The sequence below is a fragment of the Puntigrus tetrazona genome, chromosome 19, assembly GCF_018831695.1.
Source record: "Puntigrus tetrazona isolate hp1 chromosome 19, ASM1883169v1, whole genome shotgun sequence".
Taxonomy (NCBI): domain Eukaryota; kingdom Metazoa; phylum Chordata; class Actinopteri; order Cypriniformes; family Cyprinidae; genus Puntigrus; species Puntigrus tetrazona.
In genome coordinates, this window is record NC_056717.1 from 12973846 (window position 1) to 13114701 (window position 140856).

Consider the following 140856-nt stretch of genomic DNA (forward strand, 5'->3'; position numbering starts at 1 on the left):
TTCACAGAACCGCTTCTGAACGCGTATTAAGCCGGTCGTGTTATTAGTCTTTATTGTAATTCGTTTCAGTCCATTAATTGCTGACGTGACTCAAAAATAAGTAAATTGCTATTTGATTATGCTTTGCATTTACATCAGACGACGTTTTCAATGCATTCATTTACAGCAGTTCACCTTTAAAAGATCATGTATTTAGATGCTCTTACTACCATTCTCTTACTCACTTATAGTTTTTTTTTTTTGTCTCGTTACAAATCTCTTGTTCGACAAAAATATATCTTTGTTAAGTAAAAAATAATTTATAGAACTGCTCGGACTGTTGACTTCGAATCATTCGGAGTGATTCAGAAGTAATGGGAAGATCGGATCATTTCACTGACTCATTTAGGTGGCCGTTGCTTTCATTTTAATTTTCAACAGCCAATTCCCGAACAAGTTCACATGCGCAGACTTCTTCATATTCCAGCTCAGGAAATCATCAGATGCAGTCAAAGATCAATTGCGAGGTACATTAATTACTTTCGAGGCGTTCGCTCGTTAGTCACGTGACAGACCGGTCGTTTACGAAGCGGATGTCGCTTTCCACGATGACAATGGTTTGAGTGTTTGCATTCGTGTCAGCATATCGAATGCAAAAAATAAAAAATAAAAAAAAAAAACCTTTACATTTTCCAACTCGGTTTTCTTTAATGCCTAAAAAACTGAACGGTTGAGTCACGGGTTTGTGAATGAGTGCTAAGCTTTGGGAGGTCAGGCGGCATTCCTTATCCGGCCTAAATCTTGAAAGGAAGGCTTGATTAAAAGAGAACAGAGAAATTAGTAGAAAGAGTCAAAAGTTTAGTGAGAGCAACGACTTGAAACTCATCCTTAGCGTTCAGCTTTGAGAATACATGTGGTTTATTAAGATTTTTGGCCATTTTTTTAAAAACTAACACGCCTAGCAGCTCCTAGTTGTGTTATTCTTTCTTTTTTATTATTGCTATTTATTTTAAGACACAAAATAATTCTGGTATAAATAAGCGTACACTTTCTGTAAGTGGTGCGAGCCCAGAACTTAATTTGTGGACATTACTAATCGTCTTACGCGGTGAACAATTACTGCATTAATGAGTGAGGATTGGATCTTAATATTTGAGATATGGGGCCTGGTGAATATCTGTACCTAATCCTGGCATGACTTGGATTTATTAACTCTGTTTGTCTTGGCTGTTGAGTTTCTTCAGGTCAAGGAATCATCCGAAAGATTAGCTGAAACCGGTCATGAGAGACCATGAGAGATTTGTTAATTTAATACCACCACCAAAATCATGTATAATAAATCATCTGATGTAAGACATCGCAATGAGCATTACACAGTTGTTGTTGGGGTTTTTTTTTTATTGTAGCCTGTCGCCTTGTGCCAGCCTATTGTTGTCATCGAGAAAGCCCTTCTGGCGGTTTGCTTGGCACAGCCATTGTGTTGATAGTTTAGACACCTCATCATATCAAAGGGGAAATCCAGCGGATCAGGCTTCAACTTTGGACGTGGTTCTAGATTCCATTACATGACCCTAAGTTACTGATCTCTCATACTGATTTAGTACTGCCTGGCCTACCTTAAAGGTATAAAACCGTCTTTATTCAATTTATTTACAGTACAACAGCTTTACAGGAAAATTAAAAAATGTAAAAAAAACTTTACTGGCATATTTAAAGAAATATTTAAATGCATACATATGGAAACGTTTTTAGAGCAGATGTCACTAGAGAGACATCACTATTATTTAATATAACCTGAGCTTTTTGTTGATTTAAAGAGTGCAACCCATAAATGACACATTTTTATATTGATGGGTGTAATATTTTGTCTAAATATTTTTTTTAATTAATATTAATAGAATAAGAGAAGCCGTTTTATCTTCAAATGGTGAATTTTATGTATCAAATCATAATATTTGCTAAAAAAAATATTTAACAATTTATAGTGTTTTAATGTTCACCTAAAGCACTTTTTTTGAACTATTGCAAAGATAATCTAAATGTAAAAACGTTTATGTAGTCATGCGTAATTAAATATCTTTATAATGTAATATCGACCATACGATGGTAAATTAAAAATCTTGATATTCTTTCTGTATCAAGCAATGTTATTCTTTCAACATGCTGCATTGTATGCTGTGTATGTGCGAAACACTGCATTGTGAGATCTTTTGGTCTAAGAGCTTTGTGCATTTATTTTCAGCAAACTAAAGTAAATAACTGCCGGATTAAACAGTTGGACTCTGAACCGGAATCTCAGTAGTGTTATATTGAGGATAATCCGTGTTTTCCTTGTAGTCCATTCAGTTTTGGAATCTGTAAATGACTGACCCATTTGTTTTGAGACAAAGCTTGAGGAATTTGGCTCCTTACATTACGTACCGATGTCTGTACCAGTAATCTCAGAGAGAGTCTGGAGCTACAAAACCGTCGTCCAGACTCTCGTGGACATGCCCGAGTCCTGAGCGGTGTTTGGGGGACTGAGGTGACAAAAATGGGCTAGTGTGTCCAAACAAAAAGCATTTGAAGGCAGCTGAACGTCCAGGTACCTTTTAAACAACACCCAGCTGTTAGCTCTTCTAGGTAAACTAATGTTCCTTCCGAGCATTTGTCATGTTAATATTGTTGTAGTCCGGAAATGCACGTTTTAAAAATAAGCTAGCCTCAGGTAAAAACTCTGGTGGACGCTGCCTTACAGATGTGCTCTGTGCTAGGTCAAAGAGTTTAGAGAGAAGAAAGGCCTTGTATTTGGGTGGGAAAAAGGTGTCTGAGCCCTCACAGGTCTTTAAAAAAGGCCTCTTTCATTCGAGGTACTGGAAGCACACCAGCTCGTCCTGCTCAGCAGAAGATACAAGCGTGCTTCTGTTCCAGCCTCTGGGCTGCACGGGAGCCGTGACATCATTTTTCAGGAAGTAATGGCTTTAGAAGTTAGTTTAATAGAGGCAGCTTCTAGTCTAGCCACGGCCTGCACAAACTGTATATTAAGTATAATAATATAATTTGAGGTATAAATGATTTGCAATTGTCTAGTCACAGTCCATGTGTCTGAATTATTATCTCAATGCTTAGTTCTGCAGCGGTTTTAGGTCTTATTATATATCATTATTATGTATATATGTGTTTAGTTTCATTATTTAGCATTTTCCTTTTTTCCGGTTTTAGCTGAATAAGGAATAGCACACTTTTACTATTTCTCTTACTATTGTGTAATATGATAATATGCTATTTTGAATTCAGCGGCTGTTGACATTTCCTCTTCTTCTATTGATTTTCTCTTCAGTCCTGTCTGGTTATCGGTTGCTCTTCATCAGTCCTGTTTAACCTAGATGGCAGATGTGTCTTTTGAACTTGCTTCCCGTATATGCTTGCCAAAAACCTTACGTCTTGTCTTTGGTCTAGTGTTGTTTTGAAACAGCTTGATTCTTTTGTGAGTGAGCTGAATGTGTTTTGGCCTATTTTTGTCTTGTTTATTATTATTATTATTATTATTAATGGTTCTGAACTGTTCTGAACTTCTCGTGATTATTTTTGGGTTCTTGTTTCATTGCAAAGCAGTTAACAAAGTGCATTGGAGTTCACTAGTGGTAGGAGGCTTTTAAACAACTTCTAATAAGTATAAGCAACTGCAAAAAAAATAAAATCTTAAAATCTTCTAAATGAGCAATTTTGCAAATTGCATTTCACATTAATTCTTGCGATGCGATTTTATGGGAATGGGCCATTTTGAAAAATAGCAATAGTAAAGAGTACTAAAGGTGCCTAAGCCCTCATGAGCATCGGTGGCATGTGAGCAAATCATACAGTTCACCTTACCTGACATTCACCAGAGCGGTCGTGGAACATCTGTTGTTTTTTGTTGAGTGTAAGAAGTAAGTATTGATGAAGTCAATGAAAAAGAAACAATTTAATAAGCCAAACAACATTTTTGGTGTGGGAAACATTGCTGAGCAGTCGTGTTCTACAGAGCACAGCGGAAGTGAGGGCTTGAGGTCTTACCAGTCCTGCTGATGTGTGTGTATTTTTAAATTCTCCTAATGTCCCTCTGTGGGCGTTCAGTTTTGGATAACACAGTGCTTTCTGGGACGTGAGTGAATGTGTCCTGTGAGCGCGAGTATTTATGTGTAAAGAGCTCTAAGTTTTCCCATATTGCCTCATCGCATTTGTTGTCTATTTGCACCCATGTGCCGAAGGAAGGCGAGAAGGTGTTTATGTCTTTCGCTAGATGTGTCTCAGCAGTGACATTTGGCCCTCAAAAGAAACGGGTGCATTTCTCCCGTGTCCGCTGACCTTGCCCAGCTGCCGTGTGTCATCAGAATTCTGGGCTAGAGGTTTGGGACTTGTGTCAGTGGGTTTTTGTGTTAATTGCTTGTGTTAGAAGGGGCCTCTGTTCGTTTCTGAGTAGGTGGACCATGATTGATTGATTCGCTCTTGTGAAACGTTTGAAGTTAATCCTTTGAGGTTGCTATGGGACACTTTCACTTACATAAGCACTAAACAGATTAGAATTCAAGAAATTATATGTGATTAAGTAAAACCAAACTTGGTCTTGTCACGTCACATGCAGTTTTAGTTTCTTCAAGAACCTGTCTCATGTTCAAGAGAAGCGTATAAAAAGATTAATGTTAACCAATATGAAATGAAAGCAATTAGCCAGTCATATCTGCACATTTTAATTGCTATTGTTGATTTTTTTTTTTTTTTTATGCATTTGGCAAATTACATTGCATGTACATGTTATCAGTTCAGTCGAACCCATGACTTTGACATTGCTAGTGATGTACACTGTTTGAGCCGCCGAAATGCTATGGATAAGTGTGCCCAGACTAGCTTTTTCCCGTTCGAAATATATAAACCTTTTACACTTTTGAGCATTTTTGCCCTTCTTTCCTGACTAAATGGATGGATGCATTTAAAAGTTAAACAAATGAATAGGGTTTGGTTTTTTTCACCCGCACTTCATGGCTCATTCCAAAGCTTTAAAAATAAGTGGTTAATTAATGTGCACTGAAAAGTTTTAAAAACAAAAACCAAGGATTTTTCTCTCAAAGAATGCTGCGAACTTGCACAAGAGTGCATGCAGGGAATAAAGCGTAGGGCTTAAGAGGCAAAGGACTAATGCATTCCACGATTGCTCTAAAGCAGCAGCAGCCGAAGCCATTAGGACGGTCTGCATAAAATCACATAAACTAAATGCAAGGTATTGATTGTTGATGTCCCTCTTATTCGCTCCATCATCAGCCATCAACACCGCATAACTTTTAGAACGTATAACAGAGCGGTGAGAGACTATTACTATTCTTATTTTACTATTGTCCTTACGTTAGGTTACGTTAGGTTAGGTGACACATGCAGACAATATTGGCATTTACTGAAGCACATGTGCAGAGCTTAGAATACTGTACAGCACATCCCCAGCACCTGTTCAAGAGGGATAATCTTGGCCTTGACATCAACAAGATGGCCTTTTGATTGATTCTCTCGATATGACTGAGTGCATGTTTACACAGAAGTACATTGATCCAGCATGTAGTTGGATAAATGTTTGATGTCTGCAATTTATATTTCTATTGTCTATTATACTTTCTTGAACTTTTAAGGGTGCAAAATTTAAGTTAGTACTCGTGCAAATTTGCATTTTGGATTTACAGCAAGTTAATAATTTGATATTTTAAACAAAAACTGGTAAAAAAAATAAATAAATAAATAAAAAAAGAAAAAAAAGATATATATATATATATATATATATATATATATATATATATATATATATATATATATATATATATATATATATATATAATATCGTGAGAAATGTTGTTAGTTATTTATCAAGTTAGTTATGAAGTGTTAGTTGTTATGTTTGGTCGATATATCAAAACGAATCATTACCTCCTCAGCTTTAGGTGCCATGACTGATTTTGATGCGATAAGTTTAATTTAAAATCTCTTTTAGAAGGTCAGAAGTCTCTTCGTTAGAGGAGGCAGACCTCCCCATTATCCCCACAATACGCATGCTATGTTGAGAAAGCAACTCTGTTTTGACAGTTGACTCGCAGAGGGAACGTTTGCACGAGGGTCATGCGCTTTTATTGTTGTTAAAGCGCGCCTCTAATCCAAACCCCGGCGTAGTGTCTACATTCGTCGTACCGACCACCTCAATGGAAATCTTGGGGGGGGGGAAATGTGACTAAATCCTGAGGGAAAACAGAAAACATAATCCGTTCATCTAATTTTGGTGGCGGTGCCAGCCATCCCTCCCTCTCCTCCAGTGTACGCTGCTCTCACTTTCATCAACATCGCGCAGCGCGCAGCACGTGCCGGTTACGCACTCTCTCCGTCTACAGCGCCGAGCGTCTTGGACTCTATAATATGTCACGGACTTTTGGGACAGTCTTGAAATGACCGAACCACGGGCACGGCTTTGAATTCGTCTCTCACGGACCGGCTCCGCTCCTCCCCAAAGAACCGGAATGAGCTTCGCGCTCCGGAGGGGGAAAACCGGGCATGTCGTTTACTTCTAAACATTTCTGCTGTGTGCTTAGATAGGAAAACTTGAGTTATGGGATGCTTCGGGCTTTTTTCGAGTCGCTGGATGTATTCCAAAACTTTTGAGTAATTAATTCGCACGTTAGCGTCTCACCATGAAGTGCTCGTTGTCCAGTTACGATAGGAGATGAAAAGTGAGCTGAAATATTAATATCAATGTTCAGCCAGGGCTTTAATAAAGGGGTGTTTGCGATTAGTGATAGGGACCTTAAATGAACAGTAATAACATGCAGACGCGCTCTATGAGGCTTTTCAGCTGTAAATCACGTTTAGCCTATTAATGTGCATTTTGTCTTCTAAAGGGATTAGATGTCTTTAATTGTAACTGACTTAAATGTCCTAATAGGTTAGTTACTTATTTTGCTGATAACAGCAACTATTTTTTGTTTGGAAGTGATTGATAAGAGTACATTTTACTGTGTAGGCTATTAAAGAGCGTTTTTTTTTTTTTTTACCAGTATGCACAATTTTCTACTTAATCGGTTATCGGTCGTTTAACATCGAGCCCACCGATAAATTACAGTAGGTCTCTATAAATATCGTTCATTTTTATGGTTGTTTGCATAAATTATTCAACTTTTTATTCAATCTTTGCAAGTAAACCCAGAGTATGAATTAATATTATTTATGTTATTTGTAAAAAACGATGTGTTTTTATTGCGGTATGATCATTATTTAGCTATCATTGTGTTGCAGTTTTTTTTAAATCAGCTGTAGGACGCTTAAAGAAATACAAATAATCGTTTTCGGTCATTGGGGGGAGGAATCAATATCGATCAATTTCTGCTGTAAATGGTGCACTAGTTTGCTTGTGTCGACACAATAATGTTGGGTAGCCCTTCGAATAACGGAGGCATTAGGATGCTGGCCCCCCCTGCTCCCAATGATGACAGGCGGGTTGAGTTTGTGGCTCTCACGGCCGTTCACACCGAAAGAAGCGAGCCGTCGACCCCAGAGCGCGGACACCCGTCTCACCGCACCGGCTTACTGGGCACACCGCTGCCGGTGCCCCCGGGCCCGAGGGCGACCCCTTCTGCCTCCAGCAAACGCTTCAGAAAGTTACAGAACTGCCTGTACAACGTACTGGAGAGACCCAGAGGATGGGCGTTCATCTATCATGCCTTCATGTAAGTAGCCCTCAACTTTTGGGATGCGCTTTATTTATTTTTTGTCAGTTTTCGTTTTACATAGTCTTAGGCTAAGCTAGAAGCACGTTGATGAACGACCTCAGAGAAAGAGTTAATGAGCGCGACGTAATCTGCTCGCACGAATGGCCCACCTGCCACGCGTTCACCTGGAGTCAGTGGCAGCCTCTAATTCTGAACAAGCTGAGTCGAGATATTTTCCTATTAGGTGACCCTTCCAATAGACCATATCATTTCAGCATCAGCCAAGATTGATTTTCATCTCTCACAATTGGATTAAATTCCCTTGCTGCATTCTTTCAACAAATCAAGTTTGCTTGAACGGGAGAGCGCCCGTTTGACATTTACAGATGCGTTGTATATGGCTTCAACTTGGTTGAAATCGTAAAATGCCTCGGGACGCTCTAATACAGCACATTATTAAATGTTTTATTCATTGTTGCTCATTGTGTCGCCAACTTAAAGGGCCGAGTATTTAGTAAGAGATGCAGAGCAAGTGCTCCACAATGCTAACTTTGACGTTTGTTTATTCAGAGTTAGTTATTAGCCCACTTCTCTTTGGTTGAGAGTCCTGAATGGTCCCTATTCTTAAATAATGCACTATATCATTGTATTCGACTGGTCAGAAGTTGTTCCTTGCAGGCAGAGGTCTTGTATGGATGACTGTAGTTTTAGCCTTGTGCGGTGGAGTTAGGTGTTTGATGAGTTGAGCATTTTCATGTTTTTCTTTCCTGTAACATGATTTCATTTTTGACCATGTTTATCCTTTGAATGAGTATTAAACCTTTAGTGAGCCATTAAAGCAGAGATAGACATCGCCTCCGTTCCCTTTCAGTTTGAGAGCTGAAGGGAGCTTATCAGAGTCTCTCATGCCTCTGTCTGTCAATCTCGCTCACTCCAAACCACAACACAGAATTAAATCACCGCTCTCCTAATGAGTGTTTTTTTGTTTTCAGGCCCATTTTAATTGCAAATTCCAAAATAACTTCAGGGTAAACAATTCAGGTTTGATTTAAAAATAAAATAAAAAAAATTAAAAAATCTTTTTGCACTTTAAAGTCAGCGTGATTTGCTGCTCTTTTTTCATTTTTACTACTGACAGACTTCCAAGTGAAACAGGATGTTCAAAGAGATTAAATGCTGGGTGGGTCTTGATTTTATCCACCATGATTAGCATGTGGAAAATGAGCATTGGACATCAGAATGGAGCCAGAATGAATGTGATTTTCCTAAAACAAGACCCAGGGCAAGGTTCATACACAAAAAAAAGTCGATTACATAAATCGTGAGTTTGTTTGTAAGAATATTCATAGATGCAGTCTGTAAGAATAGTTGTTGTTTTTTTTTTTAAATAAAATTATAGATCTGATCTTGTCTGTTTGTATATTGTACTTATGAGTTTGATATTAATACAGCAAAAGCAAATAGTTATGTTGCAAACATTTTACAGACATTTTACCGTATATTAACCCTGTGTTGAAGTAGGACACACCTGACGGACATTTTTAAAATGTAAAGTATGTGAAGTGTGACTAAAAGTCCAACTGTTTCTGTAAGTGTAAGTGTTCAATGGTAAATCACTTTTGGTCAACCTGCTAAAAGAGCCTTCCCTTTGTCCATGAAGAGATGATGTCTGGTCTGGCGTGTTTCACCCCAGTGTAGTTTAAACAAGTATAGCAGTCTCTAAGCCACTGCCACTATTTGTTTACACCATCTATGTTGAGCACTCTCTCCTTCTTCCTCTCTCTCTCTTTCATTCTCTCACCCGCACACTCACACTTACTAAATGCATATATATATATATTTTCCCCTTCAATATTTAAGGTCAGTTTGTAGCTGTTCATGATCTTTGTCTGAAATCACGGGATTAATAACAGTTATTTTATTAAACTGGGTTTATACATCAAACAGTACTCAAAACAGTGGATATTTGCTTTCTATACCCAATGGAAAGTAAATATTTTTCAGAATTATATTTTACACATGTTTCACTGTAAAAATGGGTCTTTATACGTAAAAATATACTGTGTATTATTCTGTATATTTTAGGAGGAACATAATTGGGGCTCCATATACTTTTACCTCTGACACAGTTTTGACGCAGGTATGATTCAGTACAGAGAAAATTGCGAAATACATTTTTTTTCTTTAGAAATCAGTATTGGCGTTACGGAAGTAATCCGGCATTTACAGATTACTTGACAAATTTCACAGTTTAGGAAAATGTTCACAGATCTGCATAAGAGCTCTGGAAACTGAACACTCAGGAGCAATACGGTAAAAATGAAGATGAGCATTCTTATAATAATATATAGCTCTCTGTCCAATGAATGAAATACAGTGAGGAGTTATTAACAGTACTTGAGATGTCAAGGTTATGGCTCTCAAGTTTCAGACACCCAGGGTATAATTCTCTGTTTCTATTAACGCCTGGCTATGTGGCATTTGGGTGATGTAAATTCTGTCAATGTATGGCATTGGTTTCTGAATATGCCATCCGAGAACAACTGTCACGACATGGGCATCAATGTAAATAGATGTCTGATAAATAATTTAGTGTCTATAAACTTCTGTGAGAAGTTCCAGTTAGCTGCTATAGTGTACTTCAGCCGGAGTCTCTTAAACATCTGAATTAGCCTGCGAATATATCCCTGTGATAATGGGACTTTCAACTGTAGATTAGTACCATGCTGCACGGCTCAGGGAAATTAAGTAGCACATTGATCATTAAATTGAGACTGCGATTAAGCAAGGGGTGTAATGTCCTGGTCGCTCAATTAGCTCTGCCCTGTGAGGCTGCTGGAGGCAATGTGTTTTTCTCTTGGTACCTTAGTTTTTGGCACAACTGTCATGAAGAGCTTGTCAAACACTGTTTTTCATGCAGATCTCATGCTATACTCTCTTTCTCCATCTAAAAGCAGTTAAATGTTTTGGGGTTTTTTTGTGAAATAGAAATATTATGGAGTTAACCAGCAGTTGACTTACACTTATTAAAAGAGGATATATATTATTCGGAAATACACACTTAAAAACGGAAATACACACTTAAAAGAGAATATATACATATTATTCAGAGATGATTTCATTACAAATGTCTGTATAGTCATCAGCTTAATGCATCTTTGCTGACTAATATATATACAAATATTACAATAAGAACATTTTTAGCTATTTATATCTAGATTAGGTTGGAAAAATCTGCTCTGTGACTTTTACTGAGGCTGTGTGAAATAAAAGAACAAAATCTTTTGATTTGGGCAGGATTTAAATCACAAATTACATCCGTGAAAATGCATTTTCTCCACTCAGATGGGCAAAAATGGAGCATCATATGCAAATCAGACTGAAAGGACACCTGCTGCTGGTACTGACACAAATTCCTTTACTAGGACATGAGAGGAATCTTTGACGCTGTCAGAAGTTCTGCACGAATAGCTGGCAGCCTGTAAAATGTTTATGCATGGGGCAGGATTCTTTTTCCCGTCACCCCTGCACTCACCCCAGATTAAGATGTCTTGTCAGAGGCTAAACTTACAAGCTATCAGAGTGTTGACGTGACGTTTGTAAGAGATGGGGGTCAAAGGTGAACATACATAATGCACATGAGCAGAGGCCTAGTATGCAGCTGGAGGTTTAGTAGGCCGAAGCTGACCTTTGGTTGCATCCGTTTTCCACAGCACCACATACAGAAAATCTCCTACTGTTTTCAATAGGCCCTGAGCAAACACAAGGGCTTTCAGAGCTTCACAAAGGTTCTTGGCCTGTAAACGAAAGCAACGGTGCCAGGAGTTGTTAAACAGTCTCAAACTGAAGAGGTGAACAGCAGCGATTACAGTGGAAAACATCTTCATCCCTCGAACAGCCCCCGAGTCACGCTTCATCCTCACCCTACAAATTAAACATTCAACGAGCTCTCATTTTTGTTAAAGACTTCCCTATTTACGAATGACGTTGTTTCTTTTGGATTAATGGAAACAGCTTTGCAGCTTAATACGATGAAAATGCATCGGCCGCTTTAGCACAAAAGAAATGCATGCATCCAATGAGATGGAAAATATGGAGGTGAGAGAACTAGATGGAAAAGTGAACAGGCCTGCATTTTTTATCTCCTTTAGGATTCAGTATGTTTTGCAGTTTTACCCATTCTTTAACTTTAAGAAGTCAGCCAGAAATAACAGCTTGTCCGGAACTGGTGCTCGGTCCCTCAAAGTGCTGTACACTTGAGTTTGAGTAAATAAATATATAATAAAAAAATCGCGCTCCCTCGGCACAAACATGTAGCCTTGCACGATGGAATTGCGTGTGTAAGAAATGCTTTTGTGCTCCTAGTGCTGTTCCGCTGTTCAATAATGCATTTTTGGGCTTTTAAAGAAATTACGCAGCGATAAATCCAATGGGGAAAGGACCCTCCTCTCCCGGGAAGGTCATTGATTTTTCTTTTGTGGTGGCCTTGACCTTGTCAAGACTAGCTGCTGACCACAGGGGCCACCAAGAGTTTCAGGACACGCAGCATTAAGGATGCCGGATTTGCACAGTAGATTTGTAGCAAAAAGATTTGTAGGCCCCAGGCAAACCACAGATAGTTGCTTCTGTCCACCTCCGGATGACAAGGCAATGATTTAATACACATGCTTTAGTAGGCTTTTAAATGTAATGATGGCAGACACTTTTCCAGTAAGCAGGGCTGTTATGATAAAGTGTGTTGAATGATACCTTGAATTGTATTTCTAGCCTGAGTCGACTTTTTTAGTGTTGTTTAGGTTGATGTTTGATTTGTCTTGATATGTTTTTAATTTTCAATTTTTAATATTTTTATTTAAAGTATTTATTTGTGTTTTATTTATTTTACTCTGTTTTCATTTTGGTTTTATTTATTTTGCTTATTGGTTTTATTTTTTGTTTTTGTTTATATTTTATTTTAATTTAGTTTTTGAAAATACTCTTTGTTTCCACAGGACATCTGTGGATCAGGGTTTTCTGATATAGTTTTTAATTTTCCTCATATATATACACATATATATATATATATATATATATATATATATATATATATATATATATATATATATATATATATATATATTGGTTTTAAATCCTCATTGCTTATAGATGAAGAATTTAGATGAATGCATTGTAAAGTTCCTTAAAAAAATGAGGTGAATGAAAAATTGCTCAAGTTGTTGTTCAGAACAGAAGCTAGTTAGGCTATTGGAATGAATTTGAATGTTGGCTGGTCCCGTATTTTATACTGAAAACATGTGGCGATCCATCACAGAACCAAAATTGTTTATAGAATATAACTTTCTGCTCAGCATTTTCATTTATCCTGCTCATGATTGCAGTGTTGCTTGTTTCCCATTAGCCTGTTTTTATTGGTGAGCGTCAATGGAGTGTGTAAATTCTGCCCCATTAAAAACACCCAATATTTATTTAGCTATCACTCTCCATTCCGTGATATGCTTCAGCAGTGTATTATCTCTTTTTCTCACACCACCTTTAATTTCCGCTCCCTCTCATGCCCGTACTACTCCACCGCAGTGGCTATCCACTCTTTTGACTAGTGGTATTAAGGTGAATTAGGTGGAAGAAGAGGAAATGCCTTTTGAGTCTTTCTGCTAAGTGCTAGTCGAGGGCACATTTAGAATTGATTGTTAAGCACTTGTGAGTGGACTATGGCCTCAGGCCTTTGGCTTCACTCAAGTATCAATATGATAGTCCAGTCCTTACAGGATGAAACGTACAGTAGACGTACATCTGTTCTGTAATAATTACGCGTGTTTGCTTGCTTGTTAGTTTGTTTTCTCTTTAATTGTGTGTTTGGACGTGTTTCAACTACTTTTTTTATTTTTGTTTGTTTTAATTGATTTTGGTTGGTTTTTTTCTTGGCATAATTTTTATTCTTAAGTTTATGTTTTTGATTTTTTCTATGTTTTTACAAAACATTCAGCTTCAAAACTGTCACAAAGTGGTGCCCTGTTTTACGATAGTGCCGTTATTTTCTCAGGCCGGGACTGAAGGCTGTTGCTCAGCAGATTGAGTTAAATGAGGTGTGTGCAGGGAATGCTCTCTTTATCTGCCTTAGTTCACATTGTTTATTAAGGCTTTGAGTGACTTCATTACGTCTCATTCTCAGAGGAAATACTTAAAGAGCAGGCTGAAGGTTACTCGTTCTATGAAGATGTGCGCATTTCTCTCTGTTTCTTTCCTAGGGAAAAAAAAACAATAATCAAGCAAAAAAATTTTATTAGCATTAAGCTAATTAGATTTCATTAGAATGGAGATGATTATGCAGCATTCACTCTCAAAGTCCTTGGAGGTTTGGGTGGTTGGTCACTGTAGTTCAGTGTACATTTAGGAAATGTGAGAGAATGTTTGCCATTTCCAGTCAAGACTAAATACGCACGGGGAGTTTTGCTCTCCAGGCTCCTTCAATCAATGTTGCATCTCTAGATTTCACGCAGTCAGTCCTAACATCTGTGGCAGTGTCTGCTGACACTAAACTGATGTCTCATTCAATACCCTGTCACATTCTGTACATGGCGAAGCGTCCAGCTGGCACAACCAGCTTTACTCAGGTTCCTGATAAATTTATACCATGGGAACGTTATTCAGTGCTAATGTTAAGTCCGTGTGTGGAGAGAGAGAGAGGTGTTGTTTTTTTATTTTGCGTATCCATGCTATGGCAGCTGCCAACATGCCATCCTTTTCTAAAGGTGATTGACAGACAGACTAAAATAAATATTTTTTGCCAACACTTACGGTAAGATTGTATAGTTAAACAGGTACTATTACACAGTATATAAGAAAATAGTTTTTAGTTTTCATAATTTTTTTATTAATTTGAATAAAAACATTAAAGTCATTTCTACATACATTCTATTCAAAAGTTTGGGTCTCTTTCATGTTTTTTTTTTTTTTATTAGACCAGGGCTGCATTAATTCTTTTCATTTTTATTTTTTTTAAATCAAAAGTTAAAGAAATCTTGTAAAATATGAAATAAATGTTATCTGTGTAAGCTGAAATTTCAGCAGACAGTACTCCAGTCTTCGGTGTCACGTGATTTTTTTTTTTCTTCCATCAAACACAAGAGTTCGTTCCGTTCTTATCCATACAATCAAAGTAAAGGGGAAAAACACAATTAAAAAGATATTCCATACAACTTCGATTCCTTTTTTTCACACAAAGCTATGTTTTTATACTGCAGTTCTCAAATCTCACTCATCTTTAAACATATGCAAATTAATGACATCACGCTGACAGCCATCGTCGGTTCTCATGTGCCTCGTAGCCAATTGTGACGCACCAAATTTTAACATGTGCATCTTCAAATTGTATAAAAGTTGAAAAATCGGTTAAGTTATTGCGAGAGCCGTTGCAGTAAAAGGTAGGTGCGGTGGTTCGTCCTTGTGACAGAGCACTGGAGAAGAAGTCCTGATGCGGTGTATTCATTTCTCCTTTCGGGGCAGAAATGTTTCCCGTGGGACGACCTGTCTCTCCCAGGATGAGGCACAGCGGGTTTTAAGTTTCCAGGATAATGACGAACAGGAGCTTAGACTGTTCTCCAGCTGATAGTCTAGTGTTCGCACTGTAATTTACAAACGCTGACTCAGGGTTAAGATTGTGTGTATTCTGCGCTTTGTTAGTGTTATTTTTTTTCCCAATGAATCACAGTGATTAATTGCCATGTTAATCTAGCAAGTGCATAACTGCCAGTCAGATCACTGCTTTCGCAAAGTCGGCCATGCTTAACAGATTTCCTAGAGCGGGTAAAAAGCAAAGCGACCGCGTGTGATCACAAATCTGTATTTGTGCAACCTTCGTCATGTTTACCGTGCGAGGAATGCAGGAGTGCTCTTGATTTATTGACGTAATTCGGTATCCATCTGAATCAGTGAGTCACAACAACCCCCTCCCGTGGAGATCAGACGGCGACCTGCGCTTGAGAGCACAGAGAGAGACGGAAAGACCAAAGGCCCAAAAGTGCATAACCGTCATAGCGTGTAACGTGATCCAGACCAGTGTTGATACCCCTTTAATCTGCTGTAATCTCTGTTTATGTAATGTTATTTTTGCCAGCCTAGACTCCGATTCTGGTACAACCCGGGCTTATTTTAAGTGGATGTAACCATCTTACTGCACTCAGGTGGTTTTTACAGGCCCAGACATCAAAGTTCATCACCAGAGATTTAGGCATGATAGGGATGCTTCAGATGCTTCTGCCTTTAGAACATTGTCTTTTGTAAGTAGCTTAGGGACATTTCTAGCACTTGATCCTGCTTTCGTAAACACCTTAACAGTGAGTGTCAGTCGTTTGATGTTTTGATTGTTGAGGGCTTTACGCTGTGGTCCTGAATTTATTTTGGGGCTGAAAGGAGGCTAGTCACTCCTCATTTGCAGTGGCATTGTGAATTATTCATATTATTGTTTGCCATCCAAACTAAAAGTTAATAACACTCTGCAAACTAAAAGTGGTTTGTCACAGGGGTTTTATATGTGTATTATTAATGGTTAAAACGCCATTAACTGAAAAGGTCTGAAAGCAGTATGAAATGCTTTTTTTTCCACACCGTTTTAACCTTAAATCTGTATTTAAGTGCATGTTTGTGTACTGGTGTTCCTGTGCACAGACAATAACCACTATTTATTTTAAAATATGACATGCTTGCTTGTTACTTTATACTAGATTGTTGATAGTTCAGACAAATAGTGAAAATTCTGTCATTAGTTAAACCGCTATCATCTTTTTCCAAACCCATAAAGCTTTAGTTAATCTTTGGAATTACAAATGAAGAGATCTTTAAACCTCTACATCTAAAGGTAGCCGATGCTAAAATGATCAGCCGGACACCATTTGCCAGATACCCTCTGCCTAGGAACAAATTATCTGTTGTAACTTGTTTCAAATCAGGAGAACTATAAAAGACGTGCTCACAGACACACACTGGGCAGAGTATTGAAAGACCCTTGAGTGTATCCTTGTTTCTGGTAGATTGCTGCCTGACCTGACCGTTGCCTTTTTTTTGGATTACTCTTTTGCCTTGCCTCGGATGTCATTGTTTGCCATTGTTTGACCATGCCTGTCTGATACGCTCTTAATGAAGCCTTCATCTTCATTGCCATGTATCCATGTTGTAAAAAAAATGTAGTCGAAATTTTGGTAGGCTTTTGACTGTCCCCGTATTCACATAATCTGTTAAGGCTAAAAGTAGCTCCTAACTTGCTGATTTAGGAGAAAAACGTAAAAATAGTGGCCGTGTCAGTCCTAAATTTAGTCTCAGCGGCTTTGTTAATAGGTTTTAAGAGAAAACTGATACTTAGAAGAATTATGCTGAGATTTAGTGGTTAGATGAAAATGTTTTGAGAGCACGGGTCCCAGATTTCTTATTGCTTGCTAAATATTGGGGTGTTCCTTATGTTGTGTATTTGATTTGCCTAGAATGATTAGAAATGAAACCGGTGAATGTCTTTGCTGAAAAATGACAGAGCTAACGTCCAACCTCCCTGCTGGTTGCCGGTCGGCAGCTGATGTCTTGTGTAAGTCCTCTTAAGTGTTGTTAAGGCCCTTTAATTTATAATGGAAGGTTGTATAAACATGTCGGGAAACCTCACCATAGCAACAGGACTAAAACAAATTCATAATATAGAGAGGTATTTATAAGGGCTTGTCCTGCACTCTCGGAGAGTGGTTTGGTTTTTGTGTATCTGATGTGAATGAAAATATTAGTGAACTAATAACCACAAACTTTGTTGCTAGTGCCAAAAAATGCTATTAGTGAAAATTAGTGATGTTTTTGCAGAATATTGGGATGCCCCCATTAACCTCCTAACTGACTTTTTCACACTCGTGCACTTTTTCTATCAGTTGCAGTTAAGGTATTTCGTATCATTTTATCATAAATAAATGTAGTCATAGTAGGAATAGTTTTTATTTATGAATATTTTCCCTGTTTTTCCCTGTGTTGTTAGTTATGGATACAGCTGCACTATGTACTTGGACATGTAACAATGAGGTAACGTTTTTACAAGTTATTTATTAGGCCTGACAGATCCAAGTAGGTGTGTGTACAGTATATGTATCTGTGTATGTGTGATACTGTGCATGTTTTTCTTTGGGAAGCTACGAAAGCTTCCTAGCATCTGCCGGGCCTGGATGCTCCTGTCTTGGCTCTGTTTCCTACAAGATGTCAAATGATGAATGAGAAGAATTCACAGATGATCTCGCTGTTTCTTCTTGCGCTCAGTAGTTCTACTAAGATAATAAGACAGACAGAAAAAAATCCTGATAATTCACATCAGCATTATCTCTTTAGCCTCACTTTTTCTCCATAATCGTGCTTCATCTTTACATATATTTTCAAATAAACTATATAGAAATTTTTTTTTACGTTTAGTCTATTAAAACATATATTTTGCTTATTTGGCTATAAAACTAAATAAATTATTACATTGGCAATTACAGAATATTTTTTATAACAAGTTATCGGATGACAACACATTTCTTTATTTTTATTTCTAGTGTTTACTTATTATTTTTTATTTATTATTATTAAGTAAAGCTGGATTTTCAGCAGCCATTATGTCCATTATGCTATATTTTTTCTGGAAACCATGATTATTTCTGGGTAGGATTAGGGATGTAGAATAAAACGTAAGGCATTGATATTATTTAATTAGCACTAATGTTTAATATTCTAGTAATATGCACGCTAATAAGCAACTAATACGTGTAATTATAAAATAAAGTGTTACCAAAAATATATTTTATTCAAAATTGAAATTTTGCAACAATTTTAATAAATGCATGCTTGCTGATAAATACTTTCTAACTTTTAGATACCTCTATTAGGTCAGATGGGATAATATTACAGATCTAACATGTGTTTGCTGCATTTACTGTAAGTGTATGAGTAACTCCAGTTTAAACCTCAGTAGTGATGAGACTCTGTACTGTGTTTTGTGTCAGTTTCAGCAGTGTTGACAAGGTGCTGCACCCTTGATTACCCTCTTGCGTGCCGCTGCAGTCATTTAGATGAACCAGAAGGTCCATGTTTGAAGTCTTGGTCAAAGATGGTAGCCTGCTGATCTTGTAAATAGTACTTCGAATGATAAGCGTAACGGTGAGATAGCATTTGGCGTGCTCTATAAACGTCTCTCCTCTGCTGCCAGATGCTCCCATCACTTGTCTGTTAATAAGGCTGTCTTCAAAAGAGCGTTCCCACCCGAGGGTCAGAGGGACCATTCTGTGGCACCTCAGCTTAACAGAGACACTGACACTCCATGATCAGGATTGTGTAACTTTGATAGGCTAAATCTTTTTATATAATTCAGGGGGTGCTTGTTTCTAGGAAATGTTTTAGGTTTTTTTTCACATTTTAGGATACTGTATAAGTGTGTGTGTGTGTGTGTGTGTGTGTGTGTGTGTGTATACACCTTCAGCTTAAGGTAGATATATTTTTTTTCATTTGACATGACCTATTTTAACTACTATGGAAACACAAATAAATTTATATATAAATAAATAAATATGTGCATCCAAAAGTATTGTTCAGACCTAAACTGTATATTATACTGAAAGTTTAACCCTCTAAAACAGATCCTTATAAGCTATTTTAGCTATTCAGTGTTTACGTCCAAAACACTTGTCAGTGACCTTTGACACTTACCTATAATTCTATATGTCTTTCCCAACCTTTTTGGACAGGTGCTGTGCATTCACTTATATACAATAATAGCTTACACCAAGTACGTCTGGAATATTTACTACTGTTTTATGTTGCTCTATATTTTTGAAGTAAAGAGAAACATTACATTTTATTGATGTTAGTATTATGTATCTAGTTAAAAATAAATAAATGAGTACAATATTACTGTATATCTGCGATCTCACATGGTTAACAGTAGAATGATCTGACAACGCATCTTAGTGTTAAAGTTATTACGTGCCACGTAAAGGCTTTGCCGCTGACCACCGAAGATGTGTAACTTTTACTTTTTCTCACACCCTTGAATTCCCAAACATCTTAAGCCAGTCAGTCTCAGGTCAAATGTTAAAGCCACTTCTTTCTTTTGTTGTTGTTCAATCCACTGGTCAGTTCCCGATAATCTCATAATCCACTTAAGGAAATTCCCACTAAATGAACAGAAGTTCTCTCTATTTCTGACAATTTAATTGCAGTTTCACTTCTCTAAGCGAACGAAGACCTCTGCTTGACCGTGTGCACCTATTAAACAATTATCCATGCTGAACGTGTTACTCTTAATCAAAAGAAAGAGTGGTGGTTCTTATCCATACAAAGTGGATTAGAGTAATGAAAAATGATCAGAAATCAGTAGAAATATTTGGTTGTCCCATAAATGTAATATTTTTACATTTATAAATAATTTGTGCTGTCAAACAATTATTAAACAAGTATTTGTTTTCATAAAATTAGCATGTGTACTGTGTTTATTGATTATGAATATATAAATACGCAAACACAGTTTATTTTTGTAAAATATTTCAATGTGTGTGTATATATATATTTAGATATTTTATTAGAATTAATCGTTTCGCAGTGAGCGAATGTTTTTTGAGTGAGCATCCACAGTATACCCAATACTGTCAAATAATAGTAACTTAAAAAGTAGATTTTACTCTGATCTATCATTGTTTGAATCAGAAGTCATCCAGTGTGGAGTGTAATAAATATATATGAAGGAAACACACTGTGTGAGAGCTATTTATTTTGATCAATGGGGCTGTTTTGACTTCATTGCTGTATAATCATGTAACCTGTCCTGATAGATGACTCATCTGACTTGATGCACCACATTTATATGTAGTTTAGATCAGAAACTTACGATCTGATCAATAACTACAGTACAGAGCATAAAAGCGTGCAGGTAAGTGGATGCTGCTGAAATATTACTATTCGGCTACAGTGTAATGACAGGGAGAAAAAAAGGATACGTTTAGAAACAAGTCTGCATTAAATCAAAGCTTCTTTGACAGAGCTGTGGGCTACAGGCACCGGCTTCTCCTCACCTCATGTGTAAATAAAGGCATTATATTTTGCAAGAGTTTGTGCTTTTAAGAGTGACGTGAGCAGTGCATTGAGCGGTGAAATGTCAGCACATAAATACTGAAAATCTGGGCAATGAACTGTGTGCGTGGAAATGTGCAAGGTGTGTGTGTGTGTGTGTGTTTGTTTTGAAAGCACTGATTCAAATCCTTTGCAACTGTGCAAGTTCGTGTAGATTTGTGTGAGACTTAATGTAGCGTCAGGCATATTTCAGTAAAGATTTGATATTTTCACAAAATATATATTACTGTAGTTTGGTTTGAGGTTTTTTTTAAGCCTAGCATTTTAAACATTTCCTAATTGAAGTAAATTATTGATCATCATAATTTGATTTATATTTTATAATATTTTAGTGTTATTTATCTTTGCTGTTTATATGCCCATCTATAATACCATTCAAACCGTAATAAGAGTTCATTCTTTTAGTCATGAAAAGTGACACTATGGCTTTTACATTGTTTCAGAAAACGTTCTGTTCATCTAAGAATCCTGAAAAAAAGTCTATCACAGTTTACATATGTTCATTTGCAAAAATGTTTTTTCATGTTTTCATGCTGCAGCTGGGTGACTTCAATTAGGGTGAAATACAAATTGCGCAAACGTGATAACATAAACATAATAAAAAAAACACGAATCTCTTCATATATTAACAGACAAAAAATAATGAAAGTTTCCACAATCTAAATGTGCATGAAGAAAATACAGCCTGATTTTGACAATTAACGGGCAGTAGCTTGTTTTTCAATATAAAATTGCAGAAGTGGTAACATGGAAGGTTAGAAGTGCGACGCCCTGTTTGTTCAGGATATGGAGAGGATTCTCTAATTGTCTGCTCATGGTAACAGTATTGTCTGTAAATGTCAAGCCTCTCATCATCCTTCTGCCGTCCAATTAACATCTCTCACTGCTCTTCTGCTTTTCCTCTCAGCAAGCTCAGCATATATCCCTCTCACAATACTGCAACTCAGTGGCCTGTGATTGTGCCCTTTCAGACTATAGTGTGAATGAGAGTTTCCAGATAGCTGAGTGTGTTCAGAAGGCCACAGTGTGTGTGTGTGTGTGTGTGTGTGTGTTGGTGAACGGATGTGTGACATGAATGGGCAGTGGAGACACATCTGATAGATGCCATTTGCAGTTGGCTCAACAGTATATCAGTGATCTGATTAAAAAGAAGTCATTTATGATCTTCCGCTTACATAAAGACCTCAGAAGAGATGGCGTTCTCACAGCTGAATTTGCACTAAAAAACTCTACAACAGCATAAAAGTGTCATAATAGTGGTCTGGATGCGAGCCTCGGCAAAGGTGAATAAACACTTTTTAATAGTTTGCTCCTCACACAAAGGTGTGGAAAAAGGTCATTGCAGCTTTTATCTCACAACTATTACTTTTTACCTTGCAATTCTGAGCTTATTTTATTATTATTAGATATAAACTGTGACCCTGGACCACGAAACCTGGATTAAGTAGCACAGTATGTAGCAGTAGATAGAAATACATTACATGGGTCAAAATTACACATTTTTCTTTTATCACAAAAAACATACATCAATGGAAAGCCTATTTGTTCAGGTGATGTATAAATGCTTAATGAATAAAAAAAAAATGGTTAATAAAAGTATGAACTGCCAGATAAAGCAAATGCCTTAAAAAACTGCAAAATGCAAAAACTGAATTACAACAAAATTACTGAAAAAAATCAGAATCGCAAGACTTGAGCAATAACTAGTGTTTCCTTTCCAGACGTGAAGTGTGCTTTTACAGATATTTAAACGACCTCCTAATAACCTCGATTCGACGATTCAGAAGCTGCAGCCTTTGCTTTCTTCTGGGAAGTTTCACTGATAGTATTTCTGTTTGTACGGTAGGTATCAGTGTTAACCCTGTTTCGCTGACATTAAGGATTTGTGCTTCCCAGACTGGTTGAAGCTTTACTTCCCTCTCTTGTGTTGTCTGCTTCTGCTTTTTCTTTTTGACATCTTCCACAACCGTGTACAGTGTATTAAACACTGACTTCCAATTCCACTTTACAATTAAATGAATTATTATGAGCTTAGCAGGCAGCTCTCTAGTCTGTGGATAACAGATTTGTGTTATGGTTATGGATGGATTGTTTGCTTTTACGTAGTGTTTCCCAGCAGAGCTTGTGTTGCCAAACCTGTGTCTTGTTTTATTTATGCTTCAGCAATATGTTTCCCCTCGTTAGAACAGTTGTTTTTTTTTCATTTTAAATTTTTGGAATGTAAAAACGGTCGCATTTTTTTTTTTTAATGAAGCCAACAGTTTGCATTGCTGTTAGTTCAATCATAAAATAAATTCATTGTAAAACTTTAACTTAATTGAACTGACTTGAATCTTTTTAAGAAATGTAATGTAGTCATTTAACATGCCATCCGAAGTGTGATATGCAGACAAATGAAAAAATCGCCAAAACTTAAAATTGTGAAACATCCATTTATCCATCCATCCATTCTCCAAATGACTTTTCTTATGTAAGGTCATTGAAAATGGCCAAACAATGCAACTGTATTAATTATTCATGTCCCAGTGTATGCTGGGAAGAGTTGAATGGTATTGAACCTCAAAATCTGTCTTTCCTAGCAAGCCTGTTTGAAAAATCACTTCAAAGTCACAGTTTATTGTTCTAGAAAATTTTGGATTCCCGGAAGCCGCATATTTTTAGGACCTCAATTTTTACCAAGTAAGCCGAAACAATTACAATAATAAAAAAATAATTTGTTGGTATTGTATCGATATTGGCTTGAGGTGATCATTTTTAACAGTGACTTGGACAGATGTTTAGATGTTTTATTTTTTGTTCAGGTTACCATACACACGTAATTGCACTATATAAAGCCTTGTACAGTATCGAGGCATTCATCTTTTTTTGCGTCTTCAGCCTTTCTTTCCTTTTCTTATATTCCCCACAGACACCTCGCAGCATTAACAATGTGGTTGTGTGTACTGGACAAATTTGCAGTCTGTCACAATTCAAGGCACGTGGATATTTATAGAGCTTTCCATTGCTGCCACTTTTGTCCTCTGCTTAGAGGTGCAATCTTTTTCTCTTCTTTCTCTGATTTGCTGTACTATTTGTTTTCTAGTTTTTTTTTTAACCCATCCGCATATTCTTCTGTGTGCGCAGTATCTTAAAGAAAACGGGTAAATCACATGACACCTTCCACTTTTCCCGTTTCCAACCGTTTATCATCCTCCTCCTCTCAGCGTAGCTTAATGTTTATCTCTCTCATTGTGTAACTGATACCTGGTCCATCAGCCTGCCGTGATTGAATTAGGGTCAGAGACTCTGGCGTTATGCGCAGATGTTTTGTGGCGTACAGTCTACAGAGTCCAGCTCAGCAATGTGTAAAGCCCTCGCTATTCATCATCCCCTCTGTTTACCCACATGGCCCATATCTATGTCCTCATGCTTTCATTTCGCTGTGGCTTTTATGGCATATTAACAGTCCAAGTGATGAATTTAGCCTAAGATTTAGTCTAATGAGGACCACAGCTAGGGTCCATTACAGCATGCTTCATCTTAATGTATTGCAGAGAATGAGGAGAGAGAAAGGGGTCATGCTGCGTTATTGAGAGGATTATTTCATAACCCAAATTCAGTTTTATAAAATTAGTAAAGATGTTACTTAAAAGGTCTAAAGCCTTCTTAGGTTTACCTATGACTTCTGTTTTCTTTGTGCCAGACCTGGATTATTTGGATTCTGTATGCAACGTCTTATGATGAATAAATTGTTTGTTAAAATGAGCAGCTTACATGGAATTAAAAGGATAGTTTATGCAAAAATGAAAATTCTGTCATCATTCGCGCACCCTCATATTAATAATGATATGAAATATAGTATGATATTTTGGTAGCACTTTATTTTACAGTATGTGTGCTTTCCTGGTACACACAGGTTAAATATATTGTACCTAGAGGCCGATGAGTTTTAACGCAAGGTACTAACCTGAAATGTATGTACATGGTAACAAATAAGAAATACTGCTGTGCTTAGTCAAACGTTGATTGTAAATTGTTTGTACATAAAGGCAAAGTGTGGGTAAGAACGGTCACTTATTAGATACTTTACTGTATTTACTAACGTATATACATGGTAAATGTATAGTACATACAGACAAGTGGTTCAAACTGGTACATTCTTACAGTATATGGTAACTAACAAGACACATTATACTTACAAATAATATGAACATGGTAATGTGTAGAACCTACAGAACAATTATTATTTTCTGGTATTTTGTGTTAACGAACAAGACACGTACTGTACTTACATGTGGTAAATATGTAGTGCTTACAAACAAGTGTGTGTCAATTGCTATTTATCCAAATATATTTTAATTATTATTCATATATATTATAATAGTAGAAGATATATTAATATAATAGAAGAGCACAAAAGCAACAAAAAAAACCTTTAAATCACATTTTTTTCAAAATTTCAAAATTCAAAAGCATTTTCTGAGTAATAATTATTCGCTACCATTTTTTCAGTGTAAAATTCATCCTGGACCAACTGTCAACACAGGCACACCAGCTGAGAATGGTATCGACATGATTTACAGCCAAATCATGTGCTTACCAGCAAATACAAACACACGTGGTGCCGCATTGTTTTCACCTCACGAGACTATCATTTCTGCTGATTTGAGGATTTGATTTCTGCATTTGGCAGATTGACTTTGGGTTTGGAGGTTGGGTTCAAAACTTGCTTCTCAGCTGAAATGCTAGCTGCACATGGTCTTCGCATGCTCTAATGTATCTGTTTTTTTACTGCGTTCATCGTTTTTTGATGGAAACCTATTGGGGGCAGCTAAGCAGTTTCTGGGCATTTTCTTCCTCTGTCCATCCAGTCAGATTGTTGATGATTCAGGACTGGGAAACTGGGCCTTGGCTTTCAGTGCTTTTGGCCTTTTTTTCAGTCTGTTGTTTTATGAGGGATCGTTTTACCTACAGTACATTAGTTTGGCAGTAATGAGTCATACTCAGCAGAAACGGTTCAGGGATGAAGTGACCTTTTAGTCTTCTGAGGTTTTCCGAAATATTATTTATGCATAAAGAATGTTTAAAGGCCGAGTTTAAAAATAATTGACTTCTGTTCCCTAATAGTTCCCGTATATCTTCATTAGACTCATCATTCTCTCAATCTGTCAATCGTATACCTAGAAAGATAACATTGTCTTTTTTTTCTTTTTTTTCTATTGTTGAAGTCATAATTCTTTTCCAAACTGCAAACAGATACGGCAAATGGGGGAAATTTTAACCTTTCGGAAACTGTTTAAACGTACAGCTTTGGAAAATGCCTCCAGAAACCAAGTCCATTAAATACGTTTGAAAAGTGTTTGTGCATGTTAAATTAGCACTAAAATCCATGTATTATTAATCCTGTTTGTTTACTTTAAACAACAGGTGTTTCCACTCACCCGTTATTTGCAAAATAGATTTTTTTTGCTGTTTTTCCATCCAGCACATGAAGACATGGATTAAAGATTTACCCGTAAAATCCTTTTTTTGCACTCATTCTTTGGGATGGTAAAAACTGTAAACTTTGGAAAGTGTACTGTTATCCTTGGTCTTTTTAAGTGTTTGTAGGCTCTCCGATGTCAGTTGATGATCATTACTGTATTTGGAGGATGACGTTAACCAACTTTCTGCCAGACTTTGTCTCCTTCCTCTTTTCAGAGTGAATCTGTGGACAGCCGCTTATTAAGATCTGCCAGTCTCGTAACGTTCTTCATTCCTTTGAGTTTGTGCCATTAGCATGGTACAGTTTCTATCAGTAATTGATTATGAAAAAATTGCCTTGGGAGTTGTATTGCAAATGTCCTTTTGGGCCTCAATAAAGGGATAGTTTGCCCAAAAATGTTAATTCTATCACTAATTACTCAACCTCATGACGTTTGGTCAACTTGGGAACACAAATTGAGGTATTATCGATAAAATCCTCAAGCTTTCCAACCCTGCATAGACAATGCAACTACCATGTTCAAGGCTTAGAACAGTAGTAAGGACATTTTTTATAAATTTAAGGTTAAACCACAGATTTTACATGGACTATTTTAACAATGTTCTTACTACGTTTCTGGACCTTGAAAATAGTAATTGCATTGCTATCTATCCAGGAGCAGAAAACTCTCGGATTTCATCAATAATATCTTAATTTGTGGTTCTAAGATGAACAAAGGTCTTACAGGTTTGTAATTATTGACAGATTTTTTCTTTTTTGGGTGAACTATCCCTTTAAGCAACAAAGTTCTTTTGTTGTGACTATAGGAATCGTCTTCCTCACAACCAGGATGCTGTTGCTCCAAACCATCACATTACACCCAAGAACACAGCTGAAAAATGTCATTCTGTCCTCGTACAGTTAGATCGCAGAGCAGAGATGTAAGGCAGCGAGTGTGAGTGAGCGGGCCAGATGTGTCCGGTTTGGCATCATCCCCAGCAGCAGCTGCTTGCGTAGAGCCAGTCAGACTCCAAGAGCTTCTCTGAGAACCGCGGGGCAAATCCAGCTTTTATTTTACAAAGCTTCAGCTGGGACCACCTGGAGCCGTCCGGGAGCCCCAGTTCTTGCGAAAGGGCCCCTTTTTCCAAAGAGTCTGAGTGCTCCCAAGAAATGGCAGGAAGTGGGGCTGTAATCTCAGCTTTTATCCACTCCATTTTGAGCGGGCACGCTGGGCTTTCCAAGCGGGGTCTGTGACAGCAGTGATTAAGAGCATCTGTGTGTATGAGCTGAACGCCAGCTTGGATTATGGGGTGTCATGGCGAGTTTCTCTGTCCACCAGAGGCCAATAGTCATCAGTACGTGTAGAACACATGTTTGTTTTTGAGTTTTTGGTCAGACTTTGCCTTGTTGCTGTGATATTTGTGTTTTGTTTGGTGATTTTTATTTTTGCTGTTGTTATTTTTGCTGAGATGTTGCGGTATAGATTAAAAAATAATAATCAAATTTAACAATCGTGCATGTTAAAGTGTTAAAAAGCTTAAAAAGCACACCCTAGTTTTGTATTGTATTTTGACCTGTTAGTTTGTGTGTGTTTGTTTGTGTTTCAGTTTTCTCCTAGTGTTCAGCTGTCTGGTGCTTTCTGTGTTCTCCACCATCCCAGACCATCAAAAATTTGCCAACGAGGGGCTCTTCATCCTGGTAAGGGGTTAAAATGACACAAACTATAGCTTAAACGGTAACAATACTAAACACCTTAAAGGAAAATTACATCATAAAAATGCCGATTGGTTCATGATACCACGAGAACTTGTACAGTCCCAAACCCTTCAGCTTTCCTGATCATGAACATCAGAGGCAGAAGACAGGGAAAACGTTAAGCCTGTGTTTTTAAAAATCTCTCAAAAATCATTTGTTACTGTAAAACATCTACTGTAATCAAATATTAGCAAGTTATATGTTTTGTTCTGAAATGCACAGCTACCTTTTTAAAGGGCCAGGCTTTTTTGTAGATGGTAGAATTCCAACATTTACCAACAGAAGCCACTTTGCATTTTATTCATTATATATATTGGCTAATCTCATATAGCTATCATCTACCAATTAAAGTGTACTCTCAAATCCATTTAATCCATTTTACTGTATTTAAATACTGAAATGCTGTATTTGAGCATTTAAATATAGTAAAATGGGTAAAAGTGCATAGTTTGAATTTTCATCTCACTATAAATAAAATTTCTTTATTTGCCTAATTTCCTTCCAAATTCATCTCCCGTATGATGAATTTCTTATATTTTATTAAGAAAGATATTTAAAAGAAATTGGGTAACCAAACAGCTGACTTTAATAATTAACTTCCATTCTGTGGAAATGACACGAAGGTAAATGATGACAGAAAATCATTTTTGGGTAAACTAATCCTTTAGAAATGTAAGTACAACAAATATTTTAGGAACAAATGGAATAATCACAATAGTAGACATGGAAAAAAAAAATTATCGAATGATACATCTCCCCTCATCTCCGGACAGGTTTGACACAGTATCCATTGATTCATATCTACTGAAAGGCATTCAAACGAATCCACTGACTCTCTCTTACCTGTAGAACAAATGGTTTGACTTCCTTCTTCCTTTTATATCCAAAAATGTAGTTTAAAGAAAATTCATAGTTGGCAGCCATGGACTGTCTGATCTGTCTAAGTACCTCCACATTGTCTGCGCGTCTCTAAATACATTCATAATAGCACATCATCTGAATAATTAATTGCTCAGGGCTTTCTCTGTGGCTGTTAGTCCACCCAATCGCTGTCCGCATATCTTTTTTGAGGTGTTTTTAGAGGTGTGTCTTCAAAAAAGGTGAAATGGGTCTTTTTTTTCTGTTTGCCAGCATTATGGATCAAATGTGCCGTGTATGCAAGCCTGTTTTGCTGTCTATTGTGTTACTAAGAAGTTTATTTCATTAGCCCAGCCGGCATTGTCCTGAAATCCTTCGTAAGCATAAACACATTTAGTAGAGAGTTTTGTAACTACAAATTATTATTAATTCATTATAAAGCTTTTTGCTAAAGCATGTTCCGTGTGCCGTCCATCTTGAGGGATTGCGAACTTTATTTAGTACGATAAACTGTTATCGGTCTTCCGTATGCAGCTACATTATAACACATGAGGGGAGCGTTTGCTCACTTTATAACTGCAAGGAAACACATTTTGAAAATTATTAGGCCTTATTTTCATTACCGTTTTAGCAGCATCTCAGGCCGGATTCATTTCTCATCTGATTGGCACACGGTAAGCATTCTTGTACTGTCTCATGTCTCCCTGTGGCTGCGTTAAGTGTGCATTTTGTTTTCCACTGGGATCTTTGCTCTGGGAAATGGCAGCGTAAGCACACGGCAGGATTCAGGTGTTGTCGAGTATGCAAGAAGTAGCCGACTCCATCCAATAATCTTAGCTGCAATTCCATAATCACTCATTCGGTATGAAGTGCTTTCCATCTCACACTTTCTCTCCCAATTTTTTCCATTTAATGGTCTTCTCAGGAAAGGACTATGCTGTCTATTATGCAAGTTCTGGTATTGACTGTACGCTCTGTCTGTAATGTGTTTGTTCACATTGAGAACGCGGGTGCCACTACAGGATCTGTAATCAATACAAGCATTTATCGTGAGCTTCTGTGAATCCAAACCGTCTGTGGCATCTTCAACAGGAAGAGAAGCAGTCGTTTTAGTTAGCGTAAATGATAACACGCATAATAATCTCTCATTTTTAATGAATTAGAGGTATTTGACCAGTCTAGAAATGTCGTTTTTACTGCTAGGTAGTTTAATTTTATAGTTATAGAGTACTGGCAGAACATCATAGTTATAGTCATAGTTATTTTAGTGCTATTTTGATACATTTACCATAACCAAAGTGCAAGACGGGTATTATTAAGAGTCTGATTTCATGTTGTTTGACTTGCAGGAGTTTGTGATGATCGTGGTTTTTGGGCTGGAGTACTTTGTGAGGATCTGGGCAGCCGGATGCTGTTGTCGGTACAGAGGATGGCAGGGTCGGCTACGGTTTGCCAGAAAGCCCTTCTGTGTCATAGGTAAAGACCTGGAGCCTGAGATTTGAAGCACCATGTCTGTTTGAAGTGAGAGGGAACAAAAGGTGTTTGTGTAGAGGTCTATAGAAGAAAACACCATTCACATGTTTAAACATAATCAGTCCAGTCTGTTTTCTTCTAAATATTCTGTCATCGTCTACACACAATCATCTGTATCGAGACATATGTGACTTTTTATTTATTCTGGAAGACAAAAGGAATTGCTGTTTTTTATATACAACAAATATACACTACTGTTCAGATTGATTTCTTTTTTAATGTTAACAACAGTTGAGCTGCCTAATCACTCACTATTAACAAACCATTAACTACAACTTTTGCCTCAATTAACTCCTTGCTGCTAATTAGTAGTAAGGTAGTTGTTTAGATATTGTATAGGATTAGGGATAAAGAACATGGTCATGAGGAATATATGCTTAATAAGTAATAAACAGGCAATGTGATAGTGATATGTATTCTAATAAGCAACTTGGTAACAGTAAGAATTGGGTCTTATACAGAAGTGTTAATACAATTTTAACAACTTTGTAAATGTTTATACTTTCTTCAGATTAATTTGTGTCTTTTTTAACATTGTAAATGTCTTAACTATCCATTTGGTCAATTTATTATGTCCTAGCTGAATAAAAATATGAGTATCTTTTAAGGTAGAAAAATGTTATTGATCCCATAACAGTAGAGTGAATAGATATTTGAGATTTTAACCCATTGCACAATAAACATTAATGGCATCAGTAGATGTCCTACAAAAAATAGTGGCTCTTGAAAAAAAGATTGTTTGTCGCTCCTTATTAGAGGAATAAATTGTTATTAAATATATATATATATATATATATATATATATATATATATATATATATATATATATATATATATATATATATATATATATATATGTATATATATGCATTTAAATACTATTTCTTAGTTTCTATTCTTCTGTTTTTCTTTTTCTTGTCATCTGTTTTTTTCAATTTGTAGACTTCATTGTGTTTGTGGCGTCACTGGCAGTGATAGCAGCGGGCACACAGGGAAACATCTTCGCTACATCTGCTCTGCGCAGCATGCGTTTTCTGCAGATCTTGCGCATGGTGCGTATGGACCGCCGGGGAGGAACCTGGAAGCTGCTGGGCTCTGTGGTGTACGCTCACAGCAAGGTGACGCCACACATGCTAATCCATCACTGGATGATTCAATATATTGTCACGGTGACATTTGTTTAAAAGCACGTTTTTATCTAATACACAATCCAATACAATACAGAGGTCTCCAATTAAGAGTTATACAATCTTCTGAAATACTCTTTGCACTCTCCACTTTATGTTTTTTAATCTTTCCTCTCTGTTTCAGGAGCTGATCACAGCCTGGTACATTGGCTTCCTGGTACTGATCTTCGCCTCATTCTTGGTCTATTTGGCTGAAAAGGAGGATAACCAAGAGTTTTCAACTTATGCTGACTCCCTCTGGTGGGGAACAGTAAGTACTGCCCTGGACTGAACTAATGACCCGTATCACTGCTGTCAGACGTGTTCTCTCAGTCAGTTCCCTGGCTCAGAATAGCTTTGTGGGAATTGATGTTGCAGCTATTTTGTTTGATTTCTACTGGGATTATAATTCTGCCTCTAATAGACTGATTGCTGAATAATACCCTGAATCTGCTGAGTTTTTAGAACAAATTGTATAAGTATCACTCCTACATGCACACAGTGGGCCTCAAGTCAGGGGTATTATGTTTTATGTAGTCACATTTTTTTAGAGATTTTTTAATTTTCATCTCTTTCAGAAATATTTTTTTGTTTTTTTTTGCATTTAGGTGAATGCGTATTTTTATGGTCCATGATAAAAGTTCTAATGTTAATGCTGTCTAGTAGAATTTTCATGGTCAATGCAGGCAGGTTTATTATCTATTAAAAAGCTGCATAAAAGCTGTCATTTTATTACATTTTAGTTCGTTTTGGAGCAATACACTTTTTTAAGTTTTATTCATTTTTATTAGTTTTATTTCAGTTCATAACGTTTTTTAGTTTTTTTGCTACCGCCACTGCCCGTTAATTTTTCCACATAGATTTTGCTGATTGTGTTATTGAATTTTCTTATCACTTCAAGATGACTGACATGTTTTGTGATTTTAGAAATTTTCAAATTAGGTGAAAAAAGCCTCATTTGTGTTATACGCTATATATAACTGGACTGCTTTTACCCAGATCACCCTCACTACTATCGGCTATGGTGACAAGACGCCACACACCTGGCAAGGTCGGCTTTTAGCAGCTTGTTTTGCCCTGCTAGGAGTGTCCTTCTTTGCCCTGCCGGCTGTAAGTATTGCTGTCGATTTTTAGGTCGGTGACATTTCTTTTCCCACCGATCCCAAATGGCTTAACAGTCCCCTGTCCTTTCTATAAGGGCATCCTGGGTTCAGGTTTTGCTCTGAAAGTGCAGGAGCAGCACCGGCAGAAACACTTTGAGAAGAGGAGGACTCCCGCTGCCAACCTCATACAGGTAACTGCTTAGTCAGCAACACACCTGCCGCGAATGCAATCACGATTTCTATTTCCACGTCCAAATACGTGTATGTTATGTATGTTGTGTACACGTACGTCTGTGTGTGTCATCTTGTGCCGTGCTGTATCGTGTTGTCTCCCCAGGCTGCGTGGCGTCTCTACTCTACAGATGCCCAGCACTCATATCTCACAGCCACCTGGTATTTCTATGACAGTATGCTGCCGTCCTTCAGGTAAGTATGACCTGTAATGGAGCCCTCTGCGGAGATGCTTATCTGTGCCGTGCAAGTTGAACTGGGCTTGTGTTTAACTGATATGAATGACAGGTGCCGTTTCGAGGTCATGATTTCAAAACGAAGGGGTTCAAAATATCCCAAATAGAATTAGTCAAACTGATTTATAATCAAGTTTCTGAGAAAACAATATTTTATGAATGACGAACACAGTCAAGGAATCCTCCCTGCACATCCCTCTTACTTTAATTAAAAGTGGTACTTTGACCCAGAAATCATGATTTAATTGATAGTTTTGCGTTTCCTTTTATCGTTTTGCATTATTCATCAGCAACATTAACTTTTTTGCATGTGCTGAAAGCAAAGATTATGACATGAGTTTTCATGAGTTACGTGAGATTTCATTTTGGTCCCAGTTATTGTGGGATGAAAAATGTGGAGAAATAGAAATTCTAACTAGCACACGTTCTCTATCTTCATCTTATATCTTCATCTGTTTTAGAGATTTATACGTATTTGCGGACATAACACTAATTTCAATAAGAAGTAATTTTACAATTCATGAAGTGCTTTTTTTTTCAGTTTTACAATGATTTTTGGTTTAATAATTGGTATTCAATATATGATTTTATTCCTTTTATAAAGCATCTCAGTGTTCCACATTTTTGGAATGCTCAAAAAATGTTTCTATTTATCCCACATGCATTCTTCTTGGTATGAATTAATCTGACTAATTATCATTCATTTAAAATGACAGGGAAGATTGTTTTTCATCGCTTTGACCTAAAATCAAAATGTTTTACAACAACTGAATTGTCCCTGTCTTTTTAAAGTGTTTGATGATTAATTTGCCATTTTGTTTTTAGTCTTTCGTTTGGCTTCTGTTTTGTTTTATCATCTTTTATTATTTTTATTTTTTGCTTGTGGGTCAGAGAACTGACATTACTGTTCAGTCACCTCCAACGGCAGCGTAGCACCAAGAAGGTTCTTCACAACTCCTACCACACGTTGCTGTCGGGGCTCCGGCCGTATAGCTCCCCCTACCTGTCCGGGGACAGGTATGACACTGTCCGGTTTAACTCTCTTCGTAGAGGACACTAACTCTTCCCTGCGATTTACAGTAAAACAGTTAGATTCACATATTAGCATACCATAGCGTAGTCTCAGGCCATTACTCAATATGTAAGCTGTTAACAGGAAGTTCAACATCAGACACTCCAATAAGCTGCAGTTAATGCGACCGCAGTAGTTATATTTGTTGTGTTTTCTGTGTGCCTTTCTGTGTTCGCTTGTCTTGTTCTCTGTGCTGATACTAATACACATCTATACAGGAACCTTGAAAGATTCATCAGATATGTGATGAAGCTGTGCAATTTAATTTATGGTAGATTGTTTTGAATTTCGAGGGTAAAACGTTACATAGTAGTTAAATATAACTGGAAATCTTCGTGGCTGATCACATATCTGATGCTGGTCTTGTATATGTATGTGTGTGTGTGTGTGTGTGTTAATGCCAGCACACATTTGTGTGCGAGCATTATCTCTTCACCCTTTGACCTTTCAGTGTGTCTCACAACCCATCTCCATACCCCTTCGTTCAACTTCTCCATTCTCCTCCTCTCCTCCTCATCTCTCTGCCATCACTCCATCCATTCACGTTTTCAGGAGGACAGACGTTCCATGCAGGTTTGTGGTAGGCTTTTGAGACGACTGTATTTCGCCCAGTGGGAAGTGTCGTTGGCCGTGCTGTGTTTACAGTTTGAGGTGCTTTTTGTTTAGAGTGACGATGATAGAAATTAACTGGGTCTAAGATGCAACGATGGTCCGGCTGCATTCAGATGCATTGAAATCTATTCGAATAACCTCACATGCCAGTATCTGCATGCCACCCCATTCCTGCCTGCCTCGACTTTCTCACTCTACTTTTCCTGAATTACTTTCATCCCTGTAAGTTGCACATGTTGTAGCCCTTTCAACTGATCCTGGGGCAGTTTTCCATTTCAGTGCGAAAAAAAAAAAGCAGAGGTGTGCTGAAAGGCTGCAAGTGCTGATCCTGAGTCCTGAATGTGTGTGAATGTGAACCTTTCTCAAGAAACGCTAATTTCTCCACTTATTACTAAGTTACACTTTGTTTTGAAGTGCATGTTATTGCCCACAACTAATTGTGAGCTCGATGTTGCTCCAAACGTGTTATTTTCATTCATCTGTGGAACACAGAGAGAGATATCAAGCAATATTTATATAAAGAGCGAATGGGGGCTGGAGCTGTCAAGAAAACCAAGTGAACGCACTGTAACAGTGGTCCATACAAGTCTTCTGAAGCTGTACAATATGAAGCATGGCTGCTGGTTTGAGCTGGTTTAAGATGGTCCTTAGCTGGTTGTGTGCTGGATCTAAGTAACTAGCCTCTGTTCAGGACCAGCTTAAACCAGCTCAAGCAGTCGTGCTTCAAAACATACCTAACCAGCACATGCTGGTTTTTAAAAACCTTGACTTTCATTGTATAGAGAAAAAGCAGCAAATACATTTATCAAAACATCTCCTTTTGTGTTCCACAGAAGAAAAAAGCCAAACTAGTTATGAAATTAAAAGGAATGAATTAGCATTTTGGGATGAATTATTCATTTCAATTTAAAATCTGAATTTAAGTTATGTCAAGCTACGCTAACAGAGAAAGTTGAATTATTTCCGCTTACATACTACTTGCATATGAAATTGCTACGATTGCCCGCAATCTCTTGCAAATGCACACTGAAAACAAGTGTAACACGTGTGTCCTGGCACAGCCAACTAACCCTCACGACCCCTCACAAATCCCTCCCTCTGCCTTGTGTGTCTCTTCAGTCAGCTCATATCTAAAAAGAGGGGTTTCTTCCGGATTCATACTGGCAGTAAGCAGAGGTATCCATGTGTGATGTGCCTGTGCACACCGGGCACGAACCGTCCCACCCCCGTTGCCTGAAAAACTCTGAGCCTTACTGATCCAGTGCAGCTCGACCCATTCTGGGAGATTCATAATGTTTTGTGTGAAGAGAAATTCATAGTCATCGTGACTGGATTACATTCCTCGGAAACTGTGAAGGACAAAGGCTGCACTAGCTCAATAATCTCAGTAATCTGCCCTTTAATCTGTGAGAGGCTGACCAGAGAACAGAGTACTGTATATCTCTGCTGAATGCACACAGATGAGGCCTGCATGAGCTCACAGGGCAAAGATAAACCATGCGCTCGGGTGTCATTTTCTTCATGGTTTATTTCGATATGCATGTTACTTTTACTTAATGAGGCTAAATCGCAGTTGGCATGTTGTAGCATTTGGATGCTGGAATATCAAAAATTCTTGCGTCGGAAGCGTTAAATATTTTGTAGGAGAGGTCTGCATGTGCGAGTCATGCTTAGACTGAGATCTTCATATGTTTCGATGTGTTTAAGCATGTTTGTATGCTAAACGTAGGCAAATTTTATGTAAATTTGTGGGTTGCTCAATTATGCTCTTGACAAAGGAAGTGCAGTGTGCATGAGGTTTGTGACCTCTATGTGCATGAGATTGAAACGAGTTTTTAATTCATGGCTTTTCACACTTGTAATAATTAACCTGGGTCATTCTAAACCCTTTGTTATGTTGCTTCACCTTTCAAAATGCTCATCGTGTTAACAATTAATCACACTGTCACAATCAGACTGTACATTTCTAAACCTTGGGATAATACTCTTATTTGCTGTGTCAGTGTCATTTACTAAACAAACAACGCAGCACATGACCGGTTTACTTAAATGCTTTAAAATTGTGCATCCTCGTTCAGTAGACAGATTACTAGCGAATTTTATTCTGAATGTTCCTTTCAGACTATAAAGGTAAGGTTTTTTGTTCACTCAAATTCACACGTTTTCCATCACCGTTAAAATTCTCCCCTCATATTCATGCGCTTTCTGTCGTTGTTCAGTATTTTCTCAAATTCACGTTTTCCTTCACCATTCCCAAATTTCCCCTTAAATTCACGCGTTTTCCATCACCGCTCAGTATTTGTCCCTCAGAATCTCTCATTTTCCATCACCATTCAGTATTTTTTTTCCTCAAATTCACGTTTTCCATTACCATTCAATGTATTCCCTTTAAACTCACACATTTTCCGTCACCATTCAAAACATTCCCCTCAAATTAATTTTTTTATTTAAGTGCATTTTTTTTCTCAGATTTACATTTGTCATCATTCTTTTTAACATTCAATATTTTCTACTCAAAATCACACGTTTTCAGTCACCATTCAATATTTTTTCTTCGAATTCATGCATTTTCCATTGACATTCAATATTTTTCTGTCATTAAAAATGTTCCCTTCAAATTTACATTTTTGTTCATCAAAAACATCCCCGCAAATCCACGTTTTACGGCACCATTCAAAATTTCTCCCTCAAAGTCTTTGGTTTTCCATAACCATTCATTATTTTCCTCTAAATTCTGAGATGTTTATGCAAGTCCCAATATTATCATGACTGTCCAAAGCGCATAAAAATGAGGCCTGCGATTGGCACACATAACATCCAAACACTAAACTCCAGCTCCAGGGCTGCTGCTGACACCACTTTTAAATTTTTGGGTTTAGAATGACAATATGCGTAGGTTAAGTGCCATGTGAAAAGCTGAAATGATGACTAGGGCTGGAGAAAATCATACTTTCTAGCATGCTTTTATCAATTATTCAATTTTTCAAAAGACATTATTTTTTAGTTATGGGTTTAGCTTAATTAAACAAAGCGTTTCAGCTAGAAATACCTACTTAAGCATGCTTGTGCTTGGTTCCATGGATTCAAAGAGTGCTCCTTTTGATGGCATGCTGCAGGTTAATACACCGTCACTCCTCATTCAACTCAGGACATTAAGCTCAATATCTACTTTGTTAACTGTTTAAATAATCATACAAAATAAACACTTTCATGCGTTCTAAAGTTTGTTCAGTGGAGGAAGCAACAAGCCAGTGTGAAACTATATCCTTTTACTGAACGTTATGCACTGCAAAAATCATTCATTTTGTCTAGAAAACTAAATGGAGTAATAAAAAGGAGAGATCTTGAAAATGTTGTTTTAAAGATGATTATTTTTGATCCTGATCAATTGTTTTTTGCAGTGTTTTCCAGTTAGCACAAGCTGACAGTATTTAAATGTTGGTATATTAACTGAAATGTAGATAAATCTGGACTACTTTTTCTTGTAAACCATTAAATGATTTGACTCTCACACAGGGCAACATATCTTCGATTAGCCATTTTCCTTCTATGTGGCGTCAACGTTACCATGCAAATTTAACTAGTCACCTGCTTTCTAACCCTTTTGTCTGTTTGTCTTTGTTGAAATGTATTCTTACGTAAGCAAACATAGTCACTGTAAAAAAAAATGATGGAACATGCTGGGGGGAAAAAATTCCTTGTTTGTCACCAAGTCAGATCATTCCTCTAATTTTCTTGCCAGTGGGAAGATGGGTTTCCGTGACCGCATTAGGATGAACAATTCACGCTCCTCTCAGGCTATCCGGAGCAAGGCTTCTCCTTTACCCCCAGGTAATGTTCGCCGCTCCCCCAGCACGGAGAACGTTTCTGAAGCCACCAGCCCCGGCAAGGTCCAGAAGAGCTGGAGCTTTAATGATCGGACTCGATTCCGTACCTCTCTCCGCCTAAAACCTCGTCCTGCTGCAGAAGGTAGCTGTCTCTGTCCGTGTGTTCAACTTCATACAAACACATATTAACACACAAACTACTGTTCAAGGTTGGAAGATTTTTTCAATGTTATCTCAAAGACTTTTACGCACGCCAAGACTATATGTAATTGATCTAAAATTCAAACATTTGATGCAATATAAAAACCTGCATTCAGTTTTAATGTGTTTGAAAACGCAGCTTATCACTTTAATGGGAAAGTGATTTATTAGCAGCCGTTACTCTTGTCTTTAGCATCCCATGATCCTATTAATTTGGTTAATATTATCAACGTTTAAAACGGTTGAATCTTTACTAAATAAAAGTATACATTTACGATCTCTCATAGTGGAGGGAGTCGGAGAGGAGCACACAGAGGACAAATCTTACTGTGATGTTGCCATGGACGATGTGATACCAGCAGTGAAGACCCTAATCCGTGCTGTTAGGTGAGTCAGGGGATGAAAACACCACCACATAGCTCTACAGAGTCTTATAGTTCACTTAATGACCGAGTATTCTCAGATAATGTCACCATGCATGCCGTTCAGTTTAAATGAAAAGTCGGTCTTTTGCAAAAGGGACCTTAGTATAGAATCTGCTCCGTCAGCCATGACCTTTTCACGATGCAATTACATCAGTTGACCATTATGGAGACAAAGCGGGGTTAGACTCATAGAGGGCATGGCAACCTTCGGTTGTGGTTCCCACTTCTTGCTTAAACAAGCAGAAAGTAATAGAAGATGTTCTAAAAATATTGTCAAGTTCTTACTGAGAAGCGAATGGCCTCTCTGTGATTGGTCAGAGCAGCACGAGCTCCTAGTTCAGCGAGTACAGGATGTTAAGGGTGATTCTTCAGTTAAGGGAGTCCACATGGATGAATTAAAAGAAAAAGAGCTTTGAAAAAACTCATTCTGTTCTATAAACGTAAATAGCTCAGAGCATTTTTAGAGCAAATTGCTTTAGAGCAGTCATTATATTTACACATCAGTTATATGCACTAAGTGTGCACTAATTTGACATTAGGTGAAAATAGCAATGGATTCTAACCTGCACCTCAGTATTGTAGCACATTATAAGACAGTATGTAATAATAATGTATTGAGTGTAAAGTATAATTTTAATTCAGAGTATTACATTTTTCTATTAACATATTTATTAGCATTAAAAAGATTTATTTTCACCCCTATTGTGTAGTTTATCTGAGTAAAATGACTTCTTGAATGAAAAAAAAACATTGCATCTTATAAAGCATTTTTTAATTTTACATTTTAATTCTACTTTGTACTTTAGCCTAATATCATACAGATTCTTGTAACTCAGATGTGAGTCACTTTGGATGAAATTGTAAACGTGCCGTAAATATATTTGAAGCATCACCCATATGTAGAAATGAAGAAATCTCATATTTTCACCTTGCTTTACCATACCGCACCTGTGAATGTCACACTTTCTGAGAACAATCTCATCTTCTAGCCTTTCGTTCTGACCACTGTAGCATGGGTGATTAGGTCACAATGCACGAAGAGATTCTCAAAGCAGAGCTCCAGGTGTGTATGTACTCACAGGTGCATCATTTCCTGTTATCTGGGCAAGAAGATTCTGTGTTTTACATAAGAGCCCTCGATAAGATTGATGTCCTTAAGGAACAGGCAAATTTTAGCTTCACCACAGTGCTGAGGTTTCACTTTTGTGGAAGGCCCACAGTTTATCAGTGTTCTGCTGCACAAATGTGTACACCGTACTATTCAGGCTTAGGACAGAGGAACGTAGGATGCTCTTAAACCAGGTTTCCCTCAAATAAACTTTGAGTTACTTTCTGCACAGTTTATAATGGGATAATTATTTTATGTCATTCCATGTAATTTGTTTTCCGTGCTTTAGGTGAGCACGCCTCGAAAAGCGTTTGAATGACTGCCGTAAATTAGGTCTGTTTTTTTTTTTTTGTCTGACTTTGTATTCTCAAAATACGTCATTTATCAAGTGTTTGAATGTTATTTTGCATTTATCCCTACCTATGAAGAATTCTGAAGGCTGATATTTGTTCATGCAGCTATTCTTAGATATTCCATCTCAAATGCTTCTGTGGACTGGGGTATTCTAAAGCTGACCATATAATGATACACCCATACAGTGCATTGCCATCAAGTGAGCAAGTCAGCATTTTAAGGAAACCCTTGGAGGATGGAAATAAATGGGATTTCTTTTTTCCATTCCCTCTCTCCTTCTCTTTTTTCCTTACCCTCTCTTTTATCCACACCTGAGACCCGCCCTGCAAAATATGCAGCTACCTGCAAAATTAAAAGACGGGAAAAAAATACATATACAGACAGCAAAAAGCCTAAACTCTAGAGTCATCAAGAAACTTGTTTGTTCTGTGGGGGAGGTTGACGTGTGCTGTGGACCAGCTGTGGACTTCTTCTGAGATCCGACTGAAAGTGCACCATCACCCGGGCAGAGATGCACAGCTCAACATTTGCTGTTGCACACGCAAGCTGTTCCTGCGAAACAATGGCTTTTTTAAAAAATAAAAAAAAGTAGTCCTCCTCAGTATGTAGAATTAACCAGCAGTAGCGGCTCGGTTTCCCCCCCTGCTGGTTGCTAATGACTCTAGAGTATGAGGAAGAACGGTTCTCTGCATGTGTTCTGAGAACAGATATTCTCCATAAATAAACCTTATGCCAACATGAAAAGCCTCTATACTAAAGACAGGACATCCTCTTTGCTTAGATGGATAACCACAGTGAGTGAGATTAGAAAATCACCAGAGTATGACAGTTTGAGTGGATCTGTTTGACCACATTCTGTTTTCTGTCGAGCCAGCAGGGCTTGATAGTGCACTGTGACAATAATACGAGGGATCAATGCTGATTTAGAAAAAGGCTAACCTGTCTCTGACTAACTGGGAAAAGAAAAACACTTTAGTCGAGGCAGTCGAGGGCATCTCTGCTCATACTCCGGTGCAAACGATGTTGTCTAGTACATTGTCAGCTACTTGTGCCAACAAACAGTCTCAGAGATTTACTGAATTATGTAGGATGTAGGATCGCAAAAACCCCTAAATTAAGAAATAGAATGTTAACCTTCTGCCTATTTATTACATTGGAAATATTTAGAATTTGTGTTTGATTGGTGTTTAAAGCTGTTTATGACAAATAAGAATTTTAGGAATATTTAGGTGACTTTTCAAAGAGCGTCTTTTACCAGAAACAAAAATTCACTTTTTTTTTTTTTTTTTTTTTTAATATATATAGCAGCTATTATGCATGGGTTTTAACCTTTAAGAGAGACACTACAAAATTACTGTGAAGCATGAGAAGATTATGAAACATTTTTTGTGGTTACATGTTCCCTACAAATTGGACAGTATGTACAGTATGCAACACCCATTTTAAAATTGTATAATAAACGTAAAATAAATTATATTGTTATTATTATAAATTGTATTATTTATTTTATTTATTCATTTATTTTCTTGATTGGCTGTAGAGAGTACACACAATAAGCCACAATTGTCGTTTTGTTAGTCTTATGCTTCAAACGCTACAGTATGGTGACGTGGAAGAAATTCCCTTTTTTCCCTGGGAGGTTACATTACACAACACACACACACACACTTTCCCTCTGTGTGAAGAGGTTGTCATCGTCAGAATAATTACCAGCTGTGAGGTGGGGAATGTATTCTCTCTCTCTCTCTCTGCTGACTGTTTATGAGTTACTCATGTAATTGATAAGGCCTCTTTCTGCAATTAATCTTGTTACACTTATTAATCTTGCGACCTGTTTCACAGCTGTTTGCTTTTGTGTGCAGTGTTCCTGTTTTATCTTTTCCTGTAATGCCATGGAGGCTTCTACGTCATTGTGCCTAGATTCCGGGTCATTCTAATGTGCTTTTGTGTCTCACATTACGTAGGATTCTTAAATTCTTGGTGGCCAAGAGGAAGTTTAAAGAAACCCTGCGGCCATATGACGTAAAAGATGTGATTGAGCAATATTCAGCTGGACACCTCGATATGCTGGGAAGAATCAAAAGCCTGCAGACGAGGTTAGATCAGTAAAAATAAAACTCAGTCAAGCCATCATTCTTCCTATCAGCTTTTACTCCTAATACAAAAGCCTTTCCTAATAAGTCTCATTTAATTTTGTTTTTTTTTAAGGGTGGATCAGATCATAGGAAGAGGTACCATTCCATCAGATAAAAAAGTGAGGCCTGAAAAAGGGGAGAAAACTCCTCCTGAACTGGAACAGATGGATGAATTAAGCATGATGGGACGTGTGGTGAAAGTGGAGAAGCAGGTAATTTATCTATCTATCTATCTATCTATCTATCTATCTATCTATCTATCTATCTATCTATCTATCTATATCGAATGATTTAGGGTCAGTTATATCCTCCTTTACTCACCAGTATATTTATTTGATCACAAATCAAGTAAAAACAGTAATATTAAAATAAGAGATTTATATTTTTTTATTTGTATGATGCAAAGCAGAATTTTCATCATTGCTGCAGTCTTCAGGGTCACGTGATACTTCAAAAAATCTTTCTAATATGCTGATTTCCTGCTCTATACGCATTTCTTATTATCCTTATTGTAAACAGTTTGCTCAGTAAAATATATTTTATTTATTTTTTACATTTAAACTGTTTAAAAGAAACCTTCTGTGTATTATTGTAACAGATGTTACAGTTACTTTCCATATAATCAAAAAGTTGCAATTTATTATTAATTTTATAAGCTAAGCCTTTAGTGTTATATTTTAGCGTAAGTGTGTTGAGTTTTTACTTATGGCAGAAATTCATTACCTACAGTGTTTATATTGCAGCCAAGTGTTTCACATAATAGAGTTATCGTTTTGAAACCTGCTGATATTAATAATATTACAAGCTAATTTAAAATAACGCTAGATTTAGTTGACTACAAACTCTTTTTTTCCCCCCTTTCTCAGGTGCAGTCAATTGAAAACAAGCTGGACCTGCTCCTAAACTTCTATTCACAGTGCCTGAAAAAGGGCTCGTCCCACTTCACCCTGTCTTCCCTGCTGGAACCTGACTTGACGTCTGACTACCACAGTCCCACCGATCAACGTGACCTGTTCCCCTCCGTGAACACCCTTAATATCTCCCACTCAGACAGTGGCAACATGGAATGACCCCAGAGACACCCGGCAGCAGCCCCGCTCTGAATGTAGCATCAGGGCAACTCATCCAAAGGCTAAATACCTCCCTAAATTAACCTAGCACAGTTCCTCTAAACAACTGCTGTATCCTTGCATGGGTTCATCCTTTGCACAGTGGATGGTGGCTTCTGGCCAACCTTTCTAGACTTTGCCTTGCAAACTATGCCCTGATATTTCGCACTGTCCAGTTTAAATTTTAACATGCCTGTAGTAACTTTCTTCTTTTTACTTCATTTCAACTGATTCAGGAAAGTTTTAGACAAATATTTACTTACTTGGATTGAAGATATTATCGAGGTTTTGTTGAACATATGGATTTCTTCCAGTAGATGGCAGAGTTTAATCTGAAGTGGTCTTCAACCATCACTTTTTAAAAGTCTTCCAAAATATGTGGGGATGAATCTCCTGACTGCTACAAAACTGTCCCCTTTACATTTCGTTGATGGTATTTCTTTCTGGAAGTCTCTGTGCCAATATCGTTTCTCGGTTTTGTTGAGCTTTTGATAACCAATAGGCCCCCAGAGCAATTCTATTTTTCTGTCTGTCTTTTTTTCTAAGAAATCAGGGCATTGTGAACTGAATTAGAATTTCGGACTCTCCTTCTCGGCCTTGGCCTTACACTTTGGCCTGATGCAATAGACTCCTTGTGCCACCAGAAGTCGCTGAGCTTCTAATGAATGTACTGCATCCAGTACTTTTCCTTTATCACTGACATGTCCTTCAAGAAAACAGCATCACAGATTGCTATAAAGAACAGCATGATAGACTGCTGGATGATATTTCCACCAAAGCATCATCTCCTGTCATTTTGATCTTGCATGGTTCCTCTGGCCACTTCAGGAAGGAAGGAACTTCAAAATGTGAGACCCTCAGGTTTCCTTCTCGCATCTCTTTGGCTTATTGGGTCCCTCTCTTCTGCGATAGCGCCCTTGCCACTGCATCATCTCTCAGAAGCCCACCGTGCAAAAAATAAGAAAATCAAATAAATAAATAAAAGTATTCTTTGATGAAATAGCCAGCATTAAAGTGCATGTTAATAGTTTGAATAGTTCAGGCAAGTTTGATTTAATTTAGTGGGTTATAGTTATAGAGGCTGCTCATATGCCCTTCTCTCTGATCCTCAGCCTCTTTGCCTTGCAGCCCATCTCTTCATTCAGCATGTGCATCAGTCTAACTGCAAACAAGCAAGAGGGTCAAAAGAAGTCTATAGCTCCTCCCCAAATGAGACTCTCAATCAGTTGAGATTTAAAGGGATATTTCGCTCAAAAATTGTAATTTGTGTCCTTCCAAACATGTATGATGGACCTTTTTCACATTTCTACGCTGTTAAAGAAATTCGTAAAAATATGGCACGATGTACTGTATTAATACTGTACTGTACTGTGTTAGGATTTTTTTATTTTATACAGGTGTTTTACCCGTAGTTTGAATTTTGCACTACATTGCGTTGTGTTTTACAGGTAATGGAAATGTCTGTAAAATTACTGCACAACTACCAATACATTTTCCCTTTCTTTTCTTATTTCGTACAGTGTAGGGTTTTCCAAAAGCAGAAACAACAACAAATACAATTGCTGTTTCTCTGATATCCAAACAATATATAAATATTAAGATATTTTTAGATATTTTAGAAAATATCTCTGTAGTCCATATAAATTCAGTGAGGTCCAAAACAGCATATCTGACCCTATAGCTCTTAATTAGGTTAGAGGGCATATTAAAGGCATAGTTCACTCAAAAATCTAAATTTCCCCATGATCTACTATGATTACACCTAGATTGTATTTTGTAAAATCTGAAATATGGATATTTTTCCAAAATTTAACACAAATGAAAATCTTCATTTTATTAACCCCCTGGAGCTGTGGGGCTCTTCTTCTTTTTTTTTTGTGGTGGATGGATACACTTTTTTGCCATTCAAAATCTCGAACACAATCCACTGCCATTATAAAGCTTGAAAGAGCCAGGACGTTTTTTGAATATAACTCTGATTGTGTTTGCCGTAAAGAAGAAAGTAATATGCATGAATATTTTTGGGTGAGCTATCTCTTTAAATTTTGAATACAAGACCGTGAGAAACTTGCAATCTTTACAGTGGTCCTAGATCATGCTATTTTCACAACTCACAACTTTCAAAACTGCTCCATGGTGTCTTCTAAAACTCTTATTTTTCCAGAAAGATTTTTCGTCACTTGAACAATCGGTATGACGTTAAACAACAGACCAATCCATTGATCACACTGTACTTCCTGTCAGAAATGAAATACAGTGCTACCCTGACTAATGTCTATTAAAGCCACACGCATTTGTAACAGCATGAGTATATGATGACAGAATAATTATTTTTGGGTGAACTATCCCTTTAATTCTGTTTCACCAGGTTATGACCTAACATTGAATGCCTTGTTTTGTCATTCATCATCACCCTTAAAGATCAATAGGTCAGAGATCAACCCGGCATGAAGAAATACTTATCATGCATTATGTTTCTGATTATTCAAGAACAAAAAAGACTCTCATAGTGTCTCACACTTGACCTTAACCTCAGCCATGTACAGACTTGCCACTACTTTTGAATAACTGAGTAAACTGGGAGCACTGAGACTAATCCGAGACATTGAGATGAGCATTGATGCATGATCTCAACATTAATATCTATGCATGCAGTTATGGGACTGGTTCCAGCTTTACATGACATGCAGTTCAGGTAACGGACAGCATGGAGCGGATTGTAGGGAATACAGCACTCCTCTGCCTTTCTGACATAGTGAGAGCACACCGACCATGTGTTTACGGTACAACGGTGGACCTAAGAGATCGTTTAGGCCACTCGTCATGGCATTCATTTATCATTCTAATGGACAGAACTGGAGTAGACAATTCAAGCAGAATTTTCTATATTTACTTTTCCCTAGCGCCTTCACGGATTCCAGTACGTGCATCCAAAGTGCATTCAGTACAAAATCTCAATCTCCTTTTCGTCACATTTGTTTCTACTGGACTGCGTTCGAAAACAAACACCTGTTTTCAGAAGTTCTTGTTTCCCGAACACACACTCTCCAACCTCTGTCCCTTTAATAAGAACCCTTCAGGCATTACGTAACACTTTTTTCCTCGTTGATATGATTGGTAACTGCTAATGTGAGAGGTAACTTAATCTATAATGTGTATGTTTAACTCTGACATGATTGTAAAAATATATATATATGAATAAATCCAGATTTTGTTTATGAAAAACAGGTGTAACGGATCTCTGAAAGCAATTTAATGCTCTTCTCTATACATTTTTAGTTGGGCAGTAAAAATTATTTTTACATTTACATTCTCTGTGCTTAACTTAAATTCAGCTGTATAATCTGCTCGGTAGCCTAAAAGATAAAATATAACAATTATGCAATTTTAATCAAATCAAATGTGTAATTAAATCTATTTCAAAAAATAAAATATAATGTCTAGACGTTTTAATAAAAACACTGAAGTGCAAAATAACTGTGGGGCCACAGAGCGGAGTTAGTGAAGTGAACCTATGAGGAAATTCCCGTTTTGAAAAATAGTTCGAGTCGAAAAATAGTTTCCGCTGATCCGCTGGAGGGCGGTACACTTTAAACCTGGCGTGAAAGCCACGTTCTCCTGTGACGTAACGCTTCGGTATGGCAGCCGGGCCCTCGACTGGAGCTCTCTGTAAATAAAGACGTTTACACGGAGTATTTTGACCGGACGGTCGCGTTATAAGCAGCGATCGATGATCGCTGGCCGTTAGGCGTCCTCGGAGCTGCTCTCGTGGGGATGTCTCCCTATCTCTCGGGTGAGTATTGCGTGTTCCCTGCTGATGTGGACCGTGTTTAGTTGGCGCTTATCGCACTTTCTCTGTTTACGAAAGTCGTGAGCTCACTTGTGTGTATTCACGGTCGACGGCGAGGCAAGTCGAGCTGTGCTTCCCTCGTTTTTATAGCAAACGCTACATTTGTGCTGATTGAACGGTAGGCGTTTTTGAGTAATTTACGCTGTTTGAGTTATTTAACCATTTAACCCAGGAGCTAATTATTTCAGTGATGTTACATTCTAAGTGGCTTTAACGTGGTTTGACCATTTTAGCAATTTCCAGTGCGCTTCGTTGTGGTTTACTCGTTTTCTGTGGCAGACTACGAGCGTTTCTTCCTCGGGGTCTTTTTAGCTTCTCTGCTAACTTGGTTTCCTCTGTAGAAATGTGATATATTTCTTATAGCGCTGGGAGACGGTTAATCGCATACAGAATAAAAGTCTTTTGTATATTTAAAGACACGCACATACAATATATAATATTAAAAATGTAATGAAAATATAGTTTATCATCATAAAAAAAAAATTATGCATACATGCATGTGTTTATGTATTTATATATGCAGAATAAATATATACAGTACGCGCAAACGTTTATTTTGGATGCAGTATATCTGCCCAGGACAAAGTTTTTATTAGTTTTCTGTATCACGCCTCTTGTGTCTAGATTCAACAGGTTTTGTAATGAGTAACAGCCCATGTAATGAGATTATGGCAATCTAGATATATAATTAGCCTGTCACAGTGCGTGGTTAGGGTTTGTATGACCTACAGTGTATTCATTTTATTTTTCACATGTGTCTTTGAAGGTACTTTGGATGTTTTACTGCTCTGAGGAATGAAACGTTACTATGAACCGGCAGTAAACATCAGTGTTGTTGATATATAAACGCATGTGCACCAGAGCAATGGAGAGTGACTGTAGGATCCCTATGGCATGTCTGAGACCCCGGATCCTGGCCCTGCATGCTTTATTCTGGGGCTTAGTGTCTCTTAGGTGAGAAAATTACAGCTTTTTTTATACAGATTGCCATAAGTGATTTCCTTCTGATGCAGAGTAATGTGAACCTAAGCTTTGATCGTGCTCGTTTATTTAAAATGTAAACTTTTTTTTTTTCTAGAGTGTTTGGAGCAGCTCTTCTTAGCGATGAGAAGGCAGCAGGTACTTGCAAAAATCAGGATTTCATTAAAGGCTGTTCTTCTGAAGTGTAGCATGTTCCTATAGTTGTAACTGTCTTTATTGTAATGTATTTGTTTTGTAGTTGTGGTGACGAAGGCGGTTACAGCACCATGTTGGCAGCTGGAGGAGTTTGTGGTGGCTAAAGAGTGCAGTGCATGTGAAGGATTGCAATCGGTGAGGATACACACACACAATTGTTTTGTTTTTTTTGGGGGTTAAGAAAAATAACAGGGTTTTTACTTTTTATTTGAAAAAGGTATTATGTGCTAACTGAGGCCACATTGATTTATTTTCAACAGCTCAGTTTTTAAATCTTACAATTTAAATATCTTTTTTTAATTGTAATATGTTTTGAAGGGTCACAAGGTATGCAAATATAGTGCTCAATAGCTTATGGATTGCAATTGTTGCAGCAGTGGATAGATTTAATTGTAAAAAAAAAAAAAAAAAAAAGTAGATTTGTGAATTCATGTAAAGGTAAGGGTGTGTGATAATGGCAAAAATATATAAAATAAGTTTTTATATAATATTATACATTATATATTTTATATAATATGCATAATCTGTGTGGTGGTCAGTTCAGAGGAAAAAAATATTTTTCAGTAAGTTTAAATTGACAATTTATGGTCATCTATAATTTTTTTTTCAAGTGTGCAATTTTTATTTAATTTTTTTGCAGTGAATTAGAATATTAAGACATTTAAGCTGATAATGAAATCAATATTAATAAAAGTAATCTTTGCAATGCAGATGAAACACAGAAGCTGCATCCTAAATGGCATTTAGGAATCATTTTTTTTGTCAAAGTGAAGCAAAAATGTATCTTATTTTCTTAGTATCTTATTTTTTTGAGCTGTTATAAAATTAAATATGTTGGAGGAAGAAACGGTTTTTGTGTGGTATCATCTACATAAAAAATGTTTAACATGCTATGTTTATGTAATGTGTATATACGTTTTCTAGTCTAGACTAGTCTAGTGTGTGTGTGTGTGTGTGTGTGTGTGCGTGTGTGCGTGTGTGTGTGTGTGTGTGTGTGTGTGTGTGCGTGTGTGCGTGTGTGTGTGTGCGCAGCGTGTGCGTGTCTTGCGTGTGTGTGTGTGTGTGTGTGTGTGTGTGTGCGTGTGTGCGTGTGTGTGCGCGCGCACTCTGTAGGGGTGTTTTTCTGGTTTTTGCTAAAATACTCGATAATGTCAAATCGCACATTGTTAAAACAACAATTACAATATTATCGCAGACTGTATCGCACACCCCTATGTAAAGGTTTTCTCTGCTTACCTTGTAAATTGTCATATTTACAGAAAACTATACCAGCCTGCAGCCAAACAGGATTTGTAGAAAAGATCAACTGTACTAAATCTAACAGAGATGAATACAAGAGGTGAGTGGCTCTCCACCAAAAATATATAGCCTATCCTATTTAGTTTGGAAAATAGTTGCCGACCATACACATTTATGCTGATGTTGTAAATTGAGCATAATGAGTTGTTTTGTCTGCATGTTCTAAATCCATGGGAAATATAAATTTATAAATATAAACTTTAAATAAAAGAGGCACTGTGGCTTTCCCAGTAGAACTGTTTTGTGCTACTTTGCCCAAAAGTGATTTTGTTGTCTGCTTTTTTCTCAACGTTCCTTGCAAATTATGTTTATGGCAAAATAGCAAATGTTGGTCTATCTTACAATATTATTACTATAGCCCGCTAAAAAGTCATGCTAATTAATAACTCGTTGTTTTCCGTTCAGCTGTCGCTCTACCAAAATGGAGGAGCATCTCTTTTGGAAATTTGAGGGTGCGATGCTGGCTCTCACTGTTGTCTTTGCAATGCTGGTGGTCGCTAGACAACGCTCACTTGACCGCCAAGCCTCAGACAAGGTTCGGCGACAGATAGAGTCTATTTAATAGACCGGACTTTACTAAAAGTTAATGGGCCTGTGGCCCGGTGTTATAAACTCTCAGCAAAGAGCATAACCCTACAGTTCATGGAGGCTTCCAGACTTTATCACTGGTCTCATATTACTGGACGCACAAAGACAAAGCTCTGACATTACTTGTGGATGCTGCTTTTGCGTAGGACTTGACTAACTAGATGTGAATCTCAAGATCATCCCATCGAATCAGCAAACATTATGCAAGATGGGAGTCTGGTCCCTATTTTGTAACAGAAGATGTACAGATCTGCGTATACGTGTTCTTTCAAATGCTGTGAAGGTGGTGTGTGTAGAACAAAATATGGGTGTGTGTTGCATGTTTTCAATAATCCAAAAGCACATCAAGTATTTTCGAGAATGAACCGTAAGTCTTGAAAGAAGATACGATACTGTGTTTCATCGCAGTGGGTTTATGTTAGTCAGGGTGAGTTTCAGACAAGTTTTTTTTTTTTTTTTCGTTTGGCTTCATGCATTTTGGAACACGCTACCATTCATGAAATCACAGGTGACTTTTTCCTGAGTTTCTCCAAACTGACACACTCGTCCTTCTATTAACATCGATGTGTTTCTTCCAGGAACATTTAACAGTAATTTAATTAATCTTATACGTGCAGTGGCTGTTTGTAAAATCCTTATTTTCAGTATATACTTTCATAGTGTTTTGACACGTTCTTTAGAGACTTGTAGGTGCTGTTTATTAAAGTTTAAAAAATTGTTCCATTAATAGCATTTATTTAAGTCTTTGCCCTCCTGAGTAAAAATAAATATTCTGTGAACAAGCGTCTGGGTTCATAACGTCAGTCCGAAATACCAGCTCTGTACTCGTATCTGACTGATATATGCAAGAGTGCATTGTAATGTATGATAAAAGCTGCTTGGCTTAAAATTAAGAGGATGTTTTGAAATCAACCCACATTTTTTGTTTTATTTTTTCTTTCTTTATTAGCACTTGACAGAAAAAAAATCAATACCGGATCTGCATCTTGTTTATTGAAGGTGATATTTTGTGCCATCATCTTCAGAGAGGCTTTACTCTCCTTGTTTTGGGTACATTTCTAACATTTCCCCATAAGTTTATTTACATTGGTTTGACGGAATAATGCCTTTTTATTAAGCCCTCTTTTTTTAACTACACAGGTTAAAAAGAAAAACACTCGAGTTTGGACTTTGTCCCATAACTGATAATAATGATCTGCTTAAAATGTAAAAGGTGTATTTTTATGAAAGGATGAGCGACATTTCCTGTCCTCTGTTGATAATGAACTGAGGAATAAATGTGGGGGAAAAGGAATTGCCCTAGTTTGTCTGTCGTCGTGTGTTTCTGTCATGATGGAAAACTGTATTGTGTGACTGAAGTAAAAAAAAAAAAAAAGAGAAAGGGGTCACAAACTCCATAAAAAGAAATGAGTGCATTTTGATCCTTTCGGGCAGGAGCAGATGTGGCCATGCTGAGAACGTGTCGTCGCAGAGCAGAACTTTGATGTGTTACACTGTGGAGAAGAACAAAAAGAAATGTAAGAAATATCTGTCAGCTGCACACATTTTTGCTGAAGTCTAAACACTTAATATACTTACCATTAATATAATGACCATTGAAATGTCACAAGTATTAATAAAGAAAATATTAGTCTGCTTTGTACTTCGCTGTCTAAGTGTTCAGCTGCCATCAAAAAAAAAAAAGTGGGAACTTTACCACAAGCCATTATTTTAAGCAATTTAGTTTTTTTCCTGTGCTCTTCCTTCTTAAAGTGATAGTTCACAAATAAATGTTTTGTATTTCTTCGCCCTCAAGTTGTTCCAAACATGTATGAATTAATTCCCTCTATTGACTGCAAAAGATGAGATTTTAAAGTTAATTCGTTATAATTCATTTTAATGTTTCTAACTCAACAGTTAGCCACCGAAATCCCAAGTATTTCTTTTCCATACGGAAGTCAGTGGCTACCCAAACGCCCTTCAGAGTATATTTCTTTCTGTTGCGCAGTGCAAACAAACTCACGAATTCATTGAACAACGTTAGGGTAAATAAACAATAACACGCGTTGATGTTTAATTGAACTATCCCTTTAAATCCCAAATGCCGGATGAGTTATGTTACAGCCGTGTTTGTCGCGGTGTACGGACTTCTAACAGGCAAAAAAAAAGTGAAGTACCAGAATCGTTATCCTCCTCCTCCGGAGACGCCTGCATAAACCCGGGAGACGGTTGAACTTTCTCTTCAAAATGGGCACGACCGGTCTCTGAACATTTTCGCTATATTCCGTCACAGCTCTTGTCTGAAATACACAAGTAAGTTTTCCGCTTATCCAACGGCCCTGGGTCCGATTAGTGTGCGCGCGGTATTTGCACTCACCGCTTCCGCCGCGTCGTCAGTGACCGGTCCGGTCGGCTCGTAGTCTGGAGGTCTCGAGTCCACGCCGCCGATGTGAGAATACACGTATACAGCACAGTGAAGCGCTACGACGAGTATAGGGACATTTGACATTATGTTTTTTATCGTAGGAGTAGGAGTGCTTTGAGTGCGCGAGCGGCGCGAGTTTTCACGCAAAGTCTTGTGGGACTTAAAAGGTCTTACCTGCTTCTACGTCACATTGATCACCCCTGCTGAAAGAGATTTATCACCATTATATGTAGATTTCCCTTCCCTCTGAGACATTTTCTTTCGTTTATGTAGTGATTGGTGACCCAATCGTTTCATGTGGATAGATCTAACAGCACCCTAATCCTATTTATTTTAAAGAGGATTTAAGCGACAGAATGAGTCTAGATCTGGCAACCAGGCTTTGCGTAATGTAACGTAGGCTAGTTAGCCTGTATTGTTATTGTAAAGCATGTTTTATATATATAAAGTAAGCTATTAATTATTCTATACGTATGTTTCAGCAGCGTTTTCGAGCAATGTTTCCGTAACCACAAAAGTTTCGGGCTAAACAGACGCTCGCTAATTCTTGTTTGCCTGAGAAGATAAAGGTAACCATAGCAACTGTACGATCTCTAGCGGTTTCCGATGATCGTCGCTGCTTTTGATGGCTATCGCACACATAATTGCTAAAGCTTTTAAACACTTTTTAGACACTTTTAAAGCTTGAGATGACCGGAAGACGAGTTTTGTACCTCAAGATCCTCGGATTGCGCACCGAAAGTCGCGTACATTACTCACATCAAACAGTTAAGTCTTTTGTTGTTAGAAACCCCTGATTAACGATTATTCAGATTGAGATGTTCGCTGTTAATAATGACACTCGTTAATCATCACCGATCGCACCCATTCCCCTCAATGACTCGCTTCAGACCTTGTTTTGAGAGTTTTTAGGCTTTTATTAAACAGTTACATTATAAACTCACAGAGAATGCCTTAAAGACGTTTTGTTAACGTAAAATGAACACTTTTAATAACGCACGCACGTAGACGAGTTAACGGACAAAACGACACTATCAATACATCACCCGTGTCATTAATTTCACGCGTTAAATGGATGGGGTGTCCCAAGCATCGCTGTCAGGAGTTTCTTAGCACAGTGCCTGAGAGAGAGAAGGGAGCCGCGCGAGCTCCGTCAGTAGCAGCGCAAGAAGAAAGTATTGCAGGCTGTCCCTCGCATGCAGTCACACAGTCGCCCGATGCGCGGTCCGTGCTTCATGGCGCAGCGCTCCCCCACATCACACTGAGAAACACCGTGCATCGCGTTAGACACGTGTACAGCCAACCTCTTTTACTCGAAGAAAACGTTAGAAACGAACGAGTTTACCCTCGGGATGACGCTAGCCTTTTTCTCCACAGATATCCGATTGTCCTGGTCTCCATCCAAAAGTTCGTCGAGCGCCTCAGCCTGCAAACAAACGGCGAGAAAGCATGACTTTCGAAGACAGACAGATAGATTAGAAACTGTTTAAAGATTCGATAATTCTCAGTAACAGCTCTGAAGATGCGTCTAACTTCATGCTTTCTTAGTCGTGAACGTGGTTTCTTTTGACATTACTGAATGCATTCGATGTAGAGAACTCACTCCCGATTGTTTCAGATGTAGCGGAAACTTGAAAAAAAAGGCCTTCACTTGTTGAGTCACTCTCGTTTATTGTCTTACCAGGTCTCTTTTAATGAACTGCTCGTCTTGCGCGCTCAGCCGGTTGTCCAGTGACACCTGACCCCTGCAGACGCAGAGCAGCGAGAGGACCAGGCTCAGGTAAACCGCCGCGCGCACGCTGTCCATGGTGCTGAAGGCTTCGGAGTCGGTAAGGTAGAACTGAGAATTTAATAGACAGATAACAGCGTTCAAAGTTGTTGTTGTTTTTTTTCCTCGGCGCTTGTGCTCTTGTTGCTGCTTTCTATTGCTTCCACTGGGTCGCTGGGAAACTTTCTCTATTTATACGACGTTCCTGCTACCTGATGTATTCACGTAACGTCACCGCATCCGTATTCAGTCAGGTTTTTTTAAGAATCAGCGGGGAGTCGGTTTGAATCAGACATGATATTGCTTTGACTTCCGTGCAATTTAAATCCACTGCTTGTAGGGAAAATTTAATTTATTGGTATGCAATTATTTGTAACAACTGGTTGTATGTAATATTGCATCCCATTTATTTAATAAAAAATAACGCTGGTTCATTTAAGCACGCAATCTTAAAATAAAATGTTCCAGTGGTGTTTATTCAAGGGATGAATGGTTTTCTTCATGAATCTAAATGCCAATTAGGATCTTTTAAAAGATGCTTTTCAAGAGTGTAAAGTGAATAGGTTGATTGAGCAGCCTTTCGGCACTGGGATGCCCCAAAAGAGTTGCCCGAATTACCTGTAAGATCATAAAGTACACATGTCTTTATATTCTTTTCTCTCTCTTTACATAAGTGTGTCCTTTGCGTATATTGGCATTTTCTCCGTTCATTATTGTACCAAAAGTCATGTGCGCGTTTAGAAACAGCGAGCACAATTGTTAAAGTGCTGACAACAGGAAATGCTTGCTGTAAAAACAATGAAAGTTTTTTTTTTTTTTATGAATGATTTTATGAATCACCTGAGTGGGCAGTCAATTCCACCCATGTCTAGAAGGATACACATCTCTAATTGGCAGTTGCGGGTTACCAATATATTCACCATATAATTATCTATAAAAACATAAATGTCCTTGCCCATATATATTCACACACAAAATACTATATGTCCAGGCGTCAAATTGGTTTGTGACCTATATTTCACAGTGCAGACGAAGGAAGATGTCATTTTCGTGTACATCTGACCTATATCTCATCCGTCAATTCTCTTAAGAATAAAAATGGATCAATTTTTATATCCAACACAGCCTTGTTCTGACCTTTGTACGTGAAGGTTTACTTGAAATGCCTGAAATGTTTTGTGTTTGACAACGCCGTGTGTTTTTTTCTTTGTATTGATTCAGCATGTGACTATTCGGCTTCTAAAATGAATGGACAGAATGTTTCTGTAAAAATTGCTTTGAAGAGTTGACAGCATAGTTATTATGCAACATCACAAGTTTAGATGTTTAAATGAAAAAACGTTTTACAGACTACATCTCAAATGTTATAGCTTCTCTAAATCTTAAACTCTTAAATGGACTGTGTGATTCTTTTATTAAAAGTGGTCTTGCCTTTTGTCGTTTTTTTTATTTGAAATCTTTTAAAATAATTACCTGACGAATATGAACTGAAGGATCAAGCGTAGCTAATAATTACATTGAAAAATAAAAATGTAGGTCATTTGTAATCTCACAGTTTGTTTCTAAGAATATTCTGAGAATTCTTCTAATTCTAAGTCATTATTTTAGTCCAGGTTTTTTCCCGTATAACGATCTGAGCAAAGCATGACAGGATGAAGACAGATCTTCGACCATGTCGTACATTCTGATTAGGTGCGGTCAGATGTCTGACATTTTCACCACCTCAATGTGTCTCATTTCTCTCCTCTGGAGGGATTCACTCATCTTCTCAGCAGCTCGTAATTAAAGCCCTGCTCTTCTCGTGCCAAAGCCCACATTCTTTTGAAAATGCAAAAGCGGCAGCCATTAAAGTGAAGGTACAAATGTGTGAAGTTATAAGTGGCTCATCTATACCGGATCTTCAGGACATCTACCACTAGTTCATAAGGAATTCGTCTTTAGTCAAATTTTTCATCAGAACAAATTTGGAGAAAAACAGCATTACATCATTTGCTCACCAATGGATCCTCTGTAATGAATGGGTGCCATCAGAGCATCCAAACCACAATTAAAAACATTGCAGTAATTTGCAAGTAATCCTCATGACTCCAATTAACAAGCTATTTCTAAGAAACCAATCCATTATTAGGGTGTTTTTAACACATTTGATATTGATATTAAAATTGATTTCTCCAGTGAAAGAAATCAATGCAGAGGATCCATTGTTGAGCAAGTGCTATGATGATAAATTTGTCCAAAACAGCTCTGATGAAGAAACAAACTCATCTACATCTTATTGGATGTCCTCACTTTTAGGTAAATATTCAATTCTGGGTGAACTGGTCTTTTAACGGAGCTACGACTGCTTTCCTCTTTAACCTCCTACACAGGACTTGTTGTATGTATATTGTATGAAACGCACTGAAATCCATTAACTTGCTCTCTATGTGATGTGATTTCTAAAAAGGTATTATTAAAAATACGATTAATATTCAGCAGTATCATAGGTTTTAAAAAGTGCCCAAGTATAAAACATTAAATTAAAAAGTGTCAGCAGCATAGTAAAACTGATATTTAGTCATTAACAAATGACAGCCTGTATTTTAAATATCTGATACTGAGTGGTCCTTTCCTGAGAGCTGTATAGGTGTGTGTGCACTGATTGTTTGCTCCTTGCATTATTCAGCAGCGCTGGATCTGCCACAGATCCACATCTCTGGATTGTCAGACCATTATTCAACCCTTCACCTGGTTAGCACAGTAACCTTGATGAGCACACGGAGGAGCCGGGTTTATACAAAATGTATGACCTGATGCATCTAGAATTAAATGGAAGACCTTACCCAGAAGACACATGTGCTCCAACTTCACAAATCAGTCCATGAATGCGAATGCCACTGTTGCACACAAACATGTGTTTCCCATATTTGTCATTCAGATACAACCATAGATAGTGTCTAGGGTCCTAAATGCTCGTTCTTGGGCTTGTGTGTTGATAATTTGCCAGCAATAATCAGTAAATCGGTATCGGTAAATCTTTACATTTTCGAATGGCGTTTCATGTGAATGTGCGCAACTGATATTTTTTAGACGATGTTGGGAAATAGCAAGAGGAAATAACACAGTGCAGTCACTAAATCAATGATAAAACCGTTTGCACTACAAACCAGTGTTTTCATAATTAAGATAAAACATTAAAATAAGATTATAAGACATGCCAGTTTGCAAAATCAAGCGGTTAAACAAGCTAAAAAAAGAACCAAACGAATAGAATAAATCTGTCAAGACCACACTTAATGTGGAGCAAACATTTCTGACACTGGTGATTAAATAGGACAGGCAAGAAAATGTCCAGAGAGAAGTCATATAATAATTAATTTGCCTTCAGAGGATATGAATCACAATGTAAACACAACGTAGAATCCATTAAACCGATTCAACAGACAGAGCTCAACAGTTTTTAAGTGAACAATGCATTGTGACGTTATCAGCTGAAGTTCTACTTGCCAGTTGTTTTCTTGCATTGATCGATTACACTGGCAAATCACGTTCTGAGTCTGCTGGCTCCTGATGGCTGTGCTCTGTGTTTAGAACAGAACTGGTCTAACTGTGCTCTGTGAGAGATGAAGAAAAACCCGCCTCGTCTCGCCTTTTCCTCGCCATCCTCAGCTGGTATTTAACGCGGGATTGTCAAAACTGATACGAAAGTGTTGATATGGAAACGCAATGGGGCAGGAAAACAAAGAACACGACTGAAATGAATCATTACTGGAGCATGACCATGAGTGCGAATGATCAGTTATACTGGATGAAACATCAGACTGGCTGTATAAACACACTGATTCACAAATTAAATGTAAAAAAGTAACATGACACATAAAAAGACTTTATTAGATCTTTGTATATAACTTTAAATGTTTAAATAAAGGTTTCGATTAAATGACTCAAAGACTCTGTTTTTAGACCAACTTCACAACACTGTGATTAAATGTTTCATTGATTTGATATAAAAGAATCAACCTTACTACATTACACAAACCAACGTCATTTTCAGAGAGAAGTCAGGCATAAAAGCTCATTAAAAGTAGCTTTTGTTCTTATTCATCCCATTAGCTCCAGTGTTTTTTAACTCTTTGCTGACACTGATCGGCCTGGATGCATGAATAGTTTAAGAACAGAATCGAGTCAAAGTTGTTGAGGTTTGTTTCATCACAATATCTGCTTGTTTAGGTATTTTATTTCTCGCTCAGTCTTTGCTCTGAATAGCACGTTTGCACATCACTCTAGATAATGCTGATGAGATTTGTTAAGTTGTTTAGTTAGATTTTTTTTTTACATTTATGCTGTTGATGCACTTAAACCACTGACTGAAAATGCTCTATGAAGTGTTTTTGCTATTATTTTTAAAAGTTAGTCAATTGTATGATGCTATTGATCGTGTGATCTCTACATTAGGAGATGATTTCTGTTTTTAGACCACCATATTTGCTTTTCATCTTGTGTTATTATTTTAAGCATATTTCAGCAATCATATTTTATGCATATAATTGTATGCGCATCCCGTGAAAAGTTAATTAAAGTAAAAAAATGAATACCTTGTAGAATTTACAGTGGTTAAAATTGTATTGGTTTTAAAGCAAGCTGTAATGGTCCCTGTGGGTCTCTATTAGTAATGTGTTGCCTTCTATTGGTGACTTGTTAAAACCACTAATTAAAGTGAAATATGGCCCAAAATACTACAAGTAATGGTTTCAACGGTTAACAGTTGATAGTTTTTGTTATTTGTAGTGAAAAGCATTAGAAGTGTATGATTGTTTCTATTGTTTTCAGCAGAGAAAAGACTGCAGTTAAGCCTATCTTAACAATTGTAGCCTGGTATCCTGTCCGAAAATCAGTCTGATCTATTCTCCATTCCTTATCCTTTAAGAGCCAGTCTTTGAAAAGAGAAATATCGTCTGACTTAAAATGTCAGATTCAGCCAGTGAGATTTTCCAGAGCAGAACTGGCTCACTTTATCAGAAGCGCATCTCAGAAAGCTGCTTTAAAATGAGCACTACAGAAAATAAACTGTCTGAAGAGTTCTGATAAGAATCCATTTTAGATATGGCCTGTCGTCATCAGCGTTGAGCCCCGTTACAGCGTTCCTGACCTTAGCCTGTTTGTTTATAAACACCCCCAGACGCCTCCGTCTGTGTTTTCTCCCACTGACCTATTGACTCTGGCTTCTCTATAGTCGAATAGTGGCTGAAAATCATGAATATCTTACAGATTGATGCAGTACCCGGCTGACGCATGTACAGGCTGCATGATATTTTTTTCCTCCTGTTTTAATGATCTGATTGACACCCACTGTCAGCAGTTAAATGAACAAGTGCAGAGAAGAGGCCGGAAGTTAATGTGTGCTGTTGATACGGAAAGCCTATTCCTGACACAACCGTGGCATGTTTTCAAGTGCTTTTAATTGGCTAATGGTGACTAACCAATGACTGTCTCTTAGAACGTAACCCAGAATAGTGTTCGCCTCCTTGTTGATGAAGGCATGATTTATGCATGGCTTTAAATAAAAAACAGTGTTACTGCATTAGAAGATTGATCGTATTCGTTAGAGAAATTAAGACAGCAGTGTATTACTTGAAAAAATATTTATTCAGTATTGATAACAACACATAGAAAAGCTCACCTGGCTCACAATGTGCATTTTGGTGTAAATCACCCTTCTTATTTGTAAGAAAAATAAAAAAATGTGCTCGATTACTGAAGAAATAGTGAGGCTTAGAAGTGCAGCGGCGAAGGAAAGTGCCTACATGTAATATCTGCAAGAGGTCATGATGTATAAAATGACTAGAAAAGCTCAGTCTAATTGTAAAACTTCAAACTTGTTTCTACAATTCCCCAAACATAACATGAATCCGAGTTAGTTTGCGTAAGATAAAATTGCCATATTAAAATCGTACTTTGTGTAACACAGATGTCTGATGTTCTTCTTTCTCAATTTACATCTTTGACACATTTATTTTTGTCATGACAGTCAAAGGACGTGCACATTATAGACAAACAAATATGCTTAAACAGACAAAGTCTGAGACAAATGTATTCAAATTCTTTTGATTATTGCCACAAAGTTGCATTGTTTTACGTGACCGTGGACAGCCTGCACATCTGTGCTTTAAAAAAATAGAAAGATCTTGTTTTTGTCGGTTTCTTTGTTATTCAGGCTTCTCAAATCACCTCCTCCGAGTCACAAGCTGAACAAAAACCCCGCAAACGAACCTGTCATTTAGTTTAGCCGTGTTTCACATTCACATTCCACTCCATGTATCCAGCCTACGAGACCTCTGAACTCTGTGCGCATGTTTAGCGGTGACAAAGAATAGCGAACAATGTGTCTTGTCATGGATCCAACGTTGTCTTGAGCTCTTGTGAGTGCACGAGCACGTGTGTGTCTGTCTGTACTGGATGTCCACATGCCTTTCGTTCAGGTTATCTGTTCATCTGCTCTTCTTCTTTCTGGACTTCTAGAATAATTGGACAAAACAGAAAGCTACTGAGTCTAAAATATTAAAAGATGTTATCGCTTGTTTATTGGCTAGATATACATCTCATGATGACTGCAGTTGCATTGGGTGGAGAGCAGGGAGCACATAAAGCAATGTACGACGACTTAATGAGTGTCAAGAAGTCTAATCATTTTAATCATTTCATTGCTCCTGTTACGCCACCAGTGTTTGAGTGCCCTCTGCAGGCTGCAAAAAAAATCACACAACTGTTCACCGCCGTTTCAGCAGCCCCTTAAAATAAATTCATTCGCACACATCATATTCTGTCTTAGCCATATTTCTACACTTAACATTCATTTTTATATCATGTATTTAATTTTAGGGATGCACGATACACTTTTTTTAATTTTAAGATTTAAATAATATTTTTAATAACTGTACGTTTTATTGCAAAGAAACCCTTAAGCGCACAATAGTCTATAAAGGCTATTACAACTTTTAAATGCCCATGTCGGAATGATAACAAAATTGCGCAGCCATCTAGTGTTACTTTAAACTTTGCTTTAACACCGTTTTAGACGACACGCATAACCTCTCTTACATAATACCCAACTAATCCTTCATTTCCTGTCGTTATAACGTTCAGCTACAAACTACAGTGGGACGGTTTTGCACAACTTTTAGTTTATGAAACTGATTGCCATTTGTTATCACTTTTTGTCAAATGATTTTATTGACCACTTAAAGTTATTTCAACAGAAAATCAACAAAAAACTAAAAACTCAACAAAAAACGTCTTTGCTGAGTTCGACGTGTTCCTAGGTCAACATTTTTTTTTTATCCAAAAAATGCAGTCTTGACCGTATCTCTACACCTAGACCTAACCTTACCCATGAGTAATGCCTAAAATCAGAAGAAAATACATAGATGAATGACACTGCTGTACAAGCGCCAAACACTGATTGTAAGCCTACATCTCACAAAAACTATAAAGTGGTTCTTCAAATATGATTGGCTAATCAGGATGTTGTTCCAGGGTTAACAAATATATTGACCTAGAAACATGTCGAACTCAGCAAAATCAGGTTTGAGGGGCACTTTTCACCTCAAATCACTTTTTGAGGAAATGCGGTAGATGCTATTTTCACTTGGTGTTTAGTATCCATTGCTATTTACAGTGAAAATAGCATATTTTATTAGTCGTATGCTATATACACTATGTTAAGTGCAGATAGCTATAGATTTTTTTTACACTATAGGTTAAATTGCAGAATTTCTATTTATACTACTTAGTGCAAACTGTGGCAATTATCTGTACCTACGTTTTTAGTACATTATAAAACAGTATGCATTAATGACTTATTTTTGGTTTTTTATTTAAACTCAACAAATAGCAGAATTTTAAATAGAAATATGTACTGTAGCCTTCATCATGTTATGATTCATTTTAGCATACAAATCTTTTCAGCTTATAGAGTTAGCCGGATCCTTTTATTGTAGATATAAGCTAATATCCGTCATTTATCTATATGGGCCAGAATTTCAGTATGAGTGCATCCCGGAATAATTGACTCTATAAATGGATTTCCAGAATTTCCCACATGGGAGTGGACACTTAGGTTGACCTTTATATTAAATTCATGTTTAATTTCACTTACCTGTTCAGATTGTGTAGGAGGGTCCTGTAACGTGCAGTGTGTCTGCTATAGTATTCTGAGCAGCGGATGAACCATCAGAACCAAAGTTAGAAGGAAACACACAGGCGTTGGCTGAGATGCCTAAAATAATAATAATAAAAAAAAGGTATTGCATCAATATACCACTGCTGAACAAACTTGAGATTTTCTAGATGCTTGTGGTTTAAGATTGTGAAGGACTCAAGTGTAAAAAAAGATTCTGTTTAATCTATTAAAGGGATAGTCTACACAAAAATAAGAAAATATTTAGAAGAATGTTGGTGAAAATCTGTGGTAACTGACAATGTCTTCTTTTCCATAACCAACATGGGGGTGAGTAAATACATTTTTCATTTTAAATATAATTTTGATATACAGTATTTAGAGATCATTAATGAGAAGTAGTCTGAAAAAGAAGACATGTGAGTTGGATCAGACTTTTGTAATACTTCCCGCTCAGTAGTATGCTTCTTTTATATTATAAAAGTAGTATGCTTCTTTTATTTTATATGATATCAAAAGCATTTAGATTTTGCTTTTCTTATGTACTTCCAACAATCTAGTTTGTACATTTGATACTAGCTGACACATATTCAAGCGACTCATTTGCTTTTGTGTCTTGTAGTTCTCTTCACTATTTGGAGCACTTTTATTTTTTATTTTTTTTTATTTTGTGTGTTTAAAGCAGATGTTGCAAATAAAACGCATTTGCACTCTCAGAGGAATTCAAACGACTTTGTATAATTAGTAGCGTGTTTAATTAAATGTGCATGCTTAAATAGGTTGAGTGTGGCACCGCTGGGACGGTCTTTCCCTCTGCATTTCCTCTATTTGCTGATGCCTTCCTTTAATGCAGAGCAGAGCCATTGTTTAACTTCCCAACATATGAGGATAAGAAACAGATGGAGCTTTCAAATTTTTAAATAATAGGGACACCTGTTTACATTCATGTTCACTCCCAGTTTGCCACGTCAGCAGGTCTGCAGTGTCTCATCAGACACACGCCACGGATAATCTAATAAAAAATGACATTTCACCTAGCAGAGTTTAATTGCACTCATTAAACATGAATATTATCTCCTCCACTGATATTTTCACAGCATACAGTGCTGGCATTAAATACAGAGATGGGTATTTCATTTCTAATCGCCACGTAGCATAAATGTGTTTTATGGAAATGATGTGCTCTGGAAAATCATGCAGATATTTTAAAAGTTGAGCAACCCGGTATTTCCCAACGTTTGTTTCTTTTTCTGGGGTGTAAGAACAGGTCAGGGACATATTTCTCAAATCTTTTACAGAAGATAACACTTCTCTATTATTAAGCAGATTTATCATTTGTTTGTCATTTTGTGAATACGGGGTTTAAGATGCTGAACATCTGACCTCAGCGTTTCGAAGTCCTGTGTGGAGGAGTTCTATCCACCCACAAAATGTTAAAGTAAGCCAGCCCCCTTTATAATCCCATCTCAAAGGCTTTTGTTTCTCAGGAAAGACAAACCACATTACTCAGTACTGTACTGGCTGTGACACATGTGAGTGTTTTGTTGTATTCAGCATGTTGTAATGCATCAAGAAGCACAACAGAAGTGCTTTAAGAAATACCTGGTTCGTGTTAAAGACCGTGGGCCGAGTAGGCTTTTCTTCATGCACATCTCCAACTGTTTCTCTTCCTGGTTCTGCTTCTGTTTCTGTCTCTGTCTCTGTCTCTGTCTCTGTATCTCTTCCCATCAAAAACTTTTCTAGTTCTTCACTGCTGGCATTGCCTAATGACACAGATAGAGTGGGTCATAATAAGGAACAAAGGTTTCAATATACACATACACTACTGTACTGTTCAAATGTTTGCATTATTTGTAATGCATATTTAAAATAAGTCTGTGTCTGTGTCAATAAGTCTGTGTCAATACAGTCAAAAAGTAATCTTATCTGTTTTAATATATTTAAAATACAATTATCCTGAATAAGTGTATGACTTTCGTAAAGTATTTTCATAAATATTCATAAAATGTCAAATCTATATGTTGATTATTATGAATGACGCTTGGTATGTGTTGATATGATCTTTTTTTATTCATTTGTTATATATTGAGACTCAATTTCATAGAAAATGTTAAATCTTTTAAGAATTGTATAAATTATTTTAAATGTATATAATCATTTTAGACATTTTAGACATTTCTCACACTTTTCCATGGAAATGTTTGCATAATTAGTGTATGACTAATATTTTATTTTAAATACTTAATTGCTGTTCAGTGTCATGGAGTTGTCGACCTCTTCCTGTAATAATAAATGGCACCCTGGGGTGTAGTTAGGTGACCCCTCAGCCCTCAGTCTGATTTTAGAGATAACTAGAGGGTCTGTGACTAGAACAAGAGCATCTCTGGCCCACTGGCCATTAGCTCATATACTTACTAATCTGATGAAGTCTGAGAAACGTAATGGCCCAATTTAAACAAACCTAATTTAAATTGAAATTATATAAAAATGTGAAAATTGAAAACCTACTGAAGAATGAATACTCAAATGTTGAGTTGTAGTCATACTCGGGGTTTTGAGTAGAATCGTAATCAAAATTATACTGATCATCACCAACACCTGCGAACACAAAGCAGATTATATTAAGCTTTTATTTTTGGGGGAAAAAAACATACATTTTTACATGGAAAGCAATGTACAGACTACTCGAATTCGTTGAATTCAGTCAGACAGTGACTGTCACAGCGTGTTAGCCATCAATTAAGACTTGTCTTCATTTCACAAAAACAATTAATGCTTTGAACATTATCTGGCCATCTTTACTGCATCACAGCTAAGTCACCTCACTGAACCATAGAGGACATTGTTTCTCATTCAAAAGAAGCAGTGTCAGTAACTTGAGATCTTTGTATTGCTTCTCACATACTATTGCCATTTGTCAGTTATGTGAGACTATTCACCATGACATTTCTTTCTTCCCAAGCATCCTGTCCTGTCCTGACGTATGTGATACTGTGAGATTACTAGAGACTGAGATGTAAATGAAGGAAGAGCTGGCAGTAACATCTGTGAAGCTGGTTCTGTCAGGCTCAAGAAGACCAGCGAGACATTTCGTTAACAGATGTTTTTCTGCAACATTTTCTTAGAATTTATATCTCTTAAAGATGTCTTTCATGCTTACCAAGGCTGTATTTTTTTGAAAAGAAATATTAAAATCAAAATATATGTTTTATTTAATTTTAAAATAACATTTTTTCAATGGCAAAGCCGTATTATTCCAGTTTTCAGTGTCACATGATTCTTCAGAAATCAGTAATTATTGCGTCTGGTGCTCAAGAAACATTTCTGCCCATTGTATAAAAACATCAGTCTCTTGATAATTATTCCTCAGGATCATATGGAAATCTTCTAAACCTTTGGCCCATTGTATATTCATGGGACTTAGGGCCCCTGGACGCACACAGACGTCCCTTAAGTGCTGACCCTCCACAGAACTGTTTTAAAGTACAGAAGATGGGAAATGACCCGAGAATCTACTTCCTTAAGCTAAAAAAATAGTCTGTCAGGTTGCTCCTTTTACATGTTATCCATTTATACAGCTGTTTGGAAAAGACCAAGGTGATCAGTGTCATAATTTTTTCTTCAGGGAATTTGAATGATGTCCAGACTACACCTGGGAGTTGAGCTCAAGAAGCCTTGAGTCATATGCCTTAGGCTTATCTGGATTTGTCTGACTCCATTTACTTTGAACTTTTTAGGGAGAAAGGTAAATATCAGATGTCAGAGCAGAAAAACATAACAAATTTCCAGTTGTGAAAGCTCTTTACATTTACACCCAGACAAACTGTATATTCTGGTAACCTTTAAAGTTTTCCCCAAGGAACTATTTCTGTCTGATCTAATCCTTAAATGTTGTATTCAGTGAGGTGAAAACTCTGTTTACTCGTTATTACACGACATTAGATATCTGTTCACTCAAAATTACTAAAGCTGGCACTAACTTCATTAGTTTCATACAAACCACCATATAAGTAATCCATGGTAGTCCATTTCCACTGAAAAAAACCCAAAACATAATGGTTTGATAAATTGTAATTATGACACTAAAAACTGAAATTGTTAGATTTAGTCAGTTATAGGGTTTAAAATGATTTTTTTATGTCATACTTTTTACTTCTACTTTTACTACATAGGTATGACTTGTATCTTAAAATAGATGAATGTATTTATTTATGTATTTATTGATTGAACCTGTTGGTGGTTTTTTTTTACTGGTAATTATCCACACAGAAATTACTTCATTATATTGTATCACTAACATTTACGTTAAATCATGCTTAACGTAAGCAGCTTAGTAATCACTAAGGTTACTAGACATTATTTTTTGGCGTAGATGAGTATGTTTGACTTTGCCACACATGACCAAGAAATGGCACTTGGCTTTTAGCATATGGATGTTAGCCAGTGCCATTAGGACTCTAAACCTTTCCCAGACTTGCTTTGCTTTATCATTACAATCACCCCTTAAGGAACAAGCAATAAGTAGACAGCTCTGATTACTTCTTTCCTACGCTGCATCATCTATGAGAAGTTCTTCAAGACCTTTTCAAACAAATCATGATCAAAATGAAAAGCAGTCATACTTCTTTGGAGACTGTCGTCTATGGGATAGTAATTGCATAAGCATAATCTTTTCACTTTCTCTTGAGATTCGTGGGAAACAAGGCCGACTTAATACCTGGATCAACACCAATAAACATGTGGTACCATAAACAGCATGAGGCTAAGCGCTTCTAGCTATCAGCGAGCGGGATGTCTGGCCAGGTCTGTGGTGAGCATGCAATGCGCTGTTTATTTAAATGCCGTTATCCCCAGAGTAAAGCAGTCACTGTCTATTAAATTGCATCTGAATACTGCGAATGGAGTCTAATGCTAGTTCACAACTCACAATATGGGTTCTTATCCAAACAATATAGTGCCCTTTAATCAGATAGCTTTGCCAAATAAAGAAACATAAATAACAGTGTTGTGTTTTGTCTGCAGATTGACATGGTGGATTTTAGGGTGATGGTATTCACATGCCCCACTAAATTAGTTTTTCTTTCAAGTTTCCTTTAGTGAGGAACGTTAATGAAGCTGAGCTGTGAACCTATGGCTCAAACACGTGGTTTTCGCAATTTTACACCATTCTTCACTCCATGATATGGTCTTTATCCCTTTCACTTAATATCCTTGTGTCACTGCCACTGAGATTTGAGCAAGATTCCAGAGTTTAGACATTCAACATACTGTCTGGCCTTAGTCCAACTTCATGTTCTCAGTATAGACTATAAAACCCAACCTGGTCACACCAATCAAACAGAGCAAACATGCTGGAACACGAACGCTAAATCATAGACGACAGCAATGAAAGCTGGAAACAAACCTCAGAAACATTATTCGAACAAAAAATATAGTGCTTTGAAGCCGAGATTGACATTTCGTAGCAGTCACTGACAAACATAATTTCTTGTGAGACATTTGGAAATTTAGTCAGGCGGAACTTGACCCTTCAACTTCCACCATCCACCATCAGTCATTCAGAGCCCCCGAACTTGTGATTTCAAGATGTTATCCTAAAGAAATGTCAAAACAAGCATGAACCTAAAGTTACGAAAATATCCTTAAGGTAAAACTTCACTCCCATAATGATTTTGGCCAACCCTTATCGCTTTACCAAACCCCAGGAGGCGGTGGGTTCGTCCAACAGTAAAAACAAAAGCATGCATGTTACTCATCTCATGATATCTGCTTTATTAATTCTCCGTTTATCTATGTTTTCCAGTGATTCATTCATAAAATCACAAGACTCTTGGCATATTTGGGCACATCCCCCAGCGCAGGCTGCCAAGTGCTCTGTCTTAACAACACATTTCAGCGTAAATTTTCTGTGCACTGAAAGCAGGCAACACATGGTGTTTACCAGGAACAATGTGGCAGTTTATAAAGTTTGGCACTTTGTGTATAGTAGTTTGGGGGTAAATCTTTGCTGTGAAGGTTTTATTCTTGCTAAGGATATCATTCAGACTTCTCCTAATTATCACTTATTGTAGTCGTGGATGTTCTGTCACTTCCTCAAAACAAAAGAACAAATTCCTGCTTGTTTCTGTTGGTAGTCAATGAACAAAAAAAGAGAAGGAAGTCAGAGCTGTGAGTGTGCGTCGACAGAAAACAGCTGTGCAGGGAACACGGTGGGATTACTTTGCCCTCGTGATTGTTATGACCCCCTGGGGCCGTCTGTCATGCCGAAGAGTTTGCAATGAATTGCTCTGTCATACAACTCTATAAGGATGCACTGAATAAGTTATATCCAAGTGAACTTCAAGAGTTAACTTTAGAGATGAGCAGGATTACACTGATTTAACAAGTTCCATGTTGACTGATGCTTTTGTTCATTTTGCACAAAGCTTCTTTTTTTTCCTCAGACAAAATGCAAAACATGTTTTGTGGGCAAGCTGTTTTGGCTCTTCTGTCTTTTAAATCATTATTCACTTTTCATCTTTTGTCTTTTTAATCACAATTGAACATTCAGATGTTACCACACGTTTGCCTCATTTTCAGTGTACCTGCTGCAGATCTCTAAGCACGACTGAAAATAGAAAACACAAATCAAAAACAGATTCTCACATCATGCACTTTTCCTGTCAGTGGAACTCCGCATGTTCAAACATTTTTGTGCGTCAATACAATGGAAAAATGGGTAAGCTAATAAATCTTTATGCAAAATGCACTAGGCTAAACAGAAAAAAATGAACAAACTATGCACTTCTTTCTGAAAAATGTCTTAGTGGGTTTTTGCCAAATAGTTAAAGTCAGTGGGGCCCGGTGCTCTTTTGGACCCCGTTGACTTTCATTATATGAACAATTCGAACAGTTCTTTATAATAGAACAAGTGGAAATGAAGTCGTGCCACTTTAGAACAACACAAGGGTGAGTAAATGATCATTTTTGGGTAAAATCTCCCCAAAACAACTGCAAGCTCCCTCTTTATACAGTGTTTTCAGCCTCAGATACAATAACACATGGAAAACAGCTTTTCAAAAGCAAATGTTTTTATATATATAATGTCCCCTAGGAGCATTTTTTTCAACTTTATCTCACACTGGATCTGTGCCTCATTCCAAACATTCACACATAGCAAGTTCCCCTATTAAAGTCATAATCAATCTCAGCCTCGCGCTCTCTCTCACACACAAACACACGCACTCACCCAAGCAGAGCGGCAGCAGTAGAAGAGCTCCTGCCAAACACACTGATATCATCACACAGCGGTGAGGTAGTCTTGCCATGTCGCTCTAAACGTGTTGATGTGTGTATGTGCAGCCTCCACGCTGTGCCTCTGAATGACTGCAGCATGTGAGTGAGTGTGAGGAGAGGAAACCGCCAGGAGAAGGGGTGGGAGGAAGGAGTAGGAGGGGGTGGGAACTCCAAACTTTTAGATGCCTCATTCATCTGTTAACTAGAGCACCGCCTTTAAACAATACTACAGCGATTGTCTCGCCCCCGGAAGTGGATTTGCACCACAGCTGTCATAATTTCCATTCATTTAAGCAGATTATTTGTAGTAATAGGACTTTTTATGACAGGCGGCGATATGAAAAGACTCGCCCGGGGTTGGGATGTGGGTCACAGAGCCCACGGAAAGGTCAGTGAAGTTGTTCGTAGGTCAGCAGATCTAAATGTCATCCAGGCAGCTGTGTGACTCTGCTGTTGTATCTGCTGTTTGTCAACTGATCTCGAATAGTGATAAACTTGGATGCCTGCTGTGCAGTTAATGGGTCGGAAAGGATGTTTCAAGATCACTTAACAAAGGCATTTAATGTGTCACCTTAGCAAGAAACTACAAAATCTTACAAGACACTGCTTGTTAGGTATTGTCATAGTTTTCTAGACATGATTTCATCATAATATGTCGATGAGTAGCATTTGGGTACAAACCTTTTATTGCCAAAAGTCCCTTAATATAACTGCTTCAAAACAGCCTTAGTAAATAAGCTAAAGAAATAATTGAAAGGAAAAACTATATAATAATCCTTAATATAAAATATGTTTAAATATACATTTTTTTTATAATGGTTTAATGTTAATTATTGTTTTTTAAGAAAGTATTAATTAAACATTTGAATTAAATTTTACCATTTTCAATTAATTTTTTTTTTAAAAATGTAATAATATAACATTTTTTTGTTTAAAAAAATCACAAACTATATGCATGTTCCCCTATTATTTCTTATTTTTTTAATATTTTTTTTACTTTTCTTTTCTCTTAAATTTTTCTCCTGCACCCACTTGGATGCCCTTCTAAAACAGCTTGAAAACATCTGCCCTAAAGTAGAGTTAAAAAACAATGGTATACAATTATGGTAATCATTCAGCAACAAGTTCTAAATCAAAGTAACATGGTATTATTAACATCTGATACTGTTACTGCAGTAGTGAGGACTTTAACTTTCAATTGAAAGAGTAGAAAGTGAAGGACACAGAGACGTTTAAACACACACAGTTGTTTTCGTTTTACTTAAAGATGTTCTAGTGTCAAATATCTTTTTTGAAAAAAAAAGCCTGAATATCTTTGCATGCGGGTCCAACTGTATGAAAAACCTGCTGCTATGCCAAGTGCCAGATGTTTTTAAGTTCTGCATTGAGGAGGCAGGGGGGCTTTGACCTGCCCATCCTTTCTACTCAGCAGGGGCTTGAGGAGAGGCCCAAGGTACATAAGAGTGGACTTCAGTAGCAGGAAAGAGCAGAGCGCAGGGGGTGTTTGTCAGTGATGTACGTAAATGAGCGAATATTCTTGGCCTTTCAGCTTTTCTTTCCTGTCTCGCAGCATTGATGTGGCCTGTTCCCCAGCCGTCGCTCTGAGTCAGCCAGACTTGGCTGTCTTCAAACCCTCTTCACAACCCCCAGCTGTGTGAATTGGACTGTGGGACTGTGTGGGTGAGCTGTGGATACGTGAGACAAGACAAGAGCCTCCTTCCAATAGTTAAGATCTACTTTCCTGCTTTAAAAACCCAGTCCTCTTATTTCAATCCTAGTCTTTGCCTGTGGGCTGCAGACACACCCTGGGCTTTTGAGGAAATCTGAGAAGCATCCCATTGAAATGAGAGCAAAACCTCAGATTCACTGCAAAGAGACTGTCAGTACCCACGTGGGTCATGTAGTGGCAAACGGTCACATTTTAAAGAAAGGTTAAAATACACAAAAAAAAATTTTAATCTGTGTCTTACTGCCCTTCATTCAAGATTGTTTTTAATGCTATATTAGGAGCCACAGGTGCCTATGCATTGTGTGTTAAATACTTTTAGATTTTTTGGATAATGTATGCAATAAACATTATGGATTTAACTTCGAGCATAGATTTGGCTCTTCAAACATTTTTTTAAAATATGTTCAAATTATGTCAAATTGAAATACAATGCAAACACTATGTTGTACATCAAGAGGTCCTTTGCCTAAAAAAAAGACAAGCAAGCAAGTGCTTTTAGAGGATTTGCAGTTGGAGTGATTGGCTAAAAGGCTGAATAACTGTTGTGTCAATCATAAATAAATAACTTTTTGTCCCAAATGCTAGTTTTATTCAGTACTATTATTCTGTTCTGAAAGTCAAAAGGAAGCTTTCACAGAAGAATTGGAACTGGATGTGTGTGTCACACATTTTTGGCTCACATCTGACACTGACAGAGTGGTGAACCCCCTACCAAAAAAAAAAAAATAGTTTTAAACCGTTAACTAGTTCATTTGCATCCCGTGTTCAGCAAAGCATTTCGTTTTTCAATCACGCATTACGTGATTATGGCCTTTGTAGTAAATTTAGTAAGAAATTGCTGTTTTGAAAAAAGTTAAACTTATATGAATTGCCACCATGGTGAAGCATGCTGGAAAAATAGGATAGGATTTCTGTGGTGATGGATAAGTGGGGGAAAAGAAGAGATTAGAGATTCATATCTTCACTCCCTACCCCTATAGAAAGATCCAGCTTCATCTAATGCAGTGCTTTCTTTTGTAAATTTTATGTACTGAATCGCACTCCATGATTAAGTGTTTTGCGGGAAATATAAAACCCACTTTTATATCCTGAACTTTTAATAGGACCATAATAGGAGTGTTTGTTGCAAAGGCTGTGTGAACATTATCCAATGGGGGTGAATTTCTGGGGTTCTTCCTTGATTTACATGTGAGCGGGATGTTATCCACACTCCCACTGATATCTCAGCGTGGGCATGGCTGACCAGCGCATCAAATGGGATGTGTGTACGTGAGAACAGAGAGAAGATGAGTCTCGGGGGTCACCAGGGACCCCCCGCGGGAGCGGGGACGGATCTGCTGCTCTGGCTGTGAGGTCCCACAATGGACAAGCCAGTGGGAGAAAACATTTGTGAGTGTTTAGCAGAGAACATTTGCATGGAATCTGGGCCCTGATCCAGAAGCTGTTTTCCATGCACGCTGTAAGAACAGACCTGTGAGGAATTCTCCATCACGCACCGCTTACATATACATTCACTCTCTGCTGCGTGAATTTCTCTTGATCGTTCGAGATTAAAGCAGTATTCTGGGTTCAGTTCACTTTGTTGCTTACTGGAAAAACTGGAAAAAATATATTACTGAACTTTTTCAGTGTAAAATTAGATCTAATTACATTATTGTACTTTTACAATTTATTTGATCAAAATTCTGAAAGTGCATTTATGACATTAAAAAATCTAATTTCTGCATATAAATCCTTTTAAACTGGCCAAGTCTGCCATCTACATTTTTTATTTTTTTTTTTTAGAAGTAAAGCAAGAAATAGAGGAGGAGGAGCTAAAATTACTGTGTTGCTAATTAACATTATGCCACAATTGGTGGTCTATGAGTTTCAATTCTGTTGAGCCAAGAAACGATGCAGTAAGTCATGACAGGTTTAATGTATTTACATTACTGGATGGTTATATATTTAAAATGACAAGCCGTAACACATTCCATGGTGGTAGATTAAAAATAACCAACCATACAACAGGGGGAAAAAAGACATGAAACACTTAAAAAAAATCACTTTCCCTGATGTTAAACACAAGCTCCAACATCTGAAACCAGATAAACATGCCCATAATATTTGGTCCGACATCTAATATTTTTAATGCGCTACTTGCTGAAAGCCAAGAATAAAGTCTGAGAGCAGCAGACTGTTTACACTTATCCTCCATCTGCAGATCATTCATTTAATGCTGGCACGGAGAGATGTTCTCAAGTGATAAGAATAGTCTTTTTGTTACGCAGCAGGGACTCAAGACAACATACGTTTAATTGAGAGGATGCAGTTGACACAGCTGGGAGAAACTTAACCCCCTTTTCCATGAAGTATATAGCCTTGTGCATCATAAACCAGTTATTTAATACTTAGATGAATCACTGCACTGAGTTTTAGATGCTAAAATCTATACGCTGTTGTATTTGTTACTGTCTCCAAAGAAAAGATGCCAAAAATGCATTAAGTGGAATAGCTTAATTTTTTCTGACAATATATTTTGCATTTACATATATACATGCATTTGATTGTTTGGAGTCTCAGTAGTCCCTTTTAGACTGTTGATGCTTTTACAGGTGAAGCTGGTTCAAACTGATGCGTTTTGAGCATTTAGGGTTTATGGGGTTTTTCTCCAAACCCACCCACAGAGCAGGGTCCGCGGAGAGGTATAGGAAAAAAAGACATTAGGGACAGAGGCCAAAGTCTGGGGTACCTGCTAAATCTCTGGTTCTCATCGTTTCCCGAACTGGAAGCATGTGCAGGAAATGAGCTCACCAAGAAAAATGGTCTGGGACTACAGCTTAGGCAAAAATGATTGACAGTTAGCAGTTAAAACCACACGACTGCGCAACATCCACATGTGTAGGATAAGCGTGCAGAAATTATGATTTCCAAGCGGAGCGGTTAATAGCCATGATTTGAAAACAAGAGGGTGGGATGAGAATAGCAGAAATGAACAGACACTGATATAACTATTGAAAAAAAAACAATTAATAAGATTAAAAATAAGAATTATTATTATGTTTTTTTTCTTCAACTGTTTTCCCAAACTAAAGTTTCTTTTGCTCTTATAGGGATAAAAATGCACCGATTGAGAGTGAGTTATAGGTTCTCATGTATTTCAGGAATGGTTAAAAGCTTAGTCCCAAGTCAGCATTCTTCTTGTCCCCCACAGGAGGAGCTGAGGACCTCAGTCCTTGACCTTTACAGTGTTCAGGTTCACGTTCTTTTTCCTTTGTAAATCAGCCATGGATTATGGTCAGAATGACCATCGTGTGAAGCTTAAAAAAACAGAGCCTGCATTCTCTAGAACTGATTTGTACATGACCTCCATAACATCACACTCCCAGAGAAAAGGAGCTGCAGCTAAATTAAGTCGATTGTGTGTCCACTGACGATGTCTTCATTTTTTCCTATTGCTTTTGCTCATGGTGGGGAGTTTTTAGGAGGTGTTTGTGGACTCGGAGAGCAGTAAATTACGGAAAAGAAACAGGAAAGGGGGAAGGGGAGAATGAATCTGGGCGCAAACTGGGCTTATTCATTTTAAAGTCAATTTATCTTCTTCACACATATCTCAGTTCATCTCTCGAGTTCTTAATTTATGACTGGATGGTCATTGATAAAAGCCTAGATCTGTTCACTGCTGCTCTGTCTCATGGTTTCTGTGCTGTGGGCTTCAAGGCAATTATAGCAAATGAAAGATGACTTATTAAAAAGGATTGGGAATTTTCTGGAAGACGATTGCATCATCTGATTTGACTCATCCATATGACCGTAGGGCATTCAGACGTCTTTGAATAAGACAAAGATGCAAGTGTGAACAGATTTTTTTTATGAAGATCATAGTGAAGGAAGTCACTGTGAAACCTGTCATGCAAGAAAATCAAAAATGATTAAACAAACGGCACACAGTTGCAAAAAGTAACTAACATTGAAGCTACTGGACAGTTTTTTTTTTTTTAACTAATATAACTAATTTATATATAATTAAGACCTAGTAGGCCTATACTGGCACAAATCAACTTAGTATTTTTTTAATCAATAAATGAATGAACAAACCATTTTAGATAAGCTGATGATTTTTCAATAAATACAATAAACACCCACAAAGAAAACCTTAAAGAGGTAAATGGCATTGTGGCAAACAGACACATTCACAAATTAATCTGCCTTTCCAACACTTCATATGACAGAGCGGACCGTTTAAGATGAACTACTTTATTAAAATGAATCAGACTTATATGCAGCATATGACAGTAAGCGAGCTGAGAGTGTTTTTGTTCTGCGTTTTGTAAAAAGCGATTTCGTTTGGTTTCTCCGCACCTCTTATCGCTGGAAAAAAAGCATCTTGATGGCAGAAAGTTTCAAAATAATCTGAGATACTGCGAATGCAGTTCAGTCCGTCAATTAGTCAGTTAGTTAATCCTCAACACTTTCCTAGATTTCAAAATGTCACACATAGTAAAAAAAATAAATAAAGTGATCTAAAGTGAAAGGGGGTTCATTCTTTCCTTCAAAGTTCTTTAAATTTAGCTTGCAAGAGCAAAAAACAGACCAAGCGTCAAGCATTTGGTTATACACACATTTGTCATAATTCAAGCAATGTAGGAAACCTCCCTCGACACGTGGAGCATGCTCCCTGACACACTCACAAACACACCCTCACGATCCTTTACATGTTACTGCAGGGTGTGACGTACTGAGACATAAACCCTTTGTGAACACTAGTACGGATGCTGCTCATGTGTGATCACAGTCCCTTTATAATGGAATATGTTCTTTTACACAGCATAAAAGACTGAAGCCACGTGAAATAAGTCTTCCTCTCCGGCCGCGGCATATGATGAATGGACAGTGTTGAATCCAGCAGCCTGCAAAAATATTACAGGCTGCCTTTTAACGTCTGAAAATAACATGATAATTTCATCTTGTTTACTAACATCTCCTTAGACGTCACTTAGGCATAAGCTTTTATTTCCTCTTATCTAGGCTACCCAATGCCCTCAAAGTGCATTTTTACAGTTCATCTAAGCACTGTATTAGTCGTGCTAACAGCACTTCCCAGATTCTGTTCACTTTTTTCATCTGTGCTCGTGATTTACACAGGGTTGTCCTAAATAAGGCAGCGTTTTCCCAGGATTTGGTATCATATCCCAAACCTCTACAGCCGACCGCTTCGAATCCCACAAACCCACGCACACTTGACCTTGTCCGTGTGGGCTGGCAGCGACACCTGGATCCAATTAAACGGCTCGCATACTTTTTGTTATTTTTAACCAAATCCAGAACTTCGTATTATTGTTTTGCCTGCTTCGTTAGAGCAACTCTGTTTGTGCCCGAGTGACACGGATTCTAATAATACGGTTTGCCACACCGTAATAAAGGCTATTTTAATTCATAAGACATTCACGAGACAGGATTTCCAGCAGAATGTAATGTTCTCCATTTTAACGACTGACTAATTGCTCTGAATTCTCTCCACACTCGTAGTCCGAAACGTCTGTCTTGAGCCTCTTGGGTCTGTCTTTTGTGCTTGGTGGTGTATTTCTCTCAATCACTCCAGTATTAAACACTTGTTAGGGATTCCCAGGGCTGCCTGATTGCCGTTGGCCCATTGTGTTCTTTGCATGAGAATACGCTAGTGTGTGGCTCCCATTATTCTTGCCTGAACGTGAAACCCTCTCCCCCATCTGTCTGCCCCCCCTCAGCAGGCCACCATGCAGCCGGAGGACAAAAGGTTTCAGGAAACATTGAGAAGATGTGACAATGGCCCTCAATCAAGGTCAAGCAAGAGATGTTGCTGGGTTCAAGCACAATGCGTTTTACCCGTCACTAGTTAACCCAAGTCACAGTCTTGCATCACCTGTACGACGTCTTAAAGAGGCTTAAGTGCTTGTGTTAAAAAAAATGTATTAACACGCTAAAACACGCAGTGCATGGCTTGTAGTGTTGCATGCGCATTTAAACACGCCTGTGCAAAGCTCTAGCGCGCCATCTAGCGGCAGTTTCCAACAAAGCCGCGAGGCTCGCAAGCGGTCCTAACCAGTCTTAACTGGTTTCTGCCGTGTCCTTGCACTTTGTGCCATCTAGCGGACTTTTTATGGCACTGTTTTTCAGCGTTTATCCAATTCGCCTCCCGTCGAGTTCTCGTGCGCGATAAAAAAAAAAAAAAAAACGTTCAGTTGTCACGTTCTGCGTATAATAATGTAAGAGATCAAAACTTTATACACGCTACTCGCAAGCTAAAGCACGCTTCTAATGAAAAAATGAGATCGAAATAGAAGTCCCGAGCGGAGTTTTTACTGCATTTTATCCGCTTCCACTTTACTAGAGCATTTCCTGTTTCCTGTCTTGCCTGCTTCAGCCGAGCATCTAAATCCTGGGCTTCCTATGAGCTGTCTGTTGTTTGCATACAGAAATAACAACAACAACTGGGCATCTTAAACACAGGATGTTATATGTTATATCACAGCCTATCTATAAAACTGATACATTAGGGGTTTTATCTGCTGGGTAAATTTGTATTTGAGGGCAGGATGACATACTGGCCAGGGCTCAGGAAAAATTTATATATATATATATATGTTTTATATATTCAGAAACATGTGCAAACATAGAGGTAAGTAATCCCCTAAAATCTAATTTGCTTCTAAAACCAATTTACCTTCATTTCAAAAAGAAAAAAAGTTAATTTCTCATACTGTTTGGGATGTATTTATCACTTGCCACAAATAAACAAACACGCAATCTATACTAATGACTGTTTTATGCAAAAGATTATTCACTTCTTCTCTGGCAGCCTGGATAAATCAGCTTAGGAGATCTGTTGTGGTGTCCATTCCATTTCAGGGTCAGTGTGCCATGAAGCCCTGGTGGTCACCTTGGTGTACTGCACTAATGCACATTGCTGAAAGCGTTCATTTTACACCAGGGCTTATTTCCGTCTGAGGTGGGGACGGTCTTTGTTTTTAAGCTCTTTTGAAATGAGTGTAGACATTTTGGAATAAATTTGGATCGTGCATTTTATTAGTTTGAAACGGCAGTGGCCCGCCGGTCCTCTACCCAGCCGAAGCGGGCCTTTGCGAGTTGTGCGGAAAAGCGATCAGCAGCGCGTTACATGGGACAGATGGCGCGGCGAGCGCGCAGCCTTTAAGCCACCATGACTGTCTGGGTTTATGGTCAGCCATTTTGTGGAATTATTGTATGGAAGATACTAGGTCTTTGAGAGTATTATGAGATCACTTGTTTAAAACAATGCAAAACGCGTGCATTTGCCTGCAAGTAAAATGAGAGCATACATCAATATCAAATTTTGTCATTGTTTCTTTTAATCTCATACGTTAATGTTCACTTCAGACTCTTTAAAATACATAATTTTAACCTGGTCTCCAAATTGATTTCGGTTTACTGGAGTATTAAAGGACACGGACATCGCTTCCAGGCGCCAATGAGAACAAAGAATGGGCGGATTTACAGTTTGAAAGCTTCATACTGACGTCCTCGCCGACCCGTCTAAAATCTACTGCGCGCGTATTTCCAGCCAATCGCGTCTGTCTACAAAGACCGATTATGTTGATAAGCGTGATCCGTCTGAGCGACGGGCCGTTCCGCCAATCGCGAGCTCGAAAACAGCGACGAGCCAATGAGGGCGCGGCGGGGGCGGGACCTCGGGAAGGGGGTTGGGTGCGAGGTATCATGGAGGATCAGTTAGAGAACGGCAGCCATTGAAGATAGCCGAGCCGTTGGTCCGCGCTCCGGAGTTTCTGAATTTTTTTTTCTTTAAACCGTCTGAACGAGTGCAGCGATCGCCAACAAAAATGGAGATGAAGAAGAGGATCAGTTTAGAGCTGAGGAACAGAACTCCAGCGGAGGTGAGCGCTTTAATTATTTATTTTTTTCACGGCAGCGCGAAATGATGTTAGTTTCTCAACCTGTCCGTCCCGCACGTTAGGAAGAGTCAGTGGACTCCGCTGAATGGCAGCACCACATGGGCGCCTAAAAGGATGCGAACGCGACTTTTAGCCGCGAATGGACGCGCCACGGAACGCACGTACAGAGACCGTTTAAAAACGAGCAGTCGGTATAATCGGTTTGTGAGCACGCGAAACTCTTGCTGAATCTTTTGTGAACTCGTTAACGTTACATGGTCTCTCCTTCGCCATTGCGTTGGACATGTCGTTGTGGGCGTCCCAACTAGAACCTCAAAATAATGCACTTCAGTTTTTAAGGCCGGTTTTAATTTTGATGGCTCGGAGGCGGTTTTTTATCACTCAACAAGTGACGTCCAGCACGGTTAACGACGTTATTATGCTCCCCCCGATAAGACGGCGTTCTCGCTTCCGAGGAGAAACCGTGCGAATTAAAACGAAACGATACGCTTTTACAGCCCGACCGTCCACGCGAGCGAACGCTTCGTCTTATCGCCTAAAAAGTTTATTGTAGGCGCGCTATGCCGACGCGTACCTCGCCATGGCTTCTCTAACCTAGTAAAACGAGCACTTTCTTCCAAAGGCGGACATCTTACTCTCCGACTCTAGTCATTCAGGGGCGCTCGCCTTCGGTCTTCCTCCTAAGACCCCCAGAGCCGTTTAAGTTCAGGGTTTAAGTGCACGAGCACATATCGAGCGAATGTCGGGTCAAACGGTATAATTAAGCCGCGTTCGTGGCTTCCGCAGCGCCTCGCTGTGTGTGTGTGTGTGTGGTGAGGATGGTGTGTGTGAGAGCTGCTCGAGTCTCCGCGTTGACGGGCGGGGAGTGGAAGTCATTTTGTTGCATCAATAGTTCAGGCGCAAATGACGGCGTTTTGTGGCGTTTTAGTCGCCGGAGGAGAGCGGTTTCTGATTCACCGTGCTTACGTGCCGCGTGGAGCGGAGTAATTGGCGCGTGGAGCTCGAAATAGTCGCTCGACGGATGCGGTTAAAAAAAAACAAGTTGCCGTTTTACTCCGTGGCTACGTTAATGGCGTTATTATATAACATTATTTATCACTGACTGTAAACGGCGTGCATTCGGCTTCATGAAGCAGATCCGTCACTGTTTTATTAATTGAAGGAATGTGGCAGATGGTGAAGGGGCGAGCCCCCCTTCCTCCCTCCGATTTTAGTAGATTATCGTAGGCTTGCCTGAACCGAAGCGGAGACGCACGCTTCTTTTGAATGGGGGGTTTCTGAGATGGATGGGATCTTTTACACGAGCTCGAGTTAATGCTCCGTGTATAAACGACGCGTGGCTTTTAACTCGGGCGCATCTTGCGTCAGCGGCGCGAGGACGAGAGCAAAATATTACTGGCGCGCGCGCGTTCCGAAAAATCCTGTGAGACGCTGGCAGCGCGTTCATCGCGACTCCTAGGCGATAAAGGGGGTGGAAGCGTTACCGAGACCACACTGCACGCACGTCACGTGCTGAAAGATGTCGTATCTTTCCTCGCAAGGGCAACAAGTTATTGAATATTTAAATTTTAGGACTGCAGCGCACTACTGTTTGCACGCGCAGGATATATAGGAAGAACACTGCGTTATTTAAATCCCACAAACACTATTTCTATTTATTGTAAATAATGTCGGGTTTTTAAGTTTAATTGCTTCATTCTTTGGGGCAGATATTCATCAAGGTTGTTTACATTTTTACAGTACCCATAAAGAAGTTTTTTTATTATTATTTAATATGAAATAAAATATTATTTTAAAGGCATTTATTTTGCTTTCCCCAAAAAGTTTAAATTATTGTATTGTAATTGTAAGTATTGTTACTTTGAGTAGTCCAGCCTAGCAAAGAGGCGGGGCTATGTTTTCCCGACAAATAGGAGGGGGCGGGGTTAAGAAACCTGTTTGAAAACGCTCATTGTTATTGCAGTACCGCGCGCTACCACTAGTAGAAGTGATGTCAAGCCCTTAACCTCAGCATGTAATAAAACTCATACAGAAACTGAAAGAAAAAAAGCTTATCATTTGACGGGCTACCGTACAGACCGCCACTATCGGTTATGTCAGCAGTTGTCAAATGTTGCAGCTTTACCAGTTTAACGTGTCCTAACTATGTGTGTCTCTCTTTCAGGTAGCAGAGCTGGTGGTAGATAACTGTCGCTCAAGCGATGGTGAGATCGAAGGCCTGACAGATGAGTTTAAGGAACTGGAGTTCCTCAGCATGGTCAACGTGGGTCTCACCTCTCTGGCCAAACTACCCGCACTGCCAAAATTAAGGAAGGTTAGTCAAGAGAACAGGCGTTCAGCACACGCTAGACAAGACTGTTCTCAACGGGAATACTGCTGCGTTTTAAACTGAATGTAGAAAACGGACACCCTAACACAGTTTACATATTAATGCAGACACGTTGTATTATTAAAGTGCACAAAAATGGATGGAGAATGTCCAAAGGAAACTTAAGTGTGACGCTGAAAATCGTCCGTGATGAATAAGTGTAGTTGTAAACGGACTTAGAAATGTTAGTATTACTCGGTCAAATTGTGTAACGGGATTTATTATTTGTTTCAAACTTTTCAGTGTGTTAAGTTAATTTTAAGAGTAATTCTCTTTGCTACAGTTGGAGCTGAGTGATAACAACATCTCAGGGTCACTGGAGACGCTTGCGGAGAAATGCGCCAACCTGACTTACCTTAATTTGAGCGGCAACAAGATCAAAGAACTCAGCACACTGGAAGCCCTGGTAAAACCCTGATACATTTACACTGACGCTACAACATATCTCTTATTTTATTAAATTTTTTTAATTGAAGGTACAGTTAATGCAAAGTCAGGTGGTTCATCTTTATGCATGACGTGCTTTTCCTCAGCAAAACCTAAAGAACCTGAAAAGTTTGGATCTGTTCAACTGTGAGATCACTACGTTGGAGGACTACAGGGAAAGCATCTTTGAGCTGCTGCCTCAGGTCACATACCTGGATGGCTTTGATGCAGAAGACAATGAAGCTCCAGACTCCGAGGCTGATGATGACGGTAAAAACCATAATTAAGCTCTTGCTTGTTTTGTTTTTTGCAGGTTTTGATGATCATCCCATGGATAAATAAGGGTTAGCTATTCATACGGTGCAAAGTAAACGAGATAAGTGTTGCATCAAGTCACTATTTGTTACTTTTATGCAGATGATGATGAGGATGGCGAGGAAGGAGCAGGGCAGCTGGGAGAATACGAGGAAGAGGAGGAGGATGAGGAAGGCTCAGAGGGTGGAGAGGTTGGACTGTCCTACCTAATGAAAGAGGATATTCAGGTGATTTATCTCACAGCTGTTTTTAACATTCACAACCAGTTTTCCAAAACGTTAGAGCTAGGTAACGACAGGTTTCTATAACAGGATGAAGAAGATGATGGCGACTATGTAGAAGAGGAAGAGGAGGAGGAAGAAGGAGAGGGTAAGAGTTAATCACGCAGCCGGACATTGTGAGCTTGTCTTGTGTCGAACTGCTTTTTAATGCCTGCATTTTGTGCAGAAGAAGACGCCGAGGTTCGAGGAGAGAAGCGAAAGAGGGAAGCTGAAGATGAGGGCGAGGATGACGATGAGGACGACGACTAACCCATTGCTCGACTTCTTGGAAACAACGTCCAAGGTGTAGATCAACCCTGAAAAAGACCGTGATCTTGCAGATTGTTTTTTTTTTTTCTCTCTTTGTAAAACCATAGATAAATCACTGTAGAGGCTAAGTGTTTTCTTTTATAAATACATTATATATTACACTATATAAAAGGGGTTTATTGATAATTCATTTATAGCCATTCCAAGTTTATTCCCAACGCGTAAATCGGTGTCATCAGGGGGTGGGCACAGGGAGGTTGGCAAGGGCGTGAGATTTGAGATTTTCCCGATTGTAAAGAAGCTGTTGAACAGCCCGTTTGAGGCAGCGCTAGGATTTCACCACTGAGAGGAGGCGGCAGCATACGTTTGTCAAAATCCACAAACTCCTGCTCCCCAAGGCCTCTGTGAGGAGGCAGAGCGTTTCCTGCTCCTCATCTACCTCTCCAGGTCTCGTTCTCGGCCCAACACGGAGCAGCAAGCCAATCCCCCCCCCCCGACCGTCAACCCCTTTGTTCCTGGATCAACCAATCGCTGCCAAGGATCTTGTGTCAGACTCTTTATATGGGATGGTCTCCACTTGGTTCAGCTTTTCTTGTAGATCAGGCTCACGTAGGCAGACCAGATGGTATGTGATCTTGTGAATTTTAAAGCGTGATGTATGTAAATGTGATGTAAATTGAGCAAAGATGGGGAGTCAAGCTGTAGGTTGGCAAAATCAAATTTCCGTTTTAAACTCAAAAGTAGTTTTTTAATAAAGAGATCAATCATGTGTAACCTATGAGCAGTTCGCCCTTCCTCACATTTTATGCAGAAGTCACTTATTTTTGACAAGATGTCATCTTAGACGTTAAAAAAAAAAATCGAGATTTGTTCATTTTTAAGAGAAATGCCATTGCTGGAAATTTCTCACGATGTTCAGGTTTAACAGCTTTGTTGGATTAAACAGTACCCTTGAGTACCTTTCTACCTTTGTCTTGCTGTGGAAACAGGTTAGTTTCTACCTTTCGTTGAGGTATTTTACAGAGTAATACCTTTAATCTAATGTTCGTATGGCAATATGTATATAGTATCTGTTTCAACAGGTTGTTTTATTTTCCTTTTCTTTTTTTAACTAATCTGTTTGGTCAGTTGTTTTAATACAAAGCACATGTCAAAGGACTTACATACACGCAGGTCACCTGTTTAAATATCAAGTACTTGGTTGTTGTGCGAGTGTTGTATTTGGGGTTTTATGTGCTGTAAACCTCTCTCTAAAGGATTTTAGTTTTGTTGGATTTTGATGTTTTGTTTTAATGGGTTGTTTAGGGTTTTTTTCTGTCAGGTTTTTTTTAAGTTTGCAAGCTCCTTTGTCCAATTATGAGCTCCATTTGAGTTAGTTGTAATGAATGAGTGAATTGTCCTTTTGATTATTAAAATGACATGGGATGTTGTTCAAAGATGGACGTTTGTCTGCTAAAGAGTTCGGTAATTTGATTACGCAATTTGTGATTTTTCTCAAACTGAGACCCATGAACTGTCTGGAAGCCTCAAACATGGGTGAAGAAGCACTGTTTTTAATGTCCCTGGAGTTGATAGAAAAATGTGTTCTGATAAAAATTGCAGTGATGTTTCAATCATTTTTTTAGATAAATTTGAAAGATTTATAAAACCCTTAAAATGAATGCAACCTGGTGTAAGTTTGATGTGGAAAATAAAGGAAAAACCTTTCACCATAATTTCCTTGTGGTTTCGATTTATTTTTTTGGTTTTATAAAACTTTGCATATATAAATATTATATATGCATAGTGTGTGTAGACCGTCGTATAGATTTGTAATATAATTTCACAAGTCCTAGCAAGTGTAACTTTTTTTTTTTTTTTTTTTTTTTTTTGTGCTTGAGCTCCACAGGCCTCCGAACTTTAATTTTATACCGCACTGCCATCTGCAAAGCCTCCTACTTAGATAATTTATTATTCATGTACTACACAAACTTTAAGCAGCAGAGCATAGTGGAAAGGGGTGTGGCATGTGATCAACAGACAGAGTTACCAAAAGTGTCATTAATTAATCAGGGGTAAAGCCATCAGCATCCAGCCAATAGAAATACAGCTGCAACAGTGGGAGGGTGGAGTCACTGTGATGCACATTAATTATGCATAGATTTGATAAGTGAGAGTAGTTCATTAGGTGATTATTAGTAGTAAAAAACAAGACAACTGAAACTGAACAATACTAAATTCATAGAATCAATGGCAGTGAATGCAAATATCTTTTATTTCACTGACTACAGAGAAAATGAAATACTATTTAATTTGAGACCAGAATGTAACATGAACTTTTATATCTGTCAGCATGGACACCACATCAAGGTTGTGGCCTTTATGTATAGCGGGGGGCCAGATATAGCGAGCATAAATATCTGTCTTGCCCAATCAGAACTTAGGCAGAGAGAGCATTCATTCTGTAGTTGTTTATAAAAGAGATCTAAGACAAGCTGTAGAGAAGTCTGAGAAAGTGCTGAAGATTGGCTTTGACTAATGTATTAATAGGTTGTGGATGTGGTTGTGGTTAAGGCAGCCATACAGCGCATTAAAACACAAAAATAGACCAAATAAATTAGCAAACAGATCAATACATTTAAAATACATTGTAGTTCTTATAAATTAATTCATTAATCTCCTTTATTGCTTTCATTTTCTCTTTTTGGAAAAGTACTGTTTGCAGCTTTTGTGTAATGGCTGGTCTGTGGCCAACATTTTAAGGCATAGTACAGACAACACCGACGAGTTTAAAAAAGAAAGATAGAAAAAAGCCCACGCTTCTATAGCTGCCAACAATCAGGCCTGTCTCACATCAAACTTTTACAACATTTTTTATTACCATCATGAATTCAAAATGAAAAATAGTTTAGTTTAAAATACCCCTTGACTTTGATTATCACATAAGAGTTCGTGGCATTCGCTGACGAGTGTATATTTTTCATGTTATTTTCTCATCTGCATTCCATAGCAACACTAAAAAAAAAAAAAAACACCAACAAAACGCATTCTTATTCCTTCACTGTAACATGGCCTTGGCACCACTTGAGGGAGCTAATCTACAAGTAATGCATGTTTTCTCTTGGGCGCATAATCATCCCTACATTATCATCTTATACCTATACCTAAGAAGGTTTAAAGGCTTTAATCATTTTAATAAACCCCTGTTATCGTAGTTTTTGACTATTCGCAACAATAAACTCAGTCAGATCACTGCATCTTTGGATTTTCCCGCACAGAGGACAGTAATGTTTTATGATGTCTGAACGCAGAGTCAGTTTGTGATGTATACTGTATTACACACACCACACCAAAAGAGTGCTTCAACACAGAATGTTTCAGCAGTGCTCATGTACATTACAGCTTAGATGAATCTGCACACACACACACACACACACACACACACAGCCTACAGCTCATCCATGTTCAGACTGCCTCAACCCCCACAGCAGCTGATGAGCTGGAGCATCCAATCAGGAAGCCCGAGCCTCTGTAAGCCTTAAAAGGAGTCAATGCAGTGAATGGCCAAGATCTGATGAGCGGTTATGATGAGTAGCCATTTAGCTTTTGTTATGTGACATAACATCTCTATTGCTCCCAGGGGAAACTTTTATATTGACAATGCTTTTATGTGCCTTACATCAGATATTTAATAAAACCATAAAATCCAAAAGGTGCCCGAGGTGAGTGAATAAAAAACAAGTGGTGTGCCGATACACTATACACACAACAAACAGGAATTTGAACCACTGTAATCTCACTTTTTTGTAAAACCATTTTGTTATCATTAATCTGAGGCAGACTTTGATTTGAAAACAGTTTTTGCATACATGGCAAGAGAGTTTGATATTGTTATATTATTATAATTATTATATTATTATATAAATCAAATCATTAAAAAAATTAATTAAGGTCCAAATATAATTTTTCTCCTCCTTTTCTCATTTATAACATTAAAAATGTATCATTAAAGGTCTTCTCTATCATATTTAGCATTGAAAAGTCTGATTTATTATCATTTGAACGGTTCATAAATGAACGTAAATAATTGTGATTCAAGCCCCTGTACAATGTACAGTTGAGGTGCTTTGTTGTATTTAGTATAAATACAATTGACACACTTATAACTGACAAAATGTCCTCTTTTCCAGGTTTGCTTTGTTTTCAATGCTGCTTTGGCCCAGATCTTCCAGAAGGATGCAGGTGACAATAAACAGCTATTACTCTATTAAACCCTTTTTAGACTTTAAACAACGCCATGCAGTTTGCTTAACCTTAAAACGACTAGTCATTATTTCATAAAAATCATGGAGTTAGTTAGTCATTTTCATTGATTCGCAAACTGCACTCTACGCTGAACGGAGGTCATAGACATCACTGCGCTGAGAGAAACAGGGAGTATATGGAGACACTGAACTACCAGTATCGGTAATTTAGGGTCTTTATTCATTTTCCGAAGCTATAATCATCCTTACAGTGTGCTACATGAATTAAACATGAGAGGGCACACAGCACCAGCTGTTATTAGCCCGGGGTTCAAGTGATCGGGACAGAAGCACAACCTGCAATTATGGCTAAATCCCCTTTACTTTTATCTGCTGAAAAAGATTGAAGGAAGTGTTCGAGAGGAAATGATTAATTAAATAGGATGTACAGCACAAAAGTACAGATAGGCCTGGTTGTTTATTCATGCAAAAACCGAACATGCATTAAAATGCATGTTGAACTAACTATTTTATATCGAGGCTGTTCTACAAACTGTCCAACAGTATCGTGAAAAGAGTAAGTTTTGCATTCATTGTCCAAGTGTTTACATGTGGCGTGGCTCATCCTTTAAATATGCAAAGCCCAGCATCTCTCTAAAAGCTCTCTGTTGTCATGTTATTTTTATAAGTGGCCATGTGCACTGTGCGCTGGTCCGAAAGAAATGACACATTAGGTTTAGGCCTTTGCTCTCCCAGAGCGCTATATAGCGTGTTTGTGTTTTATCATGTGGTATTAGTAAAACTGCATGTATTTTTAGCTCTGTTGCTAGCATCCGCACAACGCTAACACGGGGGAAAATCCTCTCTCAAAAGGAGGAAGCAGCGTTATTGTTGAAAGGTGGAAACAGAGATATAATTTGGAGCTGGAAATAAAACCGGTGACCGAGACGTGTATTTTTAGCCGAATGGTAATCTGCATGGAGTTACTGGCTCATGCCTGCGCTTGTGACATTAGTCATAGTTTTTGAATCGCTTTGTGTTGGGCAGTAAGTGAAAGCAACAATGCTTTTAGTAGCTTAACATAGATTCGGTTGTATTCAAATATCTGCAACTGTTGCAATAAGCAACAGTGTAGTACAGTATTAAAGGTTGCGGTAAATAGGACTTAGCGACAGATGGTTTTAGGGAGGGGACTTCTATCCATCAGCTGTTGATTGGATTTTGAGACGAAACACACCTCTTGACCAAAGGGCAGGGGCTAGTGTGAGTCCTGCATACGTCACCGGAGAGAAGATCGTCATTTTCAATGGAATATCCCATTTTTGATTCAGTTATGACAATTTTAACTTGTAGCGGCTAATGTATTTTAAAAGTCATTCACAATAAGATTTCTAACATGCATTTTCAAATGTGCTCATCTGTCCTCTCTCTTTCTCTAGTGAATCAGTCTGGACAGAAAATAGCCTATTAATTCTAAATTCAGTTTTAATTATCATGTAAACAATCTTTATATTATATTTGGACCTTTGTGTAGTACAAAAAACAAAACTAAAAAACCCTTTAAGTAACTTTAAAATGCCTATATTATGTTTTATGAAAGGTTCATATTTTGGTTTTGGGTGTTCCCAACAAAATTTTTCATTGTCTTGTAATATGCATTTGCAACTGATTATATTTTCCCCCAAAATGTTGTTCACATTTCAAATCCCCAAGCTTTTAAAGCTATAAACTTATGTACACTGAATGTTAGAAATCATTCCACATTACACTTACTGCATAAAAAGAGATTTTTTGCTCAAAGTTAACCGCATTTACTGTGAACTAAACTTCAGTAAGTCATATAGCAATTAATGTGAAGCCCCATTTATTTATTTTCAATTGATTTGATAGTTTCGAATTATTATAATCTTTTCATCAACTCACAAACCCACTGCACTTTCCTCATGAACCCAAGTTTGGTAGTCCCTCTAATGCTGATGCTCTAATGTATTGTTATCTGCAAAGAACTATTAATACCTAAATATGTAAATAATCAGAGTTCATCAGAGCCCTCTTGCTACAGACAAACTGGCTTGATTTGATTAATTGAGCATACATCATACTTATAAACAAATGCATACGGCACAAATCATATGAATCCCACGCAGTGTTGGCGCTGTGTCTGATCTATTTGTGAATATAGGTCACATTCAACAGCCATTCTTTCTAAGCCTTTCTCCCATGCAGAAATACAATTGCAGGGTGAGTAAGGCTATACCATTTAGCTTCAGGCTTTAAATCAAATAATGACGTCTCTGGGATGTCTCTAGTAATCTATTTGAATCAGAAGCGCACCAAAACCAGATGCTGCAAGGCTAATGAGTCACAAAGCAACACCCCACCCCCTTCTACCCACACTTACATGCACGCTCTCATTGGCCCAGATGAATCGGTTGCCTCAGTGTGAATCAGGTGTTGCTGATCATCCGCTCATCCGCACGAGTTCAAGCCCTGCATACAGAATAACCCTTCAGAAAGCTTCCCTCTGCCAGAATATTAACACGAGCCTGATAAAAAATACATGGGAAAGCAAAGTAGTCCTTCAAATGTATACCGATCCAACATGCTACATAATCTCTATTTGATCACAAATCTACACAGCTGTTTTTTTGTGTGAGGAACTGCTGATACTCACAGGCCCCAGAGCTTATTAAGAATTGTTAGAAGTGAGAAACAGAGGGGAGTGGGACATAAATCATTTATTCTAGTCATGCAGCAGAATCAGTCCAGAACGCATTAGATAATGTGTTTCAAGTAGTGCTCATCGATTAGATTTGCCAGATAATTGTTATGAGGCAAACATTTGCATCGTTTTAAATTACACAAATGCAAATAGTACATGATAACACGGAAAACAAATAGGACATTACAGTAGGAAATTAAGAGCACTAAATGCATTGTAGAAATGTTTGCAGGTTGTTGTGAGCCAGTGTGTAGACCTGGGAGTTATTTAAACCATTAGTTTCCATATTTAACAACAACATTTTGCATCCGGCCATACCACAGATTTTGATGATAAGACTTTATAGCTCCACACAATGAATTGGATTCATCCTGGATTGGAAATGGGCCAAGAGGATGACTCAGTTTTGTATCATACCCTAAAGTGTGTCAGTGATGTTTCAAATGAGTACACTATGAATACTAACATGTATAGTGTGCACAGGCCGTTACTCAGACTGAATGCATCTGGATGCATTAAGTGCATGACTGAACAGATCTGCTGCATACATTTGCTATATAATATAATATAATATAATATAATAAACAATTTGGAAAATGTTTGGAATAATTAAAATATGTTAATGTTTTTAATATCTCTCTCTTTAGTTTTGCCCCATTATCAGAATCTGTCACTGTAATCATGTTATATTGGATCAGTAAATGTCTTTAATGTTAAAGTGCACATGCGAGGCGGGCGGTAGAGCAATGACGTTAAAGGCTGTACGCCACGACCTCACTTGGCCTTAAACCAAATTTAATTAACCATACATTTAGTGATGTGAATAAGCTTTTTATGTTAAACCTGGCATGCTGAAGTCAAGCCTGTTTTGGATGGCTGTGGCCTAGATTACAGTCATAATTAATTTAGTGGTCTATGATTTATGCTCATTTTGTCATCTAATGTGGGTAAAACTCTGGGCTTTCAGAACAGTCATAATCTAATGGGTACTTGTGTCTCCTAAAAAAGACTTGAATTATGTGGAGCAATTTCTGTTATAATAATATACTACAAGTTTTATTAGATGGCTTTAAACGGTGTGCATTTGTTGACTCTGTTAACCCACCCACCTGATTTGAGCTCATATCAGTAACTGAAGATCAGGCCTGCAATTATGATCTCGTAATTACTATTCATCCAGACAGACAAAAGATGTTAATAAGTAGCTTCTCCAAATCACAATGAATCCCATTCATTGGTATTCTTTGATGGAATTCAGTACAGTAATTATTCAAAACAACACCAGGCCTCTAAAATGAGGGGGTCAACCTGCCTTATGAAAAATGAATCTCAGAGTGATGCAATTCAAGTGTAAGAGCAGTATCCGGCTAGATTCGCCTAGCAAAGCCTGTTTCTGAGGCTTGTGGATACATTTGTGTGACTACAAAAAAAATCTGTTTAATTAATAATCTAAAACTGTCACATTAGTATTGTTGAATAAAAATATATATACGGAACAGTTAACCCTAATTTGATTGGACAAGCGGCGTTCCAATACTGATGGATCATTTTATCTATAAATAATTCCAACAAAATGTATAATATTCAGCACCACAACAAAAGCAATCATATTTTACCTTATCATTTTTTAGTTGTGAATGTAAGTACGTTTAAGACGTCTTCCTGGCTGCAAACGACCGTGAACAAACCAGTATGATTCACGAACAAATGATTCTTATCAACTTTGTCTTTTGAAATCAAAAGCATATTTCAAAAAGTACACTAACATTTGAATCAGTCTTTAGAGCATGATCTGAAAAGTTATTAATTTACGCCTATATATGTCTAAGAATACGTAAGCAAAATTGACCAAATGAATCGCATTTGAAACATTATCGAATCGAGAGCTAGGATTTTCCACTTCTTCCAACAATACTGGCTGCTTTAATTAGATAACTCAAAACTCTGTTAAATAAAAACTACAGTAACAAGAAAAAAAACATTTTATTTTTTAAAACATGTGCATCTTTAGTAATTTGTGGGGAAAATATACAAATATTCTGAAATGCTTATTGATCCATGTGATATTGGGGAGTATAGACTTGCTAAAATGTATTGTGTCCAAGACCATTGCTAACCTTTACCTTTACCCACACAAAGTGTAACAGTCCCATCGTTTCTTTTTCACCTGAGCTGTTTTTGCAAAGAGGGAACCATAAACAAGTTTAATCATGAATAGCATTACACGTTACCACCAACGCCAAAAGAAGTAGTACAGCCTAAAGAGTCACAAGTAAAAATACAATTGTTCAAAGTGCAAAGACAAAGGGTTGAGGTGTCAGAGGAACGACAGTTAATATATAAACAATAGACTGTGACATAAAACAGAACACTGGTTTTGTGATGTGGGCAAGATGGAAAGGTCCACCTATTGTTCTCCTTCCTTGCATTCATTGTAAAGGCTCGCAAGTCTTGGAAAGCACTACTGACTAAAGATTCGGTCAGGGCCTTTTTTGCATGCGATTCTGTGAGGGTGTTGTGGGTGTTCCAGTTTTACTGTGCTCTGCCCGCTGCTGTCTGGCTTGTAGCTCCTTTACCTCAGCCAGAACCTCTCTAGCTTCTCGCCAGGAGGAAATGGCCTCTTGTAGGAGCCGCTCGGCAGCTGCCCTCCTGCTGTCCCAGTCCAAAGCTTCACTGAGAGGAGAATCTGTACCCTTCATGCTTCTGAAATGGGGCGAGTAAAAAATCCGAAAAAAAGCGGGGTCTGTAGACTTCATATGGGGCGAATTCGAGCCAGTGGAGAGAGGCGAGTCTGAACCTTTAATGTGGGTCAGATCAATGCATTTTGTGTGGGGTGAACTTGATTCTTTTGAATCAGGTGAGTCGATGCTCTTCGAACGAAGTGCGCTCTTGGAATGAGGGGATTTGGATGACTTAAAGCGGGGCGAGTCCTTTGACTTCACATGTGGCGAATCTTTCCCTTTGGAACCAGGTGAATCTTTCACCCTTACTGAGGGTGAGTCTGTGCCTTTGCTGTGGGGTGAGCTGTGTGAGCTTGAGCCCTTGGAGTGCGGTGAATCAGAGCCCTTGAGGTGGCGGAGGCGGGGAGAGTCAATGCCTCTTAAGTAGGGGTAAGATCCCATCCTTCCCCGATAGGGTTCCTGTTCCTGAATTTCCGCTAGCAGTTCTTGGGTCCTCTGCAGCCGTTGGCTGATTAGTTCCTGCAGGTGGCCTGTGGGACTCTGGGCCAGGCTTGGCTGGACCCCATTTTTCTTGTTTGGTTTTCTCTCTCCCCGGGACAGAGCGTCATCCATGGAAGCGCATCGGTTACGGCCCTGAGCTAACTTCTTCTCGTTTTGAGGTGTGTGAGGCTGGTTTAGATGGCTCCAGGAGAACTCGCTTCTGCGTGGCAAGCTGCTGGTTTTCACTTTGCCCTCTGTAATGGAGTCCGGTGGCCTGGAAGCATCAGTGCCAGCACGTCGACGGCCGGGAGCCAGTTTATCCAGGCTCACATGATGGTCCTTCAACCACCCATCCTGATCATCATCCAGCATGCCAACATCCTCCTCATTCACCAAGTCCAGTGTCAGCATTCCATCAGAGGAGGCAGAGGCCTAAAACAAGAAACACATTTTTTATATTAAAGAGGCAATCTTTTTACTCACTTTTATTTGATTTTGTAGCATACTGATTTATAACAGATTAAAAAGGTGTTAAAAATTATTTTAAAAACACGAAGGTTAGGGGGTTAGTAAGATGTTTCACATGTTTTTACATTTATTCGATCAAAAATACAGTAAATATATATTAATATATGTTAATACATTGTCAAATTAAATGTATTCCTGTGATGCCAATGCTGAATTTTCTGCAGCCATCACTTCTGTGTCACATGATCCTTCAAAATCATTGATTTGGTGCTCGAGAAGCAATTTGTATTATTATCAATGTCTCTTAATGTTTTTGTGAAATGCATGGTGTATTTCCTTGATGAAAAATCTGAAGAGCAGAATTTATTTGTAATAGAAATAATTTGTAAAATGATTTATCTTTACACTCATCTATCTTTACACTTATCTTTACTCATTTTACTTAATTATTTTAAGACATCCTACTTACCCTAAACTACACTGGAGGGCACTGAACACTGGAGGGCATTAAAAAGGTATTCTTTGATTAATAAAAAAAGAAAACTAATTTAAAAATAATAATAAAAATATAAAAATAATAATAATAATAATAAAAAAAATAATAATAAAATTAATTAATCTTACTATCCCCAAAACTGTTATTTCTGGTCATTAAAAGCATTTTGACCATTAAGATGGAAAACGACAAATAAATTAAATAATAGAATCCCAGTCAAAGAGATACAAATGAAAGGTAAATCTTCATATTATGTGTAAAACTTGTTGAAGAAAAATATATCTAAATAGTTAGGTTTCAGTTTTCTGGACTCTGTTATGCAGTCTAGTTATAAATAGCTGCATATAAGTTTCATCACTTCTGCACCAAACAACCACCTAGTACCATGAAGTCAGTACATTTCCACCGGCGCACAACAGTATAAGCAGACAAACAACAACAGTCATCTAAATCAAAGTCTAAAGAAGAATGCCACCCACCACAGCCATGAGATGACCCCGCGTGGGCAAACGGCGCCCAAGTGGGATCTTGGCCCGATCGCGTGTAGGGTGAGCCAGAAGACTCTCCTCCTCAATCGTGACCTGCAGAGAAATTCAAAACAAAACTGGAGCTGAGATCATTTTTACTATATTAATTCAGCAGCTTTATTTGGTTTCTAATTTACACAACACAAAAGGCCTATATGACATCGAGTGTTAATTAGTCTCACTTCCATCTCAGTTTAATCCAGCAGTTGTTGGTGTGAAAATGAATTTGCAGATTTATAAATAGAAGATGCTATATGCAGATGACGTTAAATTCACAAAAGTGGATTTCTGCTATATGAAATGTAGTCTCTTTTGCTCAAGGCTGCAATAAAAAAAAACTAGTAAAAGTAATACTTTAATATAATATAAAAAGTAATACTTTAATATAATATCATCTAATATAATATAATATAATAATATTACCGATTTAATGCTGCTTAGCTGACATGTTTTTCATGGGCATAATAATTAAATAATTACATTTCCAGTACCCTAAAATTTCCAAACACAAATAATTACAGGGAGATTGAAAAATCTAACAGGAAGTAGAAAAGGGTTAGCATTAGAATATAAAAGTGAAAGAAATATATACAGAAAGAGACTGACTAATGAGCGGAAAGAGTGTGGGAAGAGACTGCAGGAGTGGAAAGCTAAAATATAGGTGGGAAGATGGGCATTAAACAGCAAGGAATAAAGAATACATGAGATGTCTGTACTCACCTCATCCAGCACACGGTTCTTAGCTCTGGTAATAGAATTATTTAAAACATTGATCCAAGATTCCTTCTCCTCTGGACTGACGGCCAAAAATACAAGATTGGGGCTCTAATGGAGTAACAAAACATATATTAAAATATTAACTATTAAAGATTTTCAAATAAATGATGGTGATATTTTAAATCTGTATTTTTAGGGTCTTTGGAAAATAAATACAAACAAATTTTCCTTGATCTTTTCATTAAGGAATCATTGCAAAATCTTCATGTTTTTGAAGTTATGCAGGATATGATCTCTTTTAAAATTTCATCAAAAAGTACTTTGATGTCGACTGACACAGATTCTTCTCTTTTTCTGCGCAATACATTAAGAAAGTGGTTAAAATCAGACCTCACAAAAGTAAAAGAGGCACAAAATGAACTGTAGCCTATTTTTTAAATGTTTTGTTCTTACCTTGTTTCCAGGGTGTTGGCAGCGGAGAAGAGTGAATTTGCTGTGATTCTTCTTGCTATGGCTCTTGGCCTTTCGCAGTTCCTCGGAGCGCTCATACTGCGCCAGGTCAAACACTTCGTGAGTCTTCCCATCATTCTTCATCTGGACACAAGAACAGCTGCATCAGCACACAAGACACAGGCCATCACCAGGCCTGAAGCTAGAAACAATTGCTATTATTAATTGAAAATATCAGCAGTGCTTTCCCAGGCCAACTGTGCAGACAACAGTGAATCATGGTGGGACTTATTGATTTTAGCTCCAAGGACAGCAATAATTAATGTTCAACAGAACACTGCCGTGAGATCATTAAAAGCTCAATCCATGCTGACAGGACACTCATCGCAAATTTCATAAAGTAACAAAACATCTAAAGTCATGATACTCTCATGAACATGTTAAAGACCGTTGAATAAAGTGTTTATTTTTACTTTCTTTACTCACAAAAAGGTCTCGTAGCTTCATAACATTAACGTTGAACCACTGATGTCACATGGACTATTTTAATCATGTCCTTGTGAAACTACATTTCTTGAATGTGGTAGGTTCATTCCTGTCCATGCAGAGTCAGAAAGCTTGAGGATTTCACCAACACACCTCAATTTGTCTACTGGTGAACAATCCCTTTTTATTTTAAAATTGTATGAAAAACGCTTAGAACAAGTAGAGCAAAATGTATTTTGTGATTTGTATATTAAATTGGTAATATGTTCCAAAACGACAGCAAAGCAGAAGAACTGTTTAACTGTTCAGTTCTAAAGTGAATTGTTTGTCTATGGATGGAAAAAAAAGTAAAAGTAAAAAAAAAAAAAAAAAAACAGACTTGTTTTACTTTATTTTTTCTGTACTATACCCTCAAAATGGCACTTTACAGTGATAGTGTGTAACTATAGATAACTATTTTCTATGCAAATATATTTTAAAAGAATACATTTGAAATTGAAATTCTAAACATTTTTTGCTGTGTCCTTGTTAAATAAAAGCATTAATTGCATTATATCACTCAATGTGAATTTATTATTTGAACACTATGAGGTGTGAGTGCATAATTTTTTTGCTTACACAATGAAACCTCAAGAAAAGCACAAACCTCACACACACATATAACCGACACTAGCTCAGAATGCATGCCAAATAGCACAAAAGGAATATAAATGTGACTGGTGTTCTTTTTCACCAGAAATCAAGACAGATGTTCCAAACGGATTTCAGTTAGTCCGGCTCCTCCTCTAATTATTCAACCAGTGACCCATCTGTAAAAATGCCTCATTTTAAGACAGGTCAGTCCTCATTATAGCTGACTGGGGTGGAGAAGCGGTAAATTTCACTGAACCTGAGGGAGGAAAAACCCACAGTGGGACTTTAAATCCCTCAGAGACTCAATGAGGGTCACGAGGGTTCTGCCGAGGCGAACACAGAAACTCCATGTTGACGGTATTAACATGTACTACGTGGTGTCACACAAAGCAAAAAAAGATAAACAAAGATATTTTGGGTCAGAGTTCTGCATGGTTACCAAGCATTCACCATAGCAACGGAAACATGCAACAAAGGAATCTGGTGTCAGTGAGCTTGAGATTAAAGTACAAAGATCAAAGTGATCCGTGATCATAGAGCAGGCGCAAGCAAACCAGCCTGGTTCGTAACATCTCCACTTAATATGACTCTGCAATATCATATTCTGCTTTAAATGCGCTCGTGTCTATTTTACCACAAAGAGTGAAATGTAGGTAACATCCTCCCTATGGCACATATGGCCAAAGGTAATCTGTGTAACCGTATGCCTCCAGATGGCCTCCCGGGGGTCACACATTTAAATGTGAGTGAGCGCACACTCTGAGAAAGAGCGTACTAGTGATGCTAATATGGGGCAAAAGACCCCTGGAGGAAAAGAGCCTGGCCTCTCTACACCACATCAATATTTCACTCCCCCACTGTTGGCACAGCACGTTCCCGGCAGGGGGCCATCCTGATCTCTGGATTAACCACCTCCAAAAATAACCCACTAACCGACCATCTTCATTCCTTCGGAGGTAACTCCATCAACAACAAGATGTAAGGACTAAAATGCAGCTATCGTAAAGAGTACTCCTATGAATATTACATTCTCTTGATGCTTCTTTCCTGAAATTGCCGAGGATTTCAAAAGAGAGGTGGTTTCCGAGGTATTGTGAACTGGTGTTTTATTAAGCCACGCAACTGTTTGAGGATGTATGGAGATTGCAGAGTAGTAAGCATGAAGTGAACACGAGTATTACTTATATGACCGGGCGGGAATTAAAGGTGCAAATAGATTTGCTGAATCCCCTCGAATCACGTGTTCAGAGTGTTTCTGTAATCTGGTTTGACTGCATTACTTTGAGGTCAACCAATTTTCCTAAAATAGACATAATTAAAACAAACACCACAGGTAAACCTAAAAGCATTTGCCCTGCCAAATGGATGTGAGCGAGTGTTCAAATTTCAGAAAAAACCCAGATGATTAGACTGACAAGTGACATCTCATTTACTTTGATATAAAAGTAAGATAAAATGTTATATCTATCTAAATAAAAATATGTGTATATACGTATATATATTTGAAACCTTATTAAATTAACAACAATATATTTATTTGGGGATATGTACATAGTGTTTTAGGTAGGCCTATTGTAGAGTAAACGATGAGAGTAAACCTCAATTAATGTATTATTGCAAGTGTAAATTAAAATTGTGTAATATAAAAATATGTTGATAGAAACATGTTAATGCTATACATGTTCTGAACTAATGAAATTATTAATAATAATACTAATAAAAGTATTATTAAAACATTATTTTTAAAGGAATATTTGACAGAAAATATATTTACTAGAATTTATGTAGGACAAAATACACAACACAGCATTTAAAAAAAGAAAAAAATAATAATATAATAAATTATCAATTTAATATAATAATAATAATACAAAAATTGTTTATATAAATTTAATGCAACTGTTCAAATAGAATTCTGAAAATCTATGGAAAACGCAGACTTATTTAATTATTTTTTATTTAAATAGTAATTATTTCAATTAATTAGACATGCTTTTTGATTAATAAAATTGAGAAAAAATGCATAAACTGTAAATCTAAAACATATTATGGAAAAAAAAAAGAATTTGGAAATAAACAAACCAGAATTTTAGGAACAGCTAAAATGGATTTCAAAGAGCTCTACCACAGTACAAAAGAATATTTATTGTTGAGCATATCGATGTCTTGAATATATGTTGTTTTGAGCAATATTGACACATCTACAGATTTCTGTGAATCTGCTCTGTTTATGGGTAAATCCTCAGTACATGTTTACATATGATCCATTTGCACATGATGCACTCACAGCCATGACTGATCAGCCTGAATACAGTGAATACTAGACTAGAGCATCAATTATTTACACCAGATATATAGAGAGAGCTTGAAAAGAAGCACTTTGAACACAGTTATAGATGCTCAGCTGTCTACATGTATAAACTTCAAATGATTCACTTGGGAGTCAGGAAGGATCGCAGCCTTTACGACTCGTGTTGCATGAGATGCACTTCACTACGCTATATGAGTGAGATCAATTGAAGAGTTATGTCAAGTGACATCATCCTAGCAAGAACAGGTCTACCTTGAGCACTGAAGGACAGTCAAGTGCAGTGGTGCATAACGTTATCAGTACTATATAGACAGCAATGGCAAACAATGCACACAGCCTGAAAACAGCGATCACCAGAGGACAGACGCACATACTCAGACTGATGCAACCTGCTGACATTGTGTTCTGATATTATAAAAATAACCTTGCTTGCTTGACCAGTCAAAGAATTCACAGGACTAGATGCAGGTACACTGAATGCTAACAATCCGGCTCCTTTTCCAAGTTTCATTTCATTAAATAACTGAGGTACCTTGTCAAAATATGATCCAAATATTTTGGCAATTCAAGAAATGTTGGGAGTGGAGAACGATAGATTTAAGACTCAATGATGTTTTTTAAAAGAAATAACCAAAAAATTAACATTTGAAATATACTCCAAGTATCTGTTCATTGGGAGAGTACAAACAGCTGAAATGAGTATGAGTACAAACATTTTTGTGATGTTTTTATCAGCTGTTTGGACTGTTTCAAGTGACGCAATGCTACATTTCAATGAAAAAACTAACTCATCTACATCTTAAAGTTATGTATTTATTTATAGCTTGGGGTGAGGGGGCTATTCCTGTAAATTAGTTAGTGATATACTTATATATTAATATCGATTAAATCATTTGAACTTGAATTTCATATTTAAGATCTACAAAATCATAACAAGGTGTCGACTGCATCAATGTCAGCAAGTTTACGTTTGTGGTGTGTCTCTGTAAAGCCCATGTTGAAATACTTCACCACTATAAATAAGAAACATTCTTCTTCACTGCGACACCTCTTATATTTTGTGTGGTCTTTTAAAGCATGCATTTTGCTCTTATTAAATTATTTACAAGTTCATCTATAAAAAGAGATTAACAATAAAGGAGAGTGGTGTGGTAAGTATGGTGATGATTTTATCTAATAGCATGCACACTGTAAAAAAATTTTTTATTTTAACTTGAAACGATTTTTATCTTTAGTTTAGTCAACTAAAATAGTCCAGTTGTTACTTAAATTAACATTAAATATAACTTAAAATGTGAAGTTCACTAAACTTTAAAAAAAATTAAAGTCAGTGGGGTAAAAAAGAATTTCAAATTTGAAACTATTTTCAAACTATTTTTTTTAGTGCATAGAATATGTATAAAAACAGTTATAAACTAAATCTTTTTTTAAGGTTGCATTAACATACCTGTTCATGGTAAACTTAAAAAGCTTACCTGTTTTTTTATTTGTGCCACTAACAGGCCATAAACAGCAGCGGCCCTTCGTTTCGTTTAGATGCTGCATGTGGTTTGTTTGCATGGATATTTTTATGATGGTGTGACACTTCATTCAGAGTCCCGAGCATCCCCAGCGAACGAGAGGTGCAGCTGGGTCTTGAATCTTTTAACGTAAATAACAATGTCATCCAAAACGCGGCAGCTGCGTGATTGAGCGATGTGCAACTGCCTTCTCGGCTCTTAAAACCATTTCTGTCACTTTAATGAGAAAAACAAGGGCGCCGCTGTATAGTTTTCCACGATGATATGCTGTTATGTGATGGCTCTGTGAAACGGATGAAGGCCTACAGGCAGTGACAGAAACAAGCTGCTACACTTCCATGAAAATTACACCCATCCCTCTACACATGCTTCAAGTGAGCAAAAGATTCAATTGTAAAGATTTGTCGCTCCTATAATCAACCGGAAATTGAATTCAACCGAATATTTGCAAGCAACTTCCAGGACCTTCCGGGATCTTTGGTACAGGCACAGACACAAAATCCACGACACAAGCACAGGTTCAACATCCTGCTTGTTTCAGGCCACAGCTCGGTTTCATTTTCAGTGTTTATATAATACACTTTAGAAAATTATAGCTTGTCAGAGGGATTACTTTGATGTTGCAAAAGTATGTCTTTTAATATCAAGGGCAGGAGGTTTTGGCAAACATTAATTATTAAAATTCATAGCTCACTACACAAACGCTATATAGCATACTTTTGGATTTTTTTCTGCATTGTTTTAATTGATCATTTTGAGAATGAACTTAACAACTCACCTCTTTCTCAAAGATGTACAAATGATCTCCTTTAAGCATCACGAAGCGGTTTCGCCATATTTCTCTAAATATTCCTTTACCACTGAACCTGCGGATCCAGCCTACTTTGTCAGGTTGGGATGATGGCTGGTTGGCATCCTGAAGACCCTGAGTGTGTCAACGATGACTTGGTTAGTGTGTCGCCCGTCTCACATAATAGCATTTGAGTTCAAACAGATCTCATTCAGACTCGCTGCGTTGAGGCTTCATGACATTTCTTCAGTATCTGTTTCCAGTTTCTAGTTTTTCCGACAGCAATTTATTAAATATTAGTTGTTATTATTATTAGTTTCACATTTATTATTAGATTAATATTAGTGATAAATTGCTGTGGCAAGTAAAATAAAATACTAAAAGTTTCACTTGTAACAAATATAATGCATAATAGTGTCAAATGAATAACTGATATTTTCTAATAAGTACTAGCGAAGTTGGAATAGATAGCACTGTTAACTATTAAGCAACTACAACTATAAAATAAACTATTAGTTCCCATGTCTAATTAAATTGAACTCACTATTGGTAGACCCATAACAGACAAATAAAGGCTAAATGTACAAATATAAGATAGTAGTTGCATTCTATTACTTATAGTGGAAAATAAAACGCTAGAAGAACAAAATAAGTAAATAAAAAACACCAGTTTAAAAATTCCCCAAATTATTTACTATGAGTTGCTCAATTAAGAGTGTTGCTAACTGAATATTTTGATCAAATGAAAGATTAGCCAAACACACGAGTGACTGGCTCCAGCACATAAAGAAGAAGTGTGACGGATATACGGTCTCTACGGCAAATCATAACAAAGGAGTCGTTGTTAAATTAATTCACACACGTTTGAAAACGGAGCGCTGCGTTACATACATACAACTATTAACGGTAAATCGGTAGCATTCAAAATCAGCGTTTCCCCGTCACAGACTCCGCGCGCGAAATTCTCACCCTTTTCACCAAATGGCTTTTCTTCATGCTGTTCGCGAAACGTATCTTTCCCGAAGTATATCCGTCCCGCACTCTCCGGAGGAGGCGGTGGTGTTCGTGCCGATCTTTTACCGGGGGCTCGCCGCGCGCGCAGGTGCCACAGACGGGACGAGGTGCTGGCTCTCGCCGCTCATTGACTGCCAGTCTCCACACTGACGGTTTGCAAACCGCGGGCACGGGCTCTCCATTGGCTTGGGTGAGTCCCCGAGCTGCTGTGCTTCTCACCGAAACGGATTTTCCCGTTTATAGAGCTCGACTGCTCCATCTATTGAACGAGCACAGCTGTCGGTGTGATGTCACGCTGCACGTTGAGCCTCGGTGGCTTTCTTTCCCCCCTAGTTAGTCTAAACACAGTGCAAATCAGATCGTGGCAGAGGATACGGCTATTTTCAGTGACATGACATGAAAGATTTCAAGAACATAGATCGATATCTGATTTGTTTTATGGTGTGATATCTAGCAGATAGGAATCTAGAGTTGAGTAAGTTGCATTGAGAAACAATGTGGAGAAGAGAGGGTCAGATACGAAAGTTGAATAGTTTACATTTGGATAATTAGATGTCTCCAGGTGCAAACTAAACTGTCGAAATCATGTTTTTTTTTGTAATAAATGTCGGATAACAACCGAATACGAAGGAACAGCACATTTTTCATTAGGCTGATTGTAGGCGAGATTAAAAAAAAGACTTCGTTTTTGGTGTTTCATGCATCATTTTTCTACATAATTGATTTACTGCTTAAATACGCAATTAAGCTATTGTGACAGCTTACCCCATGTAGTGTGAACATATACTACTTGAGCATGTTCTCACATAGTCAAGGCATCGATAAAGAAATGTATAAATAACCTTTAAAAACACCTTGAGAGATTTGAGTTTGCCAAGTTCTTTGTTAAACACCTATGTAACCGTTTCGGTAAACAATAAATGGCCACAAATGAAAGCACAGATCTGAATATTACAAACATAATCTTATTAGGTAACTCAGGCCCATGGGGGACTTCCTAGGATATTCTGTTCTACAAGCTCAGAGAAAACACACACATTCAGAAGAACTAACTAATTACACTAGAAGCTTCATAGTCTTCTACATAAATTGACCGCATTATTTTAAAACAAGAAATAGGCTGACAAAGTGTTTTACATTTGCCTGGGATAGCTTAAGAGATTTCTTTTACCCAAATCTGTAAATAATCTCAAACCCTATTTTTTTGTTCCGCGTACGTTAAGCGCGATATTATCTGGCAGGAAATCTACCGGGCCTTTTACCGACTCATCATAAGCAACTGTTAACATTTTTTTTTTATCCATACGGCAAACTGTGCGCTTGATGCAGTAAAGCCATTAAGTCTTTCAGGTCTGCTGGTACTCTAGCTGATGGTGGGGATTAATGGATGTGATTTAGGAGAGAGGAAGGGGAGTTATACTGGAGCAAACTGAACATGTACGGGTACTAAGCTCTGGAGGTTAAAGTTATGACCTTAAGGTCAGGGCTAAACTCGGTCTTGATACAATTTCATCAGTAAATCATCTGTGAGTTCGTCCAGTCTGTGAACTGAGGCTTTGGGGCGATAACGAAAACTACAAAAATGTAACGGTCTAAAGATACGGGCTAAATTATTTTTCTCTTTCATTTATTGAAGAGCATGATAAAATATTGTCATGCATTATGTTGCCTGTATTTTCACGTTATACACAAAGGCAAAAAAAACATTTGTAGGATGTATGAAAAAAGACATTACAGTGTAAAAGGTCTTTAATGTTAGATTATTTTGACTCTTTAAAAATTATGTTTTCACATTTTTCTTCCAAGAATTATTCCATATTAATTGTTTAAAAGACTTTGAAATACATAAATAACTTCTGTAATTGTGCACTGTTTGAATTAATAAGCTCTAGCCATTTAATAATGAGACAAGCATTTATCCTTGTCTGCATATTTGTAGCATGTCATTTAATTTAGCTGGATAGAGATGTGAATAATAATAATAATAATCATAATAATAATAATAAAGAATATGGTGGAGGAATTTGTTTTAGAATTTTGTTTGGTTATAAAAAAAAATCGAATTTTAATTATTTTTGTGGCCTAGTTGGTCACTTTTGATTCAACAATTTTACACTTATATAGTCATGCAAAAAGTTCGGACATCCAATTTAATTCCAACTGGTTCTTTCCAGGCCTTAAAATTTACAACCTCATATTAAAAATAAAACCTCAGATGAACAACAACACGTGACATATTGCACTGCGCCATTGTTAATTAAACAAACAGAAAAGCCATGTGTGACAAAATTTTAAAAAAGAATGAAGATGGTAAGTACCGGTCAGGCACTCCTAATCCAATGCCTTTGATTAACAAGTTTGATGATCTTGAGCCTTCAGGTGTGGCCATAATTCAGTGCCGTGTTTAGTGAACACCCAAAGAGAAAATCAGCACAAACACCTTATACCAACCGTCATATGCTGTTGGGGGCCTGATGATTTTGGGATTGCTTTGTAGCCACAGGACCTGGGCACGTCACAGTCATTAAGATGACCGTGAACTTCTCTCTATACCAAAGCATTCTAGTCAAACGTGAACTGAATCTTGGCCATGTTTGGGTGATGCAACAGGACAACGATCCCAAGCACACCAGCAAACCTACAACAGAACAGCTGAAAAGAAAATGAAGGTTCTGCAATAGTCCAGAGCTCACTCTGACTGAAATCATGTGGAATAAGGAAATGCCAACAAACCTTAATAAACTGGAGCAACGTTGCAGGCCAGAATTCTTCCAAAAAAAACACGTGTAAAAGACTTATCAAGTAATACAGAAGACAATTACTTCAGGCGAGTGGATCTAAAGGCAACTGAATCATAGGGTGTCCTAACTGTGTCAAACAGGGCTTTTCCATCTTGGCTTAGATTTGGTTAATCAAATAATGACACAGCATGATGTCATGTGATATTGCCCGTTTGAGGCTTTATTAACAAATTCTATAACTTTGCAAGGACTAGATATTTTTTATTATAATTATGCCCTGATAAAGAAAACCATAGAATACAATAGGGTGTCATAACTTTTTCACATGACTGTATATGAAGTGTACACACACACACACATTTTTTTTTTTCACTGAAACATACAGTAGTCATTTGTCCAAAATAAAATGCAGCAACACTGAGCAAATAAATAAAATAATGTCATTGTGAACACTTACTGGGCATCTGAAACATTATTTACATATGATCATAAAAGCTATGCACATTTACAGTGTTTCACACATCATTATCAACTCATGTGCTTACAATATTTTTTGATAACACTTTACAGTACATTTCAAATCATTGACATTAGTTAATGCATTGGGTTACGGTACTCATTACTCTAGGTTAATGTTTCCTAAATATTTCCACATCTTTTTTTTAAGTTATAATATATTTACGATTACATTATATCATACAGTTCACATTAACCTAGATTAATAAAAGCTGGTCAAATTGTTATTCATTGTCCATTAATGTTAACAAATTGAAGCTTATTGTGCAGAGTTACCAAACTATTAGAAATATTTTTAAGGAATGTCAGGAGAGGGAAAAAGAAAACCAATGTGCCCAGCTCAGGGTTGAGAGGAGTGTAATATGAATGATGATATGGGCTCAGCGTCGGCTCAGCTGACGGCCTCCGCCTAGCGTTCGGTCTCCACCTGAACCTACTGACAGCATCACTTCCTCCAGAAAGCTGTAAGAAAGAAAGGGAAAATATTTGGGTTAAAATGCATGAGTAGAGTCAGCACTAGTCAAGTATACACAGCCCACGTGGTTAGACAAAACATCACACGTTACCTTTACAGAATATACATTGAAATTACATATTTTGTTTCAGGACGTTTATAAAGAGCTATGTATAGTGTACAATAGCCACAGCTATTCATAAATAAACTGAAGCTTTATGAATAAATCTATCTTAAACTAAATTTATTATTTGGTTGAAGATACAAAGAGAGTTTATAACACACGTATATACTTTGCATAAATCTCTTTACTGTCACTTTTGATCAATTTAATGCATCCTTGTTAATAAAAGCATTCATTTAAAGTAGTAGTGTGTACAAACAATATATATTAAATAAGTAACAAATCCAATAAAATTTGAATTTCTGACACTGCTGATCAATAGGAATCCATATATTCTAGAGTATCAGTAAAACCTCCCCCAGAATGAGAATGAATGATTTAGTCATAGGAGTACCTCAATTGTATGTTCTTTACATAACGCCATTTTTAGGGCTTCTGAATGAGGCATAAAAGCTTGTGCGCAGGAGGAAACTGGATAGAGGTGAGACGGTGAAAAGAGACGACTACGTTGAGAGCATCTTAAGACACTGACCTCTTAGTGTTGTGAATGGCTGTGCCCCCAAGTACGATGCGTACCCCTGGCATCGTGCGGTTCAGGTTGTAAACAGCCAATGCCTCCTCGTAAGTGGCCCCACCAATTATAAAAACAATAATGTCTTGAGGTCTGAAGGGTCGAGACAGAGTGTGAAAGAGTATGTTTTTTATAACTGCAGTGCGTGTTTTCAATGCAAGCAAAAGGAATGGAAATTACTGTTAGAAAACAGTTATTTCATTATTATAGAAATTGTACAGTTCGCCTTCAGAAACGCTCACAGAAAATGTCTATAAGTGTGGCCATGTCATTAATGCATGAGTGTGCGTGCCAGTCTATTTATGTATCCATGTCACCTGTCTCTCAGAGAACTTGGCCCGAGATAGGGGAACTGGCTGTCCTTCAAACGACCCTTGATCAGCTGATCCAGTGTGTCATGTAGTAGTGGCTGATGCTGTGTGTACACATTCTCAACGCCCTGTTCAAACACATGAATGAGTCAGTGACCATGCCAATGTAACGTGTTAAGAAAACACACTGGTAAACAGATGAGCTACCTTAAGTCCTTTGAAAAACTGCTTGGTAATGGCCACAGCATCTGTAGGAGTGACAAGGTCACTTCCTCTAACTCGTTTGCCGCCATATTCCACCACGGCTTGTACCATCTGCAGCAAACATTGCAGGCAACGTTGAGTTCGCTTTCATTTTAAAAATGACTTTTAGATTTATCTGGATCTGTAATCATGCTACAAGACAGACCTTGCGGTGTCTTTCTGATGCCCCTTTGCGGTTGAGCTCCTCTATAAGGCTGGGCAGAATACTGCTGCTGTGTTTCTCGTAGCGAAGTGCATACAGCATCACCAGCCGCACAGCATCGATTTCAGAAAGTCGAGGGTTCTGCAGCAGCCGCCTCACATTCTGCAGAAAGAGGAATGAGTGTATCTTTAAAAACAGTGCAAGAGCTCATCTTAACATATTTTAAGCAATCACAAGGACCAAAAGCTGTTTAAATTGTTTAAGAATTTACTTACATTTATTTGACTAATAATACAAGTAACATTATGAAACAGCATTATACTTTAAAATAATTTAAATTTAATTTAAATGAGAAATTAAATTGTTAAAAATTAAATGATTGTAAAACAGAACTTTCAGCAGCCATTGCTCCCATGATCTCCCTTTTTTAGAAATCATTGTGATATGATGATCTATTGCTCAAGTAACATTACGTATTGTTATCTGTACTCTGACCTGTTGTGCACTGGAGTGGTCATTCTGGCAGGCCAGCTCCTGCTCCAACTCGGACACCTCCATCAGCTGTCTTTCACTGACCAGGCGAGACAGTTCCCCAACCACGGTTACATGTTTTGAGACCGTGCCTGACATTTTTTTAAACTGTGGGTAATTATCCACAAACGCCTACAAAAATGCCAGAAAACTGATTACAAACAGAACTGTGTACAAAACTTTTAGATTGGGTCTTCCTGTTTCACTTCACAATACAAGGTGTGTGGCACTAAATAATATTAACTGGCTTTAAAGAAGTGCTCCACTCACCTTCATGTCGGTTATGGACTCTAATTTTTGCTTGTCCTTGGGCTTTTTCTTCTGGAAATCCTCCATCAGGTTCTTGATGTTTGTTCCAATCTCACCGAAATTCAGGTACAAGTTCTAATGAACAGAGAGACAGAAAACATGTAATCATTTGTTATCCAAACCTAAAACTTTTTTCCATGTTAGACCTTATTATGTGTTTATTCAGTGTATTATATGAGATCGTATTTACTAAATGGAATTAGTACATAATTGCAGGATGTATTACACTTTGAAGGTATCTACCTTATAATTATATTTTGAATGATGAGCTACTCACATTTGCATAAAACTCATCATTTTCTGCAGACAAGACCACCTCCCGTAGGTCCTTGCTGATTCCAGGCACTCTTGACAGGTCTATGCGGTTGTTATTGAGGCCCAGCAGCTCATGAACCATGGCCTGATACGTCCACTAGAGGAAGCAAATGCGTGCACATGTAGAATTTGCTGCAATATCAGCACACTAAATCATTATGTAACATTTTGCTGCAGTAAGACAACTATTTCAGCAAAAGCAAGCAAAACCCACTGTCTCCAGTAAATCTCACAGCAGAGAAAAAGAATGCATGCTATTATGTCCAACACTAATGTTGAACGCTAAAAACATACTGTTTTAGCAGTTTTCTAATATAGTCCAGAATAAAACCGCGGCCTCCATCTCCCTCTGGTGGTCAGGTTTAAATTCTGCATGCAGACCGTGTGCTGTAATGTGAGACTGGCATGTAACATCACTAACAGACATTGCCTTAATCTTGCCTGATTAAGAAGGGGAGTAATAGCATCATCACTTCGGTCTAAAATCAGGAGAAGAGGAGGCACTTCTGTTTTTCGGAAGTCAAACAGTTCATACTCCTTAGTAATGATTTGCTGCGGAAAACACACACAGATCACACGTTCATACATTTCTAACTGTTATTATTTTTTTATCAGAAAAATTACATGTATGGATTAAATCAAATCACTAATAATGCTCATTAGAGATATCTGATATAATAACTAAATAAAGGCTTACTTTGACACTCTCTGCCAGCCTTTTGGACATGTCAGAAGACAGCTGGTAGCGGATCATAGGGCACTTCTTCAGGGCCAGCAACACTGATGTCAAACCCTGAGTGACACGAGGCAGTACGCTGGGCTCCCAGCTGCGACCCTATAAACAGAAAAATTCACAGTGAGCCTAAAACTGAAAAAAATGAGTGCCAGATATCTGTAACATAAAGAAAAATAATATTAAGCGGCACGGTTTATAAGATATCCACCAGTTTTCTGTTCACCATCATAACATACCTTTAATACATTACACCAAAATACATATATAAGCAACTAAATAACGTTTTGTGCATTTTTTTGCAACATCGGAGCCCCCCAGATGTGAGGTGAGATAAATTCAATGAATAAGTAAACAGCTGTACACCTGCATTTGCTGCTGCCAAAAATCTACTAAAAAGCAGGATTTTGCACCTGCACAACAGGACAGAGGTTTTAAAGGGGGGTCATGAGAGAGAAGCAGAGGCTATTTGTCTCAGTAGATATTTCAAGTTGCTTTAATGATTCATGGACAGGTTAAACCTGTTAAAAGTTTAAAGGTTTGCTATAAAATATTACAGGCTTCTCAAATCCGACAAAGGCATACATTTTCTCTTACCCTAGATACTCCTTGAAGGTTGAGGGAGAAGAGATGAGGGTTCACAGCAATGAAATCTCCATAAAACTCCTAGAATAACACAACATCTAATTAGTTGAAAAGAAATCAAATTTATAAGTGTGTGAACGCTGATTTGTATTTTTTCATTTTTTTTATGGATGGGTGGTCAAACGGACGGAAGCGTGAATGGAAGTACTCCAGACACGCAAATAAGACATTTTTTGAATACATATTTTTATATTAATTTACTAAATTGTCTTCACTCACCTGCACTTCTGCAACTACTTCCTGTTCGTCTGCCTCTGCCAAAGCCTTTACTTCACTCTTACTGATCACGTTACTGAAATCTGCACAAAATAAGTCCACAAGTTAGTCAAATGTGCATCCTCTGACCACCCTTGCAGACTGATATGAATGGCAGGTAAACTGATGCAGTGTTGTATTGCCAGCACTCACAGATAAAGTAAACACTGTACTTGGGCCGGCGAAGCTCTTGAATCAGGTGCTCCACATTCTCCTGAAACCAAAGATGTTCATGCATGAATAAATCATTTCAACAATCAGTTTAAATCTGTTCTTAAAAAAAAGGATAAAACTAATAACAGCACACCTTGGTTGGCCGAAGAAAGCAGAGTGCCTTAAGGTGCTTCATGTTGTCTCGGTTTTGTGAGTCAATGCGCTCAAAAAGGTAAACTTCTTTCTGCAGGATCTCAGACTGTGTGTAGACCACACTTACGATACTGGTCTAAAGGCAACAAGAAAGCAAACACTGTTTGTCACTGGTGGCAGATATCAGTCAACAACCGTATAGGTAACGTTAGCTAGTTCGAGCACTATAAGTTTTGAAACAACCATACTTCAAAAACAAACGAGCTGCATTTGGACACATGACAAGTAACAGGTCAGTACAACCCATACGCTGCACACAGTACTAGACTATCCGTGGCTTAAGCACACTTGCTTTTTCTTAATTTTAAAAGCATATAAGGTCAACCGTCCTGCTGTTTGAGTTCACTGACCGTCTCCTTGTCCATCAACAGCACCTTCATCCCGGGTCCGCTGCTCTCTATCATTTTGGAAATGTACTGCTTGACAGCAAGAGTCACGTTCATTTTGTCGTTGTATTTATGCTCTAGCTGCCTGTGAGAATGGGTCAAATGATCAGTTCGTTTCAAAGTTGTTTAACGAACGACGAAGGGCTCTTTTCACCAGTAAACTCCGGCATACAAAACACTGTTGACAATGGGAGAACTCGCTGGGCTTCTTCCTACTACTTCCGGTGTGCGCGAGCGGTCGGTCCGCGTCTGATTTGGGAACTGTGACTAGTTCCGCTGGTCTCGGTCTTGCAGGTTTAATTAACTAGCTCAGCTGATCTGGTAACAGCTCGTAGAGCATACGAATATCCCATAATTCAAGGCCCCTACGTAAAGCGGAGTAAGTAAACCGCCATGTTTGGGAGGGTTTCTCGTACGGGAGCGCAATGCGAGCTTATTACTGGAGCGCTCGCATTTAACCAGCTTGTATTATTATTTATTCACGTGCTTAATACCGTGGTTACTTTAAGTTACAATTTATTTAAACGCTTGTATAAATTATAAAAAAAAATCATATGATCATTAACAGCTTATGCTGGTCATTTTTTTAAAAATATTTTTTGTTATAATATTATGAATGTTATATTTCAGTGATACTGATGATTCAAATAGTCTACTCAGAAAAACATCACTAATCGGACACAACCACGCTACACCACTTTATTAAGTGTTTTGAATTTTATTTTAAACCATTAGTGATACAATAACTATATCATCAACAATTTATGAGTCCTCAAAGGAAATACTTATACATTACCAGCATTAAAATATCCCTTCAGTAAGTCCTTTATTGCCGTGAACTAATTTATTTGAAAGATTCGACACAGAAAAACGATTCATCACAACATTTTAGTGTCTTTTATTTTACTTAAGTAAGATATTCCTTAATGAAACATTTATTACTCATTAAATGAGATTTCAAAACATTTAAAATGTAAAATTACATCAGCTGTCATGGGCAGGTGGGCAACACAGTACTACAGTACGAATCCAGACAAAAACATTCTAGATTAAACCATCAATAATCATAAATTCAATTAAATAAAGTTTTGCTTTTTTAAAAAAAATCAGCAAAGATGGAAAAGATGATCTGTGTGTTGATAGCTGCATTCAAAGCATTCCTATATAGGCATTTGGTATTATGAATAGAGCTTGCTTGTCAGTTCTCTTCGTTGTAGCCGACGAGTTTTGCACTTATCTGCCACAATCGCAGGGCAGCGAGATCATCTTTACCTTCAGGAGCGGGTTCCTTCAGTTTACAATCGCTGCAAACAGATCTCATTGTCATTCGATGTCAAGAATATACATATTAGAAAGAGATAAAATATTTAGTCACAATTTAAATACAAACTTACGAATATTAGTATTAAGAGCTCACCTGAAATAGCAGCCACTGTGAGACTCCAGCCCTTCAGCAACTGCACAGTAAACAGAAGTCTGGGCTCCTTGACTGGGAGTTTTCATCAGTAAGAAAGCAGGAAAAGACAGCAGAGCGCTGAGCAGTGGGTGGCGAGTCTGCACGTAACGTCCCAGTTCAGTGCGGATTACTCCAGGGTGAAGAGAGTACACTGATACACCAGACTCTGATTAAAAACAGAGCAGGAATAAACAAGCTTAACGCAATGTTCAGTTGAAAAAGAGTTTTTAAAGCATTTTCTATGTTTCTACGTGACTGATGTAATGGGGATGAGTGCACAAACCTTTAATCCTCCGCGCTAATTCTCGAGTAAACAGCAGGTTGGCAAGTTTGCTCTGCCTGTAACTGACTAAGGAATCGTACGGCGCTTTGTTGAAGTTAAGGTCATCAAAGTGGATCTTACCTACAAGCAAGGTCATATGATACATGGATATGCATTCTCATTTACAAAATTAATTAATAATTCTGTAATCTTTAGCAGACATGAAAATGTATATGCATCTTTCACATCTTCAGTATATAAATTCACTAAATTCAATAAATGGAGCATTTAAAATGACTGCTTTTTTATTATTATTTAAACATTTAGAATTATAATATCAGAGATGTATTTGTGATCCTAACAGTATCATCAATGATTTCATAATTTCTACTGACATTCTTGATATACACTAGATTAAACATGGATATTTTCGTCTGATATATTTTGTTTATTACGCACAGCAAAAGTTTTATCGATAGCCTCACAACTAAAAGATGTAAAGCTAAGATGTTAATGGGTGCACTTTACCTCCTTTGTGAGCAATACTGGATACGTTAATAATTCGACTAGGACTAGACTTCTTCAGCACGTCCAGGAGCAGGACAGTCAGGAGGAAATGGCCCAAATGATTGACAGCAAACTGGGTTTCATAGCCATCCTCTGTAAGGCTTTTAGGGCACATCATCACTCCTAAAGGGTTTGTTCACAAAAAAATAAGCAGCGATAAAGTGTGATTTGTTTCTTAACCAAAAACGAGGTCAAAGGTCTCACCAGCATTGTTAATAAGTATATCCAGCCGTTCCTCAGTGGCAGTGAATTCATTCACAAACTGGCGCACGGAGAGCAGAGATGAGAGGTTTAAGTGACGAACCACTATGTTTCCATTTCCTGTAAATCTGCGAATCTCTGTAGCAGCCTTTTCTGCTTTTGACAGATCTCGACAAGCCATCACAACCCGAGCCCCTGGAAAAAAACAGATGCTATTGTCCATCACTCTGCGATGCAAGGTGCACCTTAAATTCCTACAATCCTCCAAAACATCTGATCTTTCAGTGGTGTTGTAAGGATAAAATGACAAAACATTTCAACAGCGCGTTTACCTCTCATGGCCAAGTCACGCGCCGTCTCTTTTCCAATGCCAGTGTTGGCACCAGTAATGATGACTGTCTTCCCATCCAGTCGTACACGACAGCAGCAAACTCCACCTGCAATCCATTTTCTCAGCAGAACCAAACCTGTTTTTGAAGGTCTAACATGAGCCACATTCTTTCATTCACATCCAAGGGGATTCTGCATGTTGTAACTGTGCTCTACACAGCTTTCGAAAATATGACAAAGTGCTTCTGGTGTAGATCTGGCGCTGTTGGAGAGTTGGCTCAAATCCATATTTGTCCATAATACAAAGAAAACTTTATTTTGAAATATTAATGCTATAAATGTGTACATTTTCTGTATAAACCGAACAAATATCCAATTTATGTGGATTTGATGTTACTGTGGATTGGAAAAAATATGATTACAGAGCTTCTGAATTCTATTAGATTCCTCAAAAAATGAACCAAATCCCTTAAGCTGTTAAATACCTTTTGAGCCACAACACTTTACAATCAGCGCAGTAGCTCTGCATTTTTATATTCTACAATATATGGAAGAAATTATATTAGTTTATAGCTGACTGAAATGTTATTTTAGCCCACCGACAGTTAGAATGAGAGGAAATGACATTATGTAACTTACTAATAGCTGTGACCGCAGTTACTGTGCCGTATTTGGCGAGACGATTTGACTTCAGCTCCTCCCACAGTTGAGTTACTTGAATAAAGAGATACATGTCATCTGCTGTGATGTGCTGTCAGCTCTGCTTTCATTTTATTTTCTGTCGTACAGTGATTCTTTTCTTTGCTTACAAAAATCTGCACGGCCACCGTCAAGCTCAGTGCCGGCTGACACATCTAAGCACCCTGCGTTTAAGGCTGGGTCAAGGTTTTATAAGAAGATTAAGTCAAGATCATGTTAGATTCCATGGCTTACGCTCAGACAGAAATGTGAATAACAAAAACAGTGATCTCGACATTTTATGCTTTTAAAACAGAAAACTTTAACACAAGAGATTTCCGTTGGATGAAAAAAGTGTTTTGGTTTTAAGATTAACTTCATTCGTGCAGACTAGGGTGTTTGAGAACAGCTCTTGATCTTTTAAGCTTTAAAAGCTTTTTGAGGTATATTGTGTGGGTCATGTGGCCTTTCCTCCTATAGCCTTAACCAATGGTTTGGCACTATTTTGATGGTGTTATTATAGCTACCATGATCATACATATGTAAATGTTTGGATATGAAAAATTTGACGAAAATGAATGTCAGGGTTGTATATATTTTGAAATGTATCTTATTACATCTTAATCTATTGTTATAATCATATAACTTTGTTAACAAGACGCATGCACTTGAATATGATCTAGTTTTATTTATTTATTTTTTTTAATTCAGTCCCAGGCTAAAATAGATAGCAGTTTATCCAATGACTGTTGCAAAATAGGCTACTTGGACATTCTTTCACTTACAATTTTCCTATGGATTTTAAGAATGGGTATTGATTTATGTGCAAAAAATAAGAACTGGTTTAAATGCAAGAAACATTTTTTCTTTACTTGGTCCTAAAATTTTTATTTTTTTAGAGAAGAGATTTTTATTTATTTATTTATTTATTTATTTATTTATTTATTTATTTTTTATGTGAAGATCATTTTCTAAAGAACATTTTTTTCCACTAAAGAACCTTTTGTGCAATGGAAAGGTTCCATGGACGATAAAAAAAGCCATACATCCATGAAACCGTATGCCCATACTAACTTTATACATAAAATACACATATAGGTGAATTTTAAAGCTGTTCTGTTTTAAAACAAATTGATGACAAATTGTCACATCATTTAAAAACACAGCTGCTTCAGCTTTTAAGGTATGAAATTAGAACAAAACGAAAATAGGGAAAATCTCCAGAGGAGGCCATTTAAAATCCAAATTCTGTTCAGTATAAACTGAACAATCCGATAAAACATGAGGGACGTCTTTCTTTATCATGAGCGTTACAGCAATGATTAAACAAAACACCAATTCTTTCTTTAAAATCGCAAAACTCTTTTGGCACTTTTGGAGAAATATGTTCGTTTTGATATGAAAGAGCTGGTGTTTCAATTAAGAAATATTTGGATGCAACCATTTAATGTCTTATGCCAGTAATGTATTTCTGACTTCTAAACATCGAGCGCCATCTTGGAATTAGTGAAAGCAAAGTCAACCCTATTACGAAAAGAAAACGACTGTGCTGAAACTATTAATTATGGCGCGAGACTAGCATGAACTGAACCCACGTTTTCCTTTCGATGATCGACTCGTGAGTTTGTGTCGTTCGGGTTGTACAGGGTTAGGGTGGTAATGCTGGATTATTTGCCTACACCATTTAGCTGGCTAAGCTAGGGGCTGTACATAATGTTTAGTGGAGATAAAACCCGCCGTTATAAAACAAGCAAATCAATGTGGCAGATAGCATGACCAATGATCAAAAAACTGGAAAATATGTTTGCTATAATTTACAGTAAATTGTTTTGATAAAAGGGGATTATTGCATTAACGTTTATCACTGGAAGCGATACTCCATTACCTTTTCATATCATTATATGCGTGTACTGTAAAAATGAGTCTTCGCTAGCGTGAACATTTACTGCTTTATTTGCTTTTTTAATTAAATAATGAATAATCGCGATCAACCCTGCTTTCTCGCAAATATCGCAACCAATCAGCGTGCAGGGAAACGCTCGTGGAAGTGACGTTTTTAAATGTTTCGCCCACCACCGCGAGCAAACAGGGGGAAAACGTCTGCAGAACAGGGATCATTGTTTTTCCATCATGGCAAAGCCCGCGAAGAATCAGAGGAAATAACGCATTGTACATTTGCATAATATCGTGCGCGTATGCAAAACCGTGCACGAGGTAAGAGCGTCCTTTCTCCTCTCGGGAAGCAGCGCGTCGGTGTTCGTAAAGAAGTTGTTAAAAGTTGTTCAGCCGGGTGAAATGCTAGCCCTTGTAGCTATGCATTCACAGCTGCACGGGGTCGCGCACGAGCGCGGTTAGCCTGCTAGCGCGGGGAGCGCGCGCACTCTACGGGAGGATCGCGCGCGCGCGTGCGTCTGTCATGGCGTTAAAGGGCTCGTGTGTTGTGACAGGATGTAGATGCCGAGTCAAGGAATCAGTTTAGCTGCTGATTCGTGTGATTTTGTCCAAAGTATGACAGAAAGTAATTTAATTATGTATAACTTTGAGTTGAGCCGCCACAGAACAAGCACTGACAACTAAAATAAATAACATTTACAGGCATTTACATTTACATTTCCAATTCTCTCTACTATATTATTAGCACATTTCCTGTTCTGTGGTGAAATATATTATTAATACAAAAATATGTGTATATGAAAATACATAATTCGATTCATATGGCCATGTTTGCTTTTTTATTTAATAATAATAACAACAACGACGACGACAGTAATGTATTATTGTCAGTTTATAGCTGTCAAACAGATTGTTATTTTATGTTTAGCCACAAACATTACCAGTCTTGTTGACAGGAGTGGACACTATATAGCTAAGCATCAGTATTTGTTTACAGAAACATGGCAGAATCTGACCTTTACATGCAATGTGATGAAGATGATCTAGAGCCATGCCAGAGTTTTGCTGACAACAGGGAGCAGATATATAACGAAGGTAATTACAATGATAAAACACTTTTATGTATTGTTTAAATGGCTTTCAAGGGTTTAATGAGTATCATTTAGTCAGAAAATGTGTTTCATGTATTTTATTTATTTGTTTACTGTAGAATCAAGTGGCAATAGTGCACTGATACCAATACAGTCTGATGGCACCTCTGAAGCAACATCGGCTACTGCTGACCTCACAAATCAAGCTGTGCCTGTGATGTCTGGTAAGGACCAAACTGGCATGCATCCAAACAATATTCCAAAGCCTTGTAGCCTTGGCTATCTAATTAAGCGTACAACTTCCTTTTCTTGTACTGACACCTAGTGGTCATTAGTTTGTGATCAAAAACACTGCAGAATCACTGTAAAAACAGTAGCTGTGGGGCTTTAATGTGGAAAGAAACAACCAAGTGTTTTGTTTTTCCCTCTAGCTTCTGCTGGTACGTTGCTGCCCAGTGCTACCCAACCTGCTGGAGTTGCAGGTGGCCAAACTATCTTCATCAGGGCACAGGTTTCAGTTGTATCTTTTTAGTATCAATAAGGCATTTAACCTTCTGTGTGCATATAGAAGTGTTGTATTTATGTGATGATCATCTGTTTTAGCCTAATCCAGGACAGTCTTTGGGAGGCTCAATGAGTTTGGGAACATCACTTGGTTACTTTTTGAATGGACAGCCGATTAGTTTTCTGACGTCTGGTAAGTCATAACGTTTTTTTTGACATTTACTTTCATACACACTTTGCAGAATGCATTGCTGTCTTTAAAGATAGCATTAAAAATGAAAATTCACGCTGTCTATTTGATGTATTCATTCATGCATATGTTGAATTTTTGTTTTTACCTCAACGTTTAATCAAATAAAATGATCATAGTTCAGTTTTCTGGTTAAAATGACATTCCTCATTCATTTTGCTGCTTAAACCATACTCCTTTACATTTACCTGGAAGGGCCACATTTCAAAATACTGTCAACCACCAATTTTTCACTTTGCAATAATCTTTTACACTTAAATGCACTGTATCACAATACAAAAAAAAGAACATGGTAGCATGTACAAATTCTGAGTGTTCATGCATCTATATTATATTCGTCTTCTGCTCAAAAATGTTGTTGAAAAACCTTTTTGTCTCTTCTCTTCAGCTCAGACACCACAGTTAATCGCTCCTCGGATGGTTACCCCAGCGAGTTCAGCACGGCAAGCAACCCCTGGAAAAATCTCTACATTGCAGATCCCAGTCACTTTGACCATCAACAACCCCTCAAATTTACAAAGCATCACTTCAACAGCCCCTGGAGTGACCAATCTAAACATGACACCCTCCAACATCCTACCAGCCACAAACACAGGTGACAGTTTATGCAGTTTATGCTTTAGATTTTACAAGTGAAGCTTTTTAGATGATTTACCCCATGTTTGTTTTGTTATTTTATTAGGAACAACAATAAAAGTAATAAAGTTAACAAAGTTAACTGGAGCACCTGCAGCCGCCGGTCAAGGAGTGAGTTCGTTTATGCAGCCAAACAAAGCAGTCACCATCCAAAGCAATATAACAAACAGAGCTCCAGCCCCTCTTCTGTCTGGTGGTCTTTTTCAGGTCTCAAAACCTGCTCCTGCCGCAGCATCTAACGGTCAGAACCTTTTTATGATTCAATGCAGATTTTTCAGAAGTCATATGCCTTTGTAGAGATAATGACGACAACATTTTTTCATAGGAAAACTATCTTATGAAGAAGTCTTTGAGAAGGAATTGAGAGAAGTGTTTTTGTTTTTCAGCATTGAAGAGAGGCTTCAATTCATCAAAATTCTGTGTTCGCTGTAAAGCCTTTTATCAAAGATTTCAGTCTCTCCGTGGATACTACTGTGTAAGTTTTTATTCATACTCCTTTGAGATGAAATGCATATGAACAATACTTTAAATCAGCGGGTTTGAACCATTTTTGCTTTTGAACCTCTGTTGTGGTAATTATTTAAACCTTTCGCAGAGGTCTTTATGTTAATTTATCTTGTTCCCCATTCTCCAGCAATGCAATCAAGAACTTATTAAAAGCATCCGGGACCTGACAGCCCAAGCTAGAAAAAGGATCAAGCGCCCGAGTGACAAAACCCACTCAAACCCCTCCACATCTAAAACTCCAGTTTCCTTCTCCGCATCTTCAGAAACATCTCTCAAACACGTCACCACTTCTGAAATACCCGAAGGAGCGCCTAATCCTCGCTCTGGGGATTTTGATGAGCAGGGCAGAATGATCATGTTAGTTGAAGACTTCTTCTATGGGCAGCACCCTGGCCAGCCTGCACCAGTAAGACCCAATGCAGAGCCTGTCACGATGAAATGCCAACTTTGTGACAAGAAAGTGAAGGGCAACATCAAGTAAGCTGGGTTTTTTTGAAGAGAATTGGTGGTATAGATAGATTTTTCATCTTTCAACCCTCATTTTAAAGGCTGATGAACCACACAAAACATCACATGGAGTTGGAGCGACAAACAGGGGAAGTAGACTTTCATACTATGTGCCAGCACTGCTACAGAAACTTCTCAACACCTTTCCGGCTGCAGTGCCATGTTGAGACGGTCCATAACAAAGCAGAGTCCTCAAGTGAGTCTCAAAATATTTTAATATGTATGATAATTAGGTTTTGAACCTGTACATTTATAAATATTCTGTTATACAGAAGTGTGCAAGATCTGTGAGTGGTCCTTTGAGAACGAACCTCTCTTTTTGAACCACATGAAACATGCGCACAAGCCTGGCGAGATGCCCTACATGTGTCAGGTGAATGATTTGGTGTATTCAGGCTTTGTTTTTCTTTTGTCCTGAAAACGTTTGTGTGAATCAATTTTTCTTGTGGACCTCAGGTGTGCGAGTTCCGCTCCTCCTTTTACGAAGATGTCATAAGCCACTTTGCAGAGAAGCACAAGAACACCTGCATCTTGATGTGTCCCTTTTGCTTAAAAGTGTTTAGGTCTTGCGGCGGTTTCCAAATGCACTTTACTAGACATCAGGTAAAGAAAGTGCTTCGCACTACAACAGGCTTTTACTATAGATAACAGTTGAGATATTCAGTCATTATTAATATGGAAAGACATTTCAGAACTATGACTAAACTTAAGAATATCAAATAGAGATTGGCTACTGATTTGGTTATTGTTTTTTTTTTCTTATAAATGTTAACATTGGCTGATAAATGTGTTTGTGCATCCAGAAAAAAGCAGCAAGGCACTGTGACAGATGCAGACTTCAGTTCATCCATGAGAAGGACGAGTGGCAACACAGACAAAAGTTTCACAGGACCTTTGTCAAGCCCAAGCAATTGGAGGGTCTTGTGCCTGGCACTAGGGTTAGAATATATTTTAACTCCCAGTCACAAATGTCATGTTACATGATGTTAAAACCGCTACTGATTTATTGCTAATTAACTGCTTGTTTGATAGCATTACTATTTTCCCTGTCTGTTTCAGGTAACTATCCGAGCTTATGCTGACCGTACCGACAACAGAGATCATTTAGTAGCACCTCCACTGAAGACTCCCATAAACACAACATCAACATTTGTAGCATCTCAAAATGTCACCAATAAAGTTATTCCCACAAAGAAAAAACCAGTGGAAAGCATGGTGGAGCTAATGGTCAAGTTTCAGAGTCAGTGGTGAGTATCTGATGTCTGTCTATATTTATTTATTATTTTAACAAAACACTTTCATAAAGATATTTATCAATACCTCCTGAAAAGTGGCTATCATCTTGTTTTTCCAGCAAGCCAACAGAAAAACACTTCTGCATGGAATGCAACTATGACATTCCATATTTTTCCAACCATTTTCCCACCTATGTGAGCTGTTCCCTCTGCCGATACAACACCTGCTGTTCCAGAGCATATGCCAATCACATGATCAGTGTACACGTTCCTCGCAAAAACACAAAAAAATATATTACCCTATACAAACCCTGCCCAAAGTAAGATGATCGCTCTTCTTTTGGTATACTTGTTTTTTTTTGTTTTGTTTTTTTCTAATAATGATCCTTAAAATGTTTGCAGGAAGGGGCGGTTAAGCTGTACCACATGTAGATACAAAACTCAGGTTGGAGATCTGATGGCCAAACATCTTGCTGATTATCCTAACCATCAATCAAGCCATTGCACCATACGGGGTAAGTTAGTTATTTGTCTAACAAAAAAAGCGTTTAATAGTCAACATATAACTTCATATAACATATAAGTTCAAGTTATTAATGATATTCCTTATGTTTCAGAAGGATTTTCACGTGGCTATAAAAGGTATGTTGATTTGATTTGTAGTTTTAAAAGTTATAGTTCACATAAAAATTATTATCTGTTATCATTTACCCTTCCTCATGTTCTTTTTAACCTTTCACACCAGAGGAACCTTTTCATAGTTCCTAGAACTTTGAAAGTACCTCCTTTTTTTGGCACGTTCACACTGCAGAAAGTAGGAACTCATTTAGTTCTATTTAGATCCTTCTGAGTAGGGTCTAAAACAGGGAAGCGCTATTAGTGATGTAATTGTGCGCTAATTGGTCAAACGCATATAAAACATTCGTTAACATTCCACTTTCATAAACACAAAACCCACAATGCTGGCTAGTTGCTAGGCCTCAGTTCCTAGAGCTACACGGTGTGAAAGCCTTTACACAAAAATATTTTCTGAAATACATCTTAGATTTTTTTGTCAATGTAATGAAAGCCAATAAAATTTAAATTGCTACACATTTAACTTTCAGTTTAGCAGAAAAGGTAACTTATGAATTATTGTCATTACAGATTTGTCTTCATTCCAACGGACCTTCTTCGAGGGGGCAGAAGGCTTAACAACAGGGTCTTTTTGCCTTTGCAAGTGAAGCAAGTGGACGGGAGCTCATTTCCTCTCTCCTCCAACCCCCTTCCTCGACCCAGCTACACAATAACGCTCCCTGCTAGCCCTGCTTTCACACCATCACTTCCCATTCTGATTCAGTCTGTTGAACCAAGTTCTGTTCCAGACAAAATATGCCAAGCCAATCCAAGTGCTTTGAAGCTAACTTTGAATGGAGGGCTTTCTGAAGTTGCTACAAAACATGCACCGGAAAAATTGTTTACCGTGGCACAGTTGAAAGTCGTACTGTATGCCCTCTGCTGCGGGTTCCCCCAGGCCGCTAATCACTTTGACACTCCACCAGAAGAAGTCCAGTCATTGCTTTTGAAACGACAGCATCAGATTGATCCCTCGGGAAGCCAACAAGGTTTGTCTCCACAGGTAGCTGATAGCTTAATCGAATGGGTGCTATGCCAACGTGAGCAACAACTGCCTATTGATGAATCTAACCTGTTCGGGTTCATAAGCAGTCATGGTGTGAAAGATATCTCCTACAACTCAATGGTTGATTTCTTGCTTTGCCACGATCTGGGCTTGCAGGCGTTTGCCACATCCAGCAAGTCGCTACCGTATAAATCCCAGGAGCTCGAGAACTCCTTCAGCAGCTTTCTAAAAAAGCAGGTGACATCAAAATCCTTTGGGTTGTCTTCTGTTGGCGCCATGGATGAGCTTTCCATCTTTGTAGATACGAAGCAGTTGGATGAAGCCTCTGCAGATTTGTCGTCCATGTTGTCTGCTTTTACATTAATGGGCACCACAGATCCACTCATAGATGTTGTGTTCACAGCCCTGGCTGATGGGACTACATTACCTACCATGGTTTTCCTCAGAGGTGAACCTCTCAAGGAACAAGCAAGTTCATTGCCGGACTTCTTTATTCTGGAGGCTAGACCAGAAGGGTTCACAGATGAAGAAAGACTTCAGCTTTGGTTGGACAAAGTGTGGTGTCGGCACATCAACCCTAGTTTTGGAGGCAAAGGATTGCTGATAATGGACACATACAAAGGCCACATGTCCAATGAATTCTTGGTGACACTCAACAGTGTTAATACTCTTCCAGGCCTGATTCCACGCAGTTGCTCTCGCCGTCTACAGCCCCTTGAAGCCTGTATGGGGCCAGTATTACGAGAGTTTATGCAGACTCGCTGGAGCGAGCATGTGACAAAAGCACCACGAGAACTGGTTGGAGCCAAATCAGCTGACCTTGCCCTTTTGCTGTCTCGCTGGCTTATTGAGGTTCTGGAGGTCCTTATAGCAGAGCCCAAACTTCTTTTTCGCTCTTTTGATCAGGTTTTGAGCACAAACCCAGAGGAACCCTCTGAGCTGGTGCAAAGTTTTACTGAAGCTCTGCTTGTCAATAAATTGCAAGGAGACAAAGTTGAGCAGAAAGCTGAGACTTCTAGTATAATTTCTGCAGAATCTTTGTCCTCTCCACAATCAAGCATGCTTGCATTAAGAAAACTCTTTGAGAAGGACAGCGATGTGGAATCTTTCCATGGGTTTGAGGAATCAGAAATTTTAGATCATTTAAGTCAAATGTAATAGCATTGTCGGCTTTACAGGTCAAGAACATTTTTGAAATTACATGAACTCTTCAAGTGAAGTATCTATGAAAATGCAGGTTATTGCTAGCATGTGTAAATATTTGTTGCATTAATGGGTGCTAAAGATTCCTAGTGTGAAGTCTGCATCATCATGGCTTTTATTGTTCATTGAAGTACAAATGTGCAACGCGTTACATTTTGTGGTTTAGTTTCACTGTGCCTTTTCATCAGGTTTGGTCCATTATCATAATGTGCATAAATGTAAATAGACATGATTTGAAATAATTACCTACTGTATTTAGGGTTATACTGTAACATACTTGATTACATAATAAACACTTTTAGGTATGTAATTAAGAAGTGCTTTTTGTGGTAGAATGTAACTTTATTCACAAACTTTTTTTTTTACCTCACCTGGGATTTAAGGCATTTTACTATGCATTTTCCTTGACCCCACCACAAAATAAAATTTTAACCATGCATTTTTATGTTTGTAAAACAGCTGTAATTGAAAAAAAATGTTTTTACTTGTTTCCTTTTTAAATCATTACATGTTATAGGGAACAAAAAACCCAATAAACAAGTTGGAAATTGTCAATTTATAAACATCCTTGATGGAAAACCACAGCATTATTACTTTCTGGATTGTTATTTAACACCACCAGTAACTTTTGCAAATTTGGAAAAATCCCATCTATATTATCTAGTTACTTTTGGCGAAAGCAGAATTTAAAACATTCATTCAAACAGTGGTGCCCAACCCTGCTTCTGGAGATCTACCTTCCTGCCAAGCTCCAACCTTTATCAAATGATAAGACCTTCAGGAGCACTTGATAGTTATAGGCAGGTGTGCTGAAGCAGGGTTGGAACTGAACTCTGCAGGTAGATATCCAGAGACAGTATTGGGCACCACTGATGTAGAACATACCACAGGAGTTCAAAATGCATTCAATTTTTTATCTACTGACCAGTTACAGAAGAACAAGGAGCACATGGCAAACAATTTTATGAAGTTTTTTTAATGTATAACAAAAGAGCAAGAAATAAATCTAACTGTAGTCTTGACAATACAATAGTGAGTTGGTGGTGCTAAGAGCATGTCCAAAGAAGATTTGGGCAAAATGGGCAGCAGAACAAGACTCATTCAAAACCACTGCAATAAAAACAAACAGCAGTTATCAGTCAAAACAATAAATTAGCATCGTTACTATGCACTGCAATGAAATGTATACAACATCCTTGCACAGCCCTGAATAATTAAAGGTTTGAGGTCAGGATTTTTTACAAGGAGACATTACATTGAATTGAAAGATTTATAAATAGGCCATGTTCTCATAAGCTTTCTGAAGATTACAATATGAAAATACTAGCATAAATGTTTTAACGTTGATCATAATAAAGGTTTTTTGAGCACCAAATCAATTAGAATGATTTCTTAAGGATCATGTGAAAGACTGGAGTTTTGCCATCGCAGAAATAGATAACATTTTTAAATATGAAAACTAGAAAAAAAAAAAGGTACATAGTAAAAATATTTCACAATATTACTATTTTTACTGTTATTCTCAAACATTTAATTGTACATCTGCACTTTCAAAAAAAAGTCTTACCAAACTTGCCTTTCCAAGCAGAAGTGTATATTATATTTATCCCATAAAAAGTCTTTTAAGCCTCAAATAGTGAGAAAATATTTAGATGAATAATGAATTTCAGCCTACCTGACCAGATGGGCGATGTCCCAGTTTGTTTCAGATGACAGTGGTCCTATAATCTCAACACCTTCAGCTGTTACAATGGCGATTTCATGCTACAGAATGTCCCAAGAAAATGTATTATTTTCTGTTTCTTGAAACACCTTTACAATTAAATGTTGCATCTGAGATGATGATCTTTTTATGAAGGACAAATAGAAGAGCATGCCTTACCCTGTTGTAAGAGCGGGCGTCACGGTAGTACAGAACCTTCAGGCATCTCTCTATCAGTGCTCGTGCCTCATCCTTCGTGATTTCTACCTTGTTCTCCGTCACCTCCCTCATCAAGGGCTGCAAAAAGAAGCAAATGTGATGAGTTTATATAATAAAGGTTTTAACTTTTCACCAGTTCACCCAAAATTGCGGCATATTTTACCCCCAAACCATCCTAGGTATATATGACTTTCTCCTTTCAGACAAACACAGAGATTTTAAAAGTTTTTAAGTTTGTTTTCAGCTTCTTGGCTGACTTCTGACTCGATGTACTACGTATAATGCATCTTCCGTCATACATCGAGTCATAGGTCAGCCAAGAAGCCGGGGCTCTGTTCTCTCTGAAAATAACCAGAAGTCAGTTATTTACGTTATAATTTTAAAACTAGTAATATTTTTGTTACAAAACCTGATATATCTGATTTACGGAACTTCAACATAATGGCCACTATCCACCAGCATTACCAAGCTTGAAAAAGCAAAAATAAATATTTTAAAAACACTGACTTTGTTTGTCTGAAAGAAGAACATCATATACACCTAGGGTGGCTTGGGGGTATTATGATGTAATATTCAAGAGTATTTCACAAACAAAAAAGAAAATCTTACCTGAGCCAAATATGCACCAAATCCTGTTGCTACTGTTGGGGCTTCATATGCAACCCCTAACTTGTCCACATAACCAAGAAAGCTTAAAGTGACAAGAAAAACATCAATTAAAGTTAAATAACAGAACTTCAAGTCATCACTGCCTCACAAAACTGACCTTAATTTTAATATATCTGTCAGTGATACACATCACTGTATAGTTTTGTATTGTTATAAACTAAACAAAAACAGGTGAACAACTGAAAATATTTGACAATTAAATAATAATGAATATACATAAAAACATATACACAGCGTAATATGGTAGGTGCTACACAATATAGAATACAATCAACTGTTTAAATGTTATAGTGTCGTAAAAATGTTGTAAATAAAAGAAAATTAATACATATGTAAAGTGATACCAACTACAAAGCTAATATCAACTGTATCAAATGTTGTTTTGTGAATGTTGACTTTCATTTAAACACAAATAAAAGTCTGGACACTCTCCCACCTCTCTCCATCGTAAAATCCACCAATGACCACTGTGTTCCACAAAGGGTTCATCTTGCTGCGGCGGTTGTACATGACCCGCGTGAGCCAGGAGTGGATGGCTTTAGGGGTATAGCTGTGTCCATCTCCAAGAAGCTCTTCATCAATCCTAGACAAACACACATCAAGCTCTACCTTTTAACACACACTGATATAAGGACTCAAACCTTTCAACGCATTTCAACAAATCCCAAACAAGTGTGTGTGTACTTACACCATCTGCTCAATGACCTGTTTAAGGTACTGGTAGTCGGCATAGTCTCCCGAGGCTCCCAGGATGGTGTTGTTGTTGACCTTCATGAGTCGAGAGATGTTTCGGAAGCGGGCCAGAGAGCCGTAAGAGCCGAGCATGTCAGCGGCAATGATCACACCCCCAGTGAACTTCACACCCAGCACTGATGTGCCCGTGACCATGGGGTTGCTGAGAAAACATTTAACATGATACATTAATATTTGTCTTTCAACACTATCGTTCGAAAATTTGAGGTATGTATTATTTTCTCTTATAAGTCTCTTATGCTCACCAAGGCTCCATGCATTTGATCCAAATGCAGATTTCTATTTATTAACTGGTCGCAAATATTTTTATATTGCACATTTCTATTTTAATCATTGTCTATATAAGTCTCATTTCTGTTCACAAATATGTCAAGACATGTATTGTATTTATATATATCTTCCTCATGCATAGCCTACATAAAATTGTCTATTAAACACTGGTGTTGATATTTGCCTATTCATTAGCATTATTGCTAACAAGCTAACTTACCACTGAACCATTAAACTATTACTTTTTCAACAGATAAAGAGCGGACAAAGAAACATATGAATTGTATTTAGAACATATCAAAAATAATGTAAAATATTTTAAAAACTAAATTTGAGGCAATTTTCCGGGGTAAACAGCAACTTTCCTCCATGATGATGCAGCAGAGAAAGGCAAACCGAAAGCAGAATCTAGCTGACTGCTGAGCACGAAACCTGACAGCTCGCCGTGAACTTACAGCGTGTGTTTGATGGGTCCACATCCTGGAGCCGCACTACTGCTGCTGTTACCCGGGAACGAATAAAACTGACCGGGTTTCGGTCCGTTCTCCCAGAAACTCATCTTCAGTCCATTCGCCTCCATCTTCAAAACTGACGGAAATGACGCTACCGCTATGCGCTCCTTGTAATAGGCGCTAGGCATTGTGGGATATTGGGTTACGCTTGTATTTACGGTCATTTCTTTAGAATGGGTTATGCTGAGAAATCAGATGCCCCTCATCAAAAGTGAGGTGTTTGTAGTTCATATGTAAATCTAAATGTAATAATCAAAAATACTGGTCAATAAAAAAGATTATCAAACATATTACTTACGCAACGTTCCCGAGCCAAGATGAGCAGAATATTACAAGACTATACATTCAGAATAGAATTAGAATAGTTTATTTTATTACTATTAATATGATTTTTTTTTATAAAACCTGGAAGAGCATTTTAAAGTTATAGGGTCACTGTGGACTTTAAAAAACGACTGTTTATTAATAAATCTTTGTGTGTGTGTGTGTGTGTGTGTGTGTGTGTGTGTGTGTGTGTGTGTGTGTGTGTGTGTGTGTGTGTGTGCGTGTGTGTATTGTATAGTCCTTGGTTATTACTGCTACCTCAAGAAATTAAGTTTACTTGCTTGTCGAAACAAAACTGTTTAGCTTAGATGTTATTTTACTCATAAATCCAGTCAGAGTTCAAACCCACAGGAAATTAGATTTCTCTTGCAAATTAGACTTGTTGGTTATCCCGCAACTTGTGGTGACTGAACAACTCTATTGAGCTTCAGTTCAATGGTCAGGCCTCATAAAATACAGTTAGGCCTAGTTTTTAGTTAAAGAGTATGAGAATGCTTAAAGAACAAAAGTGTGTGCTAAATGGCAGGTGACAAATGACCCTCCTTAGAGGTACATGATGACGAATAATACATTGAAAATAACTTTATATTTCGTAAAAGTCGCATCAAAAGAGACAAATTTACATCTAATAGCCTAAAACTACTGAATGAACTTAAGATGATAATTTATGTTCCACCTTCCGTACCTCACAACATGTAAAAAGTGAAATTCTGCTCAAAAACAAGCTCCCCAGGACACATTCCCACTAAATTCCTTTCACGTTAGAAAGTGAAGGCCATTTGTTTTAGCAGCTGAGCATGCACTGTGTCAAACCTTGGGAGTCGCTGGCAAGACTAATAAATAAACCTTAGCTGGATACAGACGCTTTAGATTTCACTTTCTTAATCAGCCACCTCAAAGTAGATAAAAATGATCGTTTTATTTAGCCTAAAATGGTGACATTATGTGTGATTAACTGAATAATTTAGATTAAATGTATATAATACTGATAACATCAGAAACTTTAGTTGCAATTCGATGCAATACATTAAAATGAAATCCAACCAATATTAGGCTACCGTAAAAATATAACCTCACGGCTGATGAATGTTGCTACAGGCCTCTTGCATCTCAACTCTTTCACTGGTTACATGATAACATAAACAATTGCAATAATGAAAACAGAATGTATGGCAACAATGTAAACGTGTTTGTTATTTCTGAAATAGTTTGTGTTAAAGCCTATTCGCTTTCAAGCAGCTGCTTTTATTCACGCGTTTTTATTACCACTCCTTAGCCCTTACCGATATCACTCATTTATAATGCAGGCAATCCAGTATGCATTTAAGAAAAACAAATAACGCCTGGACGCTTAGAATTAATTTGTCTTTTGCTGTTCTGATGCGGCGGTTGTTTTAAAGGTTGTAAAAAAAAGTATCTGGCGCTCGAGATTAAAAGCTTTCTGACTTCTTTCTGTCTGTAGGCACGCTTTTGTTTCTCCAAGTCATTGTCTCATTTGTTGTTTTCAGCCGGAGGTTGTTTTTCCCGTGCAAGGTGCAGGCGTGGGTCGCGTGGGACTAATTTACAGAGAGCTTTGATCCACAGCCGAGCTTCCCATCAGACGCTTCACCAGCCGCGGGTAAACTCCAAACCAACCAGCCACTTCACTCCAGACAACAGAGGACAAACATTAAAGTTGGCTTTTTTTATTGTTCTTTGTATTCTTTACGATTGCTGGTCGAAAGAGTGAAGGCGACGCGGCGGTGCTCGGTCCGCTCCTTTCTCGTCGGTCAAACCAGATCTGTCGTGGAAATATAGGCGCCTGGAAAGTGGACATCAGCTCACTTTGACTTGTTTGGGCTTTTAATTGCCTTTGTGCTTTGATCGGGATTTGTCTGGGCGTCTTTTTAAGCCGCAAATATAATTTTAAGATGATGTTTTAGAGCAACAACACAGTGGCACGTGCCGCGTAAATATGTGTTATTGAGCTTTCTCCTGGATGTAAAAACACACAATTTGTATTTCTGCCATATATTCAGAAATCTACGTTAATTTTGATCGCCACTGTATTTTGTTGATGGGGGCGTGACGGCTCATTCGCCTCGAGACTTGTTTTTCCAAGGTCGGGAATGAATTTTGATCAGCTGCTGGCCACAGTCGGTGGCTTCGGGAGATACCAGAAGCTTTTGTATGTGTGGATATGTCTACCGCAGATCTTTCTCGCGTTTCACATGATGGCGAGCGTCTTCACGGGCGCCACGCCGCCCCACCGTTGTCGGGGTCCAGGGACGGAGGACGCGTCTCTTACTTTCGGGAACCTGAGCATCGCCCTTCTGCCGGGACGCGCGGACTCGTGCGCAGCCGTTTCGGGAAAGAACCGCAGCGCGCGCTCAACCTGCGAGACGGGATGGGTGTACAGCCACGAAATCTTCCAGAGCACCACTGTCACGGAGGTACACGCCGGGCTGCGTTATTCAGCACAGTTCATTGTCAAGTTTTTATTGTCTTAAATGGGTACAAAGAACTTTAACTCAACCTAACAATAGTAGGCTATTAAATAAGCACATACAATAAAATAAAATATATAATATGTAATGTTACACTATCTGAAATATTTAAGCTATACAAGGTTGGGGTCACTACGATTTTCTCCCCTATGAAATGAATACTTTTATTAAGCAAGGATGCATTAAATTGAGCAACGGTGAGAGTAAAATATTAAAACACCGGTATTGTTATGAAGTTTTTAATTTCAAATAATGCTATTCTTTTCTGTTTATCAAAGAATCCTGGACAAAAAGACGCATAAAGTTTTCCAGAAAACTATTAAGCAGCACTATCTTTCATCTTTGATAATGATAATAATAAGAAATGTTTCTTGAGCAGATTTCTGAAAGATCACGTGATGCTTTGCCATTGTGGGAATACATTTTAGAATAAATTACGAAAAATAGAAATCAGTTATTTTAAAGAGTAATAATATTTCACTATATTATGTGTTTTTGATTAAATAAACGTATCCTTGGTGAGCATAAGGGACTTGAATAAATCGTAAATACGTTTGATTGGTAATGAATAAATTTAGTATTTGCCATGAAGAAAAATGGTAAATAAATGAAATAATAATGATAATAATGTCAGTAATCATTTTTATCGACTAATAGTGTTTTGTGTATGTTTTTGTGTATGTTTATGCAGTGGGACCTATATGTGTTTGGAGCTATGGCAGACAGGTATATATACACACACTCTCACACACATTTGCATCTTTATGTTTCACATCTATGCTTTGTTCCCCTTAGCAACCTAACTAGTAGAAACTAGTGGTAATTCCCTGCCCATTGCTCTCTCTCTTTTTTGTCCTGCTTCCCATCCAACTCTTCATGCATTAAATGCCCACAGCATGCTTAATAAATTTCAGTGCCAATTGCACATTGCCTAGAGCTATTTATGCATTCGCAGAGAAATAATACACTTCACTGTTTCCAATTTAGTGGTCTATATATTTTTTATGACCTATAATTCATTGTTTTTCAATCAGGAGGCTGGGGCAAAGTGCCAATATGCCTTTATATCTTGTAAATGTGACTGTATTAAGATACTGCTATTATTATCACGGTAGTAAATTATTATTAAAACGCTAAAATAGCCCCCCCAAAAAATGTACAATGTTAAATTGGCATCACATTTTTGAGATTTTATTACAAAGTAAGTACAATGACTTACATTTGTACTTTCTATAACATTTTAAGCCTCTATTTTATAATTATAATAATAAAAAAAAAAAATTCACCAGCATTTTTTCATCTCATTCTCTCTCTCTCTCTGTAAGGTATGGGAGGAGGTTTGCCATGCTCTTGTCTTTAGCCCTTCAGACAGTGTTTGGTGTGGCTGCTGCCTTCGCCCCAAACTTCCCTGTTTATGTGACCCTGCGCTTCATCATAGGAATGACCATATCGGGCGTGATAATCAATGCATTTGTTCTAGGTGAGACTTGGAGTACTAAAGTAACTCTCTAGTCACTATAGGGATGTACTTACTTACTCATGTAGTTCCACTTCAAGATATCTTGAAGAATGCTGGTAACCAAACAGTTTCATGTCCCATTGCCTTTCGTAGTATGTAGCCTTTCGTACACTATGGACAAAAACTTGAAACCATCCCTTTAATATAAGGAAGATATCCACTTAATTAACATAATCTATTTAAGTAGTTATCACTGATCATGCATGTTTCTTCACATAATTATAGACATTTACTAACAATAGAGTGTGAGTCGAACATTAACTGACATAACTGAGAATCTGTGTTTTTTTACTAAAGGTTACATCTAACCTCTGACCCCTCTCCTGTTAAAGTGTTTTAGGTGTGTTCGAGTGACATCAAAGTATCGCAAGAGTGATTTGTTATTGAACTGTTAGCTTAGCTGGTGATATGATGATCTGAATGAGGGGTTTATCAGGGTTTGTGACTCATTGTAGTCCCTACGAGCAGTTTTTGTAGGCATTAAACTGCCATGATTTTAAAAGATGACATCTCTGTTTGCCTTGAACTTTCAGCAACTTTGCAGAGATTGTTTATGCTCAAGCAGCAACATTACACGCTAACGTTAAAAAAGTGAAATTGCAATCAACCACCCCTCCAAAATGGTAGCCATGCAGGATGAAAAATCTTCACGATATTTTAAATAAAACTTGCATAGTGAACATCTACTCATCTGCATACTTCATGTATTATATTTTTGTATTATTTTTTGTATTATATTATATACCAAAAAAATATTCCTCTCAGTTGATATAGGAATGTGATATTATACCCCAGTGACAAGTTCAGACATGCGCTGACTTGTAGCAGGTGGTCTGTACATAGGTGGAGAGTCTGATGGACCTCAATATTACCCTCATTTTTGTGTTCTCGAGATGTTTTCCTGATTTATTGCAAAACTTCAAATACCAACATGCAAACATAACCTTCTTTAAACCCATGAACTCTCACTATCCTCTAACTAATTTCTACCTGTACTCCACCCAAACCCTTCAACTGCCCCCATCCCCATCACTCTCACAGTGCCTTTGTCATATTTATAAGCAGTAACAAACACCCTTTTTTTCTTTACCACAGACCCAAATACCCTATAGATTAACCCCTTAAACCCCAAACCTAACGACCCTGAACACTTATCCTCCCCTCACCCCTCCTACACAGGCACAGAGTGGACCTGCACACAGAGACGGATGCTTGCTGGCATCTTCACTGACTACTTCTTTGGTTTTGGCTACATGCTGCTGGCAGGTGTGGCTTATCTCATCAGAGACTGGAGAAAGCTGCAGCTGGCAATCTCTGCTCCAGGATTTCTCTTTATATTCTACATTTGGTGAGACAACACAAACATGTACAGTGAGTTAACACATGCATGTAGTGGAGTTTAGTAGTTTTTGTGGTCGATAAGAGGTTTGGTTGTTTTTGAAATGAGTTTTTTAGGCTTCGTGCATTTGATCACAAATTCAGTAACAGTTAATTGATTGTGTGAAATACTGTTGCAGTTGAAAGTTAAGTTAAAAGATAAACAAACATTTTAAAAAGTTATATATAAATGTACATTTTAGTGCTGTCAAACAATTAATCGCATCCAAAAGAAAAGTTTTTGTTTACTTAATATGTGTGTGTGTGTGTTGTGTATATTTGTTATGTATATATAAATACTCACACAGTAAATATTTTGAAAATATTTACATATATTTATACTTCATAATCTGACAGCACTAAATTTGTTATTTATTACTGTAAAAACCACTAATGGTGTAATTTGACCTTACACAATTGGGCGTTGCAAAAGAGTATATAAAAAGCAGCACTCAGTTCTCTTTTTCATTTGACTTCCTCACTTCCTCTGCCTTTATCAGTCTGACAGCATAAATCTCCTTTCATCGTCCTCTCCTCCTTTTTCTCAGGGTTCTTCCACATTCAGCCCGTTGGCTTTTGGTGAATAACCGAAATGAGGAAGCGATTGATCTTCTGCGTAAGGCAGCTATGGTCAATGGTCGCACCTTACCTCCCACAGTTCAGGTATCAAAAATTTGCACCCTTTTACTCTCTCTGTTTTCTCTTTTTGGCTTTTTTCTTGTCACGGCTTTGGCACAAACTTCAAATCCCATAAACCTTCTAATAGCTCTGTTAGCACCACCATGACAACACCATCCCCCACCCTGGGCAACCAAGGGGCCTTTGTTTTTAGTGTTTAAGAAGTGATAGTCTAAAGCTTTACTTCATATCACCAGGGCAACAAGTAGATGACTCTCACGTCATCAGATTAATACATTTAGCAAGGTTTCCCATTGTTATGAATGTATGTGTGTTTGGATAACTTGAACTGCAAAACAGATGTGCAATACATGTATAATGTACAATTTAGATTTTAAAACAACTGTTCTCTGTGTAAATATACACCATATAGCCAAAAGTATTCGTTCACCTGCCTTGACTCGCATATGAACTTAAGTAACATCCCATTCCTAATCTATAGGGTTCAATATGATGTTGGTCCACCCTTTGCAGCTATAACAGCTATAACTCTTCTGGGAAGGCTGTCTACAAGGTTTAGAAGTGTGTTTATGGGAATTTTTTACCATTCTGATGTTGGACGAGAAGGCCTGGCTCTCAGTCTTCACTCTAATTCATCCCAAAGGTGTTCTATCGGGTTGAGGTCAGGTCTCCTTGCTTTGTGCACTGATGCACAGTCATGTTGGAAGAGGAAGGGGCCAGCTCCAAATTGTTCCCTACAAAATGGGAGCATGGAATTGCCCATAATGTCTCAGAGTTCCTTTCACTGGAACTAGGGGGCCAAGCCTCGCTCCTGAAAAACATCCCCACACTATAATCCCCCCTACACCAAACTTTACGCTTGGCACACTGCAGTCAGACAGGTACCGTTCTCCTGGCAACTGCCAAGTCCACACTCATCCATCATGCCAGATTGAGAAGCATGATTCGTCCCTTCAGAGAACGCGTCTCCTCTGCTCTAGAGTCCAGTGGGGGCGTGCTTTACACCACTGCATCCAATGCTTTGCATCGCACTTGGTGATGTATGGCTTGAATGCAGCTGCTCGGCCATGGAAACCCATTCCATGAAGCTCTCAGCGCACTGTTCCTCTGCTAATCTGAAGGCCACATGAAGTTTGGAGGTCTGTAGAAATAGAAGTTGGCGACCTCTTCGCACTGTGCGCCTCAGCATCCGCTGACCCCTCTCCGTCAGTTTACGTGGCCTACCACTTCATGGCTGAGTTGCTGTCGTTCCCAAACACTTTCACATTTTTATAATACAGCTGACAATTGATTGGAATATTTAGGAGTGAGGAAATTTGTTGCACAGGAGGCATCCTATCACAGTTCCACTCTGGAATTCACTAAGCTCCTGAGAGCGACCCATTCGTTCACAAATATTTGTAAAAACAGTCTGCATGCCTAGGTGCTTGATTTTATACACATGTGTCCACGGAAGTGATTGGAACACCTGATTTCAATTATTTGGATGGGTGAGCGGATACTTTTGGCAATATAGTGTATTTTTAAATGGCAAAGCTGAATGCTCAGCATACCCCACACAATCTTTCAGATAGGAACTATACTCTCATTCCGGCGTAATAATTTTGCTGCCTTAACATGGCTGCAGCAGGCAGAGTGATATCATGCAGTGCCTGTGGAAAATAGTGGAAAACAGGTGCTGCATGATATCATCACTGCTCCTGCTGTGGCCATGGAACGGCAGCGAACTTCCTTGATTTATAACTTAGGGGGAGTTGGAGAATGAGCCTGTTTACAAAAAAGTGGAGTCTCGTTAAAGTGTCATTTTCGCTATCACAGGTGGAGCAATATGAGAGTCCACAAGGACGGAGTCAATATACAGCTGTTGACCTGCTCCGAACTCCCCAGATGAGGAAGAGAGCTCTTATACTGTTCTACATCTGGTGAGAATACAAGGAGTATGCTGTATATGTAGATATGTATATTTATATTTCTTCAATTTCAAACTATTTTATACATATTTTTATTTGAGAAAAAAGTTGGAAAGAGTTTGTATTTTCTGTAAAAAAGACTTTTAACTTTTTAAAAAGCAAATTTAGATTTGATTATGCCTTTATCTTTTATTCTTGCTATATTTCAAATGGCTATTATGATGTTTTACCATGGTCTCATAACATGAAAATCACTAATATTGAGGCAAATATCATAATATCATAATAATTTTCTTAAATTCTGTAAAAATCAATTAAATCTTTAAAAAGTAATTGTTAATTACACTTTTTTCTCATTAACTGTAGCTGATTGCAGTTATATTTATCATGTAATTAAATTACATCATTTGGCTACTGGTAACTAGTTACTTCCCAAACGAGGCTTAGCTTAAACCAGGACTAGGCCTTAGTTAAATTAAGCAACTTTTACAAGAATGCCTGAGAAGAAAACATTACAGGTTTGTATCTAGACACAGAACAATGACACTGACGTATTTTAAGACATGTCAGAGACAAATATTTTCAGTTGAGACAACTCAAACATGCATTTTAGTCTGGGGCTAGCTTAAGCCTCGTCTGTGAAACCATGCCCTTCAGACACATAAAGGTGTCCCTTAATTTACTGTTTCTCCAGGTTTGTTAATGTGTTGGTGTATTATGGTCTGTCTCTGGGTGTGTCTGACCTCGGGGCAGACCTTTACCTCACTCAGTTCATGTTTGGATTGGTGGAAATTCCTGCCAGATCGCTGGTGCTGGTTCTCCTGCCCTGCAGTCGACGGATCCCACTGAGTGTGTTCCTGGCTGTGGGAGGCAGTGCATGTCTACTGACCCTCACTGTTTCAGCAGGTGACCGCTCAAAAATGGCTAGAGGCACTTTTCTACAATTTATTTGTCTGTTGAATTATTTTCTTATCGAACTTTTTCTCTTAGACAGTGCTCATATTCTGACTGCTTTGGCCATGGTGGGGAAATTTGGAATTACAGCATCTTTTGCCATCATTTATATTTATTCTGCAGAACTGTTCCCGACTGTTCTCAGGTACTTGCACACAAAACCTTCTCAAAAGCCACAATCTGTTAGTAGGTCAGGTGGGAGTGAAGATTGTGCATTCTTGATTCCAGGATGTACTTAAACATGTGGAAATAATATCTGTTTTGGCTATTTTTTCATCTACAGGCAAACAGGTATTGGTGTTTCTTCTATGTTTGCACGGATGGGTGGAGTTTTAGCGCCACTAATAAACCTGCTTGGACGCCATACACCTTTTGTGCCCATGGTGATATTTGGCTCCACCCCTCTGCTTGCTGCGGTGCTTGCCCTAGCATTGCCTGAAACTGCAAATAAACCACTACCAGACAGCATTCATGATACAGAGAGGTAAATAATAACACCACATACAATTAAAGGGACTACAAAATAAAACCCTGTTATCCTGAAAACACATCTTAAATAGTTTATCCTCCTCTGTCCTCCTTTAGGTCGGCTCTGAAATATGATGGACAAATTCCTGTACGTACCAGCCAATTGCAAAGCAACGCAGAAGGACAGGAACTGCAGAGTTTAGCAGATGAGTCCACTTAGACATATATGATCACACACAAACCCTATGCAGTGTCGACTTCTAGTGTGTTTACATTATTAGTCTTGCTGATAATCAGTGAAACTTGAAAATGGTTCAGGTTTTGATACAAAAATGTCTCTTTTGTGATTTTTACTGATATTTGAATATTTTAGACATTTTTTGAAACGGCTGTAGGTTGTGTATTTGATTGATTTACATTAGGATTAGCAGTTTTAATAAAACTAAAGAGTAAACTTTATAAAAATGAATGATTGAGTCTGAAAGCAATTGGATTTGTGCATCAAATGTTTATCAGACCTCTGTGCAAAACAAATGCTCTAACAAACATTAAGGCAACATTTGTGAATTAGTAAGCCAAACTAAATTCATTAAGTTTACTTTTGACAGATATTTACATTTAAAATGTGTTTTTGTTTTCTTCTGGCAAGTGTACCAAAATATTCTTGGTCCCTGCACTGTGTAGATTTTTGCCCAATCATATGCCATCTAATATGAGAATGTACCTCCCACTAACACCAACTGCCAGAAAATGGCAAATCTTTTAGTGTTTGGTCTAGTGGAGAGTGAAACAGTGCCTTCTTTGTAAAGTACTTTAGTCAACATTTAAAGTGGATCAAAACCTTTCATTAAAGTTGTCATAAAATCAAAATGCGTTCTTTTCTTAGGACAACTTTGATGAACTTGTTTGATTCAATTCAAATATTGACTACTATAGCTGACATGTTGCATCCAATGTTTGGGAATTACACCTGGTTGAAATTGTTTAATAGCATATTAGTATTCTGAATTATCTTAGCTCAGTAGCTAGAGGGAAAGGTTTTCTGTTTAGTGCAGATTTGTCTGTCGTTTGTTTGCATTTATTTTTTCTGTTGCTTCAATGAAAAAAAAAGCCATCATCATATGCATTTATATAAAGAGGTTTCATGTAGAGTGTAAGTGATATGTGTGTTGCCAACTTTGCATGAGCCAATGATACATACACTACTGCAGAAGATCATGCGATTGCTGTGATCACAAACTTATAGACTTCAATCTCACTGCCAAATAACACAATTTAGTTTTTCATTTTGTATCTTGACATTAACTTCTTAAACATGGGGCAATGTGCTTTTACTGCATGGAAATATTTGATAGGAATTAACAATTGTATTATAATAATGTTTTAAATATCGATGGGGTTCAGATTTACAGGGGTTGGACAATTAAACTGAAACACTGGCCAACTTAGTGTTGGAGGTTTCATGGATAAATTTGATGTCTTTTAACAAGATGAAATGTGAAGACAGAGGAGGGCACTGTAAGGGAAACAGACATTAAAAAAACTGGATAGTTACAACAGTTCTCAGTCTTAAAATTATGATTACATCAGAATAAATCAGTTGGGGTCTAATTTACTGACCATTGCCTGTGAACCAGTTACTTTTGCTTCATGTTGGAATGCGCGTCTTAATATGATTTTAGAATGAATAAGCATTTTGTTATTAAGACTTTTTCTTTTATTGACATTCCAACTGATACACAATAAAACTGTGATCAACTGTCCAGCATCTGCAATAAAATCAGTGAAAACAATTCTTCTGTCAACTTGTTGGCTGTTATTTCTTTGAAGGATGTGAGTATATTAGACTAATGTCACGTAAGTAGCATCAGTGGCCACACCACAGTTGTTGTCTTTCATGGACATCAGTATGTAACCATCATTACCCCAGTAAGTGGACCAGGAGTTCTTCACTAGCCAATAGGGATTATTATTTATGATCCCATAACCAACTGCAAGCACAGCATGGTCCAAGTCATCAGTCCCATTTTCTGTGGATATAGAAACAAAAATTAAAACAGGGAAAAAAGCATACTTGATTTTAGGCAATCTGTAATACATTAGCTTTACTCAAAATAATATGCATTAGTATAGTTTTGAGAAACACTATGTATATTCATAATATTACATTTTATTTTGTAAT

The 140856-nt window shown here is 37.8% G+C and overlaps 13 protein-coding genes across 16 annotated transcripts in view; 5 read left to right on the forward strand and 8 right to left on the reverse strand.

The window, feature by feature from the left end:
- Positions 1–6229: 6229 nt before the first annotated feature.
- LOC122324201 (potassium voltage-gated channel subfamily KQT member 4) lies at positions 6230–47204 on the forward strand. Of its 2 annotated transcripts, XM_043218465.1 has the most exons (14): positions 6231–7691; positions 27843–27933; positions 30198–30324; positions 31324–31499; positions 31693–31818; positions 32547–32657; positions 32746–32841; positions 32988–33076; positions 34009–34134; positions 38544–38770; positions 39117–39216; positions 42681–42812; positions 42925–43063; positions 43718–47204. In XM_043218465.1, exons 1-14 carry the CDS (start codon positions 7390–7392, stop codon positions 43919–43921), a joined length of 2046 nt encoding a protein of 681 aa, XP_043074400.1. In that variant the 5' UTR covers positions 6231–7389; the 3' UTR covers positions 43922–47204. The 2 variants fall into 2 exon arrangements, with proteins under 2 accessions (XP_043074401.1, XP_043074400.1); XM_043218466.1 differs by lacking the exon at positions 34009–34134 and having other exon boundaries at positions 6230–7691.
- Positions 47205–47571: 367 nt separating this feature from the next.
- Positions 47572–52175, forward strand: jtb (jumping translocation breakpoint). The gene is made up of 6 exons (XM_043218294.1): positions 47572–47753; positions 48577–48764; positions 48889–48929; positions 49030–49121; positions 50246–50325; positions 50691–52175. Exons 2-6 carry the CDS (start codon positions 48661–48663, stop codon positions 50845–50847), a joined length of 474 nt encoding a protein of 157 aa, XP_043074229.1. The 5' UTR covers positions 47572–47753; positions 48577–48660; the 3' UTR covers positions 50848–52175.
- A 75-nt stretch (positions 52176–52250) lies between these two features.
- Positions 52251–53516, reverse strand: si:ch211-191i18.4 (uncharacterized protein LOC799350 homolog). Its single transcript, XM_043218295.1, has 3 exons — positions 53230–53516; positions 53030–53152; positions 52251–52366 (listed from the first exon to the last, which is right to left on the reverse strand). The coding sequence occupies exons 1-3, from the start codon at positions 53359–53361 to the stop codon at positions 52259–52261; spliced, it is 363 nt and encodes a 120-aa protein (XP_043074230.1). The 5' UTR covers positions 53362–53516; the 3' UTR covers positions 52251–52258.
- Positions 53517–54158: 642 nt separating this feature from the next.
- On the reverse strand, positions 54159–55094 carry cart4 (cocaine- and amphetamine-regulated transcript 4). The gene is made up of 3 exons (XM_043218297.1): positions 54959–55094; positions 54623–54703; positions 54159–54538 (listed from the first exon to the last, which is right to left on the reverse strand). The coding sequence occupies exons 1-3, from the start codon at positions 55082–55084 to the stop codon at positions 54431–54433; spliced, it is 315 nt and encodes a 104-aa protein (XP_043074232.1). The 5' UTR covers positions 55085–55094; the 3' UTR covers positions 54159–54430.
- A 5557-nt stretch (positions 55095–60651) lies between these two features.
- Positions 60652–70587, reverse strand: si:ch211-191i18.2 (uncharacterized protein LOC564095 homolog). The gene is made up of 5 exons (XM_043217008.1): positions 70429–70587; positions 65709–65798; positions 64803–64963; positions 63180–63299; positions 60652–61539 (listed from the first exon to the last, which is right to left on the reverse strand). Exons 1-4 carry the CDS (start codon positions 70505–70507, stop codon positions 63225–63227), a joined length of 405 nt encoding a protein of 134 aa, XP_043072943.1. The 5' UTR covers positions 70508–70587; the 3' UTR covers positions 60652–61539; positions 63180–63224.
- Positions 70588–79911: 9324 nt separating this feature from the next.
- Positions 79912–85465, forward strand: anp32e (acidic (leucine-rich) nuclear phosphoprotein 32 family, member E). 2 transcript variants are annotated; one of them, XM_043217752.1, is made up of 7 exons: positions 79912–80093; positions 82276–82425; positions 82763–82885; positions 83013–83175; positions 83323–83447; positions 83532–83589; positions 83671–85465. In XM_043217752.1, exons 1-7 carry the CDS (start codon positions 80040–80042, stop codon positions 83748–83750), a joined length of 753 nt encoding a protein of 250 aa, XP_043073687.1. In that variant the 5' UTR covers positions 79912–80039; the 3' UTR covers positions 83751–85465. The 2 variants fall into 2 exon arrangements, with proteins under 2 accessions (XP_043073687.1, XP_043073686.1); XM_043217751.1 differs by having other exon boundaries at positions 79913–80093; positions 83668–85465.
- A 7197-nt stretch (positions 85466–92662) lies between these two features.
- On the reverse strand, positions 92663–103552 carry plekho1a (pleckstrin homology domain containing, family O member 1a). Its single transcript, XM_043218146.1, has 6 exons — positions 103224–103552; positions 102243–102389; positions 96518–96658; positions 96068–96172; positions 95300–95401; positions 92663–94288 (listed from the first exon to the last, which is right to left on the reverse strand). The coding sequence occupies exons 1-6, from the start codon at positions 103248–103250 to the stop codon at positions 93176–93178; spliced, it is 1635 nt and encodes a 544-aa protein (XP_043074081.1). The 5' UTR covers positions 103251–103552; the 3' UTR covers positions 92663–93175.
- Positions 103553–106203: 2651 nt separating this feature from the next.
- On the reverse strand, positions 106204–112172 carry vps45 (vacuolar protein sorting 45 homolog). Its single transcript, XM_043218145.1, has 15 exons — positions 111896–112172; positions 111487–111621; positions 111333–111393; positions 111144–111223; positions 110877–110945; positions 110244–110381; positions 109988–110098; positions 109509–109643; positions 109193–109306; positions 108887–109054; positions 108395–108553; positions 108193–108300; positions 107992–108113; positions 107636–107767; positions 106204–106987 (listed from the first exon to the last, which is right to left on the reverse strand). Exons 1-15 carry the CDS (start codon positions 111986–111988, stop codon positions 106906–106908), a joined length of 1707 nt encoding a protein of 568 aa, XP_043074080.1. The 5' UTR covers positions 111989–112172; the 3' UTR covers positions 106204–106905.
- Positions 112173–112714: 542 nt separating this feature from the next.
- On the reverse strand, positions 112715–115585 carry zgc:153441 (retinol-DH_like_SDR_c domain-containing protein). Its single transcript, XM_043218088.1, has 7 exons — positions 115387–115585; positions 114750–114884; positions 114421–114612; positions 114178–114339; positions 113671–113790; positions 113349–113553; positions 112715–113235 (listed from the first exon to the last, which is right to left on the reverse strand). Exons 1-7 carry the CDS (start codon positions 115478–115480, stop codon positions 113130–113132), a joined length of 1014 nt encoding a protein of 337 aa, XP_043074023.1. The 5' UTR covers positions 115481–115585; the 3' UTR covers positions 112715–113129.
- A 1332-nt stretch (positions 115586–116917) lies between these two features.
- pogza (pogo transposable element derived with ZNF domain a) lies at positions 116918–125192 on the forward strand. 2 transcript variants are annotated; one of them, XM_043218086.1, is made up of 18 exons: positions 116918–117639; positions 118316–118413; positions 118529–118633; positions 118841–118920; positions 119013–119106; positions 119552–119758; positions 119846–120040; positions 120186–120274; positions 120434–120783; positions 120855–121009; positions 121086–121186; positions 121270–121416; positions 121617–121751; positions 121873–122060; positions 122168–122368; positions 122451–122563; positions 122666–122690; positions 123195–125192. In XM_043218086.1, exons 2-18 carry the CDS (start codon positions 118320–118322, stop codon positions 124825–124827), a joined length of 3912 nt encoding a protein of 1303 aa, XP_043074021.1. In that variant the 5' UTR covers positions 116918–117639; positions 118316–118319; the 3' UTR covers positions 124828–125192. The 2 variants fall into 2 exon arrangements, with proteins under 2 accessions (XP_043074021.1, XP_043074022.1); XM_043218087.1 differs by having other exon boundaries at positions 122669–122690.
- Positions 125193–125829: 637 nt separating this feature from the next.
- Positions 125830–129140, reverse strand: psmb4 (proteasome 20S subunit beta 4). Its single transcript, XM_043218089.1, has 7 exons — positions 128941–129140; positions 128151–128357; positions 127899–128045; positions 127403–127484; positions 126755–126871; positions 126548–126636; positions 125830–125982 (listed from the first exon to the last, which is right to left on the reverse strand). Exons 1-7 carry the CDS (start codon positions 129123–129125, stop codon positions 125970–125972), a joined length of 840 nt encoding a protein of 279 aa, XP_043074024.1. The 5' UTR covers positions 129126–129140; the 3' UTR covers positions 125830–125969.
- A 1695-nt stretch (positions 129141–130835) lies between these two features.
- Positions 130836–140236, forward strand: si:dkey-166k12.1 (organic cation transporter protein). Its single transcript, XM_043217983.1, has 10 exons — positions 130836–131753; positions 132499–132533; positions 133133–133287; positions 134506–134674; positions 135252–135366; positions 137161–137264; positions 137947–138158; positions 138243–138351; positions 138490–138690; positions 138792–140236. Exons 1-10 carry the CDS (start codon positions 131430–131432, stop codon positions 138892–138894), a joined length of 1527 nt encoding a protein of 508 aa, XP_043073918.1. The 5' UTR covers positions 130836–131429; the 3' UTR covers positions 138895–140236.
- Positions 140237–140368: 132 nt separating this feature from the next.
- zgc:110239 (uncharacterized protein LOC550326 homolog) overlaps positions 140369–140856 on the reverse strand; it is a 3664-nt gene continuing 3176 nt past the window's right edge. The window contains exon 11 of the mRNA XM_043217498.1: positions 140369–140704. Coding sequence (XP_043073433.1) covers positions 140517–140704 — 188 coding nt within the window. The 3' untranslated portion in view covers positions 140369–140516. The remainder of the gene's footprint in view (positions 140705–140856) is intronic.

Excerpts from the sequence above, each read along its gene's own strand:
- LOC122324201 (XM_043218465.1), top strand. The coding sequence starts at position 7,390 with ATGTTGGGTAGCCCTTCGAATAACGGAGGCATTAGGATGCTGGCCCCC. Across the intron at positions 33,077-34,008 it reads AGTATGCTGCCGTCCTTCAG|AGAACTGACATTACTGTTCA; the intron begins GTAAGTATGACC and ends CTTGTGGGTCAG. Across the intron at positions 34,135-38,543 it reads CCCTACCTGTCCGGGGACAG|TGGGAAGATGGGTTTCCGTG; the intron begins GTATGACACTGT and ends TTTTCTTGCCAG.
- jtb (XM_043218294.1), top strand. The coding sequence starts at position 48,661 with ATGTGCACCAGAGCAATGGAGAGTGACTGTAGGATCCCTATGGCATGT. Across the intron at positions 48,765-48,888 it reads TGGGGCTTAGTGTCTCTTAG|AGTGTTTGGAGCAGCTCTTC; the intron begins GTGAGAAAATTA and ends TTTTTTTTCTAG. Across the intron at positions 48,930-49,029 it reads TAGCGATGAGAAGGCAGCAG|TTGTGGTGACGAAGGCGGTT; the intron begins GTACTTGCAAAA and ends TTTGTTTTGTAG.
- si:ch211-191i18.4 (XM_043218295.1), bottom strand. The coding sequence starts at position 53,361 with ATGTCAAATGTCCCTATACTCGTCGTAGCGCTTCACTGTGCTGTATAC. Across the intron at positions 53,153-53,229 it reads CTGACGACGCGGCGGAAGCG|ACAAGAGCTGTGACGGAATA; the intron begins GTGAGTGCAAAT and ends TGTGTATTTCAG. Across the intron at positions 52,367-53,029 it reads GGAGGAGGATAACGATTCTG|TGTAACACATCAAAGTTCTG; the intron begins GTACTTCACTTT and ends TCTTCTCCACAG.
- cart4 (XM_043218297.1), bottom strand. The coding sequence starts at position 55,084 with ATGGACAGCGTGCGCGCGGCGGTTTACCTGAGCCTGGTCCTCTCGCTG. Across the intron at positions 54,704-54,958 it reads AGTTCATTAAAAGAGACCTG|GCTGAGGCGCTCGACGAACT; the intron begins GTAAGACAATAA and ends GTTTGTTTGCAG. Across the intron at positions 54,539-54,622 it reads AGGCTAGCGTCATCCCGAGG|TGTGATGTGGGGGAGCGCTG; the intron begins GTAAACTCGTTC and ends GGTGTTTCTCAG.
- si:ch211-191i18.2 (XM_043217008.1), bottom strand. The coding sequence starts at position 70,507 with ATGGCAAGACTACCTCACCGCTGTGTGATGATATCAGTGTGTTTGGCA. Across the intron at positions 65,799-70,428 it reads ACTGCTGCCGCTCTGCTTGG|GTGTTGGTGATGATCAGTAT; the intron begins GTGAGTGCGTGT and ends TTGTGTTCGCAG. Across the intron at positions 64,964-65,708 it reads ATTTGAGTATTCATTCTTCA|GCAATGCCAGCAGTGAAGAA; the intron begins GTAGGTTTTCAA and ends CTGTGTCATTAG.
- anp32e (XM_043217751.1), top strand. The coding sequence starts at position 80,040 with ATGGAGATGAAGAAGAGGATCAGTTTAGAGCTGAGGAACAGAACTCCA. Across the intron at positions 83,448-83,531 it reads TAATGAAAGAGGATATTCAG|GATGAAGAAGATGATGGCGA; the intron begins GTGATTTATCTC and ends TTTCTATAACAG. Across the intron at positions 83,590-83,667 it reads GGAGGAGGAAGAAGGAGAGG|AAGAAGACGCCGAGGTTCGA; the intron begins GTAAGAGTTAAT and ends CATTTTGTGCAG.
- plekho1a (XM_043218146.1), bottom strand. The coding sequence starts at position 103,250 with ATGAAGAAAAGCCATTTGGTGAAAAGG. Across the intron at positions 96,659-102,242 it reads TGTACATCTTTGAGAAAGAG|ATGAAGAATGATGGGAAGAC; the intron begins GTGAGTTGTTAA and ends TCTTGTGTCCAG. Across the intron at positions 95,402-96,067 it reads AGAACCGTGTGCTGGATGAG|GTCACGATTGAGGAGGAGAG; the intron begins GTGAGTACAGAC and ends ATTTCTCTGCAG.
- vps45 (XM_043218145.1), bottom strand. The coding sequence starts at position 111,988 with ATGAACGTGACTCTTGCTGTCAAGCAGTACATTTCCAAAATGATAGAG. Across the intron at positions 109,055-109,192 it reads AGTCCATAACCGACATGAAG|GCGTTTGTGGATAATTACCC; the intron begins GTGAGTGGAGCA and ends GCATTTTTGTAG. Across the intron at positions 108,114-108,192 it reads AGTTTTTCAAAGGACTTAAG|GGCGTTGAGAATGTGTACAC; the intron begins GTAGCTCATCTG and ends GTGTTTGAACAG.
- zgc:153441 (XM_043218088.1), bottom strand. The coding sequence starts at position 115,480 with ATGTATCTCTTTATTCAAGTAACTCAACTGTGGGAGGAGCTGAAGTCA. Across the intron at positions 114,340-114,420 it reads TATACTTATTAACAATGCTG|GAGTGATGATGTGCCCTAAA; the intron begins GTGAGACCTTTG and ends CAAACCCTTTAG. Across the intron at positions 113,791-114,177 it reads CAGTATTGCTCACAAAGGAG|GTAAGATCCACTTTGATGAC; the intron begins GTAAAGTGCACC and ends CCTTGCTTGTAG.
- pogza (XM_043218086.1), top strand. The coding sequence starts at position 118,320 with ATGGCAGAATCTGACCTTTACATGCAATGTGATGAAGATGATCTAGAG. Across the intron at positions 121,417-121,616 it reads TGCACTTTACTAGACATCAG|AAAAAAGCAGCAAGGCACTG; the intron begins GTAAAGAAAGTG and ends TTGTGCATCCAG. Across the intron at positions 121,752-121,872 it reads GTCTTGTGCCTGGCACTAGG|GTAACTATCCGAGCTTATGC; the intron begins GTTAGAATATAT and ends TGTCTGTTTCAG.
- psmb4 (XM_043218089.1), bottom strand. The coding sequence starts at position 129,125 with ATGCCTAGCGCCTATTACAAGGAGCGCATAGCGGTAGCGTCATTTCCG. Across the intron at positions 127,485-127,898 it reads GGATTTTACGATGGAGAGAG|CTTTCTTGGTTATGTGGACA; the intron begins GTGGGAGAGTGT and ends TGTCACTTTAAG. Across the intron at positions 126,872-127,402 it reads TTGGTGCATATTTGGCTCAG|CCCTTGATGAGGGAGGTGAC; the intron begins GTAAGATTTTCT and ends TTCTTTTTGCAG.
- si:dkey-166k12.1 (XM_043217983.1), top strand. The coding sequence starts at position 131,430 with ATGAATTTTGATCAGCTGCTGGCCACAGTCGGTGGCTTCGGGAGATAC. Across the intron at positions 133,288-134,505 it reads AATCAATGCATTTGTTCTAG|GCACAGAGTGGACCTGCACA; the intron begins GTGAGACTTGGA and ends CCTCCTACACAG. Across the intron at positions 135,367-137,160 it reads CCTTACCTCCCACAGTTCAG|GTGGAGCAATATGAGAGTCC; the intron begins GTATCAAAAATT and ends TCGCTATCACAG.